General features: G+C 26.6%; 5 protein-coding genes across 7 annotated transcripts; 1 reads left to right on the forward strand and 4 right to left on the reverse strand.

Annotated features, from left to right (window-relative positions):
- Window positions 1-32,783: 32,783 nt before the first annotated feature.
- On the reverse strand, window positions 32,784-45,614 carry LOC113548698. The gene is made up of 16 exons (XM_026949718.1): window positions 45,601-45,614; window positions 45,137-45,214; window positions 44,685-44,741; window positions 43,733-43,789; window positions 43,190-43,270; window positions 41,765-41,833; window positions 41,455-41,586; window positions 39,210-39,326; window positions 36,942-37,022; window positions 36,293-36,319; window positions 36,122-36,151; window positions 35,956-35,988; window positions 35,245-35,268; window positions 34,008-34,028; window positions 33,368-33,514; window positions 32,784-32,910 (listed from the first exon to the last, which is right to left on the reverse strand). The coding sequence occupies exons 3-16, from the start codon at window positions 44,710-44,712 to the stop codon at window positions 32,849-32,851; spliced, it is 909 nt and encodes a 302-aa protein (XP_026805519.1). The 5' UTR covers window positions 44,713-44,741; window positions 45,137-45,214; window positions 45,601-45,614; the 3' UTR covers window positions 32,784-32,848.
- A 6,112-nt stretch (window positions 45,615-51,726) lies between these two features.
- LOC113549960 (U4/U6.U5 tri-snRNP-associated protein 2) lies at window positions 51,727-73,406 on the reverse strand. Its single transcript, XM_026951503.2, is given in 10 exon segments — window positions 51,727-52,021; window positions 54,196-54,392; window positions 54,395-54,417; window positions 55,448-55,509; window positions 55,629-55,757; window positions 55,859-56,145; window positions 57,259-57,660; window positions 60,154-60,267; window positions 60,425-60,574; window positions 73,102-73,406. Coding segments are annotated over 10 exon segments (1,512 nt in total). The 5' UTR covers window positions 73,223-73,406; the 3' UTR covers window positions 51,727-51,994.
- LOC113549959 (inositol hexakisphosphate and diphosphoinositol-pentakisphosphate kinase) lies at window positions 65,117-70,542 on the reverse strand. The gene is made up of 2 exons (XM_026951501.1): window positions 70,461-70,542; window positions 65,117-68,629 (listed from the first exon to the last, which is right to left on the reverse strand). Exon 2 carries the CDS (start codon window positions 68,625-68,627, stop codon window positions 65,355-65,357), a length of 3,273 nt encoding a protein of 1,090 aa, XP_026807302.1. The 5' UTR covers window positions 68,628-68,629; window positions 70,461-70,542; the 3' UTR covers window positions 65,117-65,354.
- Window positions 73,407-76,674: 3,268 nt separating the features above from the next.
- Window positions 76,675-81,303, forward strand: LOC113548093 (zinc finger protein 611-like). 2 transcript variants are annotated; one of them, XM_026948764.1, is made up of 7 exons: window positions 76,675-76,908; window positions 79,021-79,187; window positions 79,260-79,351; window positions 79,438-79,643; window positions 79,745-79,911; window positions 80,135-80,395; window positions 80,466-81,303. In XM_026948764.1, the coding sequence occupies exons 2-7, from the start codon at window positions 79,117-79,119 to the stop codon at window positions 80,482-80,484; spliced, it is 816 nt and encodes a 271-aa protein (XP_026804565.1). In that variant the 5' UTR covers window positions 76,675-76,908; window positions 79,021-79,116; the 3' UTR covers window positions 80,485-81,303. The 2 variants fall into 2 exon arrangements, with proteins under 2 accessions (XP_026804565.1, XP_026804564.1); XM_026948763.1 differs by lacking the exon at window positions 76,675-76,908 and adding an exon at window positions 77,534-77,944 and having other exon boundaries at window positions 80,466-81,302.
- A 710-nt stretch (window positions 81,304-82,013) lies between these two features.
- LOC113549991 lies at window positions 82,014-100,332 on the reverse strand. Of its 2 annotated transcripts, none has more exons than XM_026951566.1 (21): window positions 100,037-100,332; window positions 99,660-99,979; window positions 99,013-99,139; window positions 98,308-98,468; window positions 98,165-98,247; window positions 97,912-98,059; window positions 97,727-97,850; window positions 97,507-97,655; window positions 97,032-97,440; window positions 96,762-96,916; window positions 93,605-96,003; window positions 92,306-92,544; window positions 91,858-92,166; window positions 91,561-91,771; window positions 86,005-86,356; window positions 85,815-85,924; window positions 84,733-85,491; window positions 84,479-84,577; window positions 84,197-84,370; window positions 83,443-83,553; window positions 82,014-82,636 (listed from the first exon to the last, which is right to left on the reverse strand). In XM_026951566.1, exons 3-21 carry the CDS (start codon window positions 99,090-99,092, stop codon window positions 82,559-82,561), a joined length of 6,150 nt encoding a protein of 2,049 aa, XP_026807367.1. In that variant the 5' UTR covers window positions 99,093-99,139; window positions 99,660-99,979; window positions 100,037-100,332; the 3' UTR covers window positions 82,014-82,558. The 2 variants fall into 2 exon arrangements, with proteins under 2 accessions (XP_026807367.1, XP_026807357.1); XM_026951556.1 differs by having other exon boundaries at window positions 99,013-99,164.
- Between the last annotated feature and the right edge of the window lie 6,083 nt (window positions 100,333-106,415).

A 106,415-nucleotide genomic window follows, 5' to 3' on the forward strand; every position in this document is an offset into this window, starting at 1 on the left:
CGGCTAAAATAAAAATAAAAATGTATGAATGTATTTAACCATACCTAATAAATACAAACAATTTAAAGTCCTTATAGTATACTTATAAAAAGTGTTAAGGAAAGTTAAAATTTCTTTGAAAATCTTAGAACCAATAATTCGTGTACAGTATACACTATTTGTTACAACCCCACAACGTTTTGGTCCTTTTCCTACACAAGCTGAGCTTATAAGAAGCGTTGTAGTTTAATGTCTGTACATAATTAAATTTATTATCATATATATTTTTTGAACTTTAAATAAAGTCTATTTATTATTATATAATATGTATCATCGAACTCAATGTTTACAATAATCTATAATAATTGGAATCCGTATAAACCACCATTAACAAGCTTCGCAGTGGATGATAAATTCACCGATAAGGTTGATTTTAATTTTTAATAGTAATTGCCCAAATAACCAGTGGACCGTATTGTTCGTATTGGAATGTGCATATTGAAAAGGAATTGCGAAGAAGGAGCCAGTAGTTGTTGATTTTTCTCAATAGCAGAAATCTGTGACGTTCATATCACTGATATAATATCAGTCAATTTAACTTGCTTGTGCTCTAAGTCTGTGTTATCTTGTAAAAATGTTTATTGTTTATACTTCCTATTGCGTTATTCTTGCTATGATGCTAAAGTGGTGTAACGAAGTGGGTTATATTTTTGTAAATACGATAGCCGATGATTTTATCGTCGGCTCAGACCATAATACTTAGTGTTTCTATAATATATATAATAATTAATAATATATAGTATTAACACAAAATATGTACTCACGGTGTACTCATTGGCCTAATTTTTATTTTTTAGTAGTTGAAAAATGTAACTCGGAGCACAGAGACCTACAGGATTTTTTTCCCTCCCCTCCCTACTAAAATAACATAATACATTTTGTTCATATGGGCATTTATTTAATTATTTAACCCTTTAAAGTACAGTTTTATACTTGTAACTATAATTTATATCAGTTTTCAGAAAAAAAACCTTATTTGGCCAAGTAATAAAATAATCTTTCATAAATTATAATAATTAAAAATAAAATAAAGTGCGGTGTTCATTATCCAAAAAGAACACTGACAATTTATTGGATAGTTCCTCCCATAAGGAGTATTATGAATAGAAACAAAAAAAAAGAGAGATGTCTTGTAGAACGAAAAGGTAGTTTTAGATTTATTTGAGATAGGGGAGAAGGCGTATCAATATTTTTTCAGAATGCCAAAGTTGGTTTTCACTCTTCTTTCTGCTAAGTCTTAGGATTATTTCCCTATGATTATTTAATCGTAATCACGCTAGCGTGAGTAAGTCTTAAAGTATACACCACGACAACAGACGATAAAAAAACGAATTTCAATTCGCTCTTATTGCATGGAGTGATCAATCGTAAAAGGGAGACTATAAATTACAAGGTTTTTAATGCGATTGATAGATTGCATTTTTTCTAGGTGCATAATGGATATATAACAAAACTGATAGTACAGTTAATGTATAGGAAATCAGCTTCAAGTAAAATAAATGGATTTATATTTGTCCATATTCAAACATAAATGTATAATCATACAAAGTTAAATAATAAGATAAGCCATTTAGTTCTTTCTGAAGGATCATAGTCGGCTATAAATTACATTTTATAAAAAAGTTTAACTCATCCACTAATGTGGAATCACTGGAATCTACAGCCTGAAGCCGTAGACTTTAATCCGTGATAGCAACAATGGAAAAATTAAAGATGATAAGATGATAAGTATTGTCTTTGAGGGAAATTTAATTTAAAGTTTTTAATAATACATTGTTAATAACAGAAGACAACAAATCACAGACTATATAAATATTGAAATGAAATACGAATGACATTTAGAGTACCATCACCTCTACTGGCTCTACTACAAGTACGATATGGGTAAGACAATTATATCATGTCTAAATCCCATATAATAGGATAAACACTATACATTTTTTGGAATTTGTATTGCATAATTATGTTATAACATAAATACAAACTTTACTTTTAGGAGGGGGAGTACTACTATATAGATCCTATGGTATTTTACGTATACTTCTTAGTTCTTATACTTCTTGTATTACCTATTTGTGTTGTTGCAATAAAGGCATAAAGTTAATTATTATAATTATAAATGTTTTATATAAACAAATAAATATGGATATAGACAGCCATTAACATTATAATATAATAATAAACACGTAGCACACAATATTATAATATATATTTTAAATATTTTAATATGTAAGTCAATAGTTATTAACATAATAACATAAGTAGGGTCCGAGAAGTAAAATATGAAGAGGTGACGTAATAATATTTTGTTATTTTACGCTTTCGTCACAGTATGTGAAGAGGTCTCGCAGCTGCCATGAAGTTCGGCAGGTGTGTGTGTAAGTTGTACGCAGAGTGGCGAATGACTATCATATCGATCTCATGGTTCGTAGTGATAATTATGTTTGTTTGAATGTAATAAAATAATAACTTATAAGTATTTTTAATTGACTAATTCTGTGTTAAACTTTATTGCGATCGTTTGACACTACCTTTAAGACTGAAAAGAACCGGGGTATGTCTGATGACAAATGAGGGCTAAAAAGGATGGATGTAAAAGAAAAAAACGTACCTTTACTACCTCTCACCTTAAAGTAAAATTAAATTTTGAATATAATTTAATTAGTATTTTAAGAGCAGAGTAAGATGTAGATTTTAGCGCGTGCTATACTTAATAGTTAATACGAGTGATACAAGAGCTATACAAACTACTACTGATCAAAGATACATTAAATTTAAAACAGTATTATTTTAGTATGAGACGTATGAAGTTTGATAAAAACGAATACCTATTGATAATATTTTGGGTAGTTCTTGGGAGCTTAGAGCTTGGCTAGTAGTACTCACTAATATTAATAATGATAATATAATGAGTAAAGTATATAATATGTATAAGTATATGTATTATGTACAATACATAATACATGAAATATTACGATATATTTAGTATTGTATCTTTTTGTTATTTAATTGTTCTAGTTATGCAACTATAAAAAAATCAAATAGGTATTTATTGAAAGTGTAAAAGAACGATTAATATAAGTAGATATCTTAACTTTATAAATGATAGTCCGTTGATGAAATACATATATCAAAGTTCCATACTGTCATACTAAAAAATGTAGGTTTAATTAGGTATTGGTTTTGATTTTATATTTATAAGTATAATAACGGGTTTTGTGTTAATCTAGAAATTATTTACTTTATTGAAAATCATTACTAATAAATTAGTGATTATAGTTTTATATTATTAATATTATTAACTATTAAGTGCAGTATATCTATTTACGTAATACACTCACAAAAAGTGATGACAGTCTGCTATGAATTATTATTACTTTAAATAGTTTATATAAATGTTCAAACTTAACAAGTTTTGTATTCTGACCGAAATAGAACTTTATGGGTTTATGGCAATGGCATATCGCTAGTCGTTCTAAAGACCAGGACGATAATTACCGTGCCATCTACCGTAGTCAATTTTGACTTTTTAACAAGTGATCCCGAAGAACTGCAGTACTCGACGGTCGCTCACTCTCGCCGCTAGATGCCGCTACCATTTATGATTTACAATTTTAGGTTCTGAACCGATTTTCAGATTGACAGTGGTGTATTATTAAGAGGACGTCGCACCCGCATGTGATGTCTCTGTCTAAAGGTACGGTTTCTGTGCAGCGTCAAAGAATGGAACAGCACGACGTCATGAGGCCGCGTCTAGACCTATGTCCAGACCGGTGGTTGACGCTAGACACCGCGTCTGGACGCTGCAGGGAAACCGTACCTCACCTAAAAATTAAAATATCGTAAAACACCAACGAGAGAACACAGATAATGTTCTTACCTAAAAGTTTTATAATAGGTCAATTCACTTTAATATTAAAACTAAAAGCACACTATTGAAACTGGTGAACGAAAATTTTCTATGCCGTACGCGTATAAGACAACACATGTGGGTGAGACGTCCTTTTAAATATTGTACTAGTGTACACACGTATTATAGTATTCTACACACTGGATCGCATGTCTACGACTCGTCGATGCCACGTAATCGTAATTTTGTATATTTATATAATATGCAATTCGATTAACATTTTTTTTTAATAATAATATAAATACATAAGTTTGACTGAGAAAATTGATTAAATCTAGGTAGTATTTGTAATAAGGTTCAAGTATAATATAAGTGATAATTATTAGATAATTAATAACCTATTTCATTGAAATTTAAGCCCATGTAGGTATTTAGATAATATCATTCAGCCTTGGTTTTAATTATACTTTATGTTGCAATATTTATCGTAAAGTTTTCCTTTATTCTAGGCCATTAGGGTTAGTATTATTTCCTTCTTAAATACTTGGAATGAAATGAAGTATGTATACTGTGTTTTACAAAGTAATGAATCTCTCACACATAATATGTATAGAATTACATAATACATTAAAAAATAAGGTTCCTATACAAAATAAATTATCAAAACAATTATACCTAAACTAGAAATATCATACTTTATACTAACTTTTCGCAATTATTATAAATAATATAAACCTTGATCTACTAATTTATTAACAATAAACTGTCATTTTATACAAGTTCGTCTATAATATTGTTTCTTGTTGAGTCATTTGACACTCTTATTACAATACTCTAAAGCTATCAGTTCGTGTTGCCATTTTACAAATATATCTTTAGTACATATTATAACTAAATTATTATAAAAATATTATTTTATTGCATAATCCTAAAATTTCATTGTTTGTAACTTTAGCTACTTCTGGGTTATTATTATATGATTCTATATTTGAATCAAATGCATTGACAATTCGGCATTTATTTTGATTTATTTATTTCACCGTATGTAAGTATGTTTAATATATCATTAGGCAATACCATTAGGTAGTTTCAATCTTCATTTTTACTAAGCACTTTATATTGTACCCACTTTAATATAATTCAAGTTAAAAATAATATTTACACCAAACAATAAACAATGATATAGTTTGAATGTCATTAATAATAAGCTGGGTTATTAAATATAATATGTAGTAACTTTACAATAAGCCCTTTTAGTTTGAGAAATTCGGCGTTCTATAATGCGGCCTATAGACATATAAAATATGTCTAGTCTACTGTTATGTCAATCGAAGCATTCGAAGCCGGAGCATATATTATAAACAAATATGTAAAACCTCGAGATCCTTAGCCATGTGGTAATAATAAAAAAAAATATATATATATAATATCTAAAGGTAGAAAATACACAATGTACCTACTTAATAATCCTAATAATATTGATTATGGGATACTAGCTGAGCATGTGTGTAACAACAGTAAAATACGACAACAGTTATTTCTCAATGACACACACACAAGAGTCAAAGAATATATTTTTATTGTTCTGTTATATAAATTTTATAATTACAACACAGATTTTAATGCACTATGAAGTACCAAAATATGCCATATAATATGCAGTCATAATAGTAATATACAAGAAATTTTTTTTTTCAAAATTTATTAGGTATAATATAAGAAAAATGCAGTTTTTATTTGATTTACAAATTTAAAAAAAAAGGTGGGCAAGCGGGTATCGCTCTGCTGTATGTAGTAGAGATGGAAAGTAAGTCGCATGGTCACTATAAATGAATGTGTTAAATTTGAATGCAATGACAGGCATCATTGTACATGAAAAACAGGAAAAACGGTTCTGAAAAATCTGAACGGAGATGATTTGTCAGTCAATGATAACAATTAGTATAGGATATATTATATTATTACCTATAATATTTAAATTATAATATATCGTTATTTTATGTGATTTTGTTAAAAATTAAATTTCATACGCTCATCATTTTTTTTACAGTTATTTGAAGGAAAACTTATGGATAATCTTGTATTGGATTTTTTAACCTTAGGTATAAATCACAAAAATTTTATGACAATGTACAAAAAATTGTATGAGCATATGAAATTTAATTTTTTACGAAATAACTTTAAATAATGATATAATATATACAATTTAAATATAGGTTAAGTATAATATATCGTACTAACTATCATAGACTGACAAATCATCTCCGTTCAGAATCGTTTTTCGTATACAATGATACCTGTCATTGCATTCAAATTTAACACATCCATTATAGTGACCTACTCTCCATCTCTACTATACAGCAAAGCGATACCCACTTGCCCATTTTTTTTTTTTTTTTTGTTATGTCAGCTAAAATCTTTAGTGATATTGACATAAATGTTAGTATACAAATTAAAATAAATAAAAATCACAAAAATTGAATAGTGTTAGTAACAAAATTGTAAGTATAGTAAAACTCCCTATAAATTAGTAATTTTAACTATTTACATACCTATATAACTTAAATTATATCGTCATTTTTTTTTGTGACAACACACCACTCAAATGTAAAATGAACAACATTCATCGTTCTGCTCAGAAATAAGTCAGTACAAACTATAAATAGGTATATTAAAAATTATAAAACCATTTAATACCAAATAGCTATAACAATTATACGAAAAAAATATTTAAAATTTATTTACGCTACTGAAAAAGTAAAAACGCTTATCAATATATTACAGGTAGTTGAGTACCTTGTAAGGATCCTTACAACTCAATTTTTCGTATCGTATATCTAATTATGTATAATTATATACGATACTACTAAATATTATTTTATAAAGTAAACAATTTTTACAATAAAAATAAAAGTTTTAATTTTATAAATCAATTATTTATTAACTAGATTTAATAAACAATTTATGAATGGGAAATATTTTTATAACACAGAAATGAAAATCAAGCATTAACAAATTGTTAGTTGCCGACGAATAAATTTAATGTTATAAGGTATTTTTTTTATTTACCACGATTGTTATTAATAAATTCAAATATAAGAATTATTGTTTAAGAATACAGAATAATAAAACAAAATATAAGAAACATATATTCTATTAATGATTAATACGTGTACAATAACTATAAAATTATAACTATTATTCAATTATGATATCGTGAATTATTTCATTTAACGTGTGAGTACAGATGGTGTCGTTACAACAAATACTAATATCATTCCCATAGTTTAGTACAAAACATTTTTTTAAAATAGATTTTTTAAACATATTCAAAACATTCAGATTAATATTGCTTATTTCGGATAGATTACACGAAAACGTAGAATGTGTTTATCAAATTCTTTAAGAAATGATGCAAGCTTATTACCAATGTTTATTTCATATAAATCAGGAACTGTTTGTGTTTTAATGTCCTGCAGTGCATTATCATAAGTCATTTCGTATTCAAATTTGGCGTCAAATAATTTTTTCCAACTTTCATATAGCGGCAGTAGTTTATCATCATTCATCATAAACTTTCTCTATGATGTTTCCAATCTTGTTTTTAATATTATTGCAATATCCATTTATACGTGTCAATAGAAATTCGTTACTTAATACTTCAATACGAATTGATTTCCAGTAACCTTGACAAATTTTCAGGTTTTGTGCCATCAATTTCAATGATTGTTTTCGAAAGGGGTTAAGTACCTTGTAAACATTATTGAAGTACAATTCAGAGTATTTTAAGGCCCAATCTTCATTTGAAATACTTTTTACGCCATCAATTTTTTTTTCGTCATCGGTCCAAGCAAAGTGTAGACACTTGGTACTGAGTATAAGTTTTTCTTCCAAATCCGGTGTTGTTAGAAGCCAATTTTTCGGTTCAAAATTTTCATATCCTATGTATGGTAAATTATTAAAATGACTATTTTTATATAAGAGTTTGTTAAACATGATAACAAATTTGAAGTATTCATCGCACAAACTGGCTACAGAAATGTCATTCGATGGACATTCAATAGATTTCGTTATTTCATCAGGATATGTAGTTTTATCAGTGTCACTTACGTAAATCCATTTTTGAGTAGGATTGCAAATTTTCATTTCCGCGTACAATGTGTCGAGTATTTGTTTAAAAGCTTGAGCAACTCGTTGAACTACAACATCGTCTCCAATCGTTTTATTCATTCCAGAATAAGTTTTTGATAATACTTCCTTTGCGGTGTTAGTAAATATTAATATCTGCCATAATACATATGAAGGATTTATATCGATAAATTGCAAGGTTCTCATAATCTTTTGCCATAAAGATTTGCCTTTGTCTACAATATCAATTACAGCTTTAAGGTAGCTTAGTTTTCCTGTCTCCGCTTTATTATTGAATGTTTTTAAATTTGATTCAAATGGTGAAAGTGTTTTGTAAGCACCAGTAATATAGGTACATTCTATATGCGAATATACCACGTCCCTTATTTTTCGTAAGTCACGATAATTTTCAAATTTGGATAACTGCGATAACAGTTCAGCATCATCGTAATCGGAGATTTTAGCAATCTTTTCGTTTGTGTCAGTTTTCATTGCCTTTTTAATTGACTGATACGCTTCCACATTTATATGTGTTATAATATCATTTATAATTTTTTTCTTTTCTGAAATCAATTTTCCTATTCCTTCACTTACAGTCATGTATAATACACATAATATTAAAATATTCACTACGAAGTTATATGAAAACATATTAATTTTTAACACAAATTAAATTAGTTAACACGACCCACTACACTAAATTTAAACAACGAATTAAATAACTTTATATGATGGTCTAGGATATCCGTAAATCACCTATATATTATATGAAATCAATAAACTAAGAAAAATTAATTTTTACAATAGTACTTAGTCTAGGTATACAATGAATAATGAGAATGTTCAAAACCATTTTAAACAAATATTTGATAATTTATTTGAATAATCTTTATTTAATTGGTTTTGTGTATTCAGCTAAGGGTATATGGTTTTTATTAATACGTATGTGTTACAATCACACAAATTTTGTTATGGAATAACTTTTTTTCTTAATAATATATTTAACTTATTTTGACTATAGGCGTAAATTACGCAGGAACTAGAAGGGGGCAACCACCAAAACTCTTAAAATAAAACAGGGTAATGCCCTCTTTGGTATTTTGTAATTATTTATAAAATATTATTGAGAAGGTATTATTAAAATAATAATATCTATAAGATAGTTTTTACTCAAAACATTTTAATATTTTAAATGATGGAAAATAAAAAAAAGTTTTAGTTTATACTTTATAATTTTTTTTAAAATCAGATTACTTATTATTTTTTGTAAATTATTAAGCGGACGACTTTTTGAAAATGTTGATACATCTAAATAAAAATCTTAACGAGTAGTTTTTGTAGTTATTTATTTTTGTAAGATAATACAATTTCTAGACGATATATGTTTTAAAGATATAGGGTTTGTATAATTTTAAGAAAATTATAGTAATTATTAATTAATATTAATGCAATTTGTGAAAAAGCTAAAATTAAATATAATATTATATATCTTATATTTTTTAAGCAATATTCTAGGACTTAAGTATTAAAATATTATCATTACTATATATATGTTTACTCACAAATCATTTGTTAAAAATTGTGTTTAGATTTTAGATAATATATATATATATCATAACATTTAAAAAAAGTCATTTACTTCACAATTTATAGTAAAATATGTTGGTTTTAGTTTGAAAAATTGTAATGACTTCTAATTATTACGATGCGACGGTGAACTTTCTAAGTAGGTACGTTGTACGTACCGACATACCGTTTAACAACGCATCAAAGATCGAATGGTGTGTATAAGTTGATGATATAAATAACTTGTGCTCATTTAAAATTAACCCAAAACTTTCGAACGTTTTAAATTCTCAGGTTTTTAGCTATTAAAATAGACAATTTTAATTACCAACAAAATAATTTACAAATATTCGTGATTTTAATGAATTTGTTAAACGTTGAATTACGCTTTTAAAAGATGATCTCCGGATTATATAATTTTATGATTGTAAAATTGTTATATTATACACAGATTAATATAAGAAATTAAGTTTTAAATTATATAATTATTGAATTGAAATTTTAAAATATCAATTAAAATCGAAAAGAAAATGTAATATAAAATTTAAAAACTTAATGACGTAGTGTATACGATTTTTGTGATCTGTTTGTTTTACTACCTATATTTAATCGATTTTATTGCAAAGAAATAATAATTTAAATGACACATTGATATAAGACTATAAAAAAAAGATAATAAATATAAGTATATAACACAGTAGATAAGTATAAAATATGATGCATAACTTATAAATAAACATACATTTACTTTAAAAAAAAATGATTTTTTAAAATATTTATTGACAAATACAAACTAGGTTACTATATGTACTATTTAATTATTAAAAATAATAAACATGCAAAAATGAATTAAAACTAAATTATTAACAGAGACCAAGGTGGTAAAAAGATAGAGAGTTGAACAATTTGTAAAAATATGAATTACAGGTTTTGTAAGTGTGTATGTGTATACACAATATTACAATAAGCAGTTGAAAAATAATTAAATTATTAACTTTGAGGTTGATAGATAAAAAATTGGATCTGTTTGTACTGTAGGGAGGTCAAAATTAAAAATTACCAGTATTTTTCAAAATAATATAAATATAATTTAAGGAAAAACAGGAATTCTTATGCAAGAATAAGAACTTATAAAAGACTTTAGTACGCGTACGGTTCAAAATAACAATATGTAATTAATTTTAAGTTTTAACACGAATTACAACATGGTTTAAAGTAGACGCTACTTTAATTATAATGTTCTAGTTTTAAAAAGTATTTTATTAATTATGTTCAATGTGGTTGGTTTAATTATCATAACTAATAATAATAAAAAAGAAACTGTAACAGTAAGACTGATGGGTGTAAGCGAAAAGGTTACCGTGGATGGTGGATCTATTTACTACCAAATACTCTTAAGCCCGTCCAAATATTTTACAATATTTTACCCACCTATCTATAGGTATTGATAAAGAAAAAGTGAAAAAAAAATTGATCTACAGCTTTCAATTCATATTTTTTTCTGTTACATTATTACAATTATTTACATTATATTCAAATATAAAAGGGATATCATCAAAAATGTGGAAAATTCAAATATTTTTTTCAAAATTATTATTGCTTCATTAAACATTAGATCAATAGATACAATGGGAATACAACATATCTAAATTATTATGTTGTACATGTGTTAAACAAAAATATAAAATTAATGTGTTTGCTATCTATGATGATCAATCTTTAAGTTGACCCATAATAGTTTAGCGTTGTTCATAAGTATAAGGATATTTAACTAAATGTAATCGGTTCTGTAACAATAACAAACAAATAATAATTCAAATTGTCATTTTGACACAAAAATATATAAATTAAAAAAACAACATGTATGACACAAAGTTAAGTATAAAATACGACGCATAACATACAAACAAACATAAATTATTTGAGAAAGATATAGTAGACGTTTAAGATATTTTTAATTGCAAATATATATTAGGTTACTAGGTTACTATAATAGTATAATACTAAAAGTAAAATAAATTACTTTAATAAAAATATTAAAAAGTATAACATCATAGTTATTATTATTGCTAACATGAGTCACATTCAGAATCGTTTTTCATATACAAAGATACATGAACAACAATTTTTTTATATCTGAAAGTAGGCAAATTTTAATACAAGCGCAACTGATATACTATCCCTAAACAAAAACTTTCTTTTGGCGAAATTGGTCCATGCCTATTCAATACAGTGAACTACTCGATATATAATTGTACCTACAGCTATTCCGTACCCAATCTCCCACCTTTTTATAAAAATATTTTCTTTAGAACTTTTAATAAAATATTAAAATTAAATTTTAAATTTCCTATGAATATCTGACAGTTAACAATGAGGGTTAAGTTACTTTCAAAAAGTATTCTTGTTATTACTTCACTCGTTACTAGAATTAAATTGTAATGAAATTACTATGTAGTCTCACTAATAAATAAGAAAATAACTAGGAACGTTACTTTTACGTTACAATAATAATAAAACTGTTTACGAGTATTTCTTCAAATTAAAAATAATCATTATTTGAACAAATTATATTAGTTATTGTATTTAAATCATTAAGTTTTTTTAATTTAGTGGTGAATCAAATATTGGTTAAGGTCATTAGGAAAAGTACCTACAAAAATGTTGTGTTTATATTTATAAAGATTTTTTTTTTTTGGTTTTAGTATGAACTACTTATAAGGAACTTTGTATTAAATTTCCAATACTTAACTATGAAAATCACGAATTTTATAAATATTCAACTGCTAAGTAGTTTAAAATATTATAATTTAATATTTTTAACTAAATTATATTATTTATGCATCTTACATGTGCCATTTATTTAAGAGGATGTCAGCGCACTATTTGTTTTCTCTCTTTAGCCCACGCGCAACTTAGACAAAACGCATTTACGCAGTCTGATTAGAACTCGCTCAATTTTGGTTCTAGAGTAAATATACTTATCATAAAATTAAATTTTGATAATATTTCTGAGTACAAGACGATGTGTTTTTTTAAAAAAATTAAAATGTTGAAAAGTTAAAGATTGTTTAAAAATATTGTAATTTATAGCTATTTCTAAACGATTTACGTTTTATTGGGAATAATGGAAAAAACTCATCGTCTTGTACTCAGAAATATTATAAAAATACAATTTTATAATAGGTATATTTACTCTAGAACCAAAATTAAGCGAGTTCTACTAAAACTGCGTAAATGCGTTTTGTCTATGTTGCGCGTGGGCTAGAGAAAGAAAACAAACAGTGCGTTGACATCCACTTAATTAAAAAAGATTTTAATTATATTAAAAAAATGAAGAATTTATACTTTGAAATTATTCTATACCTCGAATGAGTTTGAACTGAAAATTAATTAAGTTGGAAGTCATAAGTTTAAAATTGTATATTTCATATAAAATATGGTATGTGATAAAAAATAGAGCGCAGTTTATATTATACTTTTTTAATCAGGATACAAATTCGTGCATAGTTTACAATCAATTGGAATGTATCTGACCTCATAATAAAATGAAATTAAAAATTAAAATATAACGTGTATAAAAATATAACAGGTATATCATATTTTCACTAGATGACAATTTACAGATAGGTAGCATACTTTAAGAGTGCCTATAACTTTTAAAATGTTCAACAAGATATTAAAAATAATTTAAAATCAGTAAGATTTAGATTAGTATATTGTAAAAATAAATTGAAAATAATACATATTGAATCCTACGTGATGTATTAATTTTTAATATTTGTTGATATTTAATATATTAAATAATTACATATAAAAAAAGTAAATAATTATAATCACTTAACCCTTAAATCGACACTACACAAATTAAGCGAGTCAACTGAGTACTGACTAATTTTTAATTTCATAACTTTCATTTTATTTTGAAAAATTATTACTAATTAAAAATATTTAAATTATACATAAATAATAATATAGATACTTTTAAATTCTGAGCGGAACGAAGAAAGTATTGATTTTATATAATGATGATATATATTATGGGAATACCTTTTGAGGCAGTTTGATTTTCAATTCCAGTAACTTTACTGGTAGAAAAGTGAATCTAGTATTCTAATTGGTACTTTACAATAACCATAGATTCATGAAATTTTTAAACAACTTTTGTATTAGAATTATGTATACATCATACATTTTTCAAAATATTTTGACTTTTTTTAAACTATTTATAGAAATTTTAACTTTTTTTAGTTTTTAAAATTATAACGGATAAAAATTTTTTCATATAAATCTCGGTCAAGAAACTTGAAAATTTAATACAAGGTTCTTTATAATTTTTATTAGACATTTAAAAAAAAAAGTTAGGTGTAAATCCAAAATAACGTTTTAAGAATTTCTGAAGTTAGAATTTTGATGAAATTGATCAAAATCACGAATATTTTCGACTTATTTTAAGTTAGAAATTTACAAAGCAAAAATTTTCTTTTTACATCAAAGATCTGAAATTTTAATATAAGATTCCCCATGAGTTTTGCTTAATTTATCCAAAAAAAAAAAAAAACACTTATCAGAGTAATTATTGAATTCAAATTTAATACGTGATTCATTACAATAACCCATTTTACACAGCAGAGCGGTACCCGTTTGAACATCTTTTTTAAAAGTAATTATTTTTTAATTACGTAATATTTTATACAACAAACATTTTTAAATAACCAAAAATTAAAATAAACCATGAGCATTCACATATTATAATAAAAAATAACAACAGCAAGCCCGGATTAAGAATCGATCGGGTCCCAGGACAATATAAACTTAGTGGGCCCTCTTAAAACTTTAACTTCAAAAAAATGTTTTCATCACATTTTAAAGACTATATTATTGTATAATTTTGTACAATAAAAAAAAAATAAATTTAAGGCTATATAAATTAATAATTATGCAATACTTTATTATACTATTTATATGTACATATATTATACAAGGTGATTCTTTTATCATTATATACACTCATTATTTCGTCAAGTATTGACTTTTTTTTTATTAAAATATTTTGTATTATGTTTTTCTCAATAAACTGTATGCTATTTTTATTTGTTTCGTCCTATTATTTAATAGTGAAACCTCTATCAACTTTTGATTTTCAAATGGTAACTTATATTTTAAATGTTATAAAATAGTAGAGCTATTTTTTTTGTGAACTTTCAATTTTAACGTTAAAATTATGATTTTTTATTTAACCGTTAGTGAGTTATAGCTGCTCAAAGTTGGATGATTTGAGGTTTTTAGATGTTCATCCTACAGGTTATGACAGTTGTGAGACGTTGGTATAACTACAGGTACAAACTTCATCACTGTGTCGATAGTCAATAACGAGTTCATTACATATGAAAATATGTACCTCTTATTATCTATTACCCATGTGACTACTAGTCTTCAGAAATAAGAAGTATTATAAAAACCAAAAGCCGTCCAACATTAAAAAGCTATATATCGCTAAAAAATTAACAAAAAAAAATAATTTGAACATTAAAATTCATAAAAAATAGCCCTATTAATTTAGTACATTTTAAATGTAGATTGTTATTTGAAAATCAAAAGTTGATAGCGGTTTTACTATTAAACAAAACGATGAAAAAAATAAAAATTTCATTCAGTTCAAGAAAAGCATGATACAAAAAAAAAAATAAAATGAAAAAAAGTCAAAACTTGACAAAATAATAACGCGTTTATATACAACAGTTAATGCGCATTGAGTTAGTCCGAGAGTTAGGTGCATATAAACACATTTTTAATTCGCATTAAACTGATGCGCATTTATTATTTAATTCGATTCGTCAAATCGAATTAACTCTTACCCCGGGATTAAGTAATGTATATTAACACTTTAATGGGAATTAATATTTTAGTGGGCATTTTAAAATGTCAAATTATAATTATTTTGGTTATGGAATCCAAAGTATAAAACATGCACTAAAAAACATTCGCATTAACTTTTAATTTTATTCAACATCTTATCTTGATATTTTAAGTGCATATAACCTAACCTAACCCGCTCCCTAATGCAAATTAACTTAATGTGCATTGAGTTAATGCGCATTAACTGCTGCATACAAATGTAGTTAATGAGTGTATAATGATAAAAGAATCACTCTGTTTATATATAAAAAATGACTGTATTTGTTACTAAAGAATGACAACTTAAACTTAATATTTTTCCCTTGTTTTTTCTTTTGAAAATTGTTGTATAGTTTCATTGAAATTGATCAATTGTACAATATCATTTTCTAAGTACAATAGGTATCATTAATTAAGTTAAATTTTCTTGAGTCTGGCTTGTTCTATATTTATTTTTTATTCTTATTAACTTAGAAAATGTTCTTTTGGCCGAAAAAAAAACAATCGGCCACTGGGATAATTAAATATAATCTAAGAACAATTAAAATGTTTGGGAATAATTCTTCCAGTGATTTTTTGTAAAACGAATACTTGTATAAGTAATAGTAATATGAATTTTAAAATATAACAACTGAAATAATGAATATGTTTTTTGTGAGATACAATACAAAAATAAGGGAATTTATAATTTGTATCTCCAAGGGTACTTTCGATTTGATGCATTGGACAGGTGTTGTGAAAATACTACACTAAAATATATAGGTATACCTAGTTTACATAATGATGATTTCTAGACTTACTTTTTTAATTAATCGTTGTTATAATATTACTTTTTTCGTTTTTGAGTATAAAACTTAATAAAATGTGTACAAAATCTGTTACATTTTCTATATGTGATATGGGTGATACCAAATCACAGAGTAAGTTACTTAATGTACAGAATATAATAATCTCTATACTCTGTCCAACGAGATAATGCGCCGCAGACCGACCAAAATCAGTTTTACTGCGCATTTCCCAACGATGCCCAGCGATAAGCGAACCAGTTTTGATGGTTATGGTAACGTGGTGGGTTGCGTAGAATCTGCGCGTTCTCTCGCTGGACAGACTGGATGATGATCTTATCATTTGCCTCTCTATACATTTTCACTCCAATTATTTATTTTTTTTATGTCTAAATAAAAAGTGTGTTCAACAATATAGATATAAAAGATATAAAAAATATTGTATTTTAACGGATATTAAATATTATAATGCTATGTATCTTACAAGACAACATCAAGTAAAGGGTTTTAAATTCATATCTAATTCAAACATTTTTTTTTTAAGAAAGGTTAGTACGGGGATAAATTAAGTTGATAATAATTTTAACAACATTTAAAATGTAGGTCTACTAGGTCTAGTTAAACTTGTGGATATTAGTGAAAATCAAATAGATTGTTTATGATTTATTTTATACATTAATATATTTTATTATTTAAAATACAAAAATAAATAAAATATGTACTTCATAAATAGCCTATAAACTAATATTAACCTAAAATGAAACTACAAATGTATTTTATTTTATAAAATCATTTTGGTATAGAAATTGTACATTATATTTGTATTTGTATTTTACATTCAGACAATTATTGAATAATTAATAATATATTTATACAAGTAAATAAATCTAATATTTACTATAATTATTATTATTAATAATGTATTCTTATATGAGAATTATTAGTTATTACCTCATTAGACTAGTGAAACATATAAAGTATTTATTTATGAAACGTTTTCATTCGTTTAATTTATGCATTGTAATTGTTGAAAAATAATGTTAATATATTATTATGCTTGATAAACTTATTTAAACTAATTAAATATAATATTTATATTTTAGTTTATGTAAATGCTTGTTAGTTACAATGTTAAGAATTAGAAAAAATATGAATTTTATGAAACAGAATCAATAATCTAATTAGCATAATCATATTTTATCCTTTTTAGAAAATTCCTTAAAAACAGATCTTTTAAACATATTTAAAACTCCAATATCAAGATTGTTGATATCCAATAAATCAGTTTTATAATTAGAAATTTGTTTCACAATATCTTTAAATAATGTGATATAGATTTTGCCAAAGTTAAATTCAGGTTCAGACCAAATAGAAACTTCATGTGAGTAAATGTCCTGGAATGCATTATCATGAGTTACTTCGTATTCAAATTTAGCGTCAAATGCTTTTTTCCATTTTTCATATAATGTTTGTAGTTTATCATCATTCATTATAATTTTTTCTACGATTTTTCCAGTTTTAGATTTAATATCATTGCAATATCCTACAATTTGTGTGAATAAATTTTCGTTATTGACTACCTCAAATTGAATTGTTTTCCAATGATTTTGACAAATATTCAAGTTTTGCGTCATTAATTGTAATGAAAGTTTTCGAAAAGGATCAAGTACTCTGTAGACACTATCGAAGTAGAGTTTAGAATAATTTAGTGCCCAATCGTCATTTGAAATACTATTTACGTCATCCATTTTTTTGTCGTCATCAGTAAAAGTAAAGTGTAGATATGTGGAACCCTGTTCCATTTTTTTTTCCAAATTTGGCGCTGTTAAAAGCCAATTTTTCGGATTGAAATTTTGATACCCTGTGTATGGTAAATTTCCCACATGATTCTTATACAATAGTTTCTCAAATAATGTAACATATTTGAAGCTCCTGTTACATAATTGTATCAAAAATGCGTTGAACGATGGACAAGGAATGGATTTGGTAATATTTGCAGGGTATTGAGTTGTATCTTTCGCAGTTTCGTAAAACCCGTCTTCATTTTTATTGCAACTTTTCATTTCTGTGTTCAACGAACTGATTATTTGTTGAAAAACTTTGACGATTCGTTGAATTATAACATTATTTTCAGTCGCTGCATTCATTCCAGAATATGTTTTTGATAATACTTCCTTTGCGGTATTAGAAAATATTAATACTTGCCATAATACATAAGAAGGGTCTATGTCGAGAAACTGCAAGGTTCTCATTGCCTTTGGCCACACGGTATTACTTTTTTCTAAAATATTAATTAAAGTTTTAAGTGTTTTTAGATTGCCTTTATTTTCATTGAATTTTTTTAAATTTTCGTCGAAAGGTGAAAGTATTTTGTAAGCACCAGTAATATAGGTACACTCTATTTTTGAGTATACTATGTTTCTTATTTTCAGCAATTCGCTATCGTTGTCCGTTTCTGATAACTTCGTCAACAATACTTTATCGTCGTAAAAGTTGTATTTGGTAATATCCGGGTCTGTATTTTCTTTCATTGACATTTGAATTGGCTGGTATGCTTCCACTTTTATATATGTTGTAATTTCTTTTATAATACTGTCCTTGTCAGTAATTTTAATTCCAATTCCTTCATGAACAGTCAAATATAATATGCACATAAAAATGTTCACTACGTAGTTAAACGAAAACATATTTATTTTTAACAATAACAAAAAACTAGTTATTACAATCCACTATACAATGTATTAGGAACAATATAAGTTTTTATATATAGTATAAATAATCTATAAAATATGGATAAATCAAAAATATATAGAACCTGTAAATAAATTAATATTTTAAGTAATAAATCAGTTATAAATATATAAAAAACTATGCTAAACAAATATTTAAATATTCAGAATATTTAACTATATTTTTCAGTCTATAAGAATTGATATGATTTTTTTAATAATATTATTACGCAATGATTTTGTTTTTCATGATAAATATAATTTTTTATAGTTATTATAACATTGATTTATTCGATTTAGGCTTACCTACCCGAAAGAAAAAGAATCTCGTTGACTCTTTCTATTTAACTACTATGACGTCGTTCTTTTTGACAATGCTTAACTCTTATTTTATATCCATTTCCATTTAGATACATTTTAAGTGGAATTATAATCTTGTTAAGTATTTGAGTAGAAATATTTAAATACTATTTGAGTATTTAGAATATTTTTAAAATTAATTATTTTAAAAGTATTTGTATTAGTAAATACTAATACATACGTACATATTTTTATTTTTAATTCCAGTATATTTTTATCAATTTTTTATCATTTATTTTTGGATGATCAATATTATTATTCTTCTACTCAAAAATAAAATTATTGAAATGATGTCCTTTTTAATAAATTAGATTAAATTTTTAAATTTTCTTAAAGAAGTAGTATAAAATTTTAGACTTGAGAACATTTTTTAAATAATATTATAATATAGTAATTAATGTGTAGATACCCTGAGCTTGTAATTTTGTTGCAACTATTTTAAAACATAAATTATTTTTTTTTTTATAGAATAGGTAATAAAATTTAAAAAAATAGTGATACTATATATTATAATATTAAATATTATCTTTGAGATAGTTAAAATAATTATTAATTATGGACCGTGGTCTATTACTTTAAATAACATTATATCGATTATCTATATATTATTTATTACCTAAAATCGTGATAATAACATAGTATATATATATATATATATATGTCTATTCGTCCAAATTTCGATTTTTATTTACTGAAATACTCAAAATATTCTGCTTCATACTATGAAATTAAGAATGTAAGATCGTCATTCAAAAAAGTAAAAATATTAAAAAATATCATTTTTTTAAAAAATGTTACCTTATTTCGAGTGTAAAATTTATAAAATAAAATGTAAATACAAAAATATTGACAGTTTTTGAAATAATGAGTAGTTGATAAAAGAATCAATTGGTTCATAATAATGTATTTAAATAAAAACATTGTATACTTAAAAACTAAGATTTTGAAAGTTCGTTTTACTATAACACATTATAAATATATATATATATATATATATTATTTAATGATATGATAAAAGTACCGAGGTCTCCAAACTTAGGCATACCTCAGAGGGGTGGTGGAAGGCCAAACCTAAATATAACACTGGTACAAAATATTTTAAATATTATACCTGTATTACTAATCTGTAGTCTATACTAGATCCTATTAGAGGTTAATTAAAATAAGTATTATGTATATTTAAATTTTCTTTTAGAAAACTTATTGAAGAAATTAACACATTTATTTTTAAGTAGTACTTTAACTAAAAGCAATTGATGACTCTGCTGTATAGTATACCTAGATATATTATATATGGGTATTCAATAGATCACTTTAATAAATAAGTAGATAGTACAATGCAACTGAAACTTATAAAAACAAAATTGCTCGTTTTTTTAATTAAATGATATGTTGCCATTAGTTGCTAATGGTCCAAGTCCATAGTTAGCGGACTACGTGAAATTGGCTTCCCTATTTTAAAATATTGATTTTACCAAGTAAGCGTAGGTTGAAAAAAATTGAAAAAAGGTTATTACATACATTGGCAAAGTCTTTTAGTAATAGTCAGCGCGTTAACATCATGGCCATTGCCACACTTCACACTTTGTCAATGTATTTTGGGCTGACCTCTTGCAGGCTTATAAAATTGAGCTCTACTACAATTTGTGATAAGTTGATTGAAGTTATATTTCACTCACATTTTATTAGTTTTTTGATAGTTTGTATTTTCAATCTATTAAGTTAATAATATTTATGGGCGATTATACTTATTTTTTAATTATGCTATTAGAAATTTACAGATTTAGAAAGGTACAATAATGTTTCAAATAGTTTTAAAATATAATTTTTCATTAAATTAGTTATTTTTTGTTATTTAGTTTTCGATAAAAAATCATGTATTTTATTATAATATATATTTATACTTATAAATGCTTATTTTTTAATTTTTTAACATTTTACAGCTAATCCTTATAAAGTTTTATCACAGTCCCCTTAAACAGCATAAAAAAAAATCATTGATTGAAACTAATGAATAATATAATTATTTATTTGCTACCTATATCATTAATTTATTTTATAATTATTTGTCTAAGTGCACTATTCAAAAATTTAAAAATTGCATAAAAAGCAAACAATATGTATTTTAAACAACCATTTTCAAATTTTTATAATTATAATTTATTATATTAAATTGTATATACATTATTAAATATATGCATAGATAATAACAGTTATATGAACCCTGAAAATAAAATGTTTCTTCTTCTTCACACTTTCGCAGGCAAGACTCATTTAACGTGAAAGAGTGACATTATCACGTATGAAATTGAAATGAAAAGAAAAAAACTGTCTTATATAAATAATAGTCGATAGTCGCTATTATGAACTCCAGAACACATAACATAAGTCAAGATTATTAATATAATAAATAAATATAATAGATAGGGGTATAAAATAGTGTAATGACTCATATCAAAACATCTGGTTACATGAAAAATAATTGTTTAATATAATCAATTTTGTTCATAACAATTATTTTTTAATTTCATATGAAGGGAATATACTATTTTAAATATAAATACAACTTTCCATTAAGCTAAATGAAGTATTTATTAACAAATCCTTTATTATATATAATTATTACTAATTTTTAATAATTGTTATGACATTTCGTCATTGTTACACTTCATTTATTCCAGTTAGCGTTCCTTTTTCGTCTTAGTATGCTTAAATAAAATATATAAACATTATAGGCATTCAGTTAAAAGTCATAAATATTTTAAATGGATACGTTTTATAAATATACCAGTAAATAATGCATGGCATTTAATAACGTAAAAAGCTCAGACTTATATAGTTAATAGTTATATACTTACATAATAATTATGACACAGATGGTGAATTGTTGTACGCTATGCTGTTTTTGTTATTATTATTATTTTTTTTAATGTAATTTTCAACATGATGAAAGAAAAGTAAAATATAGTTAATTATTACCTATTTAATTTTTAGAAGTCAGGTTTATTTAAAAAATGCTTTTATCTCACATTATCACGTTGTTTAATATTTTGTATACCTACTAATAAATGGTTGCGTTTATTATCGTTCTTTATCGACCTATTATAATACTAAAAGTAAAACAAATGACTATAATAGCTATATTAAAAAAAAAATTATCACTTGGTAGTTGGTGATAGGTTGATAGACCTAGACCGTTTCCGTTTAGAAACGTTTTATCATTATTCATTGAATTTAAATTGCATACGAAATTAAGTAAGTATCTATAATGAATCGAAAATAGTAATTATTTTCAAACAATATAAGTAATTTTGTTGTGAATACTACAAATCGTTAAGATTTGAAACTTGTTACTTACATTATCAAAATATTTTTAATGGTTGTACCTAACCTATGTATTTGAATTTTTTAGAAATTTATAACTAAAACTTATTTTCGTTTTACGTTTGATAAGAATAGAATAGAGTTATGAATTTTAACCTCAAGTAAATCAATAAAATCAGATAATGATAGAAAATAATTAAAATATCACTACAAAGTATTTTATTTAACATACAAAACCATTATAAAGCGTATTGCGTATATCATTTCATTAATTTCGACATCATTATGGTATATGGGGACACATGATTTTAGGATAATATTTTCACTTATAATTTTTTACCAACAATTTTTTTTTACCGGGTATTTCTAGAAAATTTAATTTTTAGTATTAAAGTAGGTATATATAGTAAAATATATTTATTAAATTATATGATGTTATGTTTAACAATATTTGTTTTTAATGTTTTACTTGGTACATGTTTTACAAGATTTTCTGTGTAACTGTCAGTTATTATTTCACTCGTTACTAAAATACAATAGTAACGAACATTGCATACTACAAAATATTACTGTACAAGTATAAGAAAAGTAACTTACTGTTGACGTTACATGCCCGTCACAAAAAAAAAAACCCTAATTGTATTTCCCTAATTTAACAATGAATAATGATTATTATTTGAAAATTATAACACAGGTTATATTAACAAAATTGTTATTTTAAATAGATTTTTACTAGAATTATTTTTACAATAAACAATTTATTTATTTTAATATACAGAATTTCTAAGTGATAATTTTAAATTTAAAACAATTATTGATTGATAAACAAAAACATTATATAAATTACGAGTGTAACTAAAGTGAATAAATCTTAAATTTATCACGATAACATTATTGTTATTAATAATACATTATAATATGAGAATTACATTTTTAGAATAGTAAAATTTAAATAAAATAAAACATTATTATCTATGTATCAGTACCATGTACGAGTAAATTAATCTATTAACGTTTAGGAAGTAATATTAATATATTATGTTTTATAGAATTATTTATACTAATTAAATACAATATATAATATATATATTGAATAATTAAGATGATAAAAACTGTAAAATATTAATTTTATGAAATCGAATAAATAATCCTATTAGAACAATCATTTTTCATCTTTAACGGAGGATCCTTTAAAAACAGATCTTTTAAACATATTTAAGATTCCGATATTAATATTATTAATCGTGGATAAATCAGTTGTAATACTAGAAATTTTTTTCTCGATATCTTTAAACAATGTGAGATAGAAATTGCCAAAATTAAATTCAGTTCCAAACCAAACAGAAATCTTCTGTGCATGAACGTCTTGGAAAGCATTATCATAAGTCACTTCATATTCAAGTTCGGCATCAAATGTTTTTTTCCAACCTTCGTATGCCGCCAGGAGTTGATCATCGTTCATAATAACATTCTCTATGATTTTTCCAGTTTTAGATTTAATATCATTGCAATATCCTACAATTTTCGTGAATAGATTTTCGTTATTGAGTACCTCATATTGGATTGTTCTCCAATAATTATGACAAATATTCAAGTTTTGCGTCATTAATTGTAATGACAGTTTTCGAAAAGGGTCAAGTACTCTGTAGACACTTTCGAAGTAGGGTTTAGAGTAATTGAGTGCCCAATCGTCATTTGAAATACTATTTACGTCATCCATTTTTTTGTCGGCGTCTGTAAAAGTAAAGTGCAGATATGTGGAACCCTGTTCCATTTTTTTTTCCAAATTCGGCGCTGTTAAGAGCCAATTATTCGGATCAAAATTTTCATACCCTGTGTATGGCAAATTCCCCAAATGATTTTTATATAAGAGTTTCTCAAATAACGTAACATATTTGAAGGAATCTGAGCACAAAATTGATAATTCATTATCCTTCGTTGGACATTCAATGGGTTTAGTAATATCTTCAGGGTATTGAGTTGTATCTTTCGCAGTTTCGTAAAACCCGATTTGTTCTTTATTGCATTCTTGAATTTCCGAGTACAATGAATTGATTATTTGTTGGAAAACATTGGCAATTCGTTGAATTATAGCATCATCTTCAGTCGTTGTATTCATTCCAGAATACGTTTTAGATAATATTTCCATTGAGGTGTTAGAAAATATTAATACTTGCCATAATACGTAAGAAGGATCTATGTCAAGCAATTGCAATGTTCTCATTGCCTTTTTCCACAAGGTATTACTTTTTTCTACAATACCAATAAGAGCTTTAATGTTATCTAGTTTTCCTGTCGTCATATCCTTAATCTTTTTGAAAGTTGTTTCTAAAGGTAAAAGTATTTTATAAGTTCCAGTAATGTAGGTACAGTGTATATGTGAATATACCACATCCCTTATTTTTAGCAAATCATTTTCACTGTCCTCTTCTAATAACTTTGACTCTAGTTTATCATTATAATTGTATACTAGCTTGTATTTGGAAATTACCGGGTCTTCGCTTTTTCCCATTTCAAGTTTAATTGAAGTGTACGCTTCCACATTTATATACTTTATAATATTATTTCTAATTGTGTTTGAATCAGTAATTTTAATTCCTATTCCTTCGTGAACAGTCATGTATAAAACACACATTAAAATATTAACTACGTAGTTAAACGAAAACATATTTATTTTTAACAATAACAAAAAAACTGGTCATCACAATCCACTAAACTGATTTTAGTAATAAAAGAAGTTTTTTTTATAGTAAAATATATCCATAAAATATATCCGAAGTAAAAATATAAACATTGTCAATAAATTAATATTTACAGTAAGACATCATCTTTCTCTATAAACATCATAAAACTATGCTATAAAAATTGAATTATTTTGTTTTATATTGTTTAATATTAAATTACGTGTTGACGTCACGGTTTTTATTTCATGATATCGGTATACAATTATTTAGTTTTTCTTCATATTTTAAATAAGGAACATTGATTTATATGATTTTGAATCACCCACTCGAAAAAAGGAAACCTGTCTTAGCTAATAAAACAGTATTACTATGACATCGTTCTGTTTTTGCCAGTGCGTAACTTTTATTTTACAGCCATTGTCATTAATAGATACATTTTAAAAATAGTACCTAATCTTTATTATTAAGTATTTGAATAAAAATATTTAAATACTATTAAAATGTTTACAATACTTTTTAAATAAACCATTTTAAAAGTATTATTTGAAATAATCATAGGTATTTATATTTTTAAATTTAAATGATTTTATTTAAATACTTATTCATATTTGTCTAAATAATCAATATTATATATTTTTTTTTTTTTTACTAAGATTATTAATTAAAGATTATTATTTTATATTTGATGAAGCCTGCTAAAATATACTCAAAACACCAATATTGATTATTTTTGTCTATATTAAGTCTATAGGTATATGACGTTAATTGAAATCTTAAAATATTGTTATTAGGTAATTCAATCTTTTATAAGATAGACTTTTCATTTATTTTTTAAATAAAGATAAAATAACCTCATCTTAAAAATATTGTAAGAATGTTTCAAATACTGTGCAATAAGTATTTAATAAGAAATACAAGTTCTTATCAAGTATTTAAATAAAAATGTTACAACATTTTTAAATACCAATACATCATTTTAGAATTTTTTTTTTCACTTTATAACTAATAATACCCATTACATTTTCTTTGATATTTAATTTCAATCATTGATGTGAGTGTTTCATTTAGTTAGATTGGGACATCGTTAAAATGCGATATAAGTCACCTTTACTCACCTAATATGTTGAGTTAGTTATTATGATAACTTACTAAGTGGGGTTTTGATCTGTCAATAGATTCTGCTTGTAAGACCATTCAAAATAATTAACCACCAACTTTAATCAAAGCAAACCTATTAATACAATACATTCTTATCTAACCATCTATCACGTCTTCTGCAACGAGTCATTGGCGACAACTATTCAAAAATTGTAATGCCGCACATACTCTGAGGTGGTTATTAAATAAAAACAACATTTATAATATGTCTATACTTAAATAAAAGTGATATCGCCTTCATTTTATTCTTCAACATATAACGTATTTTAAAGTGTCAATTATAAGACATACAATTATATATTTCAACAAACAACATAGTTCAGACTAATTTTAAGTATTTACCTATCGTCGCAGGGCCGGTATGAGGGTAAGGCGACTCAGGCAATCGTCTAGGGCGCCATTTTCAGGGGGGCGCCGAAATTTTATTTTTACAATTTTCAAACTCTTGTCAGTAATATTTTTTTTAAAATATAAAATACCTACTTAAAACTTTGTACTGAAGTATTAATAATTATTATTATGGTTATTTCGTTTAGCCATATATTAAAATAATATAAGCATAAGCGTACTAACGTAGAATGTTTATTATATATGTTTCTCTATAAATATAATATTATATTATACGTATTTCGTCATAATATGTTATTTTTTTTTTTTTAATTAGACGATATAACAAATTATGTACAAGTTAAGCATAATATATCATTTTTCCGTATTTCTGTCCATGAAAAACATTTTTTCAGAATATTATGATCAGGGGACGGGACTTATAGCACTTAAAATCAATAAAAAAGCACTTAAAAGCACTATAAGCACTCAAATAAGCATTTATAAAACTTAAATTTGAGCAAAAATATTTATTCAAAATTTTTTTTTTGCATGATTAAGTAGGTACTAAACATAATTGGTAACTGTGCTAAAAATAATATAATAATTAAAGATTAGAAAAAATATTGAAACAAATTGATTAGGAAAAGTTTCTAACTAAAAATCAAAAAAAATAAATAAATTTTTATATTATAAAAATCAAACTTTACTTTTGAGACATTTTGCCTTATTGTTTATAGATTTTCCGAGCGATTTTCTGATAAAATTATTAAAAGTAGAAAACCTGGCCATAAAAGCAAAAATAATCAGAGAAATTGACAATAATAAGCATCTTTTGAAAAAATCGTTGAAAAAAGCAAAAAAAACACTAATTATGATATGAAAAAGGCGCCAGTTGGCATTTTTTTCCAGGACGTCATTTAGTCTTGCGCCGGGCCTGTGGCTATCGAATATAATATTACTTATTTTAGAATTATTTGGTGGTAATTTAAAGTCGACCCGTCAAAGTGGAGAAGGTAGAAGACGACTTAATTTCCATCTACCGATTACATAACACAAAAGTGTGTAACATCTGTTTGGTTCCCACAAATCATTATTGTTTTCTATTTTTCTGACTTAAAAAAATACATAAATCAGTTTTTATAATAATCAAGTAACCTACTTTGTATGTTTAAATAATACTCATAACCTATAGGTATATATCAAAGTTTATATTATACATTATTATTCTATATAATAATAACTGTTATATCATATTTGTAATATTTTCAAATTTTGTACGAAGTACTGAATATATTGATTTTACAATGATTTTGTATGTATGTCTGTCATTACATCTGAAAAAGTCAAAATCCTTAAATTTTAAAATTTAAGGGTGGTTTTAATTAAAAATAAAAACAGATCTAGTTGGCACTTTGAGAGGGCAAAAATAAAAAATTAATACTTTTCTAGATAATCGTGAAAAACAAGATTTTCACGATAAACTAGTTTTCAACAAAATTGATTTCTTTATTTTATTATGATTCAAAAATGAATAACCGTAAATTTTTATCAAGTGTTGAGATTATAATTTTATAAGTTTATATACCTGGTATAATTTTCAAAATATTTTAACTGTTTTTAAGCTTTTTACTGCAGATTTAAATTTTCTATTTTTTTTTCTTTTATTGTTTGTAATAATAAATAACTCTTTGCTCGGTTAAAAACCTTCGAAATTTATATAAGATCTCTCATTAAATTTTAGTGTTAAAATTTAAAAAAAAAATCGCTGATCTATAACCATTTTTTTTAATCGTGACGAAATTAATTCGACAAAATCACGAAAATTAGCCAATTGTTTTGTAGTTAAAATGCATAGGTACAATTTTTAATATAAATACTTAATATTTGATTATTTAATATAAGGTTCTTTATAAAATTTGCGTAGTTAATAATAAAACCAATTTCTACCTTCTACCAGAAACTAACACTTATTTTTTATGAGTGATGTGTGTTTTTGTTGTCTGTATACACTATAAATAATCTTAAAATACTTCAATTTACAATTTTGACTTAACATTTTTTAGGGTGGTTTTGGATAGTAAAATGGATCTAGTTTGTACTTTTAATAAATAAAAATTACCAGCATTTTTAAAAATAATTTAGAAAAACAAATAAAAATAAAGGAAAACTGGAAATGTTGCCCAATTTAGTCCATTTAATAGAATTTTTGTTCAAGTAAAATTTTCAACCATAGATTTATTTGATAAATTAATTTTTTTACCTAAAATACCACAAAATCAATTATAACTTAATATATATTAAAGTAAGACACAGAATTAAAATTAGGTACAAAATAAAATATAAAAGTTTTAAAAAAAATTTGAAAAGGACACATGCATATATCTATAGTTCATAAAACCGATTCACAGAGCCATAATAATATTAATTATCATTATCATGAGTTTCCCCTTATACGTGCGTGATTCGTCTATTATCGATTTTTTTTTATCTCGAATACACAAATAATATTTTTATTAAGGTAAGAACAAAAATATTAAGTATTAAAGTAATTGTGATTTCACGCGTTGTTGTTCAATATAATTACAGTCATTCGTATTTCGTATACAATATAGTGAAATGGAAATTAAGCGTAAATTAAATGTCCTTACAATTAATTTTTACATTCTTACAAAAACAAAAATGATATTAAACAAACTGTAATAACAGATTAAAAAAAAAATATATATTTTTTCATTATTGTAGTTTATTGATAAGTATTTAGTATTAGTATTTTAGTTTTTAAGTATTAAGTATTCAAACTATGCATTTTAAGCATTCAAATTATTTATCAATTTTTTTTAAGGATTTATATAAAACTTGATATCTTGAAATGTATGATATCTCGAACTTATTCCTGTTCCTCTTGAGATTCGACATAACGAGAATCTACTGTATTTAAATACTCTCGTTGAAATTCAATAATGGATAGTTTACTGTACTTATTAATAATGGCAATGGTGTATTTTAAATTATGTTCAGAAGTTGTCCAAAATATAACTCAGTGAGTAAATAATAAATATCGTTAGTTTACGTTTGTTTATAGATAATGTATACGAACATTTAAAATGTATATAATTATTTTAACTCTAAACGTTTATAAAAATAAATTTATAAATTTCGATATTTTTGAATTTCTTAAATAACACAAGAATATATTTAATAGATTCTTTATTATAAAATAATAATTTAAATTTAAAACATTTACATAAAATTATGTATAAAAAATTTACAAATTTAATATGACACAATATAGTTATTTTATTATACAAAATATAATGCATATATACAACATTCAACCATATACATTTTTATCAAAATCATTCAATGAACATTTGATATATTGTTTAAACATAACATTAATTTACTAGGTTATTATAACAGCTGATGTTTAAAAAATGAGTCAGAACACAATAATTATTAATAGGTAGGTGCAACGTAAAAAAAAGGTACACCTCATCAAGTACCACCATATATAGGTGATGCACTATACAAGCGGTTCCCAAACTTTTTTTTTAACGTCTTTTTTTTGGAATTCAATTTTACTTATGGCGTCCCTGATAAAACCGATGATCATTTTTTTTAGATAAAATAAAGAATAGAACATTTTAAATTTATTTTTGGGCCACATAACTATTAGCGTTGTGGCGCCTCAGCAGTGGTGGTGCCAGATATTTTTTATTGGAGGGTGCGTAGCAGGAGAAACATTTTTCTGGTGGTATCTATATGTATCGATCATCTACTAATTTTTTTATATCATATTTTAAGGAAAGTATTGCTCAACATGTTTTGAGTATAATTTGCTATATTTCTAAATAAATAATCAAAAAATTTACCTAGTTTATTATTATCACTAATGTACTACAGTACAACTTAAAATTCCTCCCATTTTATTTTATTTGTATGTAACAATACATAACTTTTATATTTTATTATATGAAATGCTAGAAGGAGTGCCGTTAGTATTTACTCGATTAAGTATATTTATTTCTAAATGTGCAAAAAAAAGCATATTTAATTTGAATATAACAGTAAAACTCAAAATAATATAACTTAATTCTAAAAGCTCTTTAAAGTAATTAATAGTGTTTTAAATATAAAATAATGATTTACAATTTTTTTATTTACTTACATATTTTAACATTAAATATTACAGGGGGGTAATGGAGAGGCAAAATCAAATATTGAGGTGCACTTGCCCATCCTGGCCATCGTGTAACGCCGCCTCTGCGGCCCTAATAAAAACGCCACTAGCACATTTTGGGAACCGCTGCACTATATTATAAAAATGCTATCCATTCCACTGGTTTTTATTAATTTATATCCTTATTCTAAACTACAACTTTAGTCTTTAATAAGTCATAAAAACGTTATAAATAAAATGAAATGATTCAAAGCATTGTGAATTTTGTTATAATAATTAGTTGTTATACATTAAAGTTTTAAAACATTAATTAGTCATGTAATAGATGAACCGTATATACCTTAGATCATAACAGACACTTTAAACCTTTAACAACAACCTAACCATTTTTCTACGGCTTTCTACGAAGTTTTGTGTATTTATAAATGGTATTGTGACATTCGTTACATACTATACAAATATCTATAATACAATAAACATACTATATGATTGACTAATACAAAATATATACACTCAACACTTTTTACACGTCTGAATTATTACTTAATACATTAATATGACACACAGCAGGCAGTTCGACACTAACCACCAACACGAGTGAACTCAACAATACAATTATTAACAGCCATCTCTAAAACAGTAAAGGATTATTTTAAGTATAATCATAACTAGGTGTAGATAATATCTAACGTGTTTTATTAGTTATTGTTGATAAAAAAAACCTCATACACAGTGCTCTAATACCCAGCAACGAAAACTAATCCATAAAAAAATAGAAAACCGTCTCTTGATAACTAATATCGTAACAAAATTTCCCCGACCCACGTAACAGTATGTAATGAATTTGACTTTGCATCAGTATTAATTTGTATACTATTTATCCAGTATGATTAACATACTGTAACAACATTTTTCTCTTTAATTATTATAATAGGTAGACAATAATATGGTATAAATGTTTAATTACTAGTCAAGGTTTAATTTAATTTATATTGAACATAACATCTTAAAAACTAATAATTTATTTATTTACTATAATATATTAGTGTAACTTCTTATTTCTTTTTAAAAGTATTAATTTTTCTAAAGTAATATCTGATAATTTATTCCAGGTAGGATTATGAATAAATCCTGCCAGGGAAAACATACGTTCAACTGATGTTTAAAATATAGTAGAACAGTCGGGGTTGGTAGATACTAGATAAGCGAGTAAAAATATTCCTAAAAAATTTATTTTTCAAAGTATCGCATAAATGCATTGCGATACAAAATACTCGATACTTCATATAATTGTATCGAGATACAAGATATAATTGTATCGATGATACTGCACAACTCTGTATTTGACTAAATTTTAATTTATTTCGAATAATAAATAAAAAAATCAACTTAATAATTTACAGTAAATAGGTTGGTTGTCATTAAAAAAAAGGAAAATTTGGTATTGCCACAGGCACTCCTTAAATTGTCTCAGAGCATACTTGTCCTTAGCCAATTATATACCTCATCGAAGAAAACATTTTTAAGATCATTAAATAAAACACGATGAGTACTATGATTATTTATTTAATTGTTACTCAATTTAATAAGACATTTAGCATAATATAATAATAATTAATAATTGTAACAACACTTTTAAAGATTCTTACATTATATTTTTTAACATAATAACATTAGATATTTATTATTTTTATATTACCATTTATTAGATTATTAGACCATAATGAAACAATCAATAACCATAAAAGAAATCTGAATACAATATTTTTTTTTAATAAATTCAAGTACGAATATATGATATTATTTAATATAAGAATTTACAATGTTGGTAAAATATTTTTGAAGGTATTGTATCTAACATGAGGTTCAACTACTTTATCTGAAAAAAATACCAACAAGTAATTAAGTTCTGTTGATTATTTTATAAAACAATATTTTAAAACACTTTTTTGTATTAATAAAATTATTATTATTTTATATTAAATACAAATGATCAAGACATGAAATTTAACTTGGTTTTAATACTTGGTTATAAGTATCTAAGAATATCTGATTTCGTCAAAATTTAAACTTTAAATGTCCATTAAAATAAAATCGTGCTTAAATATTAAAAATTAGGAAAGTACATATACAATATATTACTAACATTATAGTCATTATACTATAATGCCGAGTTGTATAATACATATATTAATTTAATGGATCACTAAAATTTAATGGACCAATCATAGGACACCAGCCTAACTATTAGCTTACTATTGATTCATTAAATGTTTAGTGATCATTCGTGTAACATGGCATAAATATTTACTATTTCTATAAAAATGTATACATACTGCCTTCTGTTTCAATGAAATTAGTGAAAAATACGCTAATAACTAAACGCAAAACTTTTGCATTCATAATATCCTTAACATTTGGAAGAAGATTTTTCAAATCTGGATAAAAATTTTCGGATAATTTGACATGTTCTTTACCAGGATCTAATAAAAAAAAAATGAAAGATTAAAATTTTTAGGTATAACTATTAGCTAGATAGTTTTAAGAATATAATATATATATATTATATAGTATATACTCATATATTATACAATTATGAAAAATATTTATATATTAACGATGACCTATAATGATTTAAGAAGATAAGTGGGTGTTAAAGTTGTACGTAAAGATACCCAAAACCAAAAATTATATTCTTATCGACATGAAAAAATAAATATTTACAATAATCTGCTGATTTGTATTTATTGTTAAAAGTTTTTTTTTTAGTTAAAATTAATAAATTACAAATTGTAAAAGTTTAAATTTATTAAAAATCAACTTAAAATTGATATTTTTTTAAGCTTTAAGAATTCATATGTGAAGACATTTCAGCAGCTCTTTAATATTATTTATATTTTGTACTTCTAAACTTACTAAAATAATAAATTTTAATTAAAAATTAAAATACAAATATTATAACATATTTAAACATACCTGCAGAAGCTTTATTTGTATCTGCGATTAAATTAAACATCGTTAATATATTAAAAAATGTACAGTAAATATAAGTATTTATATTTTATATATATAATATAGAAAACTATTATCAAGAAAATCGTTGAAAAACTCAGGGTGATGCTTAAACTACTTAAAATACAATACAAAGCCAAATATCGATTCTTAAATGTTAAGTTTTATTTATTTTTTATTTGATTTTATAAATATATTCATTTGTGGCAGTTAGTTTTAAAATTAAACTAAACAATATGACCAAGTTACAAAAAACATGAGTTTCAATTAGTTCTACCTACACGACAAAAATCTTATACCAGAACATCAATTTGAATTTTGCAACAAACATTTGACAATCGATCAAGTACATCGAGTTACTAATGTGATTAGTAAAGCTCTTGAAGAAAAAGAGTACTGATGTGGAGTATTCCTTGACGTAGCCTAGACTTTTGACAAAGTCTGGCAAAAAGGATTTTTCATCAAACTGCGTGATCAACTAATAGTAGAACTGAATTTGTGTTGTTAGATTTCATATTAAAGAAGAATTAACTCTTATACTATCAAAGTTAAAGGTAACAACATTATTTATGTTTAACCTTTGACTTTTTTCTATATTTAATTTTTCTACAAGATATAATAGTATTATAAATATTATAAGTTAAAAATGCTCATATTTTGCTTAAAAATTTTAATATCGAACAAAGACAACAGTTAAACATACAATGTTCTTACCCTTAAATTCTATTATAGGAAAATTTTTTCTAATATTTAAGCTAACAACACCAAATTGGTTCTACTGAACGTAAGTTTACTATATGTTGTATATTTGCAAGACTAAGATATGATATGTGGGTAACAGCGTCCTATTAAGTATTAAAAGCTAAAATAAGTTTTTTTTAAACATATATGCATTAAATATAAAGAATTAATTGAAAGTTTAAACGAATAATTTCCAAACTAATATTTATTTAACAAAAAATGTTTGGATAAAACGATTAGTTACGTCGTTTGTATAGTAAATTGTATTAACACGCAATTCTAGTGTAGAAAATAAAGTCTACCTCGAACCCAAGTTATAATGATGATTTAATACCTCTATAAATAGGTATCAATACGTAAGTAAAGTTAACTCTAAACTAATATATATATATATGTTGTCCTTAAAAATTAAAAGTTAAGATGTAACTTGACGTAGCTAATATACTTATGATAAACATACCAGAAGTTTCACTTGAATTATCACCTATAAAATAATACACCATTTTATTATAAATATATAGATACTTAATTTATAATATTTTAAAATAATTATAATATATAACAGCATATTACCAAAAGAATATTTTAAATATTCAGGATGGTTTTTTTTAATAAATTAAGATACAGTAATTGTTTGAATCATGATACAAAGGTTCGACAACTAAGACAGATATAATAGGAAGGTAATAAGGTCTAATTTATTTTAAACACTGTAATTTACTGTTCAAATAAACATCTCTATACTACGAGTATACTACTCAATGATAAAATACTGGAGAAAAAAATACATATAAAAAGGGGGATTGATTGATCACAAAGATTATCCAATTTTCAATATTAATAACATTTTGATACAAAAAAACGAATAAACACATTCATTATGTGTCTACTCAAGTCTTATCTAATCCTGTTTCACTTAAAAATAGATTTAATTTATGGATAACATTTTTCTCAAAATTTTTATTAAAAATTAAATATGATTATTTAAAGTTATAAAGGCTAAAAATGTTACAGAAAATATAAAAAAGTGAGATCATGTACTATGCTTAATAAAAAACAAACTAATTTAGAAAATGGTAGACAAACTAATAAGTAATAACTATTAGGCTGTATTTTTCCTACTCAGTGAATAATAACTGATTAGGTATTTATATAATTAAAAAACACATACTTCCATCAATTCCATATAATAAAAATGTTAAAGCTGAAAACAAATAATTTTATAATAACATTAGAATATTATTATGTTTTAATAGGTACTTAATCATTTATATTTTAATGATTTAAATTAAATAATTCCATTCAGAAGCTACACATTATTTTATGTTCTTACATACCAACATGTTCATGTAATTCAGGTAAATCCTCTGAAAGATATAAATTATATAATACCTATGATTTAGTATTTTAAATAATTTATATTATAATAAATGCAAATTTTACACTATACAAAACAATGAACATTTTTTTTTCTAGACTCCTACCAATTAAATAAAATAAGTACTTACTTTCAATTTTTTCAGTTATGCCAATATCTAAAAGAAAAATTCATAAGTATCTATTCACTTATATATGATTCGTTGATTCGTAAGGATATAAGATGGAATATGCGGATAGTAAGAACTAGTTTTGAAATCATCATGACGTAAAGTTGTAATGTATAAAATATAATATATTAAACTATTTTACTACAAATTTGTATTCAAATTTTATCATAATGTATTACTTTCCGTTTCAAATGCTAATAATATTATATTTAGAAATATATAGTTAACTAAATTCTTGTTTGAATATCATTCATTTCATATTATATTTTTAAAGTTCCATCGAAAAATGTATTAGTAAGTATTACAATAATAAAATGTGTTCTTATCAGTCAACACTTTTAAAGGTAGGTAGTAAAAAAATTAGAAAACGCAGCACTCCAAAAGTCTAAAGTTATTATGGTTAATAATTGAACAAAGCTAATAAGTGATGGACAATTATTCAAACGTAGATTATTATTTAAATTTCTTATTACTTTTCTAAAAAATAATAACATTCACTTGTATGAAATAAATAATCATACTAGTATATTACATCCACTTACTAACAATGTTTTTAAATGAACTTAGATAAAGCTATTTTTTAATATGTAAATACTATTATATATATTACCCGATAAACATTTATAAAAATAATCTTTAAGATTTTTATTAAGTGAATTAAAATCTTTAGCAAAATTTGATACACTGTTCTCTGAAATAATTTAAAAAATGATTATTATTTATTTTATTCAAATATATGATAATTTTTTTATTTATAATTTAAATTACAATAGCTTAAAAAGAATTATATTATTATGAATAAATTCATAAACATTGATAACTATTTTACTACTTAAGTCTTAAGGTGTGTCATGTAGCGATTCAGAATTCTTATTTTCAAATGAGAAAATTCCCCACCCTCCTCGTATTTTAAATGTAAATAATTTAAATTTAGTTGATAATTTTTTTGAAAATGTTTATATACCCAATTCAAAAATCAATTGATTAGTTTCTTAATTATTAATAATTTTCAGAACATTATTACTTATTACTAAAGTAAAATGTAGATTTTATATTAGATTTAGTATTTATTATATTTGTATCATATATACAAAATTGAATATAAATATATTAATATTAATTATTAAAAATTTAAATGACCAAAGTCCGCATATCTTCCTAACTCACTATCGTGAACCTAATATTATTATTATTTATTATCCTTAGTATTCAAAATCAAATAACAAAAACTATAATTTTGATTCGTCAACATTTTCAGAATAATTATCAACCAAATAATTTAGAATAGAAACAAGGGATTCTGCTTTAAAAAACAAAAGTTTGTATCTCCGCAGAAAACAATAAAAAAAAAAAAACAATAACAATTTGAAATTTGAATATATGCTTGCTGAATTATCTATTATAACAGACTATAACTATTCAAATTATTTTTGTTTATCTAAACTAAAAAATAAATAACGCGTGTTTTGTGGGTTTTTTTAAATAATTTATATTACTTAATTAAATAAACCATTTAAATTTAAAAAATGTTAATAGTTGAATAGGTATTTACTTATTTATTTCATTAAATGTCCAAATAATTATGAAAGCTTCAACATTTTTTTAGATGAGTTATATAACTATATGAGTGAAACCTTTGTGCATTTTATTCCAGAACAGATATAAATATTTACCACTTAAGTCTCATAAGACATTTATGTTAAGAGTATTTTCAAATCGCATAAATAAAAAAATATTCAATTAAATTCAATTTAAAATTAATATTGATATTCACACACAAGTGGCATAATATATTTTATCTATTGTTTTAAAAAAAAATACTGAAGGCTTCTTCATATATTTCAATAAGAAAATTAATTATGATTTTAACAATAGAATGTAAAGAAAACAATATTTTTATAATTATTGTTTTTTTAAATTTTTGTAATATAATACTCATTTTTTGGGGGGAGGGAGTTTATACAAAGTGCTCAATCGAGAATAATAATAATATTTTTATAGAGGTATAAAATGTTAAAAATAATAAATAATTTAATTTATTAGTAATTACCCTCAAAAACATTTTCATCAAATTTCTCAAAATTTGAGAGTAAGTGTAATGTTTCTAAATATTCTTGATATATAAATTTAATATATTCAATACGAGCATCTTCTTTGATATCTAATACTAATTAAAAATATGAATTAAAAAAAAACTATTAATACTAAAACTACCTATATAACGATGTATATAATAATATGTACAATGTAGTTTAATGTACTTACCTACATATTATTATTAAAAGTTTCTCGAGTATATTTCGATGATTTTATAAAGTAGTATCAAAATATACTAAACAAAATTATATCAATCTCATAATTAGGACTTTATTCTGATAGCAACTATAAATTTAATTTAGTAATAATATGAATGATCCTAATATGTTGATAGACATATCCTTGTTTTTTATAGTGCATTTAATTGAATTATATATATACAGTAGAACCTCGATTATCCTTGAGTCCAGTGACTTGATTATCCGTGTTCGCAATTAACCTATCCGAAAATTTAAAAATAAGTATGGACTGTAGATGTATAACATTACTGTATAAATTTCTAGTTTTAATTAAATACAAATTTCAAAGTTGCTTTATCATAAAATTGTATGTATACGTGTATTTCTAATTATAATTAAATAAAAAATTACATTATTATAAAAAGTCTTGATTAACTGTGGTTTTCGTTTATCCGTGTGACCACCTCCCCATCATTACCCCTGATAATCGAGGTTCCACTGTATAAATATTAATAATATAATACAATATTTAGTAAGTAGTATACAAAATAAATCAATTCAATGACAAAAAAAATTAATTATGTGTATTATACAATACTTACTAGATATTTTTTGAACAGCTGATATAAATTCTTTGTATGCTAATAATGTGTTCTTAAAATATTCATTTATAAACGCATTGTTAATTTTTAGTTGATTTCCTTCATTACGAAAATTTTCTAAAAAAATTAGCAATTACAATTATTAGCAATTGAATTTCAATAATAATATTAATTATCAAAATTAACTCTTAAATTTACATTTAAAAATTTTTATTTGCTTATAAGAGCAATCATTACTAATGTTTTATATATTAAAAAAAAAATCGAAAAACGGAAATAAATACAAACTATTAACGTTACTTCAGACAAGTACATTATTGTGATAATAAATTAAAAAAAAGTCATTTAAAAGGCCATGATGACCATCGGAATTCGAAAAACAAAATTGAACACTTGTTATAAATTGAACATATTTTTCTGAGGTGTTTTATAGGTTTGTTGTCACAAAAACCTATTTCCTTTATCTCTGCCTGTATGTCTCTCTTTAGTTAGATATATTCTATTTTCTACTCATAGTTGTATTAATTCTTTAATTATTCTAGTTTAGGTTAGGTATCCTAACCTAAACAAACCTCGTTCTAATCTCGTAAACTTCTTCATTGTTACTTTTTAATCCAAATAATCTTTAAACAATCCTTCGTTTAAAAGTAGCTTATTTATTTTCATTCGTATTTTATTTCATTACTAATCATGCATCACTCGTGTAAACTGTAAATTGCTATAAGTCTAACTAGCACGGTGTACAGTATTATTTATTTTGTTGCTATAATTTTCAACTTAAATGGGAGTGTTAGTACAAAATAGCATCTTTTTGTCGCTCCTAATATCAGCTAAACTTCCTTATAGTACCAAGTAATATGTATTATAAGAAACATACATTAGCTTCGGGGAACACTATTCAGTTAATGATATAAATCTAATAAGCATTATATCTTCTACCCTCTATTTTGTATTGACCTACAATACAATATCATTTTTGTTTATCATATTTAAGTTTTGAACTATCATAACTATATACTTACTAAATAGTTTATGCTAATTACCACAAAATATATATAATACATACATCATATATGTATATAACTTTTTATTAGAGGAGAAATTCGTAAAATCAATAGTAGCTTGATTTTCCTATTAATTATGCTACTACTTAATTTTCATAGTAACATTAAAAATATTGTAAACTAAAAATACTTACTATAGTCGGATATAGAAATAATTTCTGAACTGTCTATTTGTGAAAATAAAAAAAAAACAATTTTTGAACACAATTAGTTATTTAAGTAAAATATATGTATGTGCATATTTAACATTTTAAAACATATTTAATTTTGAAAAATGTGTAATATCAATATGGTATTTTGATATTATTTTAAAAATATCATTTACTCCCATATTACGACTACTTCAAATTATAATTTTCTTTCTTTTAAACATATCAATGAATTTGTTATTAAATAATACACATTTGTACATCATGCATAGGATTAGGTAATATTAGTTTAAGCTTAAAATTGTCCTATTTTATCATTTAGTTATCAAGATGCAAGGCAGCGAATTCTCTTTAAATAAAAACATTATAGATAAAATACCTATTTACAATATTGAAACCTATTGATATTTATTGATATTGTGTTTTGTATTGTTATATAATATTATATATTGTATAATATGTACAGTGCAGTAGCGTAATTGTGGGGGCAAAGGGATGACTTGCCCTCTGACATTTTACGGAGTGGCAAATGTATAATTTTGTCCTCCCTCACAGGTTAGGTATTTTGACAGCACAAATCTTTGAATTATTTTTAAATTAAAAATTAAAAAATAATACATAAATTAACATATTATATTTTTCATGTTTATACACATTGGTATTTACAATTTACTGTAATTGTTCCATGTAAGTATTTTTGCCAGGTACCTACATTACTAGTTTTATCAACAGTTCCCAACCCATGGGCCCCATAGGCAGTGTGGAATTGGGTAAACCATGTACCTAGTACTAACATTACTGACGTATAAATTTAAAATCATATTATTATATACTTAATAATATTATATATGTTGTATACATACATATTATATAAGTGTGCTATTAGTCATTAGTGGGTCTCAAAGATTTTTTTACAAAATTGGTGGTCCGCACAACTAAAAAGGTTGGGAACCGTTGAATTATATAATTAGTAAAATTAAACACGATATTTATAATAACATTAATAAAATAATAACTGTTAACTATACTTACTAGAAGGTATCAATTTTGTAATCATCCTATACAAAGTTACTAAATTTCTTAATTGATCAGATGGATTTTCATCATTACCTATGCCATCTAGTAATTGTATAAATTGTGTTTGAAGTTCTTCATTTATAATCGCTGGTGTTAACACAGACAACATATATAACATCAAATTACGTATTAAAATATTAAAGATTTAGATTTTTAAAATATATTTATTTATTTTGATAGATGATTATCTAAAACAAATACATTGATACAGTATTGATACCAAAATACATAAATGCACTGATATTTTTAGAAAATATATACTTACAATTTAGTAGAGCATCACACTCTGAATTTAATTTATCCTTATCATCCTTTTCCTGAATCTGTTGAATTACTACACGTGTAAAGCACAAATAATAAATGTTTATACTTGTTTTTATTTAATCCGATTAATTCTGATTATTTGGTTAACGTCAAAGTTTGAATCATTTTATAGGATAATTTATTGATTACTACGCGGCATTAGCACGCCCCATAACTGAAGTATGAAGATTGTTCTAAACTACTATTGAAATTATATATACTTTTATAGGAATCTAATAATATAATAATATAAATATGTATACATTATATTACTTAACTATCAATAATGATGTTGGGTTTTGTAGAAAAAAAATGTAATAATTGTGTTCAGGGATAAGAGGGCACTGTTTTTCATGAATGCAGCTACAAATTTTTATTTTTCATAGTATAAAGTAATAGGTAATTATTGGTAATAATTCATCATTAAATTGTGGTCTACGTCCTACTTTTATCCTATTTCCGAGCTTAATGTTTATTATTTTAGAATATTAAAATATTCTTATAATAATGTCTATTCTATTTCTATTCTTATTTATTTATTTTTAAATAACGGACAGTTAATTGTTAATCCAATTTACATTAATATAATATTAATATTAAAATGTTTATAATAAAAATTAAAAATTAAATCAAATAAAATCACACATTATATTGTTAATACTGTTAATATTTAATGATTACACATAAAATAGGATAATAAATAATAATTTCAATTAATTAAATTTAAAAATATAATTTTAATTTAAAACTGAAATTGAAAATGATGGACTATTTTTTTTTAAGGTCTCGTTTATTCCTAGCATGACATATTTTTATAATTGTTACTACGTAGTCTTTATACTGTCGTTTAACACTCATAGTATTTCCCGCAGTTAGTTGTTCTACTAATGAGGCTCTCCTTCTTAATAAATCTATACATTTTCATATAGTTAGATAATCTTAGAATCTAACATTCTAACCACATTGTAAATTTAATTAACTGTCCGTTATTTAAAAATAAATAAATCTCATAAGAGTATTTTAAAATTTTAAAATAATATATATACAATTTGGAAATGTGTGTATTAATTAAGTAATCAGTATATTAAAATAACTAAAAAGATTCGTTAGATGATCTATTATCTTGGCGACCAATTTTATTTGCTATCAATTCACCAGTGATCAATTGTTCGCGACCATTTTCACCGCGATCAATTTTGCCTTAATCGATGATATAAAACAAATTTAGGTAGCCTACTATATATACCAAACACGCGTAAATACTAATATGGAATAAAATGTAAGGCACTAAATAATTACTTAAAAATATCTAATATCTTTAGCTAAACTTTTCATAAATCTAAATTCGAGTTTTATGATTAAATTTATTATGAGGTAAAGATATTACTGATTTTTGTATCGCTGTACTGTATTTCGTTATTTATTATTTCATTTATTCGATGTAGTGTTCCTTTTCCATTTGCGTATGCTTAAATGAAAAAAAAATAAATATTGTATGGCATTAATATTTTAGGTGGGTAAGTTAGGTTAGGTACGTATTATGAATAAATAAACCTATACAAGTAGAAGTAATACCGGCATATGCGTGTAATAATGTAAAACGTTTTAACTATCGTTCAAAGTTATATGATTAGTTACAGCTAGTCACTAGCTGGGTGCTAGTATATAGTGCTACACTGGTACTGTTTGATTATTATTATTAATGAATTTAATATTATTTTCAGAACAATAGAGAAAAAAAACAAAATAGAAAATTATTATTTAATTTTTAAAAGTTGAATTTATTTTTAAAAAATGCATTTATCTCACATAACAAAATTATCTTGTATAAAAATAAATGGTTGTTTATTTTTTTAAGCAATATGATTATTACCTATTCCTTATTAACATAATAAAAAATTTAGTACATATGTCTATTACACAAAATTACCTTCTAATTCACCATAGAAATGAAACAATGAATTATAATTCCTGTTAAAAATGTTGGCTGTAAAAATAGATAAACAATCTAATAAAAATAAATGTTTTAAAAAAAAATACCTTATAACCACACAATTAAGTGTTTTTATGATTATTAAATATTAAAAGATAATTATGAAATATTAGTTTCATACATCTTAAAAATTAAATACATATTTAATTTTAATAAAATAACAACAAAATATAGTTTTTTTTTTAAATGGTCAAGTTTGTACATTTTCATGATTTTGATGAATTTTATGAATACTCGATCTTTAAATATATATAAAAAAAATTTCAAATATTTATGGTTATTTGTTTTTGAATTACAATAACATTACAATAATCGTTTGAGGAGAAATAGTTAATTACGGGCTTATGTAATATATCTTAAAAAATTGAACTTCAGATGCTCATAAAAATGTATTTATTTTGTGGATTTACGTTTTATTTTATTAATATAAACTTATGAGGAACTTTGTATTAAATTTTCAAAAAAATTTACTGAGCAAAAATATTTTTATTAATATTTATTTAGAAAACAAATTGAAAATTTAAATCAGTGAGAAGCGATATTTATAAATTATTAGTACTTTTCATTTTTCGTAATAAATAATATGCAAAAAATATTTGATGATATTTTTTTAATTCATTAATTAAAAATAATTATTAGATATACTCGTGAACACAGGCCGCTTTGGCCTATTCTTCCACAATTTTAAAAAAATACAGTACGTGAATGAACAAATAATAGACCGAAATCTATGTTCAAATAATGCAGAAGAATGATACACTAGAAGATTTTAAAAACCTTAGAATAATTATACATCATCCTTTTATAGATTATAAAAGTTTTTAAATCAGCTAAAATGTTTAGCATTTTAAAAAACAATTTTTATAATGCGTTTTTAGTAAGTACTTACATCCCATAAACCGTAATACAGTAGCCATAGTTTTTTTAAACTTTTGAATTTTTTCGTCTAAAATATAAAATAAGATCAGAGTAAAGATAATAAAATCAGAAAAATCTTTCTGGGTGAATTATTTTAAATAATTTAAAATTAAATTAAATTTATAAAATATACATTCAATTTCACACGTAGGTAACCTAACCTAACCTATATAATAATTTTAGTTTCTGTGACAATATTATATTAATGTAATAGTAGATAATTGAACATTATGATGAATCATGTGTCAAATGAATACCACTCTTTGCAAGGATATAAATCCTTTATACAATTCCATAATAAAAGTTCTATCAAAACAATATAGATTATAGTGAACCAATCTTAATAATCTTAATCTTTTATTTGAAATTAATGAAGTATAAAATAGTCAAACGTGATAATTTTAAGATACAAGTACAATTTACCTGGTACTGAAGTTAAATTGACGATTTCGGCTTGTGTGTTTAGTAATTGTAGATAAATACAATATTCAATTGCACCACCTATAAATATTTTTCTATAACTGTTGCATACATATTTCTAATAGTTTACACAAAATATAAATATAATATATCTATAGATAATAAACATGCAAAAATTATTAACAATATTATATAATAAATTAGATAATTAAAAAATATTATTATAAATACACAAAACCTTCCCTACGTCATACTATCTCCTCGGGTGGTGGTTATATGTAAACTCCGGCACTGTGGTCCACAACATACGGACCGTGAATTGACCATCTACTGTTTATATGTCCACATAGTACCCAATATAATAATAACGTAAGAATATTCTTAACAACAAAGCAATACTTAACCTCCATAACAATTATAAAAACATAATTATAGTCGCCTATTACTACGTAAAATAACTTTCTTACCGACAAAATTTGGACTAGTGGATTGTGGTAATGCATTTAATACTTCATTTAACGTAACACCACCTAATATCAAGTATAAACAAATAATAAGGCGTGAATTTATGCCCGTAATGGCCCTAACCATGTTTGGGGAGGGGAGAAAACGTGGACATTGCCTGCCTTTCTTAGACACAACTGTAGCCCATCCCTAGCATTTCACTAGTGACATTAATATAAATAATTAAACAAATTATACTTTGTGAAACCTAATTATAGAGCTATACTTTTATTAATAATATATTATTGTTAAATCACAAGTCAAATATTTGTACTTGATATGTAAAATTAAATTAAAAATGGCTTAATATTATTTTTTCTTCTATTATTTACTATTTACCCTCTACAAATCTGTTTCCTCCCCTCCCTGAACCATTGGTCTAGCTACGGACCAACATGAATGTATTAACGTCTGGTCGTCTTATATTTAACAAACGAAGAGTTTTGTACTAAGGAAATTAGTTATGTAGTCATATGTGTCTAATTATGTAGAAAATAACTTTGCAACTTATATAAGTTATTCATATATGTATGGGATATGGTAAGGGTGGATTTATGAAGAGGGTGATGTAGCGGTTACTTCCTCCTTAGTTTTTTTTTCTAATCATTTATTTAATATTTTTGATAAAGGTATTAGGTATATCTTTGTACAGATAGCATGTTCCATGATATAATAAATAATAATTGTGATAATCAAACACAGAAACAAACATAAATTTGTGTTATCTGTTATAAATAACTTTACATATTACACCGACATAAAGACATTACTGTAAATATAGAAGAAGTCATTAATAGGTTTGCAAATGAAAAATAATTAAATTATTATTGTATTATATTGTATTATTGTTATTATTATATATAATTAATATTTTTGATAATTTTTATAATTAAAACTAAATAAAGGTACCTACAGTTAATTATAAACATTAAGCGTTGTACTTCTTTTTACATAAATTTCTTAAATTACTGGTTAAGTCTTCGTTGTCCTTTATACATACAAATACCATTCATAAATATTGCTATTCGTCCCCCCTTAACAAGTTTCAGAACCGCAAACTACAGTTACTAAAAAAATATAGTGTGTAATACTACATGTTGCTTTACATAGATTTTATTCGTGCAGTTAAAATAATTTAGGTCGTTAAAAAGTTTAAATTACACCACCCAAAGTTATTTTTATTGTAATAATGAATTTAAATTTATTTTCAAAAGGTCGATGCAAATTCTTGATAATCGGTTTGCATATTGTATGACAATTGTAATAGTCAATGTACAATACATGTTATGGTGATTTGTTTCCTAAATTTACATAAAATGGTTATACAGTATAGTACACAATATGTATTGGCAAATATATATAGTACCGATAATTGCACTTATTGGGCGGAACTAAATATTACATTCCGTAAAACAATATTATTTTATTGTTGTAGAAAATGCGTGAAAATTGCAAATCGCGTCTACACCACATAGAATCTATAGTACCTACTAACCTTCAACATAATCATTATCTGAAAAAAAATATTATTAATATTAAATAAAATTTTCAAGATTTAATTCTAATTATGATGATAGTATTGTAGAAAGTTGATAAAAAATTGTAAAAAAAAACTTTCCAAATACATTTTAATCGTTAACTAATTCTTAAAGTTTTCTTTTTATAGTTCATAAAACTCTAAATTATTTACTAATTGATTAAATTACAAGATATCACCAATAGGTAGACTCTGTACTCTATACTTGTCTATGGGTAAACCAAAATCTCTTTATGATATGCTTAATGATTATTTGCTGGAAATGTAAATGTATCCATTATACAGAATGTTAAATGTTACTGGATGGGTGAAATGTAGTAGTACGTATGTAAATATATCTTTGAATGTTTAATGTTTTAAAATATCCGTTACAGACTTTAATGCATTCAAGTGTATCTGAGTAGGTACATAAAGCTCAAAATTAGTAATCTCAGTAGACAATTTTCATCAAGAAACTTCATAGTAACAATATTATAATGATTTTCTAATGGAATATTATATTTTGTTAATTTATAAATAATTTTAAAAAAAAATTAATTAAAAAAAATTTAATTTAATATGTTATATTAAGAATATTATATAATATATTATATAGTATTTAATGAAATATGTTTCTAATAATTTCAGACTTTTATAACATCAATGAACTTATAATGTTGTATTTAAAATGAAAAATAAAATTACAGAAATGTCCTCTAAAAATTTTTCAAAAATTGAATTTTTGAAATTTGACATCTCTACTTAAAACAAATATCTTTTATAAGTTCTAAAAATAAAAATATTTACTTGAATAGTACACCATGATAAATAATATAAGACATGGATATTTGTTAATATTCATCTTAATTGAGTGAAATATTTATTACTATTACAAACAACACTAACTTTTACAAATAATAAGTATATTTTTATATTCACTATCAAAAATATAAATGATTAAGATGATTGAAATTGTATAACTATAGAAATATACGGTATACCCACTGAATTTTTAAATGTGAAAAATCAAGTTTATAATCAGTATTTATAGATGGTATAACCTATAAAATGTACACATAATTTTGATTTATGTCATACATGAGTGTTAAGTAAATCATACATAATGTTTGAACATTTAATAAATATTAGTTGACTATTATATAAAAATGAGTCTTGAAAACTAAAATATGTAGGTATCGTCAGTAAAAATATATACATCATACAAAGGCAAATATATAAATTATAGGTTTCGCAGTTCAATAAATCTTAAACAAGTATATTATTACTATTAATGTAAAATATGAATGTTTATTGTACAACGATAAATATTATCGAAAATGTTCTGCTTTTCAAAGCAGAAATATTGGACCATATAAAGACATATTTTATTCAACCACTATTCCTTTTAAACGAGCTGAAATTGACAAAAGGCAAAAACTTTATTCGTTATCATTGAATAAGTTATTACTAATCAGTTTGATGTTTAATTATTGTCACGATTAGAACTATTTTCTATATAATATTTTAATAGTTATTTATTATTATATTAGTTACTTATTTAATGCAACAGGTACATATTATACATATCAATCTAATCAAAGTTAAGTAAAATAAAAGTAGAACCCTGTGAGAAATATCATAAAATTCAAAATTATATATTACAATTGGCGTAACTAGAGGGCCTAAGTGATTAAGCCCCTCAACTTTGATTTTAGTCACCCTTGTCATAATTTCTTTTCCTACCAACAGTAATTAATTTTTAAATTTAAATTAAAAATATAATTTAATTTTTTTAAATTTCCAAACAATCTATCAACATTTAAAAAAAAAATTTACTGACTGAGTTGAGGTTTAAACTGTAGGTAATGATTATTGTACTTATTATAATATTGCATTTAAAATTCCTTTAAATTTCATATTTTAAGAAAATGAATTATCATTTAATTACTACAGTACTGCTTTTTTTATTATGTGTTTAATACACACAACGAAATATGCCTCACACAGTCACGCATACAAAAAAAATTTTGGGGGGTTTACAAAATTTAGCGATACAAATTATACCATAACATAATAAAACAACTTTTTCCTCGTTACACAAAAATATTTCGGGGGAGTTGGAGGTTGAACCCCAATACAGGGGGCTGTATACGTGCCTGGCCACACAGCTACACACTATAATAATTAATCCAATATTATAATTTTAACGATTTATTTAATGTGAGTAGGAGCGACAAATTCCCCACTTTTTATTTCTTTTGAAAATGCCAGAGCTGGAGCCCCCTAACTTTAAGGCCTAGTTAGGACTATGTATATTACCTAGATTCATAAAAATATAAATAACTGCAATAATTTAAAAAAAAAAACAATAATAAATTTAATTTTTTTATTGAAATTTGAAATAGTATCTACATAAAAATAATATGGCTATAAAAAATAATTTCCTTATAAATCATATATATTTCGTATTTTTTTTTTTACCAAAGTATATACCAAGATCATCTTTTTATTTGTGGGAAGTAGGTACTTATGCAGTGGCGTAGCCATGGGGGTTTTGGGTGTTAAACTGTTAAACCCCCCCCTTCGACCGTATTTTTATTAAAAATATGATGTTCATAGGTAATATAAAAATACAATCGTTTGGTCGTGGTAAAATGTATTCTTTACCGTATTCACGTTGTCGACTGCACTGGTGATAATAATCATTATCATTCAATTATTTTATCATTTTACAACGGTTGTAGATTTATTTTATTTTATTATACCCCCTCCCTAAAAAAAGTTCAGGCTACACCACTGTACTTATGCAAATGCTTTTAAACTATTGAATATGTAGAAAAACAAAACAACACCCCTCCTCAATCCCCAGATATCTTTCAAATATTTTAAAGGAACTTGCACTCCTACCCATTTGTTAACATACAAAACCAATTTAATTTTTGGAATATTCAATCGATGTCAAATATTATTTGTACAACAGAGTTGTATCCGATACAACTTGTATGTTATTTATTTGTTTAAGTATAACTGATGTGATAATGTCAACATAAATTTAAAAATCGAACATAAGCTCGATGGAAATACTAGTATTTATTTAATCTAATTTTGCAACATCATAAATCAAATGTATTACTGAAAATGAGAAATTATGTAAAAGATATGTATCATATAAAAATGTGAAAGTGAAACTGAAAAAATAATTGTAGTATTGATATTTTATATTTATAAATAAAATCTCATAACGTGTAATTTTAACATATTTCAATTTTGAGGGTTATGTCTGGTAAAAATAATATCTATTTGATACTTTAGACTTACAGGGTCAAAATATTCGAAAAAATCAATATTGTTTTTTTGTAACTTGAAATGTTCACTAAATGCTTATATTATTTCTTACACTTGATATAACTTTCTAAATATTTTGACTATTTTTGATCTATAATTAGACATTTGACATTTTTAATTGTTTTTCTATAAATTTCGATGAAAAATCACGAAAATTTAAAACTATCTTGAAGCATGTTCTAAAAACCATTTTTATATCTATACAATTAAAAATTTAATCTAAGATTTAAATTTAAGTTTTATCTACTTAGATATGATAAAAATAATTTAGCGGAAAGATAAATTATTTTTTTATACGCATTGGAACTTATGCTTTAAGATGGTATAATTATCAAAATATTTTGACACTTTTTGAAGTACTTTTTTTTTTATTATTATTATTATAACGAATAAGGCCTCGACTGCATAGGTCATTGGCCGCAGAGTATTACAAGCTGATTATAGGTACATTTTAATGTATATAGATACAAAATAAGTAACTAATTAATTTTTATTAAAATCAATCATGTAATAATTATATAATTTATTTTATTTATATTGTATTACCTTTTTATAAACAATCAACAATTATGGGATGAATAAGATGTACAGAGTTGACAATGGATTTCAATTAATCTTTATTGCTTACCATTAATTTTTACAAAATGTTTATACTTTCAGTCTTTTTTTATTATACAATATCTCCATGAACCATTGATAAAGTCCTAAACACGCCACTGGAGCTATGTTCACTCGACACAAATAGATCTCAGTCCCACTGCAATTATTGTCATACAGTTATACAAAATCATTCGTCATACACTCGTACTCAATGTAATCAAAACAATTAATTCGATTTACAGTTGATCTCCGATGTCTTAATAAACCGTTTGTATTTCCCTCAGCCCGTTTTACATAGGTAGATATGTACACTAAGTTGAATCTATTTCTTCAATGCCCGTCAGTTATAGATCAACATTCAAACATACCGTATTATAATCGATATATTATTACAATTAATGATCATGGTTATTACAGTTTTAAAGTATAATGGGATGTATAATTTTTATTTTGTACAAATTTTATACTACAGTATTTTTAATTTTCTTATTTTTAAAAATAATAAACAATTTTAAACAGAATAATATATTGCATAGATGCATATATACACATATTTATAGAATAAATCAAACAAATAATCAACTTGAAAAGTTTTATTGTATTACAATTTCAATATTACACATAATATTCGAAACAAACATATTACGGGGCTTAGGTGTTGATGATTAATGAACTATTTGTTTTAATGTATAATTTATTATACTATTGCAATATAAATAACTTTAGTTATGTATGATTTCATGTTTGAACAAAAAAAAAAAAACTGACAAAAATTAAAACTTGTATTAGATGTGTACTAAAATCAAAAGTTTGACTTACCTATTTCTTAAATGATAAATAAAAACAATATAATTAAATTATTTTTATTAAAAAAATATTCAATACAAATTGTACATCTATCTATCAGTTCTGAGCTTGTAAATCTGAAAATATAAAACACAAGAATTAATAAATAATGCTTAAAATATATTATATTATTATTATGATTACCGCGATATACAATTATAAACTAAAAAATATTACTTAAAATATACCTAAAAATATAGTGTACCTAATGATGAATAACAACCATGTATTACACATACATGTATGTAGGATTTTATAATACATTTTATTTATTAAAATATATAAATTAATTTAGTTATACTTCTGTTAAAAATACATAAAGCAATATATGTTACTATCTGTAATGTATATAATAACAGGGTTATTCCTTCCAGGGATTTCCACAAGTGCCAACCCTAATAAAATATTAATATTTCTATTAAAAAGATAATTTAGTATTTCCAGATATTTAAATTGGAATTTGATAATAACTTGATGAATCAGTTGAATCACTGTCTAAATATCTTGTATTAATTTATACATAATTGGTATTATTTAAATAAAATAATAATATTACAAGTTTAGCTGAAAAATGTAAGTGCGTTTCAAATGATTCTAGGAAAGCTAAACCCCAAAAGCCCTCTCTCTTCCCCAGTAGTTACGCTTATACTCGAAATCTATTTTTAATAGTATGTTCATACTATTATAAAAAAATTCAACGTTTATCTCTATAATTTGGAACGCTGATGCCTTTACACCTACTGTCCGCCAAAACGCCAAAACGCTGCTCTATTATAAGTAAAGCTAAATTGCTTAATAATATAAGTTATACATATAAGCATAGGACTTGGGGTTGAATATTTTTGTATGTAATATCTCTAATCAATGTATATCAGAGAAAGCTAGAAATCCATTCTATACATCATAATATGAAAAATTTTAAATACATATTTCATCAATTTTAAGAAAAACGTGCAAATAGATATTATTTCTCATTTTTTTTATATATTTATATTCATACATATTTTACATTTTCTAAAAAATAATTACGTTTTTTTTTTATTATTTTTTTATTACTCGTGTATTTTCCTTTTCTAAAGAATTATACAAAATAACAAAAAGTTAATTTGTCCATTAAAACAAAATTCTTTAACAATACTATGTTTTTATTATGAACTGACGGTATTCACACTATTCATGATGACGTATTGTTTTTTTAATATAACTAGTTTTCCACTACATTAAGTTAATATCAAATATTTTTAATAATAAAAAAAAATCATGGATAATACTACGTAACTAATAAATAGATAGTTGAAATTATGAGCATATTTTATCGATTTTAACTTTTATAACTTCCAAACACTAGTTATACGTATATTTATAGACATATCATCGTTTACAAATGGATCATTTGTCATTTTTCAGAATTGTTAAATGCATGAAAGTACGTTGAAACGTCGTTGTAGTTTATGTATATTCAGAATACCTATAGCCCTATAGGGTATAATAGTTACTTAAAATGCATAATATATTCTTCTTTGACACATTTACTATCTTTTACTAATAGACTGTTTTTTTGGAAGTTATTTTTAAATTTTAAATTTGCAATTATTTTTCCATCATCGATGTCACGATAATAACTTTTAATTAATTAATTAATTTTTACTATAAATTTGTGTCATATTTTAATATAATTATGCCCATTAATATGTAATAGTAAGTGAAGCAAGATTACCAAATGGTTCTAATTACACGTTCGTTTACACATCGCCAAAATATTTTACTAGCAGTTTCTATTTTTAGATTTTTTTTAAAGTATAATATTATAAAACTACTTAAATTTTAAGCTATAGTGTCCTTAGCTCTACAGTAAGCTTCCACTTCACCGCCCAACCACTATCAAGCCTCCCTCCAATTTACTCATTGTACATATAGTATAATTTGTAAATAATTCAATAAACGTTATTTAAAAAAAAATGTTCTAATTTTAATTAATAATTTCTAAATAGATATCTTGAAATAATAATCACTAATGAACAATAATTGAAAAGATTGAATTATAATTTATTTTTATTATTTTCAAATTATTAAATTGAACATTTTTAGAACATAATTTGTGGTCTTTTTTTGATATTTTTTCACCGGCGTTGCCATAAAGGTAAAGCCCAATGAAAACAAAATAGTCATCGATGATCAAATTATTTCATCAACATTAATATTACTTATGACTATAATCATTATCATCGTTCTTATTATTAATTATTGTTACTTGTATGTATGCTTCAGTCAAAGTGATCATCTGTGGAAGTATGTCGCTCACATGCAAGTCTTGCATCTCGTACCACTTACTGTTCCCTTGTTTTAGCACGTGCACGCGATACGTGCCTTTGTTAGGTTCCCCGTCATGCACAATGTTAGCAATCAAGTCGTAGAAGTATTTTTGTGTGCGGCTTTCACCTCGGGAGTGAGTATGTCTCCGAAATCTACGTTCCTTAAAATGAAAAATTGTTTATATTAGCGACGATCATCACTATAATAGATTTCAGTAGTTTTAGAAGTAAATATTGAGAAAGTGTGCGTATACAAATCTAAAATATGCAAAACAATTTATTGAATATACAATAATTATTTAAAATTCAAAACGAAAAATGCTAACACAACTATTAATACATTTCAAGTTACATAATAGAAGTTATACTACTATATACTAGTGCCAATAATATATATTATACTTTTTTATTATAAAAAAAAAAATTATAATATTAATTATTAATAAAAATGTTTGAAAAATAAATAATAATAATACATCGTGGCGTATACTAGGCTATAACGAAAACATGGTATATCAAAAAGTTTTATAATAGTTGGAAGGAAAATTATACTTAGATACTTTGTACTAAAAAAAATAACTTGATAATCGACTTAAAAATACTTAAATGTTTTAAAATATTTAATATGTATATAAATAGATGAAAAATGAAGATATGCGTAGGTACTTTTCTCCTAAAATTGACAAATATTTTAATAAGCAATAAATATTCATTTTTAAATTTTCCTTTTTAATCTCGCCATTAAACTAGTTACTAGCTCAGTGTACTGTAAATCTAGAGTATATACTCGGAGAAATATAATATGCAACTCTTACCCCTTAGCTAACCAATAATTAATAACACACTTACCTGGGTTTTAGACACATGTATAACACAATTCGATAACCAACTTTAATTTTCTTAACCTTAAAGAGGTCCATGTTTACAATTTTGTTATAAATAAAAAGTAAAAACGAAAAAGTAATACATAAAATCCAATTCAATGATTCATTTTGATTATTACCATATCAAATTTCAACGAATAAATTGTAAACACAGACCACTGTAATTACTGATTACAATAATTAGCTATTTTACCGATTTCAAAATTTTAAAGCAAAATCGACTACCTATATCTAGTTGTATTTAATATATAATATAATGGTTTTGATGCATATATTATAATATTATATGTCTATTATATGTACTCACTTTACCGGGAAGTTAACGATAGTGGGATTCTTTTCGACGAAAAACGTGTTCTTCGTAAACCGCTGAAACAAGTGAGCAAAATAGCGGAATTAGAATGATATAAAATAAATAATAATTTATTAAATTGCGACCGCTTGCCCGACCAGCGGCAATCGCATACACACAATACAGTAGCACGAACCTTAATATATAGAATCAAGTACGGCGGGAGCTGAGTGATCTCGAAACGTTTCATGAAATTTTCTTTGTAAGTCTTATACTCTTTTTCCGATTCGTTGTTAAACTTGGTCAGCAGAGAATACAAACTCACCTATGAACACACGGTTCGACCGGTTACCACACGCATATACCAATACGCGCGAAATTCGATGTCATCGACGCTTATGATCACATATTATCAGTATTACATACTTGCGGTATGATATTCTCCATGACTTCGTCTTTGAATAACGGCGGCGGTGGAAGATCGCAAGTCAAATAGAGAAACGGCGATTCAGACACGTGCTCAGCGTATTCGTCTGTGCACAGCAGGCTGTACCTTTGTTTTTCATCCAGCTCCACGGGTGGAATCTTGCGAGTCTTCACGCGCATACTGCCCATGAACGTTTTATATACGATACTGGAGTGGCGGCTCTTCTTCCCATTCAGCGCTCTGTGCAAAGAGTTCAAGAACCACGACAAAAAGTCAATCGGATCGCCTATAAACACAGGGTTTGACCGATTATCACATGCACACAAACGAAAAACTCTATTAGTAATTGTCATAAAAAGGCGTGCACGCTGTTTCCACCGTAATTAATATTTTTCCGGTTATTACAGGGATATAATATTATTTTTTACGAAATCAGTAGCATATTTATAGGGGGAGAGCGTGTCCTGTAGGTATACAGACCAAATAAAAAATAATAAAAAAATTACCAAAGACACTGCAATATAAGATATGATATTATGTAGGTAAAGTTATAGAAAACACATTACCCATTAGCATAATTGATTAAAATGCATAACTAGTTTACTTTGATTTATAATCAAATATCATTATCAAACTTAACGAAGGTGATGGTGAATGATATTTGAAAAGTATGAGAGACAATGGCTCTGGGAGTCTGTTTCCACTACAACATTTCGATGCTTCAGCGCCCTTAAAACTTTTGGGCGATTTACGCCTATGATTAAATAGCAATAACGAGTAAAAATTATTTCAATTTCTTATTTTTAATGTTTACGTTTTACAAATGATTACATGAAAATTGTAACTAGTAAAAACGTGGTAAAATATTAACATTGTTTGTATCTCGATAAAATATTACAATTGTGTTGTTACATATAAATATATTCTACTTTACTATATATAATTCAAAATGAAGAAATAATATTTTTTTCATTGAACGGTATTGACCATGATTACCAATATAAAATAACAAAATTGATGAGAATAATGATTTTTGATAACCGTATAGTTAAAATTGATGACGTATATAACAGGTAATAAGTTGTACTTATAAGTATAGTATTATTTTCAGGGAAAATGAAAAGGACCCAAAATAAAACAGGTAATTTCACGTAGGGTGTACCCTCATCCTCTTACAAACCAGCTAACTGAAACCATCACGATTATTCAAATAGTTGATGAAAATTCATAAATTTGACTGTTTTAAAATATTTTAATAAGCCGGGAGTTCTTTGAGTATTTCTACCCTATCTCCGACATCTGAGATAAGCGAAAAAAAATTATGATAACCATTATATATGGTTATGTAGCAACACGACCGTGCAATGCAGAAAAATTTATGGCTGCGGTTATCACTTACCCTGCTCGGTGAACTGAAACTTCTTGCCACTCCACAAAACGACCGCCTGTAACATTTCGTGTGGCGACACATGAGCCTTGAAGTTTCGCGGATTCCATAGCTTTCGCATAAGCTCACCGAACCGCTGGACCAGTAAGAACACACTGTCACCGGGTGGCCGTTTCACCTTGGCATAGTTCCTCTCATCCAGAAAGTAGTCACGAAGCGGGGTGACATTAGACAAAGCCTGCAGGATGACGTTACAATAGTCGTTGGCCTTGATGTTATTCAGGCCTACGATGCCGGGTAGATACAGCGTGCCATCAATTGCCCGCGATCGTTTGTCGCACGTATCCAGCAGGCTAACATGCTTAGGCGAGAAAGTCGGATTCAGCACGTACTTGATGTCGTCCAGCGAAGAATCTAGGTACGTGGTGTACAAATTTATATCATTATTATACATGCAGTGTTATAATTAAAGTTTAAGATAATGCTTAATATTTCGACCGGAAGACTGAATTATATATTATGATTTTTTTCAAGCCATAAAAGACTTTATATAACATTTATTTTTAAAAAATGTTGATTTTGTACCATGCTAAGAACAAAATAAAATTTATTTTAAATTGTATCCTCCTCCTCTTTTTTGAGTTTGTATGGGGTACAATATTGTTTATACAACTTTAAGCTTATTTATATCTTGTAAGCTTTAGACCAAAAACGAGTTCAAATTTTTATTTTGGCAAATGGTATTTATCACATTTTTATTATTAATCTCATTCTATTTATTTTTTTCATTATAAAATATTATAGTTTCATGTGGATCGAAAGATTCTTTAACTTTCTCTCAATTAGTAAGCTTTTAAAATTAAAATAAACTTTATACGCCAGTACTAAAAAAACTAATATAATTCAAATTAGAAATAAAAATAGCAGTTCAATTCAAAAAAAATGTTTCAATACACATGCATGAAAAAAATTGTTTAACAATTGAATTTTTCAAAAATAAGTATATTTTTAAATTTTTTAAGAAGTAAATAAACACCTAATCAACTAGGTCGTATAAATTAAGTATATACGAAAATACTGAGCAATTCTTTTATCGAATAACACACTTATTTAAAAATCTATTTATTTTTAAAAAACATTTCTTACACAATTTCTAGTTAAAATAAAACAACATTTTCTTTTTAAAAAATATATACGTTTTAAATACTTATAACTTACAAACTACTCGTCCAAATTTTGATTTTTAGACATCGAAATGTTCCGAAAAATGTTCTGCTTTAGAATATAAAATGAAAAATATATATTGTCATTAAAAAAAAGTAAAAACTTGAAAATATAATTATTTTAAAAAAAATCATTAATAATTTTTAAAATATTGAGTGTTTTTCGATAAAAAAATCTCTTTGTATATCAAGTGTCACCTTAAATCACGCGGTATATACATGTAACATATTCACTGGGACGAGGTGACAAAAAAAGTAATAATATTAATACCATTGACGTTATTATCATAGATTATCGCGTGCAGTTAGCCGAGTTCAGAGCTACGATACATCTGGACAATATAGATAGCTGCAATATACGTATATTATATCTTATAATATAAATAAAGTAATTTCAGTAACGTATTTTATTAAGGGAAGGTTGCATTTTGGTGGTTACATTCACCTCCTCCAATTAACATTATATGACAACATCCCCTCATATTAACAATTCTTAAACATGCTAGTATTAGTATACTAACTGACTATGACTCGGTGAGATGTTTAAGATCAGTATTAGAAATGCATGGCCAAAAATATTTAAACACCCGAACTCTAAATAATGAATCAAGGGCGTATTTGAGGAGTCCCCCAATCACTCGTATTTTTTCTATATAATACATTAATTAATAATTTATTTAAAAAATGTTCCATTTGATAAAGATTGTAAATCATATTGATATAATAATACTTAACATAAAAAGTATTTTATGCCTATTCAGGTAATTAACTGTAAATTATTTTTAGTTTGTACAGAAGAAAAATAATTTTGCTAATTATATATAAATATATATTAAATAATCTAAAGTAATACCAGTCACTCGCATAGTCGAGTCATTCCATGCATTTTTTTCAACACATTTTTTGTGTAAATGTAGATCATTTTATAGAAATTAGAGTATAAAACAAAATAAATAACAATAATTTTGTTCGTGGGATGCATTTGCACACCTTTGCATCACACAAATGACGCCACTGAATAGATACTATCCATCACTTTAAAATATGAATATCTCAGAAAGAGATCGAACAAAGGTGGCATAATTAAAAGTACAAACCAGTGTAGATAATTAGAGTAAATTTAAAGTGAGACCACCGTTTTAGAAATAGGTCAATAAAAATTATACCTCTATTTTAATGTCTCTAATATTTTTAAGTCACTAAAAAAATTCACCATTTTAGATACAACACGTCTCTGTTATCTTTTTTTTCACACAGTAAGAAATACATGTTCAAATGTATTTTCATTAGTGTATACTGTAATATATAGTAATAATTTAATAACGGACAAACGCATGAGCAGACTAGTAACTCCACCAACACGAGATAGCCACAGGCCCACAGCTGTTAGCAGGATCTATGAAAACAAATAGTAATCTGTCATAATTTTACCGCATTTTTTTTTTTGTCACATTCCAATAGTCTGTTATCTTATACTGAATGAGAAAAAATCGTTTTTATTATGTGCATTTGAAGCTCACACGCACTTGGTGTGAACATTACCAAAAATGTCAGGTTTCAATTGGCCGGCAGCGCTCGGAGGCGGAGTCACCAACCGCAAATTCGTTTGGCTCCAACTCTAATAATATAATATAAATGCATAAACCCGACCCTGGAAAAAATGCTAACGCAATAATATACTAACCGACTATTTCGTAGTTATCAGGCAAACAGTAAAACTTCAGGGTTTGCAAGTTCAAAAATACGTGGTGGCTCTCGGCGACGCTGTGAGTGTAGGCGTGGGTGTTGGTGCCACGACCTGCAACGAAGATCGAACGTAAATAAGACGACGATAAACAGCCGCGGTAGATTGTCGCCGATTGGAACAAGTCCACGAAAAATACAGACAAACATTGATACATGCCACGCTATTTGTTGAGAATGTAAAATAATAATATTATATATCAATACTTTACCTTGAAAATATTTACCGCAGACCAGACAAGCGTAGACATTGATTCGCGACAGCGATACGGAACACAATTTTTCGAAATCGAAGTCCAACACCTGTCGGTTGATTGTATCTAAATACGGACACAGGCGGTGCACTTTTTTCATCCATTTGTCTACAACAGAAACGACGCGGTTGTACTTCATTCGAGTTTTCCTCAACGGATCGTCAAATACATACAATAATGTTATATACGATTTAAAAATTATTGACAATAAGATACCATCCGTGTTCGATGGCAGATCTGAATAACCGCGGTGCCGCAGCTATGGTTGTTTATGAGTCCCATAAAATAGTATTAACATTGCAATTTTTTTTTATACATATTTGATAAGAGGCTTAAACAACAAAGGTTAAAAGCCTAATCTACATTAACTCAATAACTAAAAATAAATATTGGTGCTTATACATAATACGATAACATGTCTGGAAAGGTTTAAAAGTAAATATAAATAAGATTTATAGAATGGAAAAATATACAGATGATCCAATATTCTCTGCGTTTGGTGAGGAGGGTTATTAAGGATTTTGTGGACAGTTGATTACAATAAGCTCTATATTCTATTGTAAGTATCATGTGCTGGTACTGGTATTGGTTCTCTACTAATGAGGCATAAGTGATTACATATAATAAAAGCCTGTTAAGCTATATATTTTTATTTGCGTAATAATTATCATGATAATATTTTCAAATGTTAAGTTTTTGTAGTGCATCAACATTTATATTTTAGTTACTGAGAGAAAAGATAAACGCGTCGGTTTTACAATATGTAGTTTTTTTCTATTTCGTCGTCTTCTGGAGTAGTATAAATGTTACATTCTTCAATTCTGAGAGTGGTTCCTTGTAACAAATCGGACCTATAGTTAGTGTTTTGAGTACGATTATACAATACTCAGATTAAATGAGTGAATAATATACTCATGAATTTAATACAAAACCGTTATTTAATCACCACAACCAGAAATATAATGCTGTATATTTATGATAAACGATTACTGCGAGATTACAAAAAATTATGAATTTATAACGAGTAAAACTATTAATTTTTTTACCAATTATTATATTTTTATTCGGTTATTATTTTCGATATTTTATCAATATAGCTTAACTTATGATACTTGATATTATTGCAAATAGTACAGAATTTATAATATTCAGAATTTCAGAATGCATTGACAATTTTTTATAATTTATTAGGTATTTAAACTGATAAAAATATATTTTAAGTATAAGCAGTGACTTGATAAAGTTACTATAGTCAATGATTATAAAAGGAATTTAGAACATAACATACCTCCTATTGGCTATTACATATATAGTTCCTATAAATACATTTAAGTTTGGGTAATTTATCGTTAGCCAAGCGATTACAATTTTATAAATTGCTTAACTTTGGATGCTGCAGTGCTTATTAATTATTGTATTTATTATATGGACATTTTACTAAGATATAATACATTGAAATACTACACTAATATATTGTTATTAACACGAAATTAAACGAAATATATTTAATTTTATTACGTTTATAAGCTTTGGTTGTTTTTTTCTTACTATTTTCAAGGTTTTAAACATCGATTTTATAAAGTAAGATAGAAAAAATATTTTTAATAAACAAACAAAATAAAAATCCATTAAACTTTTTAATATTATAAAGCTGAAGAATATGTACCTACGTTTATTAAAACAGACTAATCTCTTAACTAAAGACCAATTTCAATACAAGTCGTATCAATGGATTCTTGGGACTAGAATGGTGTTTTAAGACTTCTAAGGCTTATACATAAATTTCGTATTTCTCATGAAAATCAAATAATTTGTAATTTATAGTATAGGTTGGGTTGCAATTGGTTACAAAATTAAAATATAATAGACTAGTTGACTATGCGTTGCTATAGTACTTTGTTTAATATATGAAAATAACAATTAATTTTATTGTTTGTTATTCAAGTGTACAGCAAAATACAATATCCTTGTGTTTGTGACGAAAGCTTCAGAAATTATTCTTAGAGATATCAGGGAAGTTTAGAGAGTTAAGTTTGAACTAAGTTCGAAAATAAACCAACGTAAAATTGAATACAGGCAGATTGCCCATCTAGGTCGAATTAGTTCACAAAGAAAAGTACACCGATGCCTATTTTCCCGTAAAATGAGATACACTAAAACCGAGATACATCGATATAGCACCATGAATTTTATGTTTCTTAATTTTTTTCCGAGCAAAGTTAGGATATACAGCTGGTCTAAATACACAACTATAATTTAAAAAAAAATCATGATCAAAGCTAATTTGTTGTTATTTTAAAATTTATTATTATACTCGTAGATACGTATTTAAATGCATAATACGCATTTATCGTCTATAGTGCACAAACATATGGCATAAGATATGACGTTGTTTATATAAAAAAATTAATTATATTTATCATCTGACTAGTAATCTGGGCATGATATGTATATATAATAAGTTAACATATTTGTTGACTTTTAAGTATTTTAAATTGGAAATTATTTCTTAAATAAAATATTAGAATGGTTTAAAAACAGAAATATTATTTTAATAAAAAAACAAGACAAAATTGACTTTTATTAATTAGCAAAACGAACGGATCGGTTTAATGATACTATTCAATAACATATTATACTTGGGACTTGAGTTTCCGTTAACAATGTGTAACTAATTGTCGTATAGAAACGCAAAATAAACCAATTTAAACTATTACGTACCACGATATACATTAACATACATTTTAAGTAACATAAGTCCAATGACCAATACCAAAAAATAACGTCAAACAGAATTAATTATACACGAATTAATGACGACAGAGAAGGTTGTTCTACTCTCACGTTTTTTTTTCGTATTCGTACACCTAGCCATCGATTTAATAAATATATAAGAACTAAACATGCATATATATATACATAAATATAATATTATTACTTAGTAGTTAGTGTTTACATTGTCATATTTTATGCTTTAGTAAAAAATAATTTCTTAGGGGCCACTATACATAACATTTTTCCCACCTTTTCACTATCCCTTGTGAGTTTCTGACAACCACAAAATATTTATTCGAGAATTAATATTTTATGATATTAACATAAGAACTATTTAATTTCATGAAAATATTTTTTTATATCTCGTGAGTATTGAAAAACCATAGCTTTTAAATGTAATTTCAACAACTCAAAAAATCTTAATTTTTATTTATGAAAAATGTTTATTAATAGATACTTCAGATTATCACAAATTTTTTTTTTTGTAAAATTAATAATCCTTCGTCAATTTTACATGTCCCTTAAATTAAAATTATAGGTTTTGTTTATTTTAAATAAGTACTTAATTAAAAAATAAGAATTATGATTGATAAAAGAATTAAGAATAATTAATAATGCCTAACTTTTCTTTTATCTTGACATACTCATACTTTTTTCACAGGAAAAATGTGATAACACACAAAACAAAATGTGTCATATTATGGTGCAACCACCCAAATCCCCAATTTCAGCTCCAGTTGAATATGTAAAATAACCACTATTTCTCTACAAACGGATATAATGTATATGTGTAAACAATTTACCATAATAACAGTTATTGAACTCTTTCATTTAATTGCAAAATAATTGCTTTCCATTGCATTAAGTATTGAATTAATATAAATGCTTAACAATACTAATTTCAAAATAGATTTGACCCATGAATATAACTACGTAAATTTTATATTTTGTTTGTAAATACATACATCTAATTTTTATTATCATTAATTTAAAGATAATTAATATGTATAAAAATATGATCATTTCAGTTTGACAATATAGGTTATTAGAACTGTTATAAAATTGAAGAGAAATTAATAAAGAACCAATTTATCAACATTTAAATAAAGTATAATACATAAATAGTGAAATAGTATTTCTTAATACTAAATTGAAAAGGCCAGCTTGAAGCAATATTATCCCAGCACCAATATGCCTGATAATTTATTTTAATAATATAATAAATTAGTTTTTTATTTTGGGAATAAAATAATTTTTAAATAATAACTGCTACTATCAAGTATAATATAGTATAAAGATGGGAGAGCTTTACCAGCATTTATGAAGTTTTTAACAATCAGACAAAAAACAATAAAAATAGTAGTAGTTTAGTAAATAAATTAAATATGTATTTTTGGTCCACAAAAATATTCAACAACATAAAATATTCACAAATTCAGGTACTTACATTAATTAACATTATATTAACTTAGACTTTAAAATTGTAAACATCAAAATCACAAATATAAATTCTATTCTTTACTACAGTGGTTCTCAAACACATTTTAATGAAGCTGCAATTTTCTTCTAAGGAAACGTCAAACTGGCTTAATTATTTTAACAAAGCATTTCAATTTTACACTTCTTATTAAAATAAGTTCTTATCTTTTAGAAATTTAAAAAATTGTTTTTTACACTTCAATTTAATGATAAAACTAATACATAAATTATATTACTATTTACTATTGAATGAAAAATGGACATAACATTTACTCATAGTAATTATTTAAATGATTAAAACCTTACTATATTAGTCTATTTAATAAGGCTTCAATAAAAAAAATTGAGAACCGTTGATGTTTTATAATATTATTATAAGTATATAAATATTAATTTATAAATTATATAATATTATCCACTGTAATGCATTCATCGTTTTTTGAACACTTAATGTATAAAGTAACATTATGATTAATACTATCAAATAGTTTAATTAATACTTTGTTCAAGCATTAAGAGTATTAAATTCTAATAATTTAGGTAAATCATGAATTAATAGATTTAATAGTTCCAACCAATTAAATCATAGTTTAATATTGACATTAATAATCAAATTAATTAAATGAACAACACATTATGGCCAAATTTCTGGTGAACTTGGCTCTTGATTATTAATGACCTTATCAAAAAAAGTTATAACTTGATTTAATGACAATGCGTTGTGTAGTGTTTCCAAAGGTCTTATTGGTGGAACTCCATCGCAACCAATTATTGAACCAGCATAGCTTGAAGGACCAGTCATTAAATCATGTAAATCTGAAGTGCTAGATGAGCCACTAATTACAGCAGTACTAAATAAACTACTAGTTGGCGGAGATGCAGAAAACAAATGTGAAAAATAACAATGTCTCTTGGCTGTGGCATTTTGAGGCTGACAAAATTTGAACTTCAGTGGTCCATCACAAGTATCATCCTCAGAAAATATAGGCGGTTCAGATGATTCTTTTTTATCATCTTCAGTAATTGAAAAACGACTATGATCTTCTTCTTCTTCAATTTGTGGTTCTGTCACAGAAAATCTACTGTGCCCTTCATCTTCATCTAATGAATCATCCTCTTCATAATCTTTCTGTTTTGTTTTGAAATTACTACCCGTTTGTGGTCGAAAACCAGGACCTGGTGGTAAATTTTTTCTAACACAACAATTAACACCAGGACTGAAATGTAGTTCTACATGGAATCTTTCATCGGATTTTACATCTTTAGTGGGATCTTCATACAACATAATGACTATTTGTGTCATATAATTGAGTTCTGAAACAATACTAACATATTCCATAGCTCGGCCCCATTGTTCGTCGTTGTTCACATCTAATAAGCCACCAAATCTTAGAACAGACAAAAGTGAATGAATATGGCTTTCACTAGTAAAATATAAACGAGATCTTACATGTCTTCTAGGACTTAATACACCATATGAATAAGTAGGATTTAAACGATTTACAGTTTCATCTGCTTCTTCACATGGCTCTTCAACATTACGTTGCAAGTCAGATTTGAGTTTTCTCAATAAAGGAGTGCAAATTCCTTGACTTATAGTGACCTTTTCATCTACATCTAAACCATACTCTTGTGGAATAACTATATCAGCCAAATATTTGGCATAAGTATATAATTCTTCAGCTTCTTCAAACTGTAAAGTTCGTTGATTGTGCTGTAAATCATATTTAATACAATCATATATATCAGGAATCTTGGATATATCAAATTTTTTATTTTTAGTATAAAAATCTTTTTCGATTTTTGACCATCGTTGTCCCATAAGTTCCCACGTTTCACCATGATATAATACAGTATCTGCTTTTTTGGGATCATCTTTTTTAGATTCTACAACAGCAACCAATTTCTGTATTAGTTCTTGAACTATTTCACAACACTGAACAGGATTTTTTACATAATCTAATGCTTCGTCTATGCTAATAGCTCTACATGGATTTATCATTGCTCGATCTTCAGGAGTAAATATATGGTCATTCTGCATTAATTTGTGTAACTGTTCTTTTGTCATATTTTGTTGTTCACTAGAATCACGATCATTATCTAACAAACCATTTGTATTGGCACTTTTAACCATTTGTACAAGAATTGGGGTTAATTCTCCTTCAAGAGCCAATAATCCTTTTGCAAATGCAGCAGCTGTCATTTGTACTCTACCTTCATCACTTGCATAAATTTTTAAATCATGGCGAAATGTGGAGTGTAATCTAAGAAGACCCAATCCTTGAGTATCTGAATTTCTACCCTGGCCACCAGGATACATACATCTAAAAATTTGTCCTAATTTTTCAGCTTGGACTCTTCCAGCAGGTGTTAATTCACCTCCCCATTTAAGTATTAGAACAAGTGATGGATCTTGTTTAAAATTTACACTTTGTTCTTTTCTTGGTCTTCCGTGAGGTTGATATTTCATTTGAACTTTACGATTAATTCCCGAAAAATGACCATACATTTCTAAAACACTTTTTAATTGTTCTAGTTTTCTTTTTTTTTCTTCAAGCTCTTGGTCAGCTTCATGATGCTCAATTTCATCTAACAATGCTCTGGCAATATCTAAAACTTCTTGAAGTTGCTTAGGATGTTTTAACTTAACTTCTCCTTTCATTTTACCCCCATACCTTTCAAACACATCAAAAAATTTGGAATGTCTAACTTCAACTTTCATTTTTTGTTTAGGAGTACGATCTCCATGTCTTATAACGGCCACAACACACCGTAATTCCATCATTTTCCCAACAGTTGTAGGAACAATTGGAGGATCATCTAATTGAAAAGGAACTGACCAAGGTATATGAAGTGTAGGTGCCAATTCTCTAAGTATCATGTTTCCTAATATTTTGGCACAATCATCATAGTATTTATTTGAATTTTTAACAAAACTAAATCCATTCACATCACAAACAAAAGATTTACCATTTGCCCGTAGTAGGTCAAAACCACATACTGTTTGCTTAAATGCTAAACACACCTTACGAGAAATCATTTTTTCAGAATTACTGAGGATAATAGGATATCGTATCTCCTTACCTTCAGAATCACGTTCAACTTTACCATCAAGTGCAGGTGACTTACGAGCTTCCGCATGAGCATAATCTGGGCCAACAGTATATACTTTTACATCAGTTCCATCAGTTGGCATAAAATCTTCATATATAAAAGAACCAGTTTTCCTAACTCTAGATTCTGGAGAATAAACACTACTCCGACTACCGATTTTACGAAAAAGTCTTTGACTTCCACCTCCTGCTGAAGTAGGATAATAAATATAAATATTATGATCTTCAGCAGAAACTGGCTTTTCGACAAATGGTTTATTAAATACAACTCCATTAATTTCCACGTGGTCTTCAGACTCTACTAGCTCGTGTAAATTTGGATCCTGAGACTCTCTATCTAAAACTGCATACCTAGGAATTAAAATTCCTTCAGATTCCAAAATTGAATATACCTGCCTTCTATCTTGTAAAGCAAACTGAGTTGGCAAATGATTAATAACCAATGGATTCCTAAGCTCAGCATATCTAATAGCTTTTTCAAGAGGAAATCCTTTAGAATGAAAAGATATCAAACAATCACAAATGGGCCATTCTTCAATTGGTTTTAATAATAATTCTTCTTCAAAAACTATCATTTTTAAATATTCAAACTCAGCTAGCCTGTTCAAAATTTCTTTCATCGGTTTAGAAAAACTTTTTTTTTTCATGGCACATATGCCAACAATAACTTGTTTACGGTCTGTAGTTAAAGATGCTTCCATTAACTCTTCTTCTTCAAGTGGCTTCATTGGCTCGAAATCTTCAACGAGAATGGTTGGTTGAGTTTTGCAGAGTTCCTGGTAACCTTGCTCCATCTCTGTATGGAACCACCAAAACTTTTGTTAATGGCCAAGTAAAATATAATTACTAAGCCTAAGTGATAATAAATAATCTAATTAAAATTACAACTTATAAAAAGCTTTACATTTTTAATTAGCATAACTGTGAAAATTAATTTTGTTGAATATTGATAAAGTTATAACATTTTATGCATGTGTAAAATTAAAGAAAATAATAATAAAAATGTAAAACCAATTATTTTTATATATTCATTTTTAAAATCAACATTTATAGTTACTCCTAACATTTAAATAAATTACAACTAACATATTTTTAATTGTTTATTATAAATTTAGGTCCAAATCAGTTATCGCCCTATAACATAGCACCATATATCAATAAAACATAAAAATACATAAATACCACGTCCCTATGATTTGATTTGTTAAGCAAATACACATAACCTAAGGCACTCGTCCTATCATAATGAGGCCTTGATATCCTCATTTTTTGGATTAAAATATTAACTATATAAATTATTTAATAATTTTAATTAATTGACATATTTTATATGTTACGGTGTATGTCTGCATTTAGTGAATGTTAACAAACACAACCAAAATTGGTCAATGTTGAAAAATTAAAAATGTGAATATTTGCATGATTTTCATCAATGTTAATCTACATAACAAAGTTTTGGTTAATGTTAATAAATATAGTATAGATTATAGATAATACATAAAATACAACATATTTAATTTGATCAATTAATTATTATTATTGTATGTATTATTAATATAAGTTATGTGTTTATTTTATTTTACAAATGTATCCCTAAGGAGCTTAGTATATTAGCAACTATTATTACATTTTCTTCGCATACTAAAAACTTATTTCTAATATGCAAAAAAAAATGTAGGGTTATAATGCAAATCAATAGTAAACAATGAATAACTATGATGAACAACAATAGCAAGCCCAAGTGAGGCCTTTATTGAGATATAATATTATAAAAATTATTGGAAGTTAATAAATTTTTTTTTTTAAATTATCAACTTACAAAATATCTAATATTGTATAGGTAGTATGCCTACAATTTATTATTATTAATATTATTAGAAAGATTTTCCTGTTGTACCAAGAATATACTCTATTCGGAATGAGTTTGTACCTCAGCAGCAACCAGTTTTCGTCAAGTGGCAGTCAGACAACACCCATTTCTCCATCCCACTAAGTCAACTATCTGTATGCCTGCTGTGTAATAAAGCCACGCCCATGCGCACAAATTGGCTGCAGAAGTATGATCTCATTCTGAATAGAGTATACATTTAAATAAAACAAAATTTACATTACTGTATATTCACTAGTGAAAATTTACAAACGGTATAATTTAATCAATATCTCAACTTTCACCAATTGCAGACATTTACAGTAAAATACATATTAAAATAATATAATTTTACAGCCTGTGGTAGGACGATAACAGACTAATGCCTACATTTATAAAAATATCTTTAACAAATTATTTAGTAATAGAATGATATAAAAAAAAAAATAATTATTTTAAACCTTATAATGTGCTTAAATTTTATCATTGTCCAATGTTTTTTAATCAAATTCAACATAGGATATAAAAATAATTAGTAGTCAAACTATTGACTAGGTATTTATTAATTTTTAATACACGCATAGTGTATACTTGACTTCATTTTATTTATTTTAGTTGTTAAATTTTTATGGACACGTACATAATTTTTACAACTATATTTTAAATACATTTAAAGTACCTAATGATGTTTTTTAGGTATTTTAATATTAACTACTAAATGAACTACCTACAGACTACAGCTATTTAATTAAGAACTCACTTTTTAAACCTCATTGAAGAAATATGAATATAAACTCTCAGTTTTGATACCACATAACTAACAAAAATATTTAAATTAAAACATATTATTTGTTTTTATACTCCTAATTAAAATAGTACAATTCATAAGTGCAGATAAAATATAAAAATAAATATTGATTATTTGTGACTTTAATGTAAGGATGCAATTAATTTTACAAAACTAAAAAATATACAGGCTAATGAAATAATTGAGAAAATAAGTAGTAATAAATAGTAAAGTTTATAATTTTTTTTTTTATCCAATCAGCAAACAATTCCAAAAGTATAACCCAAGCATGCAATCATTGAAGAAAATATTTTTACTTGAATTTAATTATTTATTTATATTTAAATCAATAAAATTAAATTAAAATTATTATGTTGCATAGCAAACAATATATGTATTAAACCATAAACTTAATTCTAATTTTAATTAAAAATTAATATTTATAAGTATTTCATAAAATTTAAAATGTTATCCTCAAAATATAATGTATAATTTGTTCATTATTCAAAATTGAAAGGTTTGTTATTAAATACATTTAAATGTATAAGACTAATGTTTTTATATCATCATTTATGAGTTGTTATTGATTATTTAGACATTTAATTGAAAGAAAAATATATTTTAAAATGTTGAATAAATTAATTTTAAGTAATTGAACTAAATTAAAATGTCTTGTTTATGTTTGTATTTTCACTAAATAAAATATTTACCTTTTTTAATTTTATATTCATAAATTATTAATGTACTTATTTTTGCAAGCAAATAATTCTATTATAATCTATTAAGAAAATTAAAACATTTTAATTTAATAAAAATAAAATTAATTTAATTAATTCTTAAAATAATATTAATTACTTAGAAAAGATCAAGAAAATTAAAATTTGAACATAATAATTGACAATATTTTGAATAAATGCAATTTAGTTCCCAAAATTGTTTTTGAAACCCATATATAGTTTGACTTTGAGAACAATAATGCAATTAGGTTTTGACTGATGAACTTATTTTTAAAGTTATAGTATTTAAAGTTTTTTGGTTTTGCGGATGAAAAATCACATTGGAATCAAATTACTTTTTTTCCAACTTTTCAACTCATAAAAACGTATAATATTATACATAAACCAGTTTCTATAAGGCTATACTTATATAATAAAAAAATAAAAACAACCACATACCAACAATCAACTTGAACTGAGAATAAAATGTCTATTACACTCTTAAAAACAAATAGTGCATAACACCATAAAATACAATTCCAATATTATTCAACATAGGCTAAATAAAAAAATTCTTAGCTATTATAAATTAAAATATATATACTTTGAAAATACTATGCTTATACATGTGGGACTAGCTCATATAAATTATTATTAAAATAACATTACCTATAAGGCTACAACATAAATTAATTTAAATTAAATTTTAACATTTTTTTAATCATTTTAATGAATTAATAGTTTAAAATTTCAATTATTTAACATAACTCAGAAAAGATATTTAAGATTTAAAATGTATAATTATTTCAATATTTCTGGGTCAGTAAGAAAATATAAGTATTGTAAGTTTAAAACCAAATGCTGATATGCAAGTATCTAATATTAATGAATTGTGATAGGTACATAAATACTTAACACTAGGTATACTATATCAGTAAAATTACCAATGTCATCTAGAAATAAGTAATGTAATGTGAACTTTTAAAAAAAAAATAATGAAGACAACATTTTTAACTAAACCTTAACTATTTTAGAATAAACTAAACTCCATTTAAAATTAAATTTGAATGCAATTATTTGGCTAAAGTAATTAATTACTTTTTAATATCTTACACTTATTTTCATATATATAATATAAGGAGATTTAATGTAATACATTATCTTTATTTCAAATTCTTGGTAGATAATAAAAGTATGCAATACTAAAAATATGTTTGAAATTTAGTCAATAAAATACCAAATATACAATATTATAGGTGTGATTGATCTGTAAGTACAAGACATTCATACATTAATAATTTGTATTCTATTTATGTACAAATTATCATTACTTACCAATGCATAGCTAATATTGGTTAATTAGTAAAAATTGTTCTATCTTTCTTAATCCACTTAGCACAATATATATGTATATATTTTCTAGACATGTTTTATTTAAATAATAACAAGTTACAAGCCTATCACAACTAATACCTACTATATTCAAAAGATACTAAAAATAGTTTTCATAAAAAGATATAGTAATAATTCCTATTGATTCATTCCTAACATGCACAACCATTATGGAAAGGAAATATACATACATATTTAATTAATTATTATAGGCATATAACAATCTTAAATTTTAAAATACCCTTACTTAAATGCTGTCCGATTTTCTGTTTTAAATTTTTATAGTAAAACAAATTTTATTCAAAGTATTATTGGTTTTAATAATTATGTAATTTTAAATACTTGAACTGTTTTGTATTAGTTACTCGTGATGAATTATTTAAATAAGTTTTTATTAGTGGTATAGAAAACTGATGACATATCTATTATAAGCGTTCATAACAAATTATATGAATAAATTATCAACTTTTTACGACTAAACCGTTATTTAATAATATTTAATTTACCAGTAGTTGAGTGGTCGTCTTCATCATCTTTAGAATTTCTTTCGATATCCGAATGAGATTCATTCCATTTCCTCTTGCCATTCTGTTTATTTTCATCAGTGCTTTGGTTAAATGATGCCATTTACACCTACAATTACGTTAATAACAGATAGTTTAGGATAAATAAAAAACCAATTGGTCGAGTCGATAAATCACACAGCATTCGTTTTTAAATTTCAATTGCAAATGCATTCCTTTAATCACAGACCGTGGTGAGCTAACCGACTTAGTAACAACGGCGTTATTAGACTGATAAAAAGTAAAAACAAAATAATAATATACACCTATATTATTGTGCGTTTAATGGACACTTTTATCAGCGAACTTCACAAATGTGAAAATAGAAACGCGACGTAGATCGATAAATGTTGTAGGTTGATTTCGGAGAGTCGCCCCGTTAGTTCCTGTGGTGCGGTACAGAGGCAGCCTGCGCAATGTAGACGAAACGGTTTGGCGCCGAACTGTTCTCCAATAGTACGATTCACCGGACAAATAACAATCCGGACGACAAATCCTTAGAATCTCACTCGTAACAGTAATAATTTATTAAGATAAATCAATTGTATTGTACTGTTAATTGTTAATTACAAAATAAATAATTCGTAAACATTGTGCAATTAATTATTAATTTATGATCTCGTTAAAGGCCACGCCAAGACTACAAAGACTATAGTACCAAGTGTTGTACGCGTCAAAAACGAACTATGTTTACAAAATACCGTCGGCCGTCATTCGCTAATATCTAATCTCTATAGCTCATTACGTTAGCCCATATTATTCCATATTATCACAGAACAATATTATTAAAGACACAACCGAGGTCTGTGGTAAACAATTATTATTTGAGGTTATATTGTATCGATAACACTGTTAAGAATATTATTAACCCACAAGACCAGATATTTACTGTGTACAAGACTTATTTCTATAAATCTACGGTTACTAACTCGGCAACGATTTAAAATAATCATATATATACCGATACAATACCGTATAACCTTAGATCATATCATGAATTCGTGACTACAATGAACTATGAAGTATGAATCACAGTCTTCTAAGACCGTGCTATGGATGGAGCTATGAGCCATGTACCGAAAGCACTTAATATCATAAGCCACGAGTCTCTTGTTGAGACTAGCTGCTATTTATTCATGTAAACTGCGCATTCACTGATACGTGTGTATACTCGTTGTATAATAACTGCATTCTCCCTGAGAATTCATGAGTTATAACTCAAATAAATATGCAACGAGTATACTTGCGCATGCGGAGATAACTCATTACCAGGGCTCGGTACTTATAGCGCATAAAATGTTTAAAATAAGCGCTTAAAAACACCATTATAAGCACTCAAATAAGCATTTAAAAAACTTAAATTTGAGCAAAAATATTTAATAAAAAAAAAAAACTCTTTACATGGTAAAGTAGGTACTAGACATTTTGTAACTGTGCTAAAAATAATATAATTTAAGGCTACAAAAAATATTGCAACAAAATGATTAGGAAAACTTTCTAACTAAAAACTTAAAAATAAATAAATAAATCTTTATATTATAAAAAAATCAAACTTTACTTTCGAGACATTTTGCCTTATTGTTAATAGATTTTCCGAGAAATTTTCTGAAAAAACCATAAAAAGTAGAAAAACTGGTTAAAAGCAAAAATAATTAGAAAAACTGGAAATAAGCAAATTTTTAAAAAAATCGAAAAAAGCACTCAAATTTCATAATTGAACGTGTTTTAACATGACATACACTTTCATAGCACTCTGCCACATTTTAAGTCAATCCATAAAAATAAGCAAATGCTTTAAGTCCCGAGCCCTGCTCATTACAATGAGATACTCGTCGATAATAGTAATATGTGCTTATTGTGCTTTAATTTGTTTACATAGACGAGATAGGATCCATCCATGATCCATACTCCACAGTATTAGTGTGTCTATTCTATAATCAATAGTATTGGCAAAACAAAAGCCGGGTCACAGAAACCATTATCTACATTCCATCATGAGTTGGTCCGAGCTCAATTTACTATTTAGGACACGACGCGACAGACAATGTAGTTATGAACCCCGGCTTAACGCATTATAAACCATATAAATAAAAATGTTTCTTTTGGCTTCAATTACATATTAGCTTAGAGTAACATTTACATTTATTTATTTATTTATTTAATATATTTATCTTTAAGTTATAAATTACGAATACATCATTGTCTATAAGATGACACAAGCAGAATAATAGAGCAATATAAACGTATTAAATATTATTTATATTATATAAAGATTATCTATGAAAATAGCCTACCACTCATTGGTACCAAATTTCTAAAAACGTACTCAGATAATCAGAACAAATGAAAATACTACGACCTAAGCGTCCTAAGTTCAAGTTTGGTTTCCTACTTTATGAAAAAATCATTTTTGAAAGCTTAAATTATTTTAAAATGTATAGGAAACATCAATAACGCAATACGTCATTGTTTATATCTATGGAAGTATGAATTAATCTTGGTTTGTGTGCATTACACAATATACTTTGATTTGTGTCGTATACTTGAGTACATATACGATTAGTAATACGTGATGCATAATATTTTTTAAACCAAATATCAATCCATCTTTGTCTCATCAATATATGTACACTCAAAGCAATAAAATTATAGTCGGTATAGATAATATTCTATTCTACAATCAATGGTTATAGCTATATTATCTTTTTCTGACACCCAAGTATTAATTTATTATCAACCAATAACGCTGTATAATATTATAAAATATAAATTATAATACAATCATAATTATTTAATACTAATGTGAATTTAATTTTAGACTACAGTCTACAGCAATTATAAGATGCCGACAATGTTTTAAAAAAATGGACAAGTCGTAGTCTAACACTAACATAAATAGTAATGGGTGAAGAGAGTGATCATTAATTAGTCAAAAAGTCAGTTAAATGACTATTTTTTTACTGTCAAAAAAAATATCCAAACATATTTTCGAATAGGATTTTGTTGAAAAATTTTAATACATATTTTAATTTTTAAAACAATACTATATTTTAATAATTAATAATTATTTCTTATACCTATCATTATTAATTGCACACAAATATATATGTATTATGTAAGTACGTCAATGTCGTTCATAAATATTATTGTTCTATATAAAAGGTTATAAAAATATAAAGTCAAAATACAAATACAATGCAAATCTAGGTAGTTTAGTAGATATATATATATTATATTATATATTTAAGTGGCTTATTTAGGCTATTTTTATTTAATATTTATTAGTTTTTTTTTATTATTATTATTATTATTAGCTTTCACTGCTTTCAGTATTAAAATCATTACGACTCAACAATTATGTGATATCACGAATTAATATATATAATTGAGGTATATTTTAATTCATAAGTGATACTTACAGACGTCAGACAATATATTATATTACAAATAACTTAAAGATAAGCTTGCAAGATAACAAGCATAAAAATAAAATAATAATAATTTACTTGTTTATTACCAAAGTTATTAATCACATAAAAACAGTAAATTAATTATTTTGTTAATTAAATAGTTTGTATTTCCTGACTGTCATCAATTTGTAAATAGGACTTTTTGTTCAGAATTCAACCTAAACATAATATTGGGATTTGAGTGATTTGCACCATCGATAATGGACAATGAGCCCTGCTGAATGCTGTTGTCTGTTTGACGTATTGACGTGTATATATAACCGATCTCACAATACAAAACGTAGGTATTTAATATAGCATTAAACATATTTAGTTAAGATATCTTAGTCCGTGCCCCGTGGCATAGAGTAACACATGAACTATGGTTTGTACCATGAACATCTTAGTTAATTTTAGTTCATGATTTGTACTTAGATGTACCAGTATACGAGTATACCACAGAACAATAGATTTATATAATTATATTACTTATAAATCTGTGAGTTATATTATTATGTTCTGCGATATTACTATAGTGGTACTAGCATATTTTTCTGTGGCTCTAAGCTCCTGCTAGTATATTAATAATTAGACAATTAGTAAATAAATATTATGAATGATCTAAGGGTTTGTAATGTTTGTATCACGGTCATAGATACTATAAAGATAGGTAGTGTATTTAGCCTTCGACCATGTAAAAATTGTAAAGTATAAAGTTTGTAAGCTAGTCTATAAACTTAGTTTTTAATTTTTATGGTTGAAGTCTTTACTCTTTAGTCGTGGTTTGTATCGATATCAATGATAATATACCTGTCTACTGATAATGCGTGCAGTTATCAAATAACTGTTGTTGTGTCTGAGATAAAAAGCCAGTGAACTCGTGCTGGAAATGCATCATTAAATGCACGAAAATATTTATGTATATAAATATATATTATCATATCTATATTGTATTCTGTGATCCCCCCAATAATAAAACGAACAATGACTTCATTTTTTTTATGAAAGTTGTTTTTTATATTACATTTAGTGTTCTATCTAGTGTAATACTATTTATACTTATTACCTACTGTTTAACTGGTTTGTCTGAGCATGTCCTGTCGATGTACAATTTTGCATGGACATAATTTCTTATATTTTTTTATTCTTATAAATTCGTGGAAATTAATTTTACTAGAATTTGATACTATATCCACGCCACTGCCTTTTTGATCTCATTTTTATTGAGTATTTCTAGTGTGGCAAATAAAAACATATTTCAATTGACGATTACTCAAATGGCTACGTACAGTGATGATAGTTATGATTCACAAGTGTTAGAAGATTCGGTCTTACAAGTAAATATGAATAATTTTTTTCCCTAATTTTTCAGATCTTGTGGATTTTATAATTAACAAAGATATTTTTTAATTTAAATGTTGAGTTTTAAAAACACATTTTTTCAATTAATGTAATAATACATTTTAGATAATTACCATTGTCATTTTTATGGTATCTTACTTAATATGTTGTTTGTTCTATCCTTTATTGGTTTATGACCAACTAATTTTACTTTTTAGTCATATAAATTTTTTTTTTTAAAACTAATCTAGTTTTATTTCTATCTAATTATTATTAGTTATTCAAACTTTGAAATAGAAAAATTAACAACCAATCATTTAATTTTGAATTTGTTTAAATGTTGTATTATACTCATAAGCTATTTTATTTTTTAATGAATATATTTAAGAATCTGAAAATTAATTTTGTACAATAAGCAAAAGTGAAGTGGTAATTTAGTCTTGTGTGAAGAATTTGTTCATTGAACTTAATTGAATGTGGTTATATTAATTCAAATAGGTAACATTGTTTCCAATTCAGTTAACTTTCATTAGCCGCTTGGGATGGTAAGAACAAATAGTTCAATGGTGAACGGATCATGATGGTATAAGAGATACGAGATCAATATAAGATATTGATTTTGCTTACATTTTGTACAGTTGGAATAAAGAAGTCTTTGTGAAGAGTGTGATTTGAGACATAAAAGGTTGCTTTAGTAAGTTTATGAGACATTTCAAATGAAAGGTTTGGATTTTGTTGATGTTTGAGGATTTGACCAAGTCACAAATTTTGTATTCTGTAGGTATTTGTTCAATAGAAACATTTAAAGAAAAGTTGAATCTAGTAAATGGATATTGATTAAAGATAAATAAGTTTGTAGATGCAATCATATAATTAACAATTTATTACCTGAATTATAACTAATAACCATTGTCATTACTTTACTATTTTGGAAGTAAATTACATTTGTTATGGATTATTTACTTGACATTAATGATAACATTTGTCTTAAATTTGTAAACACAATATTATATAGGACACTTGAAACTTGTATACTTTATATGATAATTTTGTATTTTTTTAAAAATTTTAGTGTAAACAGACTTTTGAAAATATCTTATGTGTTCAAACCACAACATTATTAAAAAAATCAACACTCGAAAAAATTTTTGTAGTTCTACAGGAATTTATGTGTAAAATCAATGACAGCGAATCTACCATTCAAGAAGTGATACAGTCTGAAAACGACTTTAATAAAACGTATGCAAGTATATTTTTATGATCCGTGATGTATTTTTTTTGTCTTCGTTATTTATTATTTATTTTTTTTAGAATCTGTAAAGAAGTAGAATTTACTAAAAGAAAATCAAATTGCAAGGCGTTTGATAACTTTAAAGCTTTGTGTAGTGAAAGTAAATCACCATGTAAGATAATATATATCATGTTATACTTTATCTCACTTTAACTTTTGTTCTATATTATATTTTTATATTATGTTAATCTAATATAGCTGTAAAAAGACAAAATATCTACAAATGCGCAGATTGCAAATACCAAACGCCTAGAAAATCTGATTTGAAAAAACATCTAAAACGTCACATGGGTGTATGCGATTATTTTTGTAGCTATTGTGAACGAAAATTTTTTGATAAATACAACTTAGAAAGGCATGTAAATGCCAGTCACACTAAAAAACAACAATATTCGTGTACATTGGTATTGTTTAAATTATTCATTTCATACATTTACCTTTCATATTTATAATAAAATATCTAATCTATTACTAATTAATAATAATCTGTTTGTTTGTTATATAGTGTACGTATACAACGTTTTTATATGATTCATTAAAACGTCACAAAAAATTGAAACATAGTGATGACATAGGAACAAAATATGTTTGCTCAATTTGTTACCATGTGAGTGCTTCAAAACACGATTTGAATATACATTCATACACTCACAATAAAGTTAAATCTTACATGTACGTATTTCAATAACCAACTTATTTATGAATACAAATTTGTCTAATCAAAATAAGTATCAACAAAGACCTTAAAACACATTAAAAATTGTTTTATTACACTTATCGAATCTTTTAAAAAAAAAATAAATGTATTTACAACTATTCTATTATACATCTACTCAATGATTGAATTTTATTTATGAAGTAATATGCAATATTTTTTTATATTTATTTATTATAGGTGTGAAGAATGCGGTTCAATGTTTGCTATTAAAAGTCGGTTGATAACGCACCAGAACACTGTACATAATGAACCAGTTCACCCGTGTCAAGTTTGTGACAAATCATTTAAGACACTAACGCTGCTTAAGAGACATACAGTCATACATTCTCGTTTTAAACCTTATTGTTGTCCATTCTGCAACCATTCATCCAACAGCCAGAGCAATTTAACCAAACATGTACGCAAAATTCATTCCCTGGATGATTTTTCTTACCACAAGTCAGTATTCTTTGCTAGAACCCATCACAAAAATGCTAGACACTTGTATAAGTTATTATTTTATTTTTAGATTTATTAATGGAAAATAACATCAGAATATGGTTGCATACATCCATTGTTATAATTTCCACATCAGACATGAGCTTACCGTTAATAATTTACTAATCCAAAACATCAGGATTAATAATTTTATATTTTTGTAAATTTGTTAATGCTTTTATAACATATTATTATTCTTATTGTTTTCATTGTTTGTATTTTATTTTTAACAAAATTTAGGTATAAATACAAATATATTTTTATATTTCTATCCTCATTATTTTACTATAAATTATATTATATAATTTCATATAATCTAATCTTAACCATAAGTAGTTACTAGCTTACTACTTTGAGATCGATGTTAGTTTCAAAAGTATGATACCACCAAAAATTATTTGTTTGTGATTTTACAGTATTGGAATTTTAAAAATAGATTTCTTTAATTCTCAATGCATATTTTACCCTATTTGCATTATTTTTACTCTTCTATTGTTTAAGTTGAATCTGTTATTATTATTCTAAATTGTGTTCACAATATATTACATTAAGTACAAACTTTATTTCTTATGTGCACCTAAACATTTTTTTTGTTGTTATTATTATACTGTACTCTATTTAAGATTTACTTTGCAGCTAATTTCATTACACAGCAAGCATACAGATTGTAGACTTGGCAAGATGTCAGACAGGTATCATCTGATCGTTGATGATAAATTGTAGTACAGTTCTAAACTTGAACAATGTATATTTAATTGCCGAAATTGTGTTTGTATACTACCTACATACCAATAAAAAAGAGCCATATGCATGTAGATCATAGATGACGCGTGGAGACTAGTACTTGAGCATAATTAAATAAATGAAAATTATCAATAATGCATTAGTTACCTAAGTGATTTTAGAGAAAATAAATCAATAATAGGCTAAATAATTATTAATTATAAAATAAATGTTTCTAAAAACTTGGTTATTTAATAAAGAATTGCATGCATTTTTTGTAAATTTAAAAAAAGAGTAGGTATGATAAATGTTATCATTATTTTATTGCACTGTTATAACTAGAAATCGGATTATATGTGGATCTAACACAGCAATATATTCCTAAAATATATTATTTGTACAAAATATTCTAAAACCTAGAAATTTATTTTGTATACCCTAAAAAAAATTTTATATGTCAGATCATAGGAAAATGAGTAGTTGAGAACACTTATCCAATTAAAGGTGCATACTTTCAGTAATATATAAAAACATAAAAATCCAGTCCTTAGTTATAATTATTGAAAAATATACATACTGGTTTTACACAGCATAAAGATGATACACTCTTCAATTAGGTTTAATAACATTTAAGAAAAAGTAATCAGAATGATGGATATCAGTAGATGTAGGTATAGAATTGGAAAAAATGTCAATAAATCTTTTAGCTAATAAGAAAGAAGTCTTTGTATAAATAAAGGAAGACAAAATTTAAGACATCAGAATATGAGAGAAGAGAAGTAAAATTGAAGACTTTTGAAGTGAGATTCTTTAATGGAGAAAATTGTAATTTAACTAAGGATGATAAGACAAACGGTTTAATTTTTAATAATACTAATTGCATTTATTATTATTTTTTTTTGTTTTTTACTAGACTCTTCAGACATAATTGATTTTTAAGAGTAACCAGTCAACATTTCTTTTGCAACACAATTGTACACAAATAAAACTATTCGAGCACACAACACATAAGTTTGATAAAATACTATTATTAAATCTATTAAGTACAAAAATTTGCTAAACTGATAATTAACAAATTTCTGAGACCATATGAACACAATTTTTGTACAAATGTAAAAAATTAAAATAATATTGTAATAATAAATAATAATAATAAAAAAAATTAAATCACAAAATGTTGGAACATATGAGAAAATAAAAAAATAAAAATTAAGTCTTGAAATTTACTCTCTAGGAAGAGTATAATAATATGATCGAACACACTCAATGGTGACATAATTTGATAAAATGTCATTAGAAAAAGAGCTATGAGATATTTTAGTTTTATTCAATTAATGTTTGTATTATTTTTTTAATTTGCTTGTTATTTCAAATATACATAAGTATAGTCCAATTGCATCATCAACTTTTAGTAGATGTCTTCTTCTTTTTTGAATCAATCCTTTCGCGAAGTTTCACTAATATCATATCCAAATCAGTCTGAAAAAAAAAATTAAAAACATATCATATTTAAAATGAAGTAGTGCAATGTATTTTTCTTATTTTACTTATATTAAAATTCATCATGCTACAGAAGTGATAAATTTTCAAAAAGTTTATTTTGTGAGCTAAATCCTATCTATAATACTATATTACTACCCACCAATATGGACCATATATTGATAAACAAATTTTGCAATAGTGTATAGATAATACTATAAATATTATAATCATATTATATTTGTTTTCTTAATGCTGTTCACTTATGCATTTCAACCACCCAACTCAATGGATTAATAGGCAAACTCACAGATTAGCATTACTGTTATATTATGTTACTTATATGTTATACTGACATATATAACTATTTTTGTTATAAAATATATAATAAGTAATTTGATTTTGTTAATGAAAATGAGCAATACTAAACACAATATGATTAACAATATATTCCTAAAATATTTGTTTTTTGATCGTATTGATTATATAAGCTATAGTTGTTTTAAGTGATATAATAAGATATATAAGGTGTAACAAGACTAATGACAAACTTCCATTACAAATGTTACTATATTTGTTAAATAGTCCTGTTATACTCTGTGTATATACATTTTATAATATTTATAATTTAATAATTTATAAATACCACACAAAATATAATAACATGAAAAAAATTAAAATAACTTCTTTCTTTTTTTTAGATTCTTGCTAAGTTATATAAAAAAGTGATTATTTTAAAGTGTGTTATAAGGTTTTATGAAATTATCAAAATCTTTAGAAAGAAAGGTTTCGCAATTGTTCCTTACCTCGTCAAAGGTATATAGAAACTTGCAATACTTGAGTTGGTTGTGTTTTTTCGATAAAATCTCAATGCCATGTCTCAGACAATAATCACAGTCTTCATGTGAATTGTTCACCTATACAAACAAACAAATATGCATTTTTAATAATTAGCTATAAGAAACTTATAATATAAACTTGATTTTTTCTGATAACTATTTTTTTATAGTTCAGTAGTTCTTATGTAAAACATGGACCCTCAATGAAAGATTTTTAGAAATCGCAAACTCTTCCTCCTTTTCTACCTTTCTTTGTTACTAAATATCTCATGTTATGTATTTAAACCGGAACCATAGATAATTTAATATTGTTTTATACAAGAATTGACTCAGGTAAATCTTTGATATGAGTATTGCTGACCCCCCAAGTGGCTATGGACTACAGTTTAAAAATCGCTGTTATAGTTCAATTTATTGGCCAAAATAGGGAGTCAAGTAAGGATTTTTGGGTATAACTTTGAAGTATAATGAACAATGTCTAAGTATTTTGATAATATTAAATATAAATTATCTAAAATTGCTTTATTCAGTATGACTATAAACGTAAAACATTTCAAAAAATAATTAGAAAAGTTATTTACTATTTTTAATATGAATATAATTGTATATTATCATCAAAATTAACATTTGTAATAAACAAAAATATATTCATAGTTTTAGAAAATATAAAAATATTTAGTTGTATGTATGATAATAATAATAATATTGCGGTTTATATTACCATTGATATGTAAAGAATTGAATGACACACATCACACTCATAATCATCGTTATTCTCGTTTGATTTAGATGTTGTGGGCCGTATGCGTTCGGAAGCCTTTAGGCCTAAATCCTCTACCAGCTGACTTCGAAGCGCCACTTCACAGTCTCTCATATTGCTCAACATATTTAGCAGCTGTTAGACACAAAAACAAAAAGTTAAAAACAAAAACTTATTATAACACTAGGTCATAACATGAAACCATTAATAATTTAATATTGTCCTGTACAAAACTTGACTTACTTGTTTTAATATGTTTTGAGGTGTACGTGAATCTGTGGACATGTTTATCAGAAGCTTTTCAAACGAAAAGGCGGCCGGTTCACAATTTTTCTGCAAGTCCTGAAACCATAGAATATCAATCAGTTAAGTTTGGTTCCAGCAATTGGAGCAAATATTATTATTATTATCAGTGATCAAATCGACTTTGTACGATTGTTTCTGAATATGATTTAAATCACAAAAATGTATTGGCGGCAAAATAAACAAAACGTTACCTGGAAAATCTTCTCGGCACCGTCAAGCCAACCAGGCTGTGTGAAGTACACGCTCTCAGATATAACATAACCAGTGGACACATTGCACGTATAAGCGCGCGGCATGACAATGAGGAACTGGCCTGGATTTTGCACGGTTCGGGTAAGGGTGACACCATGCTCCAGCAAACGACTGGGTGGCACCATACCACTGTCTGCAGCTAGCCATGAGTGATGGTTCTGGCCTTCTGCTACAGCCCGTGGCAGCAGACGCTTCATGGCTGCCCGAAACCGGTCACTTTGATTAGACGGCACACCATACCACACTTTGTCAGCGCCAGTATGCAGGTACTCAATCCATGGTAGTCCATGTGGGTCCTTGTACCAACAGCATGCCGAAAATACCATGCCCATGTGTATGGTGGGTACGGTCATGCCCATCACTGGGCCCAGGGACTTGAGCACAGACACCGGATTGTTGGTGAGAACCTTGAGATTCCACGGGTGTTTAGTGAAAGTGGCTGTCTTGGTTGTCGGGAATCCGTAGCCCTCTGCGCCAGAATCGATTGACCCGGACAGTACGCAAATGTGGTTCTTCCTGTCCTGCACATTTTTCCAGTAAAGTGACTCAACGTCTTCAGCCCGGACCACCGCCGCCGTTCCTGCTGACGTAGACGACGAGTGGCCGCCCGATGGTTGTTGTTGCTGCTGTTCTTTAAACCACATGGCGATAGTGTTGCGCGCAACCCGGTAATAAGCGCTTAATGCGATACTTCGACCCTTTAAACAAGAATAATGAACCAAAAAAATTATAAAAATAATTTAAACATATATTATATGTTAATCATGAATATTATTTCGTATTGTATTTCAAATTATTGTGGTTTAAAATAGTTTAGATTATAAGGGTGTTTCGTAGATACTATGGGTAACTATGAAAATGAATGTAAAAAGAAAAGAAAGCGAGAGGAAAGTAGAAGAGAAAGATAAATAATAAAACAGAATTAAAAATGACACAAAAATAGCTGGTGTGTGTGTGGGGGGGGGGGGTACAGAACTCTGTGATTTTCAAAGTTTACTTATATCTAATAAGTTTATTATACCTTTGCTATACAATCGTTGACGTCTTCATACAGCTCGTCATCAGTATCGCCTTTTTTGCAAATCTGTTTCCACTCTTTATCCACCTCTGCGATCAATTTTTGACGCTCATCTAAGAAAATTGAATAAAACCCTTGTTTTAGAAAATACAATCAACCAGTCATTTTGGGTGAATCTTGATTATAAATTTACCGTGTGAGAGTGTGTCGTAAGGCAATAGATATTTGCAGTAAATATCGTCGAGTTTAGTGACACGGTCTTGAGCACTTTTCGGGATCTTCATCAAGTCGGCAACACGACACCACTTATCCAGCTCGATCACTTCTTTAAGTCCACCAAGCTCCTGTACCGTGTGGTACAGCTTAGGTAAATCCAGTTCCATGCCACCAATTAGCGGAGGGTTGGACAAGACAATTGACTGTGTTTCCAGATACTTTTTCATGGCTATCATTTCGCGGACGTTTGGGCCCCAACGGTTCATCATCTTATGCACATATTGGTTGTATGCAGTGAAACGCATGTCGTCGCTGACTTTACATTCCGGCTGTGTAAAACATTTTTTTTTATCGATTTAGTATAATTATTACAGCAGCAAAATATTCGTAATGATAATAATTATAACATTTAATCACTTTAGGTTGTTATTTAAACTAAAAAATATATATATTTATTTATTTTAGATTAAAGAGCGATGAATATATTGATTTTACAATGGTTTTTTTGTGTCTGTGTACCCGTTAAGTAATCAATAAAATGCTTCAATTATCAACTTTGAAAGTGATTTTAGATAGCAAATTTATTATATAGTAGTTTGTACTTTGAAGAGGTCAAAATTAAAATTCCCAGTACTTTTTTTATAATTGTGAAAAACAAAAAAAAACAAATTAAGGAAAAGTGGGAATTTACATCTTGAACCAGTTTATCGAATTTTTTTTTTTTATTGATAAATGTCAATTAAAATTGTTTGAACGGGTAAAAATGCTTGAAAATTTATAGTTACAATATTTTTTTATAAGCATTATAATTTTTAATTTTAAAAAAATTCGTCAAAATGTTCTGTTTCCAATTTAAATTTTAAAATGTAATACAAGGTTTTTTATACGTTTTGCAATTTATATTCAAACAAATTTCTACCAGAAAGTAAAATTAATTTTTTATGATCGTTTAAGTATAATTTTAACGACTTCGGATATTCACCCGTAATCCGTATAATAAATTAATAACTACTTCCCAAACGATATTTATATTTTGTTGTAATTCAAAAATTAATAATCGTAAATACTTAAAATGTTCACAAAAAGCTTAAATTATTATTTTCAATACATGATATAATTTTCAAAATACTATATTAGGATGAGAAATTTTTGATATTTTTTCGGTTTTTTTTTCTATAAGTCAATAAAAAAATATTCGATGGGTCAAAATTCTTAAAAGTATACAAGATAACACGTAATATGCTGTTATAATATTCTATTATAATTGATTAAAGTTATTTTAAATACAACGGCAATACGGTACAATTTATATTATATGCATTTGAAGTTAAAATTTTTACAAAATGTCTCAAAATCACGAAAACTACAAACTACAAGTATTTTGAAGTAAAAGATGCATACAAATCTTTAATTTTTATAGCTAAGGTTTGAAAATATAATATAACTAGCTTTCCCCGACTCCCCGTGCACTTGTTCGCCCGTACAAAATGCACCCGTGTATAAGTTTGGTTGCCTATAATGCTAACAATGCAGACATTTAGTCAGTAAGGATAAAAACTATTTTTGGTTTTCTAATTTGGTGTATAGATGATATCTCTGACATCAATCTTACATAACTGTCCCGCCTAGAGTTGCACTGTTTCAATCGATTAACCGATTATGTATAATTCGTTAAAAATAATCTATTATTCGAATAATTGATTAAATAATCGCACAGCCCTAAACATAATAAAGAGGTCATTAACCAAGATAAAAACTATCATATGACGGAGATAAAATTACACACATTGATCATAATTTCATCAAAATCGGTTGAGTAGTTTCAGAATGCATCGAGAACACCAAGTTTTTAAATATATTAGTTAAGAGGACGCTATACCCGTATGAGTTGTCACTGTCTTATACACGCGTAACATAGTTAAAAACTGTTTTGCGCGGGACAACTTTATTCCCTCGATATTTATATCAAAATTACCAACATTTTAAAATGAATTGAGAAGAACTTTACCTGTGTTGTAGTGTTTTAATTTTTTTGATAGTGGTAACCAATACTTTTTAATAATTAAATGAAAAAAACCTTAAGTTCTCAAACCGATAACTTTAATTGCATTCATGTTATTAAAAAAAATTAAAACGCTACGACACAGATAAAGTTCTTCTCAATGGGATTTATAATTTTGGTTGTTTTGATTAAAAATCGAGGGAGTAAAGTAGTCACGCGCAAAACAGTTTTTAACTATGTTACGCGTGTATAAGACAGAGACAACACATGCGGGTATAGCGTCTTCTTAAGTATTTTCTTCATATTAGTAGGTATCTATTTATTTTTAATATTACCTAGATTTAATGTTACAAACGATGTAATTGGGATTATAAATAATAAAAACAATAATAATATAAATACATCACAACAAAAACCTTCGTAAACTTCGTGTAAAAATGGCTAAGTAAAAAAAAAAATATTAGATCTTTAAGCATCTTAGATAGCATCTTTAGCTATCTTTATAGTGATAAAGATTTGATATCATGAATTAATGCTAAGTATATTGAATTTAAGTAAACGTATTTTGTTTCAATAATTTATTTACTTGGCGAGGAATTACGCGAATACGCGATGTGCGAACAGAAGTACAGAACAAACAATAAGAGAATACGCTAAAATAAAATACACCAATACACGAAAGCTACAAACGACGGCAGTTGTCATAATATTTTCTCCCACCTAGGCCTCGAGAGCATACACGAAATCGAGTGGGGGAACCGGCCGATGCGACGACGACGGCTAGCGTGATTCTGAATTTAATATAAATTTCCATTAAAAATGTCGCACTTTTTCATGTATAACTTAATTTCTAAACGTACGATTTTGATGATTTTTACAAAAGCACGTTCTACACAATATTTCTGATTTTTTGGTGTTAACTAGGAGTTAATTGATGCATTAGAAAATTAGTTATGTTGTATAACAAATTCACCTGTATTTTACACGGTTTAAATGGGCAACTCCTGCTTCTATACACACCGTCGTACAGCTATTTTATTTTTACTTAGTTCGCACCACGACTGTTTACACGTTAAGAGGACGTTATATCCGCATGTATAGTCTCTCTATTACTAATGTAGATCTTTAAAATGCTCGTAAATCGCTTAAAAATTAAAATATCAATAAAAGCACTATGAGATTCCCTAGATAATATTATTACCTTTAAGTTTGATAATAGGTAAATTGACTCTAATATTAAAGCTAACATCACAAAATTGTTCTGCTGAACGAAAATTTTCTATGATCTACATTAGTAAGACAGAGACAACACATACGAGTATAACGTCTCTTAAATATTAAAAAATATTTGTGGAGAGCTACCTTTTAGGGGCACCTAGAAGTATGAAAAATATTTTACACCACTCTCTCAGACCTACTGAATTGATGAATTTCATCAAAATTGGTCAAGCCGTTTCGAAGGAGTTTGGCGACATACATTGCCAATTGTGATACGAAATTTTTATTTATTAGATAATCCTTATAAATATTTGATAAGTACTGGAACTAAAATATTTATAAAATATACAAACAAAATTATTTTTTATAGAGATTTAAAAATTTGGACGTACATTATATTAATATGAATTTTCCTATACGTATAACAATTTTTGTTTATTATAAAATATAATTTTATTTATATTATAAACCTATTTAACTCAATAGTTAATAACAATAAAATCATTTGGTATAAATACGTATGTATTATAGTTAAATAGTAATTACTAATAATATAATAAATGCAATTTTTGGAAAAAATATATTAATCTTCCGACTACCATAATACTGAAGTAAATAAATGACTTATACCTCAAAAAAAAAACATGAAATATATTTGGTAATATACTAATATAATAGACCTATACAAACTGTCTCTGCTCAGAATCGTTTTTACCAGTGGTGTAAACTGGTGATCGCACTAGCAACCCCTGAAAATATCATATGGTCGCAAGAGTATCTTTTTGCGACTCCAAAAAATCACGATTTCAGTTTTCATAAAATTTAAATATCAATATAATAATAAACTAACTAATTTATATTTTGAGAACCAATGTTTAACTTTGTTTTGAAGCACTGCAATTATTATATTATATCCTTTTTACATTTATTTATAGTTTTGTTATTAATCATTTTCTATTATTATACCAATATGTATATTTATAGTGATCGGCCGACTCGAGTCTAATATTATATTAAAACTATAATTTTGATGAATAAAACAGTTTATTTTTGATCTGTAATTTAACTTTTATATTAATTATTAAGGTAATATTATATTATTGAGCAAATTAAATTTATTTTTGTAAATATTTTTTTAATATTTCGGTATTAATTGTTGTAACTGATTATTAGAAAAATATTAATACAAATGTTGAGAAAAATGTTAGCCTTTTTGAAGAAAACCTCCATTCTACAAGAAAAAGATCAATATAGTTTATGATTAATTTAATATCATTTATCTATTTCAGAGGTTGTCAGCGCATTGTTTGTTTACTCTCTCTATCCCACGCGCAACATAGAAAAAACGCATTTACGCAGTCTCAGTAGAACTCGCTCGATTTTGGTTTTTAGAGTTAATATACCTATTATAAAATTTAATTTTAACAATATTTCTGAGTACAAGACGATGAGTTTTTCAACAAAAAAATTAAAATTTTGAAGAGTTAAAGGTTATTTAAAAATGTTGTAATTTATAGCTATTTCTAAACTATATAATTAATGTTGTATTGGGAATAATGGAAAAAACTCATCGTCTTGTACACAGAAATATTATCAAAATTTAATTTTATTATAGGTATACTTACTCTAGAACCAAAATTGAGCGAGTTCTACTCAGACTGCGTAAATGCGTTTTGTCTATGCTCCGCATGGGATAGAGAAAGAAAACAAACAGTGCTTTAACATCCTCTTAACGATATTTTGTTAAACACTACCTTAACTTAAAGTCAAAATTTTATTTTATTGACAGTAAGTAATTATACACCCTATTTATGGCGTATATTCATAATATATCCCAATTACCAATAGATATAATATATGTTTAAGGTTAAAATAGTTTTGTTGAATTTATGTACTTGTTAAATGTTAAATCTAGAATAAAATAAAATATTTTAGGGGGGTGTGGAGGGCAAAGTCTGTCCAACCTAGAAACTGATTGCAACCCTAACAATTTAGCCCAATATATGCCACTGGTTTTTACATACAATGATGTATCATTGAATTTAAATTTTACATATCCACAACAGTGACCCCTCGACGCTATGCGTACTGCATTATAATGTACTTACTTACTACCTATTTGTTTTCATGTTTCTTATAAAATCGTGATGGCAGAGAGATAAATAGACATCATTTTTAAATTAAATTATTCCAATTAATATAAATCTATAACATATAAACTTTTAAATGTTTTTGCCTAAGTACGAGTATACATTTACGTTGAAACAGCAATAGAGCATTATATTATATTAAATAATAGGTATATATACTGACCTTAAAACTAGGTGGCGGCACGACTCTGCATATGCCGTATTTTTGAGCAACGGGTTTGATTATTTCAAAATATTCTAAAGGATCCTTAAAGTCTTCTTCGGAAGGATAAAACGTCGGCGCATCCAACATGTCGGAATATTCTTTAGACGATTTCTTCTTCAAAGCTACTTTTTCGCTGGACTTCCTCTTATTGTTAACTTGTTTTTCAGTCCTTGAAATTTAAAACAGATTAGCACACTAGTATATTTATACAATACATATAAAATTATAACTATGCACCCCCCTAATTTGACCTACTTTTTTTGTTTCTTGTTGTTAGTGACGGATACGGATGACGATTTTTTCGATTCCTTAGCAGAAGTAATGGCAGTAGTAGTAGAATTAGTAGTTGTAGTGATTTGTTGTAACCGTTTCTTATCGTCTTTCGTTTCCGGCATTTGCGGCTGTGGCAGTAATGGTAACGCTTGTTTTGAAGTTGAGGGGGTACATTTAGGGGGCTGAACAGTTCTAGTAGTTGGTTGCACGGTGCCAACGGGGGTAGTGCTGTTGGTAATTTTGGTCGTGCACAGCGGTTTGATTTTCCGCTCAGGTTTTGGCGATATGGAACTGTGTGCAGATAAATTAAAGATTATAACTAACAACTAATAATAATACAATTTGGAATAGGGTTATTGACAATAATAATTAAGCATAACTAATTAAAATATATTTTTTATGGACGATTTCTGCATAGCTCTCTACACACCTGACTGGTATCGTAGAAGCAGGAGGTTTGGTTACTAGCTTAGCGCTCATCACCAATTTTTTCTGTGGTCCTTCTGTACCCAGCTTTACCGTGACGCCTTGAATCATCGGCTGTGCCCGAACACCGGCCGGTAATGGAATGTAAAAAAGCCGTCCTTCCTCGCTATCAACATCCGTTGTCGTTGATGATACGGTGGACTGATGGGATTTTTCTTCCATAGAATCATTTTCAATACTCACCTATAACAAAATGGTAAATAATTTTAACTTTTACTTTCCTACCACCACATTTATTAAAAATTCTGAGCGAGGAAATTAATGTATTGATTTTATAATATGCTTTTTATTATTTAAGTGCCTATTATTTTTTGTACACGTTTTATAGAATATAGATTGTTCAAACCTACAACTTCAAAGGTGGTTTCTTATAGTAAACTGCATCTATGTGGTACTTTAGAAAGGTCGATAGGATTTATTTTTAAATAATCGGGATAAACAAGAAAAAAAATAGGATTTTTTTTGTAATGCAAAAGTATTAACTCGCCAAATTTTTATTAAATATTCTTACTGGCATTAACTTAAAATAATAAAAAAAAAATAGGCTTTTTTATATATAAAATATAGATACTAGAAATTCTCAACTTTTTTGATTTATAAAAAGTAAATTTTTGTGAGTGAAAAACTGAAAATGTAATAAGATTTGTCGCAAATTCTTATAGCAAATAATAAGTAATAATTTTTTTAGACATTCCTAATTTAGTTTTTGATACAATTGAATAAACCTAAATATACACGAAAAAAAAAACATTTTATTTATTTGGTTGAAATTCAAAAAATAATTTTCATGGGGGTTAGAAACTTCGCTTTTATGTATATTATTATTATTATTAATTATCTGTTCAAAATATTTAGATTAGTTTTAAACCATTTACATGCGCCATAAACCTATAGATCACACCATTTTTTAACGGTACATTTTAGTATTGACTTATAAGTGAATATAAGAATTAGTATTAATAAATTAAATAATATGATTATTATACAAATTATTTTAGTAAAAAATAGTATGACCAACTAAATCACTCTAGTAGCAACATAAATATATAATAAAATATCCTATGAAATACATAACCTGACGATCTGTCTCCGCTCAGAATCGTTTTTAATTGTATACATGATTTATCATTGAATTAAAATTTAATACATATATTACACAACTAATCTATGAAGATGTATATTTAACATCTTCTATACAACAAAACGTATTCGGGTTTTATTTTTACTAGTATTTTATACTTACAGCGATTGACGTGTTGGGTGAAACCGTCCTGGACTTGGCAGGTGATTGTGGTTTGTTCCGACGAAAAGGAGTGCTGGCAACCGGCAAATCGGGCTGGAAAGCATAAACACTCGTCTCGTTATCGGGTGAAAATGCGTCGGAACTATTTCCGCTACACGACTGGGTGGTAGACAGCCGCCGTTGGTGGAATATCTTCTTCTCCGGACTCTGATCGTCCGAAGACGAAACGTCACCTACGATGTCTTTGCGGATTTGTTGTTGTTTTTCGACGGTGATGGGCGCTGCAGTAGTCGCTGTTGTAGCCGATGATGAACGTTTTTCAAATTTCAAATCGTACTTCGTACTGTTTAGTATGGTCGTCTTGGCCAGATAGGACGCATTGTTGGTGGCTGTTGTTGACATCGTCCTTTTGCCGTCCAAAATTTCCATGGATTTTGTTTCACCGCAACAAGTCTTTTGGCATTTATATGAAGGTTCAGATTTCTTTTCCGTAGTACCATTCATCAGTGATGATGATTGGAGAGTGTTTTTCATCAAATTACTATTAGAAACTATATCTTTTGTGCCAACATCTATACCATCAGCGTATGTCTTTGATGGTGGGGTTTGATTGTCGTTTTGTTTCTTTTTCGTCCAAGCAATCAAGTTGTTACCGACCGAAACGGCGGCAGAGGCGATTCCATTTTTCGGCAATTTGACGTTTTTGAACGCCCGTTTCCAAGACGCAGCCAAATCATTTTTGTCGTTTGTCCCGGACGAGCTGCTGCCGCGCGCCAAATTTACGATTTTGACGGTGCGGCTTTCAAACGACGGCGGCGTCAATGTTGGCACCGGAGGCTTTTCGTCTTCACTGATGGTTGGCGGAACATACTTCACAAAACTGCTGTCACTGGCTGTTGGCATCTTGTTTAACAACTGACTACTAGACACGAAAGGTTCATTAAATCTGGGCAGGGCGCTACAAATTTCAGATAACACTGAAAGCCCATCGTCTTGTTTAAACCTGTTGTCCAACTGGAAGTTTTTACCGGAGAAGTATTCGGGTATGGTGATCTTGATCTCTTTTTGCTGCCCCAAGAATAGGTCTTTAGCTATGGTCTGGAACACCATGTTTTCTACTTTTTCTACTTTATTCAATGGCACTACCACAGACTCCGTTTTCTCTACCTTGTCGACAACCATAACCACGTTTTCTACTTTTTCGGTGGTCACGATGATATTTTCTTCTTTTGGAACTGCAACTAAGTTTTCCGTTTTTGAAACTTTTTCTAACTCTTGTTTATTCTTTACTGAATTCACTTCGTTGGCTACTTTTTTTTCCGCAACAATACTACCACTCTGCATATTTTTTTCTACCATACTGCTATCTACACGTTTTTCCTTCGCATTGCTTTGTGCATTTTTTTTCATAGTTGCGCTGTTGATGCTTTCCGCTATGTTTGACAGCATTGCTTTATCGGCACCCTCGCAAGCGGTAGATGTGGCATCAAAATTTTCGGCCATACGTTCCAAAAGCTCTTCTTTCGTTTGACTAGTAATACCGCTAAACATGGAAGACGACGAAGACGTCACCGAAGACGATGATGTAGATCGTTTTTTTTTATCATTATTATTGTACAGATCTAAATTGGATTTTTTCTTGTTCAAAGCGTTTTCATTTTTTGTTGACTGCTGCTTAGGAGGTGGCACTTTTTTTCCGGCATTTTTTGAACCACTGCCGGTAGTTTTTGGTTCTTTAGTAATTATTAAAATTTCAGTCTTATTTTTTGACGATTTTTCATTTTTTTTATCGACGGTACCATTTTTATTATTCTTGATTTCTAGCTCTTTGTCACGTTTTAATAAAATACTTTTTGACTTAGTTTCAGAAAGACTTTTTTTAACTTCAGAATCTTTATTCAAATCTTTTTTCGGTTTTAAGTCAGTCTTATTAATTTTAAGATTTTTTTTAACAGATTCGTCAGTACCTAGCTTACACTTTTGAGATTTTGAGTTTCCTGCCATAATTGTCACTTTATTCGACAATTTAGGAGCTTCGCATTTTGTCACCTCAACAACGGATTTACATTTCATATCGTCCTCATCCGAATCAGTCATAATATAATCATCTAACATGGTAGAAGAGCGTCGAGGCCTCAGATTCCTTTTAAATGACACAGCTCCACTGTTTTCAGTAAAGTTAATCGACTCTATAACTTCTTTTGTCTTTTTCTTTTCCAGAGTATTATTCTCTTCAAACTTTTTTTTCAACTTTTCTACTTTCTTCTTGTCAATTAATTTTGTCTTTTTACTTTCAGACAATGATTTATCATCTCTTTTTTCAGATAATTTATGTTCTTCTTGATGTTTTTCCATTTTGTTTTGCTTGGAAAACACTTTCAACTCACGTTCGCGTTGTTCTGAAAAATATATAATTTTAATTGCAATAATATTTTTAAGAATTTTGATTTATAACATTATTGCAAGCAGTATGAACTGAATACATATGAAAAAACCCTTATAATTAACTATATTATATCCAAGTAACATATAATTGACTATTAAATATAATGTTTGCATACAGATAAATAGGCACAAAACATATTCTTTGTGTTTCTATTGAAATATAGAAGTAAAATTTCAAAATCTTTATCTACAGATTAACTATCAAGAACTAACAAACTTATTATTTTTATCTCAATATGTTTAATTTATGAAATTGAACCTAGTTAATAAATAAAGGAACTTTTTTCATAATATTGAATAATTTTAGTTAATGGAATTAAGTAATGATATTTTTAATAAGAATAATATATTTAAATTATAAAATAGAATGATTATTATATTTATAAGTTTATAACAACATATTGATATACTAATTTTTATATGTACTTAAATTGTACATAAGTGTGAATTAATAAAAAAAATAAAAATATAATCAACTATTCACGCTAGGATGACATCATGTAAAATTGTAGCTTCTTTAGTTTAGAATCATATTTTATGTATTCTCATTTATCACACTTAAATTAATAGCAAAACAAAGATGCCTAACCTATGATAGATGGTCATGATATAATCATGACAATTTATCAAAGTTATAAAATTATCACTTTAAAGAAAGTTGAACAAGATAAAAGTAAATTTAATTAGAAACAGGATAAATATAATAATTTACCATTTATTCGTGTATTGGGAAGATCAGGAAAACTCTCAACAGATGATGTATCATCTTCTTCTTGCTCATCAGGGCACCGCATATCTTTTCGTAACATTTCCATAAATAAAGTAGCAGCTTCTTTAGTTCTCCTAGGGGGCCTTGAACGGGTTGAACTATAACAATAATCATTAAAAATAAAATATAAACAATTTTTTTTTTTTTTATTAAAAATGTGAATAAAAAATATTTTTTAAATATTTCTTATAAACTATAACACATCAGACATACTTAAGTATGTCTTTACTCTCACGAGTTGTTTTCATATTATCCACTGAAGATGTCCTTCTTTTCACGTCTATTGTTGGTTTTGTTTCAATTAAACTGTTTGCTTTGTTACTCTTGGATACAGTCTTCAAATTCTTATCACCCTTCTTATCAGGAACAACATAATTATCTCGGTCGCTGCTCTTAGATTTACTCGCTAAACTTCTAGTTTTTCTGTTATTTTTATTTGCCACTTTACATTTAACAATACTAGTCTTTCGTTTCATGTTACCCAGACTATTACTTCTATGATCTAAATTGTTTGATGCAGTCTTTTTTCTCGATGGTCTTTCTTCTTCAACATCTTTTGAGTCATCAGATGCTTTTGAAGAAGGTTTACTAGAACTCCCTTTACACCATTTCCCTTTATCATCTAAAATATTTAAATATTTTATGAAGTAAGTTATATGAACAACAGTACATTAATCAAATTATTTACCTCGAAGTTGATTTACAGCAGGACAAAATATACTTGGTAAAGAATTTGATCGAGTTATACGGCCTTTCAACTTTTGTATTTGCTTACCGTCTAATGATACTTGTTTTCCATTTTTCTCAGTTTTTTTTTTATTTTCTTTTACTAAAGGTCTAAATACAATAAGGCAAAACAATCAGTTTAATACATATTAAATAATTTATCAATGGAAAAATGTTCTTACTTAACAACTTTTGAGGTGGATTTTTTTAATTTTGGAACATGACGAAGAGCTAATTGACGTAATGTGAGAGCTTCTTGTCTAACAGTATATCTTGAACTGGATCTTACCAACTTTCGACCCATAACTAAATAACAAAGTTAGCTGTGTAAAAATGTTTAAGACTATAAAAATGATGTACACTTTACCTTTCTGTCCTAGTTTAGATAATGGAAATTTGGTCTGTGATAACTGACTAATGTTTTTTCGTTCAATTGATTCATTATTTACACTATTTACACTATATGGATTATTTGCATTAGTTACTGGCAGTATAGGAGTGCTTTTTCTTCTTTTCTATAAATTTAAAACAAATTTAAAGTTAGTACATAATTACATGCTATGAATAATCATAATAGATAGATAGATAATAGCTTAATAGACAATTTATAATTTAAATACTTTTCCAGCAGCAATCTCTTGTGCCGATAGAGAGCGTTGAGGTTTATTGAAGAAATCTAGTCGTGGAGGTAATAAACTTGTACCTAGTCAGAATAATCAATAATAAGTTGTAAAAATAAAAATTTTAAATACAATTAAATTACCTCTAAAACAAAGGAAGGTAAGGAAGTCTTCAGTATTTGGCCTCTTAATTGGTGGTTTTGTCACATTATTAGGCACTACTGGAGTCTGAATAGGTTTTTGTGCAGTGCTGGTGGGTATCACAGCATTTTGGGCAAATTTACGCTGTGCTTGTACCTTGATTCTACAATATTTCATACAGTTTTGTTATAAGATTTGGAATAACTTAATTATTTAATGAACTATCAAAATATTTAATTGATATAAGTAAAAGTGAACATAAAAGTGTTCAATAGCACACTAGTGCTACAGCTATTTAGAAAATCATGACTATTGTATAAAAAAAAATTGTATATACTTTAAAATTTTATATTATAAATAAAATCAATGTATAGGAAAAATATCTTTTGTATTTTTTAAGACACATATTATCTAGTAAGAAAATAATTATAGATGGTATTAAAAATAAAGAACATTCAATTAATGTTAGTGATAAGTTATAACTTATAAACATTTTTTAATAGTCCATGTAAAAACAAATTTATTTGATAATAGTATTATTCTACAGCATATCATTTAAACACAGTATTTAAATAAATAATATAATTTTTCGTGATAAAATGATACATAATATTGAATTATAATACAGATTGAATCAAACATGCACAATCAGTAAAACATTTGATTTCAGAAGCTACATAAAACAAATAATATAATGAGCTACATACTTTTTAGTACTAGACTCAAGAATAGCTTCTTCATTGTTCAGCAGTTTGCGTTTCTTTGCATCCGACCCATTCGAAGACATGATACTGCGATAGGATTAATACCTAGTCGTCCAGCATGGTCATTTAACTAAGCAAGCAATTGTGACAGGGTGCTAGATTAGCAAATAAATACTTATATAGTTTTACAAGTATATAATATAAATATATAATTAGTATATTGTTTCCCCTCAACGAGAACTGCCCTATCTACTACTACAATCACTGGACTAGGATTACAAATTGCTAAAAAAAAAAAGAAGGATAACCAAACAAAAATGTATAGTGAAAAATCACTTAAGTCTCTAATGAACTGCCACTAGGATACAGTATAAAGCTTTAATAGTCGAGTAGATAAGCTAATTCGCGATGCGTGCGATTTATTTAGTGATTTGTTGTTGAGAATTTGAAGACCCCCACAAGCCGTCGTTCCGTCCACGTGCGGTGCTCCACGATCTCGAGCCCTGCGCAGAGAGCACTCGACCACACGTCGACGTACACAACGCGAGGCGACCGAACATCGCGCGCACGGTATATCATAAACTATAATGTAATAATTGAATACATCGTATGCGGCGATGTAGTAGAATCATAATAATTTATATTTATACCTCTGGGGTTAGTGCGATTCGGACGAACGTGCGGCGGCGTCGTCGGCGGCAGCGGCAGCGACAACGACGACGACGGTCCGGGAGGCGTCCGATGCGACCACCGCCGTGCTGCTTATGCTGCTGCTAGACGTGCTGGTACCGCTGTTGCAATTGCTATGGTAGTGGTAAACGCGCATCGTGTTTCGTGTCCCCCGTACACGAGTGTATCTCGTCTATTTACTCTCGGTTATTGTTCTTCTTCTTCTTCTTCTTCTTCTTATCCTAACAACAGCGGTCCGAGTCCGATGCAATCGAAATATTATTATATCGCCTCTACCTGCCTACAATATTGTTACATAAATATCACATTTAATTTCGTACAACCTGACAATCTTTACCACGAGCGTATTTTCGAATAGACGTTTAACGATTTGTTTATCTTGTAAGTAATGTGTGTGTGTGTGTGTGTGTGTGTATCTGAGTATCGTACAAATTAATAGATTAGATAATTATTTACTAATAGTCGGTTTTCGCATAACGCGGCGAGAACTACTGACTAATGCGGGTGACGCGCGTGTGAATGTAAATAATTTTTTTTCCCCAAAATAACGTTCTGCCACACACCACACGGCGACTGCAGACGAGTGACGACGACAACGCTGCTGATCCTCCGCGACGACGACTCCGCAACAAAAACACGACTCGAGCGCGCACACACGCACACACCCGTACACATGCACACACACACACACACCTGGCACGTACACCAACTCGTCGCAGGGCGCGTGCGCGCACAGAAGTAGAAAACTCGCGCGCACCCGCACGCGCCACCGGATTTATGTATATATATATACGTATAATATATTATTATTATTGTGATAAAAACGTTTTTGTGTTGTCCGCCGCCGCAACGGAACGGCAGCGCGGCAACGGGCTGCGTTGCCAGATTTGGCGCCCAACGACGAGTGTAAACACGAAAATCGTACAGCCGCCTGCCGCATGGTACGACATTGTAGAGGGGACGGTAGTGTTGTTGTTGCAATTGTAGCATATATATAATACGCACATGTATAATGTTATAGCATAATAGTATTGTAGTGGTAGCCAATACGTTGTGGTGATGGGGTTGGTACGTTCAAATCGTTCAATGGGTCACACCGTCCACTAGCACACCCTCGAGGTCTCATCACACACGTGTATGTGTGTGTGTGTGTGTGTGTGTATGTGTGTGTGTGTGTGTGTGTGTGTAATGTGTATGTCATATTATACTTATGCGTTACTCCATACTCGTCAAATAATTATATTGAAATTTATTGTACGAATTGTCTAAAATCATGTGTAAAGCGAAAATAGAATTAATAACCAAGATAATACGACGTGTGTATGGTCGGTCTCGGACAAATTTTGGGACTATGAAAAAAAAAGACAAAAATCAATACGTTAGTGTGGTGTGTGTGTTCGTTCGACTGCAAGACGCTTGTTATGCGTATTAACACAAAGTGCGTGCGAGAGTTCTTGCTTATATATATAATGTATTCTATGGGAAATGAGTTATAGATAAATTCACTGGATATCCTGAGTCTTGACAGATTACTTTACCAAAACTGGTGGACAACGGGAGAGGCCCACTCAAAACTAAAGTATCTATATTTAGAAAGATGCGTACAGACTCAGAATAGTAAAAATGAAAAATAAATTTTAAACCGTCTTGTAATATGTTTAACGTCTATTATACAATATTATTAAATAATAGTATTTTCTAGCCAAGCTCGCTATCAGATCACCTTTCGAGACGTCCCCTCTTAGTGTACACTACCACTCGACCACTATTTCCCGGAAAATTTTCTAGTAACACGCACAGACTTTAATAATTTTTATTATCCAATACCCAGGACTGCCCGTAGTCTCGTCGTGCTACATTGGAGGAAAAATACCTGTATATTTCATCAACTTAATACCCTACACCCTACATCCCTTCTCTATTTGGGCAACATCGCCAATGGTTTCTTTTTTTTACACCGCCAAAAATATCACCTTTGGGCTTAGATTTTTATACTGCCCGTCTCTTACGGGCATCACATTATTGACTACCTGCGATAAACGCTTTATAGGTACATCATAAATTTATGTGTGTGTGTATACATATTATAACGATGTCTCTAGGACTTTGGCTTTGAATTTTATGAGCGATAGTGTTGTGTATTTACTATTTAGTCATTTTTCAAACTGAACTTTATTATACCCTGTTGACCCTCTTCGCCCAAATCCCACACGAATGATGCGTATTGGAATTATCAATGATCGATATAGTATTTTACTAAGTTTCACTCGTTGACTTGTTAGATAAAACGTAATGACGTTTTGATAAATTAATACAGTATTAAAAAGTATACCTACTTCATTGCAAATTTGAAATAAACTGCTAAACTTTTGATCATCTTTGATTTGTAAATATTATGATCAATGATCATGAAGTCTGACTTAATGTTATTAGTATTATATTATAGGTATGAAAGATAACATATCAACAAGGATATAGTAGTAATTTGTACGAAACCTCAATAGAGAGAAAAGGAGGCAAATATAATAATACCTTGACACACTTATATAAAAATAATTATTTCCAACATCTTCACGAAAACCTTAATATTTTCATAGACCATAAGTATTAAAAGGAATCAACAAATCAACCAAATCCCTACAGAATCACCCCCCCCCCCTCAAAATTACCACAGTATTAGGATGGTGAATTGCTAAAGAGTCCATTTAGGTAGAACTAGTAAGTTTACATAATATTCTTACTGCAAAATATCATATACTTATGTTACAAGATGTTTAGATGTGTACAAGATGGAACCTCTAAACAATCAAATATAAAATTTTTAAAGAAACAATATTTATATAATTTATTAATATTTATTGCAATTTAATACAATTATAATAAAATTCAAAATTTAAAATAATAACAATAAAAATATTTAAATTATAATGTATAACTATTTTTTTAAGAGATAATATGTGACATGTGTTATAATATTATAATATTATTTACATATAACATATTATATATATAACAGTTTTTGTATATAACACTTTGGCTTCATTATTATAATATGGAAAATCGACGAATAGTCTATTATATATTTTTATACTCTAGTAGGTACTCAACCACTCATTTTAGTCTACACTAAAATCAAATTAAGTAAAATCTCATAGACATAGAGTTATTACCGTTATAAGTGTTAAGCCGTTAATGTATAAAAAGGTTTAAACCCACAGATAGTAAAACTAAATGGACAATGTTATTGGATGTAAAATCTTTTGATAGAATATATTTTTTGTTAGCTAATCAACAAATTGTTTTGTATTGTACAGAATTACAGGACTATGGACTATATTATAGTGTTGCTAGTGTTTATACATTCCGTGAGTCAGATTGATTTCCAGTCCGCGTTCGATTTAATATGTAAAGTAAATAGGTATTCGTAAAAAAGTATAGTTATTTATTGTATCGGCGGAATTTCTTTGATCGAATCAAAAACAAAACGAGTATACATTAATACATATAATATGAGCACATGGCGAACGACAAATGCGCATTATTCGTATTTCGTACATTATGTATAATGTAGAGCTAACGTCATTGGAGTCATGTCGATGACGTTTATTTTATCCATATTAATATAATATATTTCAAAATATTATTACTTTATAATATTATAGTTTGTTAGTGACTTGTACGAGAAAATAAATGGTTTTCTTTTTAAATAATATGTTATATACGTTGTTAATTGTAGATTGTTCTCCATTTAGGTACCAGTATAGTCGACCAGTCGACGAAAAAGTATGTACATACAATACGGTTACACACGCCTTATATATATATATTATAAACAATAATCCCAATATCGCATAAATGCGTCTAAACACAATTTTTCACAGTGATATATATTTTTGCATACGAACAATTCGAAAAAATAATAATGATATGATATTTATGACGTACCATATAAATAAATAATAAATATATAGGTACGCGCGTGGTGTAAGCGTGACCTGGTCATACTAGTGCGGCACTGCGTTATCTGGTAGGTACCTACGCACTGCACTACACCTCTATTTCTAGTGATCCAGACAAGAATATTATTATTTATGCACGCACGCGGACAGCAGTCGTAAAATTTTTAAACATTTGTAGTATTGGTAGTGACTATAATAATATTATATAGTTAGACCGACTACACTCGATTTATGTGAAAATATAATACGACACAAAAACATTACACAGGTCAGTCTCCGATAACCCCCTAACACTAAAGGCTACATAGACATTTTAATATCTCGCCAGAACGCCCAGAACACATTTGTTATCTATTTTATTCATTTTTGTACCAAATGTAGATAAAAAAAACATGTGCATTAATATACACACATGATATTATTCAATTATTATAATACTACCGATTAATATTTTTAATTTTTCACACTTAGTCGATTATAGAAAACGGACAACAATGTATAGCTGATATGATGTTGTATGATATCATAAACATACTATATTTTTTTAAATATCCTTTATGATTAGAAACTACAGTTTTCATTAATTATTATTATTTATTACTTAATTATATGTGGTCAGGCCCAGATTAATACATATTATCGAATATCGTTGACCCTATAGGCACAGTGCCTATGCGCTAATACGATCCTGTATGTAGTTGCACATATTTTACAATTGAATAATTTGGTTAAATGGTAATTATTTAACATTTTTATTTTTACTGTTCGTCATACAGGTGGTTTAATTTTGGCGACTTTGAATAACAATCGGGCAAATCCATAAGCGTAACTTGGGCATTTATTAGGACCTAGGGGGAGGGCAAAATATTTATAGTTACATATATCAATATATAATTGATTATTATTACATAACTTACTCCTAATTTATTCTAGGGGGCAATGGTCCCCTTTGCCCTCCCCAGTTTACGTCTATGGGCAAATCTATATGTTTTCATTAATTTGTCAATAATAATAATAATTAATAAATAATGCAATAATTTATAGTTAATCGTAAAAGTCGATAATTTAAATTTGTTCTAGAATTATATTTTTCTCTGTAATTTTTTATACAATAATTAATAATTAATAAAAATAAAAATTATATGAATCATTTGGTCGCTACTCGCTGCTCGCTCGCACACGTGTTCAAATTTCCAGTCGCTCATCAAAACGGGGACTGACTACTAAACAACCACATTGTGATTTTGTGATTGACTTTAATATTACGTACATAAAAAAAATTACCTAACATATTATATATTATTATATACACATATTTAACGTTAATAATGTATTCATCAATTCACCTAATATATTATGTAGTTGGCATCAACAATTTATTTATAATTAATTTTTATTTGTTTTTCCAAACTATAAAAAAAGATTATTTTGTCGGAAAACACTTACCTACATAGTACTGTTACTGCAGTAAATATAGTTATAAAGGTTATTTATTTATTACTCATACCATGTAATACGCGATATAACTGATCATCGCTTCCGTTTTAGATACTACCTATAACCTATGTGGCTATGTCAATCTCTTAATTAATTTTGGTTAGCTAGTTAGCTATCCATTCATGATCCATCGTCAAATTTTACTGTACAATAATTAACAGCTAACAGGCAGCCGAAGGGTACTTGTATTAGTTGTATTTTAAATATTTTATAATAATATCAAGTATATGATAGTATATATAATATTAATTATTAGTACATAATATTAATATCTAAACTTTCCTACGAGTTACGACCAATATTTTAAATCAAAACGCGATGAAAATTCTAACTTCAAACAGGCGCAATGTAGGCAATGTACGTTACACTCTAACCCGCCTACATGCATTGCATATTATGACGTGCGGCGTATTTAAATAATTTAAGCGCGCGCTCGAAAAAAAACGGATGGGTGCCAGCGTGCGGTCGGCCGGAAGGGGTTAAATTTCGTCGATATATTGATCGCGTTACTTGCGTTGGCAATATTGTTTGCAGGGCAACGATACTAAATTGATCGCGAACAAAATCTTTAATAAAATCGGGAGATTACCAGAATGTTATCATTATTATAATAATATTTATACAATATTGATATTTTTATATTATTTAATTATAAAAATAAATTAATATAATATATGCATTATGTATATATATAGATATCACTCATCACTCAGTGAAATAGACCTCAAACCAAGTTATAGGAATGGGTGAAATCAATAAAATATTATTATATACCTATTTATATTGATTTAATGCATATTATATCACACAATTCATACAGCATAGTATTGTATAGAACTATGGAAGGATATTTATTATTTAGCCCAAATAAAGTGTCCCTAGAAGAAATTAAAAAAGAATAAACCGATACAACTGTATACAAGGAAACAATTGCATGAATGTAAAAAAAAGGCCCGCTCAAACTTCGTTTTGAAGTTATTGATGAAAATCTTCAAAAACTTCATTTTTTCGTTACGTGCAATTTTTTTTTTTTTTTAATACTTAGAATTGAATATTTATAATTTTTTTTTTTTTCAAAATATGTGGTTTTAAACGCTTAATAGATTGGTAGAATCAAAACTTACTTAACATACTTACTTTTGAAGTATTTACACGTAAACATTAATAGACACCATTTTAAAAATTCATAATAAATCCTTTCTTAAATTAGCTAAAAATCAGCTTTTTTAATATTTTTTTTTTTTTTTTAATGTACAGTTT

Source organism: Rhopalosiphum maidis, chromosome 4, assembly GCF_003676215.2.
Source record: "Rhopalosiphum maidis isolate BTI-1 chromosome 4, ASM367621v3, whole genome shotgun sequence".
In the NCBI taxonomy this organism is placed as follows: Eukaryota; Metazoa; Arthropoda; class Insecta; order Hemiptera; family Aphididae; genus Rhopalosiphum; species Rhopalosiphum maidis.

What these genes read in the sequence shown, in the direction of transcription:
- LOC113548698 (XM_026949718.1), bottom strand. Translation starts at nt 44,712, where the DNA reads ATGGCTACTGTATTACGGTTTATGGGAT. An exon ending in TACAAAATTGATACCTTCTA is followed by an intron (nt 39,327 to 41,454) that starts GTAAGTATAGTT and finishes TAATTTTTTTAG; the next exon opens with AAAATTTTCGTAATGAAGGA. An exon ending in TTTTTATAAATGTTTATCGG is followed by an intron (nt 36,320 to 36,941) that starts GTAATATATATA and finishes TTTTTCTTTTAG; the next exon opens with ATATTGGCATAACTGAAAAA.
- LOC113549959 (XM_026951501.1), bottom strand. Translation starts at nt 68,627, where the DNA reads ATGGAGCAAGGTTACCAGGAACTCTGCAAAACTCAACCAACCATTCTC.
- LOC113548093 (XM_026948763.1), top strand. Translation starts at nt 77,885, where the DNA reads ATGGCTACGTACAGTGATGATAGTTATGATTCACAAGTGTTAGAAGAT. An exon ending in TAGAAGATTCGGTCTTACAA is followed by an intron (nt 77,945 to 79,020) that starts GTAAATATGAAT and finishes TAAAAATTTTAG; the next exon opens with TGTAAACAGACTTTTGAAAA. An exon ending in AATAAAGTTAAATCTTACAT is followed by an intron (nt 79,912 to 80,134) that starts GTACGTATTTCA and finishes TATTTATTATAG; the next exon opens with GTGTGAAGAATGCGGTTCAA.
- LOC113549991 (XM_026951566.1), bottom strand. Translation starts at nt 99,092, where the DNA reads ATGTCTTCGAATGGGTCGGATGCAAAGAAACGCAAACTGCTGAACAAT. An exon ending in AACAACAAGAAACAAAAAAA is followed by an intron (nt 91,772 to 91,857) that starts GTAGGTCAAATT and finishes TTAAATTTCAAG; the next exon opens with GACTGAAAAACAAGTTAACA. An exon ending in TCAACGATTGTATAGCAAAG is followed by an intron (nt 85,492 to 85,814) that starts GTATAATAAACT and finishes TCTTGTTTAAAG; the next exon opens with GGTCGAAGTATCGCATTAAG.